General features: G+C 39.3%; 8 protein-coding genes across 16 annotated transcripts; 6 read left to right on the top strand and 2 right to left on the bottom strand.

Moving 5' to 3' along the window:
- The first annotated feature begins 9,066 nt into the window (after window positions 1-9,066).
- On the top strand, window positions 9,067-18,979 carry slc25a43 (solute carrier family 25 member 43). Its single transcript, XM_017707145.2, has 5 exons — window positions 9,067-9,504; window positions 10,563-10,804; window positions 12,016-12,188; window positions 16,723-16,857; window positions 18,098-18,979. Exons 1-5 carry the CDS (start codon window positions 9,233-9,235, stop codon window positions 18,308-18,310), a joined length of 1,035 nt encoding a protein of 344 aa, XP_017562634.1. The 5' UTR covers window positions 9,067-9,232; the 3' UTR covers window positions 18,311-18,979.
- A 1,461-nt stretch (window positions 18,980-20,440) lies between these two features.
- On the top strand, window positions 20,441-23,143 carry slc25a5 (solute carrier family 25 member 5). The gene is made up of 4 exons (XM_017707144.1): window positions 20,441-20,653; window positions 21,897-22,383; window positions 22,462-22,602; window positions 22,691-23,143. Exons 1-4 carry the CDS (start codon window positions 20,543-20,545, stop codon window positions 22,846-22,848), a joined length of 897 nt encoding a protein of 298 aa, XP_017562633.1. The 5' UTR covers window positions 20,441-20,542; the 3' UTR covers window positions 22,849-23,143.
- A 3,689-nt stretch (window positions 23,144-26,832) lies between these two features.
- si:rp71-46j2.7 lies at window positions 26,833-45,161 on the top strand. 5 transcript variants are annotated; one of them, XR_001858262.2, is made up of 16 exons: window positions 26,833-27,107; window positions 28,280-28,391; window positions 28,661-28,874; window positions 29,617-29,759; window positions 34,757-34,913; window positions 35,009-35,064; window positions 35,208-35,371; window positions 35,462-35,572; window positions 36,546-36,671; window positions 36,766-36,873; window positions 36,972-37,130; window positions 38,196-38,814; window positions 39,538-39,601; window positions 41,924-42,002; window positions 42,153-42,214; window positions 42,763-42,784. XR_001858262.2 is itself a non-coding variant. In XM_017707140.2 (16 exons), exons 1-16 carry the CDS (start codon window positions 26,922-26,924, stop codon window positions 43,250-43,252), a joined length of 2,484 nt encoding a protein of 827 aa, XP_017562629.1. In that variant the 5' UTR covers window positions 26,833-26,921; the 3' UTR covers window positions 43,253-45,161. The 5 variants fall into 5 exon arrangements, 4 of the variants coding, with proteins under 4 accessions (XP_017562629.1, XP_017562631.1, XP_017562628.1 ...); XM_017707140.2 differs by lacking the exons at window positions 41,924-42,002; window positions 42,153-42,214 and adding exons at window positions 43,069-43,135; window positions 43,231-45,161 and having other exon boundaries at window positions 42,763-42,938; XM_017707139.2 differs by lacking the exons at window positions 41,924-42,002; window positions 42,153-42,214 and adding exons at window positions 43,050-43,135; window positions 43,231-45,161 and having other exon boundaries at window positions 26,834-27,107; window positions 35,211-35,371; window positions 42,763-42,938.
- Window positions 45,162-46,413: 1,252 nt separating this feature from the next.
- ube2a (ubiquitin-conjugating enzyme E2A (RAD6 homolog)) lies at window positions 46,414-51,915 on the top strand. The gene is made up of 6 exons (XM_017707137.2): window positions 46,414-46,642; window positions 46,885-46,965; window positions 47,593-47,618; window positions 49,031-49,120; window positions 50,417-50,505; window positions 50,598-51,915. Exons 1-6 carry the CDS (start codon window positions 46,599-46,601, stop codon window positions 50,724-50,726), a joined length of 459 nt encoding a protein of 152 aa, XP_017562626.1. The 5' UTR covers window positions 46,414-46,598; the 3' UTR covers window positions 50,727-51,915.
- A 90-nt stretch (window positions 51,916-52,005) lies between these two features.
- On the bottom strand, window positions 52,006-57,499 carry nkrf (NFKB repressing factor). 2 transcript variants are annotated; one of them, XM_017707134.2, is made up of 3 exons: window positions 57,372-57,499; window positions 55,423-55,547; window positions 52,006-55,218 (listed from the first exon to the last, which is right to left on the bottom strand). In XM_017707134.2, the coding sequence occupies exons 2-3, from the start codon at window positions 55,529-55,531 to the stop codon at window positions 52,922-52,924; spliced, it is 2,406 nt and encodes an 801-aa protein (XP_017562623.1). In that variant the 5' UTR covers window positions 55,532-55,547; window positions 57,372-57,499; the 3' UTR covers window positions 52,006-52,921. The 2 variants fall into 2 exon arrangements, with proteins under 2 accessions (XP_017562623.1, XP_017562622.1); XM_017707133.2 differs by lacking the exon at window positions 57,372-57,499 and adding an exon at window positions 56,007-57,281.
- inppl1b (inositol polyphosphate phosphatase-like 1b) lies at window positions 56,512-125,054 on the top strand. 3 transcript variants are annotated; one of them, XM_037540661.1, is made up of 28 exons: window positions 56,512-56,595; window positions 88,591-88,767; window positions 91,991-92,054; window positions 99,017-99,155; window positions 99,895-100,054; window positions 101,805-101,945; window positions 102,097-102,184; window positions 105,637-105,726; window positions 105,862-105,984; window positions 106,303-106,417; window positions 106,680-106,780; window positions 106,907-107,009; window positions 107,221-107,417; window positions 107,989-108,106; window positions 108,342-108,438; window positions 109,226-109,364; window positions 109,582-109,681; window positions 109,802-109,890; window positions 111,874-111,955; window positions 112,472-112,558; window positions 112,927-113,040; window positions 113,167-113,255; window positions 118,274-118,361; window positions 118,466-118,621; window positions 118,960-119,041; window positions 119,203-120,001; window positions 120,232-120,347; window positions 124,461-125,054. In XM_037540661.1, the coding sequence occupies exons 2-28, from the start codon at window positions 88,631-88,633 to the stop codon at window positions 124,552-124,554; spliced, it is 3,708 nt and encodes a 1,235-aa protein (XP_037396558.1). In that variant the 5' UTR covers window positions 56,512-56,595; window positions 88,591-88,630; the 3' UTR covers window positions 124,555-125,054. The 3 variants fall into 3 exon arrangements, with proteins under 3 accessions (XP_037396558.1, XP_037396559.1, XP_037396557.1); XM_037540662.1 differs by lacking the exon at window positions 56,512-56,595 and adding an exon at window positions 86,771-88,228; XM_037540660.1 differs by lacking the exon at window positions 56,512-56,595 and having other exon boundaries at window positions 86,771-88,767.
- Window positions 59,855-71,370, bottom strand: arr3b (arrestin 3b, retinal (X-arrestin)). The gene is made up of 16 exons (XM_017707136.1): window positions 71,285-71,370; window positions 69,569-69,602; window positions 66,990-67,020; window positions 66,794-66,854; window positions 66,625-66,669; window positions 64,717-64,913; window positions 64,568-64,627; window positions 64,401-64,477; window positions 64,154-64,289; window positions 63,951-64,035; window positions 63,789-63,861; window positions 63,073-63,210; window positions 62,771-62,878; window positions 62,584-62,633; window positions 62,442-62,445; window positions 59,855-61,426 (listed from the first exon to the last, which is right to left on the bottom strand). Exons 2-16 carry the CDS (start codon window positions 69,574-69,576, stop codon window positions 61,405-61,407), a joined length of 1,095 nt encoding a protein of 364 aa, XP_017562625.1. The 5' UTR covers window positions 69,577-69,602; window positions 71,285-71,370; the 3' UTR covers window positions 59,855-61,404.
- A 6,190-nt stretch (window positions 125,055-131,244) lies between the features above and the next one.
- On the top strand, window positions 131,245-138,418 carry p2ry4 (pyrimidinergic receptor P2Y4). Of its 2 annotated transcripts, none has more exons than XM_017707131.2 (2): window positions 131,245-131,398; window positions 134,920-138,418. In XM_017707131.2, exon 2 carries the CDS (start codon window positions 134,927-134,929, stop codon window positions 136,031-136,033), a length of 1,107 nt encoding a protein of 368 aa, XP_017562620.1. In that variant the 5' UTR covers window positions 131,245-131,398; window positions 134,920-134,926; the 3' UTR covers window positions 136,034-138,418. The 2 variants fall into 2 exon arrangements, with proteins under 2 accessions (XP_017562620.1, XP_017562621.1); XM_017707132.2 differs by lacking the exon at window positions 131,245-131,398 and adding an exon at window positions 131,473-131,827.
- Window positions 138,419-142,669: the final 4,251 nt, after the last annotated feature.

Genomic DNA, 142,669 nt, shown 5'->3' with positions numbered 1-142,669 from the left:
GTCAGCATGGCTCTTCTCTCAGTTTACCAACACCCCATTCCTTTCTTCCTCTCCTCTCTCATCCCCTCCCTGCATGGAACTGTGATGTGACTGTGTTTCTGATAATGAGGCGAGAATTTTACGACCCCTCAGCCTCCTGGCCCGGCACCAGGCTGCGAGAGCAAGGCCAGGCCCAGCCAGACTGCTTTGAGTGGCAAAGAGCTCCCTCTGTTGTTAATTTAAATGCATTTCATTTGGGGCTGAACTGGGGAGGATAGTCAGAATGTTCGCCTGAATTCAGATTCATACTTCACACGTCACAACCGTCATTAGGGACCGGTGTGAGAAACTGTGGGCTGAGCAGAGCAACTCTCTCTTCCTCGAGCACTCCATTTCAAAGCGAGGGATCAAGGACAAACTTGCGCATGAGCTGGGGTGAATGACAATGGTATCTCCCTCCACCTGTGGCTCCTGGAACACAGAGAGGAACCCCCAGGACAAAGGAGCCCTGGAAGTTCTTGGGTTAATGAATCCCAGGATACACAGCCCACAAGATGGTCAGCAAACAGGGGAGGACACTATGGAATTCAGGAGGAAGTCAGGGCCCTATCCTCTACAATGCGTACCAGCAAAATAGAGCAAGTAAAAGAGTGCTTGAAAGTGCAAAAAAAAAGATCAAGAGAAAGGGAGAGGGACAGGGGAGGAGATCAGTCCAGCCATAGTGGAGACCTTGTGGCAACACATAACAGGGCTAACCCTGTTAAATGGCTCAGCCCCTAATTGATAAGAGGCAGCACACACACACACTTCACACTACTTATCTGGCACCAGCATCATCCCATTATCTTGTATTAGGAACCACATGCATATGACAGTAAGATCAAAGGGAGTTTTTCCTGGCACGTTCAAAGGAAGCACTGCAACTTTTATGGCTCCTGAGACTGCAGAATCTTCTTATTCTCACTTTGACATTCTTTAAGAGGCCAGAGTGACACTACAGAGTAAAATCCCTCACACGCCCAGTCTTTTCTCACCATTGCACTTTTGTTTAATCTACATTCACATCTGCATCTATCTATGTAGTCATTATAATACTATAAAGGACACATGACTTTGGATCCTCCAAAACTGAGTGATCGTTATGTATTTTCAGTGAATACCTAAATATAAATAGAATATACTGTAATACATTTTTTATAGAAATGTCCTTAAACTCGCTGTCCTAACATTATAGAATGTGTTGCATTTTCTTGCTGCTACCTATAATTTCTGTATTTTTACAGCATAGGACTTTTGTACTTTTATCAATATGAATATTTGATTTACCAGTAGTAGCATTAATAAAGGATGTGACAATGATGTGTGTTCTCTATAGAAGATGTGTAATCATTTTCACTCTCATGAAACTCTGATCTGAAAGCTCTGCATTGAAAAAATAGCACTTATTTTGTACTATTATCTCATGATTTTTATACTTTCATTTTGAAATTTACATTAGACAGTATCAGTATTTTAGCATTGATTATGAATATCAAATATTATGCTGTTACATATTTTCATTTTTGTTTATTGATGTACATGATTGTCATATATGGGATCAAACTCATTTTAAGCAATTCTTTAACTGAATCTTACATGTAGTTATTGCACATAACATGTAATATATACCATGCATATAGTTATGTAGTGTTATACAAAATATGCCTGAACCAAAGCCTACTTATAAAGAGATCAGATCTAGTTTTATTCAATGACAACATATATTTCCCTATATGTAGTACCATGTAATATATGCCCCTGATCAGCATACAGGAAGCAGTCAGTGCCTGTTCTAGCCCCGTTCAGTGATTCAGCTTATATTTACATTTCTAAGTAATGTCTATCATTAAATAAATATGTGCTACAAATAGTACACACTTAAAAAATTATGATTCTTCAAGGGCTTTTTAGTCAAGCAAATGATTCTAGTTCAAAGAACACTCCAAGAACTACTCATCAAAGCATGAATGTATAATAAGAGGGATCTTCAGATTGATGGAGAATGTGTTGTACATGGTTCTATAAAGAAACTTTTTAAAAATCGTTCTTTATAGCACCAAGAGAGTTCTTCTATTGTTACAAGCTTGATATTACAATAAAAAAGCCATTTTTGTGTTATATAGAAACCTTTTCAAAAAAACCTTTTTAATCACGCAAAGGGTTTTTGGAGTGATCATTTTGAGTGATTCTATACAGAACCACTTTCTTTATTAAAGAAACCTCTTTTTTAAGAGTGCAGCATGTGAATATGTTCTTCATCTAAAACTTCGGTATGATGAGAAAGGACCACAATTATTCCTATTCAATGACAACTTACGTTTCCCTATATTTAAGTGTAAGAATTTGATTTACCAGTATCTGAGCAATGTTAAAGTGTGTCCCTGACACCTCTCTTTGCCCTCCAGCCCCCTCTCCACCCCGGCACAGGGCTGCAGAGAGGGTGCTCTTTTGAAGAGGCTGTCATTTCCTTCTCGGGGCTCTGTTATTCCAGTAGTCTTTGTGAAGAAGCCAAGTGGTCCAGCCTCAGACAGGAGGTGGGATCTTCACAGGGAGCTGAGGTTGTCGGCCCAGCAGGGGAGGGAGGTGCACCTCGCAAGGGGACACAGGCCAAAAACAAACATCGGCCCCAACAGGAAAGGAGCTACAAGACCCTGCTGAGACACAGAGAGTTCTCATGCACTTACTTTCATCTGGAGGGCAAACAAGTAGTGATGGGCAATATCTCAGGACACTTGCATCTATAAAAAATGTTGCAATGTTACATCCCAAAATATAAACGGAATATATTATAATATACTTATTATAATGTGTGAGGGGGTATACGGAAGTTACTGAGTAATATGACTGAAGCAGAAGACGCCTGATATCATTCCAATTTCTGTCTCATTTTAACCAACATGAGTGTTACATACAGAAACATGTAACATAGGCCCCTCCTGTAGACCTTGGTATAAAGATAAAAGACCCATTTTGTCACCATTCAATGTTCCAGTGCAGCTTTCTCTGATCTGTTGCAGTTTTCGCTGTTGAGACATGCAGCAATGTTAGGTCGCCCTCTAGTGTTCACTGCATAATTTCAATTGTTCGTTTGTGTAAAATATTTATTGGTGAATGCGACTCATTGTTTTGAAAGATTTAGATGTATAAATCTACCACATTTTTGCAATATTTGTCATTTAATTTATACCTTTCCTTTTTTTTCAATATAATTGCATTAAGCGATAACTGTGTTGATGTAACAGAGCAGCCACCTGAATTTTCAAACAATACCAACCTCTGGGGATTACTTAGGGATTGTAGTCATTTAATGCTTGAAATTGAAATATGTGAAAGATGTTTATCACTATCAACTTCTGAGGAGAAGATGCAGGGTCTCCTCGCTCCTACTACCAATTTACTCATTTTTGGACAATCTGAAATTTTACTCAAGTAATTGAGATTTTCAGAAAAGAAATGTACCTAAATAGCAAACATTAGCAGCTTTCTAGCAAATTTTATCTTTTGTTCTTGAACTTCAGAATTGACTACTTGAGAATTAACATTAGAGAAATAGTTTATTTACGTTAAAGATCAGTGTGTGGGCTTAAAGGGAAAGGGAAAAAACATCCACATAATTAAATCACTGAGATGTAAACAGAGTCATTCAAAGTGGTTTCATATGATAGAGAAATTTACCAACTCTCTACCAACTAATCAAAACCTTTTTTTTTAGATTTCTTAACCGTGGGGATGACAGTAAACATGGGTTAAGGTGTCTACAACACACATACAGCCAAATTATGTACCATCAAAACTGAGTTGCATATCATCACTTTCTCCACCAAAAAAGGTAACTTTACAGGACAAGGTGGAAACATTCTCTTGTAATATTGGAGCATTTCTACTGGTTTAATCAAGAAACTTTTATATGATATAAAGAGCTGCTGCTGTGTTAAAAAAATAAACAGAAATGGAGATACATGGAGACAGCAATGATATGTAATGTTAATAATGGTAAAATAGTGATATAACAAATAAATAACTGAATTAAGAAGTTTTCAGTGGTTTTCAACTAATGTACTTTAAAAATTGTGTTTTAGGCCAAAACGATATTCTTATATTGTAAAACTGTTACAGACATCAGGCAGTGTATGCAATAAGTTTCTGTAAAGGAGCTTTAAGAGACATTAACCTCTTCAGATTCACACAACCACTGTGAACAATTCTGACTAAGCATGTTTCTTTAGAACAAAGCACTTCATATTAAACCACACTGAATGACATTGTTTACATCTTTGAAAAATGGAAACATGAAGTGGATAATTTGGTGGAATAAATCACACTGTACTGTTTTTCTTAATCCTAATGACCTAATATAGAATTTAAATAAATGTATAAGATTCCGTGCTAATCCCCTTTTAACTTGGGTTGGCTGATGGTTTAAGCGGAACTAAAAGTTTAGGTATGGTTTAGAGTGTGTAGACTGCCATCTGCTGTCCTTTACCAGTACAGTATAACATTTGTCAGGTTGATTTATAGTTTATTATAGCTATTTGTTATAGTTTATTACATCCTAAAGATTATTATTCAGTCACTAGAAGAATCACATGGCAAACTTTTACTTTTATTTTTGATTTTCAAAGTTATTTTTAAGTCACAGAAATGTGTAATAAAAGTCCGGACCTGTTCCAGCCCTTTTAAAGGTGAATTCATTTGTATCTCTATGCTCTCTATGTACAACATAATATAACAACATAATATATGTTATACATATTGGCCACAAATAAAGTATTAAAATTCCATTATGCATTTACCAGATCAACTAGGATGTTTATCAAGTCCTTTTTTTAAAAGGTCTAAAAACATAACAGATCAAAATCACACCCAAATTCACCACAAATGGATTTATTAATTTGTACATTGTGAGCTTTGGTGCCTTGCGACTTGCTATAACACATACATAACACATCATATGACAAATTTTCATGTCCAGATTATTGAATCACAAATTCAGATTTCTTTCTTTTGTCATTGCTTTAATGAACAGCTTTAAAAGGCATGAGCGGCCTCTTGTCTATAAAATATATAAGACGTGCATTCAGCACAAAAGTCTGAAAATACTACAGGACCCAGAACAGCCTGCAAACCCCTTTTTAACATTTCTCCCTCTTGGAATCAAGCATAGATCACTTACAGGAGTGGTTTTTAACCTGTGGGCTGTAGCCCCCCAGTGGGCTGTGGCAGTATTGCTAGGGGGGCATTGGTCATCCAATTTTGTTTAACTGCAAACATTTGCTAGAATATAGACAGAAAATGTCATTTAAAAAGATGATGTTGCCAAAATAAAAGATCATATTAACATTGAGATTGTTCTGGCAAAATGCTAGCTAGTTCTATTTCCTTTTTATAGTGCAAGTGAATGCAAAACATTTCACTTTCTAATCATATAACTCATTCATTATGAATAAACGATTAAAAGAGTCTTTCAAATAGAAAAAAAAAACTTCAAGAGAAGGCCACCAAATCGCAGACTGAGAAAAGCGGGAAAATCACACATAAACCAAAATGAAGAACATGTAGCAGTGAGTAGCATGCACTGCGCTCCACATGCACGAGAGCCGGAAAAGCTCTAAACCCAATCATTTACACCACTACTTGAAGACTAAACACACTGAATATCACCAAAATCTATCTGTTTACAGCTTTCCTGTCTTCAGTCTGACATCTCAATTCTGAATTGAATTGATTTTTTGTTGTTAAATAAGGAAAGAAAAGTTAAAACTACAGAGATTTTGACAAAATGCTGGTGGATAATGCGAAAACGTGAGAAAGTAGTTGGTTGGATGTTCTTGGGACTTTAAAGAGATATTTTGTGTTATGCCAGATTTTAGCCAGCACCCACATTAGTTAATCGGAGTTTCTTCATGGTGCCAGAGTGCCTGACAAATGCCCAGAAATACAACAGGAATGTGCTTGCGTTGTCTAGTTTCTATCTGAGCAAGTACCTTTACTTCCTAAAACAAAAAGACTTAAGGAGGTCATGGTCTCATTTAAGTAAAGGCACATGCTTGGACCTTCCAGTTGATTTCTCTCAGTGAGGGGAACTCCTACAATACCACTTGGTGGATGGTTGGGGGATATTAAGATGAAAAAGAGAGAGAAACAGCATGTGATGCACTGCCACACAAAATGTTGTCAGTCCCAGAAATGCATTTCATTAAAAAATGCAATGTGTGGAGATACACATGAAGAGCTTTAGATGTTGTGCTTTGGTTGATTAGTGATTATTTGTGCTTTTTGTGTGTGTGCGTGTGAAAAATGTAGCATTATATGCTAAATCAACAGATGCTAATAGGATTCACACTCGCTACAAAGCTCTCTACAACAGGTGGAATCAAACAGGCAGTGAGCTGGTGGTCATGTGAGTAGGGAAGCGGATGCTACTCTTTTTAGATTTTAAGACATATAATTAAGTATTGTATTGTGCATATTAATATACAGTTGCAAACCGTGCCAAGGCCTTCAGTTCGGGTCACAGATGCCAAAAATTGTTCAAAACATGACTAAAATATCCACCTCCGCTACAATGCTAACTTTTGTTTCTTTTTTCTCATGAAATCGGTTTCACCCACTGGAAATTAAAATGTGGTTGGTTGGTTATCACTTCGTAATCAAATGCCGGTGGTGGACAGTAACTAAGTAAATGTAATTTGATGCTGTACTGAAGTAATCTTTTTGTGTATCTGTACTTTACTGAAGTATTTCTATTTTGGGTGACTTTTTATTTTCACTCCACTACATTTCAAACTCAAATATCTTACTTTTCAATCCACTACATTATGAGAAATCTGTCGTTCCTTTTGGTTTATGTGTGTATAAAAATGTAACATGTCAAAGTGAAAGAAGCGCAAAACACGAACACCAATCAGGGCACAGCGCTCACTTTGGTTTGGGCTTGTTTTGACCTGTTGGTCATACCGACTCAATGCAAGCACAAGGTTCAACAGCGAGTTTTAGGGCCACTGTTCATAAAATTAAAAACAGTAGACTAGGAAAATGAAGTCATAATATTTTGAGAATAAAGTCGTAATATTTGGAGGATAAAGTGGGCTAACTGTAGGGGGGCTGCCATAACGTGTTGGGGTCTTGGTTGCTGTACTGGCACCGGAGTTCCACTCACTTTTGTCTTTGTGGATCATTTTATCATTCTCACTGTCTGTGAAACTTCATGCCCGAGATGTAGATGGAGATGTAGGCCTGATAGCCATGTAGCCATTCTCCTTCAAGAAAACAGACAGGCAGTTTCCTCCGAGTCCGTCTGGCTCTTTATTCTAGATGAACACAGTTTCCTGCTCAGCTGTTTCAGCCGTTTCTTATACTAATAACAGGCTAGGGCTGATGTGCAGGAGAGACAGGGAGACTGAGTATTTCTTTCCAGGTGAAATCAATATGAAAGTTTAACTCCACCAACTCAACGCCCCTCATTTAACACGAGGAGGTGCTGCTTCCCTTTACAAAGCCTTTGGCCACAATATTTTGCGAGCCTTCCTGGTATTAATGCCACTTTAATGGCATAATTCTATGCCGTTTTCCTCGAAGTCTTACAACTTTATTCTCAAAGTCTACTATTTTTATTTATATTAACAACAGCCTTAAAACACCACTGTATGATTCAACGTCAGTACAGTAGCGTAAAATCTTGGGAGAATCTATTCAACATAAATGATGGAACTAATCTAACTTTGTGTAAATAGATCACAATATAGAAATATGTACACACATGCAGTCATGACTGATGTGTCTTTTTTCTGAATTTATACGAACACTTTAATTTCATAGTAAAATGTTTTGGCTAGTGTATGTTTATGAACAGAGCCCCACAGATGCAATATAGTAAAGGAAAACTCATTTGTGATCCTGTGATTAAAGCAAGTTTTCATTAAATTTAAATTTTTAACTAAGTTGCAAATGAATCTTAAACTGAAACTTTTTTTGTTTGTAAAAAGTTATTTCAGAGCCAAGAGTATTGTTACAAAAATGATAATAGGACATTAAAGTCATAATTAATCTTTTAGTACTTTTATTTTCAATACTTAAGTACATTTGAAGGCAAATACTTCTGTACTTTTAGTAAAGTGGAAGTCTAAAGGGAAGAACTTCTACTTTTACTGGAGTAATATTTTACCTTGGGTGTCTCTACTTTAACTCAAATGTACTTCGTCCACCACTACTTGATGCCTTCTCATCAGTGCTTGAGGTCCTAAAAAAGAGGAGAGAAAAACACTGCTTGATTGGCCAATTTTCCAGTTGCTGTTGGCTGAAACTGTCATGTTGATTATCTATCAGAAATCAGAATGTTGGATTTCTTGTTCATTGGATGATGCAACTTTTGTAATTGTTAGAGATAAGGCGGGCATGCACTGTGCCATACTATAAATATATATTCATTCTCAGTTCAGCTCAGTTTAATTGTAAAGTATTTTGGATTTTTACATCAGATATAAAGCCACCAATCATCTTTACAGGAATTCAGACTTTATATGTGCAAGCCAAGGGCAAACATAGCTGGAAAAACTTCCCAAGAGTATGAGAAAGAAACACTGAGAGGAACCAAGATTCAGAATTTGAAGCCATCATTGCCTGGATGACAACAAATACAGGAATAATGACACAAATAGTACATGTTTGCAACTAATACTAAAAAGGAAGTCCATAGATTTTTAAAAATTATTCCAGCATTTAAGAAAAGTTGCATTCGATGTCTACATTTTCAGCAATAACTTTCTGAGATGTGGCTTTAAACACTTTGTCGTCTGGTTCCTATCAGCACTGAGCAATTCGGGCTAGAATTGCTCATTTCATGTCAGACAAAGGACTTTGGGTATAATTTACAGGATAATTTACATCAGCACAGTTTATTTCGGAAATAGCAAGATACGTTTTTTTATTAAACTGTTTTATTGGTGGATTTGAAAGTTTGGATCTACTATTGGTTGCTTCCCTATGTTTGTCCCGCCCCACGGCAATTTATCCACCAATGATCGCAACCAAACACGCAGTTACGTCACGATCAGTCGTGATGCAGACGCAGGCGACAGTAGCGCTTACGGCTGGGGATTTACACTCCGGTGGCATGATCAATATTTTTGCTAACTCTGTGCTTTATTGCCTTCAGGCAGCGGATTTGCGGCTTGTACGGTATTAAACTGTGCTGTTTTTTAGTAGTGAAGAAATTATGGCCACCGTTAAAAAGGATGACAGACTGACAAATTCTCAAAGTTTGATGTGCGTTGGCTTTGCCGGTGTTTTTAGCAAAACCGTCACATCGCCGCTCGAAGTGGTGAAGATTTTAGGTCAAGTGGGGACGTTTCACTGCAAACGCGGCTTCATGCACACGTTTCTTCTTCTGTATCAGACCGAGGGTCTGCGGGCGTTTTGGAAAGGAAACTCGGTGTCCTGCCTTCGTTTGTTCCCATACAGCGCCATACATTTGGCAACTTACAAGAAGTGAGTAGCACTCCCTGTTACGCTTTGAGCCACTGATGTAACGTATGTCTGTGTGTATTTATGAGACTCTTTGTGTCTCCCAGTTGAAGTTTAAAACTAAAACCTTCCTGAATATGAACTTGCTGTACAGGAAGTCAGCTGGCTAGCCAGCAGCACAGTCAGCTGCTCACAGCTTTGGAATAGAATATAAAGGGCTTTTAAAACGGCCCCCTGTTCATATCTTTACTCAGTGTCTTGCACTGTTTTCTAGATCGGCTGTGGCGCTAAATGTATTTGCTGAAGCACCGCGGCTAGGCAGCCCAGCGTTAGCTACTCTCTAAGTTTACTTCAGTTCAGGGTGACGCCATCGTGAAATCACGCCTTTTTCGCTCAGCCAATCGGAGCGCTCCAAAGGCCTCCGCACATGGTGGCGTCATTGGTCAATAAAGAGGACGTTTTAATGTCGAGCCGGTTTAAATACCGTCTCACTCTTTTGAATGAATAAGCTGACTTGTCCTCCCTTTCAGTCCTGCGTGCCAGGATTGCCCCTGATAAACGGAGCTCTTCCTGTATCCAGAAGAGCAGACGGCACACGGTCATGTCTGCCTGTCACGTGTAGTCGCATAAGTAAACACGGTCCTCCTTTCCAGTTTAGGAAAGTCCTATATACAGTATTCTTGGAAGTGGAAGAGTCAGATTATATTGAGCAGTCTTGCGCAAGGGCAGTGCAGTTGATAAAACATGGCTGAGATAAGGCAGAACAATGTGTTTTAAATCTTTTTGCTTTGTGATAAGATGTTCTCTCTAGATCCGTCATTCTAATCTAACTTAAAATAAATAAATACAGCTCGTTCTTTAGTTTTTTGTCATTTATAGAACCAGTTCATCCTGAAGTGTTCTTCACATTGATGAGATTGTCGTATAAGGTTCTATATAGGACCTTTTTGAAAATGGTTCTCTTTCGCACCAAAAAGGGTTCTGCTGTTGTTATGATGTATTCTAACCCTTTTTGGTGCTATGCAGTTATGTCAAGCTTGTAACAATAGAAGAACCCTTTTTGCTATATTTTTGTTTTACAGGATTGTCCACTTCCATATGGATGATCTTGGCCGTATCTCACAGTGGAGGGCCATATCGGCTGGAGGTCTGGCAGGTATATCTGCTGCTCTGATAACGTATCCATTAGAGGTGGTTGAAACCAGACTGATTGCCCAGAACTGCAGAGAATCCACATATAGGGGGCTGCTGCACACTCTTTCCATGGTTCACCGAAATGAAGGATTCCTGGCTCTCTACCGGGGCTTTTCCCTCACTATTTTAGGTATGCTTTGTTTGCCTCTCTTGAGTTAGTTGTATAGTATGTATAGAATGTAAATATAATACAGTAAAGAAAGACAAGAGACTTTTATATTATAAGAGGAAGTTTGCTTACTAAGCACAAAAAGTAAGGAAATTTGTGTTTGGTAGATTATTTCTTTGTTGTAACAATACTTGGCTCTACTGCTCATCCCACAAATGCATGTTCCTTACAAATGTGGCACCATTTAAAAGGGAAATTAACAGGCTTTCCAACGGTATAAGATTTATTGCCAAGAAGCATTGTTACAACAGAGTAATAATCTACCAAACACAAATTTCCTTACTTTCCGTGGTAAGTTTATATCTTTTTTTTTAAACTAATGTAATATTCATGTTCATCACTTCTATTAGATATGTTGCCTGGGTTTTGGACTTTGACCTGTCTTAACAGAGTAATTAGTAGCATGTTATAGTGTCCTTGTCAGTCACATGTTCCTTGCTGCTGGTCATGTGGATTTGCTGAGCGAGTTGCTGCAGTTGGCCGTCGCTTCACCTTAATTTACTAAAATGTGATATTCACTCACCAAAGTGAAAGTTAAGTTGCAATAAGTAGCCTAAAAAGCTCTGGACTGCTTATTTCTCCTGTATATAAATATATAAATGTGGCTTGTGTTTTCATTTGCCATATTTTAACAACTTTTATCCCTTATTATTTTTCCCTCTTAAAACATATTTCCATATTCATTTATATTACGGATGCACTGATCTTGATTTTTCCTAGTGCTTTTTCTATGAAAATTCTAGCACACTTTCAGTACTTTCCATTAGCTGAATTCACTATGTAAATAACATTTATTTGCTTTTTAGTAGGTCAAACTCACTTTTAAATAAAAAAAAACAGGTGTCTATTTAAATAACTTGAATTAAAATGGTGGTAAATCAGAAGTAAAATGCAACTGCCTGCTTGGCACAATGACACATGCATAAGGTCATTGTATAGGTCATAGAACTGCAACACAGATGTGCCAAAATAGAAGTAATAAATCTGCTATAATAAAGATTTTGATCTTGGGCAGTTCTGATCATGCATCCTTAATGTATACACAGGCTAAAACAAAACATTAGTATCCCGAGATAAACATGGTCTGTCTTCAGCTTTAACATTACAGTATATTTGTGGAAAGTAGCAAAAATTTTCTTTTGATTATGTCGTCTCTTCTCTCTGTGGAACAGGTGCAGTGCCCTTCTCGATTGGCTGCTATGTAGTCTACATTAACTTGGATAAACTGTGGCAGGAGCACCACTTCCGTTTCAGCTCTTTGCAGAACTTCATCAATGGCTGCCTTGCTGCAGGAGTGGCTCAATCTCTCTCTTTCCCTTTCGAGACAATTAAACGGAAGATGCAGGTGAGAGAATGCATGAGTAACTCTGCTTGCATACTTTTAAAAACTTTCACACACATTCACTAAAATAGTGTTCATTTCACACAGAGTATGTTTCAGCAGACTGAATAGAAACAAAGTGCTTCAAAGTAGTTTTTTTCACCTTTTCTTGCTTAATTTCATTAAACGACTGTCAGTTTGTCAGCACTTTTTCTATATATACAATTTATCTGTCTACATTTGCTGTAAAGATAACGTATATTACATGATTGCATTATTTTTAATAAGCACGAAATTGTACTTTTAGATTAGGCCACATTTTGGATAATAATAAAAATTACAGATTAAATGTACATGACATCTTTCTCAAACCCAAGGTCACTTCACAACAGCAATGTCTTGCAAAAGTAGCACTACACAGTTGATTAAAGTAGAACTGCACAGGCCAACAGTAGGCCATCAACATGAAGTTATAAATAACAACAAAAAAAAATCCTGAATAATGGCATTTTAGTAGATGCTGTTTTCTTGACTTGCTTGTAGATTTGGGATAAAATTGATATTTTAGCTAACTAGTGTGATCAAAAGCTGGGAAACTACACAGATCAATGAACTGACTTTTTATAGTGGCTGCACTCACTGTTATCACAAAACAAGGGCATATGCATCAGTGGTATAGTGATATTTAGATAGCTGGGTATGATAATAATGCTTCGTAAGGGATCCAATATGCACTATAAAAAAGGATCTAAAGCTGATCACGAAGTCTTGTTTTAGAATCAGTAACACTTTAATAAATTGTGTGTAACCAACAACTATGAAAATGACATGAAGTGAATTCATGTCTCAATGTGAAAGTTTAATTTTCATCAGCAGATTAAGACCTGAGAGTATATAATCACATAATGGATCTCAAAACTAATTTGTTGGACTGGGAACGTGGCAGTTGACATTATTACATTAACCAGACCCAGAATCATATAACATACAATGTGTTTACGTCATTCCTACGCTATTGCCATTATGATGAGTTTTATCAGTAATTACAGTGCACAGTGGCAGGAAAAAAACAAAGCATTGCAACACATGGAGCAGTGTTATGTATTAACTAATATAAAACTAAACTAGAGCAAAATAGAAGCAACATTAAATGTATCTCTAGTTCTTGGACTTGTGAACAGTTAACTACTGGTAGGCCATAATCAAACAGCAGTAATAATAATAATAATAATGATGGTTTATTTGTATAGCATGTTTCGTATAGTTTTGGGTGACTACCTAAAAATGCTTTTGTATACAATCCTATGTCATTAGTAGTATTTAAAGCAGTATATATAGCCATATGCAAATGTTTTGGTGCCCCTGTGTCTGAGCAGTTGTTGCTCCTAGGCGCTTTCAGTTGACAGTAATAGCACTTACAGTTGACCGGGGCAGATCTAGCACAGCAGAAATTTCACGGACTGACTTGTGGCAAGGGTGACATCCTATTACCATGCAATGTGTAGTCACTGAGCTCTTCAGTACAACACATTCTGCTGCTAGCGTCTGTCTACATAGAGCACATGGCTATGTGCTAGACTTTATACACGTGTTAACAATGGATGTGGCTGAAACACTTAAACTCAATAATTGGAAGTGCCAACATACTTTTGGCTATATAGTGTACAAAAATGCTCTACAGGGAACTAATTTCTGCATATTTTAATGCACAATTACTGTTTAAAACAAAATGTGGCAGTGCAAATATTTTCTGTTTGTGCAAATAAGTAGTTTGTGCACTAAAATTTGCAGAAAAATACCATATTTAAGGTATCTTTCCTGTAAAGGATGTGACCAGGGCTGTTCAAACTTTTACAAATTGTATTGCATGCAGAAAGTGTGTTCAGTTTTTTTTGGCTCTAGCTTTTTTTTGCAGCATACTGACTGTACGTGTCAAATTGAAATAGAAAGCCATTATAGCAAAAATAAGGCTAATCTATATTGCCTGAAACAGAAGATGCCATGCCTTATAATTTATGATAAAAAAAAGAAATGCAGTGAATATAGAATGATGCCGTAAAGCAATGGTGGACAGTAACTAAGTAAATATAATTCATTACTGTACTTTAGTTTTTTTCAGGTATCTGTACTTTACTGAGGTTTTCCATTTTGGGTGACTTTTTAATTTCACTCCACTACATTTCAAAGTCAAATATCTTACTTTGTACTCCACTACATTTTGCGAAATCTGTTGTTCCTTTCGGCTTTATGTGTGTATAAAAATGTAACATGTCAAAATGAAAGACGTTATACAAAGCGAGAACGCCAATCAGTGTGGACTTTTATTTTGAGCTTGTTTTGACCCATTGGACATACCAACCCAGTACAAGCACACGGTTCAACGTCGGTGCAGCAGCATAAAATTTTGGCAGTGCCTATTATAGATGATGGAACTAAGCTTTGTGTAACACTTTCATTTTATAGTAAATTTGTTTTGGCTAGTTTGTTTATGAACAGAGACCTACAAATGCAATATAAAAAAGGAAAACACATTTGGGAACCTGTGTTTAAAGCAAGTTTTATTAAACTTAAACTTGTAACTTATCTGCGAATACATCTTAAACCAAAACTTGCTTGTTTGCAAAAAGTTGTGGCTAAACAATTGCAGAGAATGACTTAAACTAATAGAACATTTTCAGAACCTTGAACGTGATAACCATGAGCTAAAATATTAGCTGTTGATGAAGGGTGAAATGATGGAACAGGAAAGAGAGAAGTGGAGAGCAGAAAAGGAAGACAAGTAGAAGATAGTCAAGTGGTCAGTGCAGCACAGCTCAAAAGATGTGGAAGAGTTTGTCATGTGCAAGAGCTTCTGAAGCAGAAACCAAAGAGTTGGAATGAGAGTGACGATGAGAGAAGACATGGTACTATCAGCAGTTCCTCTCGTGGAGGAGTCTTTTCCTGGTTGATCCGACACTAGAGGGCGTTTTCTAGAGAGTCCAAAATGACCTATGGAACTTTCATACAAGATCACAAATTATAAATGAAGCTTTTGTGAAAAACGGCACTTTATAAATTCACTTGTTTTCTCATAACATAAAATGTTTCAACACTGCTGTTAGTTTTTTCATTATTATTTTAAACTCCAGTCATAGGACTAGCAGTGCCTTATGTTCATGACTTCAGTAAGTGTTAACGGCTTTACTTCAGAAGCAGGGTTAGTATAGTTAACTACTATTAAAACAAAAACTAAATTATATAAAAATATGCATGTTAACTATAATAAAAATATTGATGAAAACAAAAAAAACTAAATCAAAATGATAATGTCCACCACAAAACTAACACAAAATAGATTATTGAGGAAAAAAAACTTGGGTTTTGTTTTTCTCAGTGTGTGAATGAGAGTTTAGAAGTGACTACTTTCTGTGTTTGGCTGTCTTTAGGGAAAGCTGGAGCCGAGCTGAGCTCAGTATATTGCTGTATTAATTTTCTTCTACTGTTAACACATAACTTCCATCACAGCATCCATTATAAGTAAAAACTAAAATGGAAAAATTAAAACTAATGAAAAATTCAAATGTATAATAATAACACGGCTCTGAAGTTGTGTTGTTCTGTAGTCACCCCTCCTATATGGTAGCCACACCAAACTACTTTCTTTCTTGAAAACATGTGTAATACAGTTACTACTAGGTGGTGCAACTATAACAGACCTTATCTGGCTTTGTTGTTTCCTGTGTATTGTACTATTATATGAACTAAAAAATAAATGCTTTTACATCAAAAGCAGTAAAGGGCACGGTGTGTTACTAGAGAGCACAAATGGCTGCAGCAGCTGGGAATGTAGTGTCTTCAAGCTAAAGATAAGGTCTTTCAAAGATAAATGACCCACTACTATTGATCTGTTATTGACTTTCTTAATTTGTTGTGCAAAAAAAATAAAACCATTCTGTATAAGGATGTTAAGTTTTTGTGTTCTCAGTCTGTCTTGCAAATTAAACCATACAGTCAGGCAGGACAATGGCCTAGTTGTCAACACTCTATTGTGGAGAAAGGATTGCTGTTTAGTGCTACACACACAGTGTCTATAGAAACAATATCAACACAAACCCCATCAATCTCACTCATAGTGTTTAAAGAAGCTGTGGGCTTCCCTGGAGCTTTTTATTCTGAGCAGGATTATATTACTTTAATCATTTCACAATCTAAATTAAAAGGCCTTAAACAGGAGTGTGTCTAGTAACACTTGGAAGTCTAGAAAACAGGTCTGTCCTTTTCACTGGATTGAGCCTGGCTTTTACAACTGATCAATGTGCCCGTGGTAAATTCTTCATGATGACATTGTCCAACTACATAATTTGATGCTGCCTTAACTTCTTGACCCTGTGTCTCATTGACTGTGCTGACTACTTTGGATCTACCTTCTTCCAAAGTACACACACAGGACACACGCTGAACTACTTTTTCTAGTGTCCTTTTGCCCTTTTTTATGTTTTATGGCTTCTGTTAATGTGCATTTGTTTTTAACATAATGCTTACTGTGCATTTACTCATACCAATGTATTGAATGTTTAAGGCTCAGAGTCCTTTCCTGCCACATTGTGGAGGAGTCGATGTCCACTTTACTGGGATGATAAACTGCTTCAGAGAGGTCATCAGAACCAAGGGCATGTTGTCCCTTTGGAGTGGCTTTACAGCCAACACAGTCAAGGTGAGATGTTTAAAATTGTGACTGTGAATATACCGGTGGTGCCACTACTTTTGTCCCCTGTGTACTTATATTATGGGAATTTGGATATTATTTATATAAATAAATATAAAAATTAGACAGATATGAATAGGAACTGCTTTTTCTTCTCTCTGTGTTAATTTAAAGAATAGAACCTATAGTTGATTTCTCTGGGCCTTCAGGCCAGATAAAGCTTTGATTTCTGATTTCTATATCTATTTCAATCCCACAGTCCTCAAATGACAAAAGAATACAGACAACACCCTCTAGGTCATTCCGTCATCTTTGAAATATTCCTATTTGGTAAATGTGAAGTCATAAAAAAGAACTTTACAGTTTGTGCCCGCTTTGGTTTATATTCAAGTTAATCTGCCCAAATCGAAGAAACTTAAAAATAATTAAGAATGTTGTGGACAAGCAGTTGGCATGATTTCAGCAACCAGCTTGATTAATCTAATATATAATTTCCCAAAGGCAGAGAGCGTCTTTGGATCTTGTCCAATTAATGATTGTGTGGATTGTGTGTACATGCAATCTGAAGAGAATAAAATCAATATGTTTTTGAAGATCTTCTCAGAGAGGCAAAGTACAAAGTTGGGTTGAAGACATAAAGGAACAAACAGTTATTTCAGAAGAGTCATTGCAATAACTTATGGATGTCGAGATTTTTAGTTGATTGTAGTGTAGCAAATTTATACTTATGTTATTTACTTTTTAGAAATATTTTAAAGTAACCCATTTAAAATATTGGTTTAAGTTACATTCTTCTTTATTAATGTAGGTATAACTGGACCTTAATGAAGCCACGTCAGGCTATTGGAAAATTAATTGTTTAATACAGGAATTCTGAGAATGAGGACCAGTCAGTTTCCTTCAGAGAGGCATTCTCTCTGCTTTCAGGTGCTGCTTACTCTCATCACATTTTCGTATCAAGTCATTTTGAGGAAAAGCAATTTTTTTAATTGATTCCTTGAAACATACACATTGATGCATATTGTCTCTGTAAAAAAAAAACAATTATACAAAATAGTAACTTTACAGGAGGAGGAGTCTTTACTTTTAATATTAGTATTTGTAGGCCTGCTCATGTTTACTTTTTTGGCAGATGTTAGCCTGCGAGTTTGTGAAATTGATCATTGGAAACAGCATTTTTATACATGTATAATAATTTATTATTTCTTTGTTCTTAATGTATAACAGTTATGTCATGTGTTGTCCTCAGATTGTCCCATACTATGGCCTGCTCTTCAGTTGCTTTGAGATGTGTAAACAAGTCTGTCTTTACCAAAATGGATATATTGTGTCTCCGCTGAGCTACAAACTCAAACCAGGAGTGGACCAAAGCCTGGGGCCACACGAACTACAGGAGGTTAAGCATTACCTGAGAAACAGGAAAGAACAGGCACAAAGTTCATCAATGAGAAATCGCTGGTGAACAGGTTTCTGTCTCTCCGTGTGATGAGCAAAGAGACAAAAAGAGGACAAAACAGGAAAATAAAACTGAGTGGGGGGACTCCAGATCATTTTTTCTGATACTGATGAGGACAAACTGCCACACCACTCTTCAGGAGACTTTTGAGTGTTCTCGGCTGATATATTTTTGGCACCCTGGTGTTTTGTTTTCTTTTTTTCTTCTTTTAAAAAGAACTCTTTAATTCCATGTGATATTGGATTTTTCTCTGCGTTACAGCACTTCAGAACACTTCAGTTCAACAGTTACGGGGTTTGAATTGGGTGAACACTCCACAAATTGTGCACTGCAGTGTGCACTGAGAAGCAGTCAGTATGTTTGATGTTGAGTAGATACTGTCAGTATTCAGTAGACAGTATGGACTTTCTCCTGAATTGATTATTGGTTTTACTACATGATGATGTTAATTACTCTGCATCATCTGTAACACTTGCTGATAAACGATTAGTTGTCTGAAGGGCACAACTGCACCTGCTTTTGTATTCAGTACAATCTGTGCCATTTTAGAGATCTTGGTCCAGCATACTTGAAGCACAACCATTGTTTCTGCAATTCTTCAGATTATATATGACAGTGATAAATGAAAATTATCACACCTTCAGAAGGTATTAAATGAATGCATTATTATTAAAAGAGGGGTGCTTTTCTTTTATTAGGAACACATGTAAAAGGCCTGCCCGGATGAGAGATTTCAGTGCCTTTGTTTGACAAATCATGACGATGGATTTTAGATTGTCCATGTATGCTATTACTTATGTTTTCCCCCTGTGTTCTGTACAATATGTACAAATAATACTGTTTTATATATTACAGTTGATTGTTATTACAATTAATAGTTACAGTTGCATTGGTAGCAATGAAGTTGAGTGTTAGCAATATAAACATTAAACTTATCTCTGTCCTCTACAGTCCAGTACTGTTGAATCTGTCACTGGCTATTAGGGAACCAATTTTCCAAAACTTCAAAATAATTCAGTTGATGAGATGTAAACAAGAGTGGTTTGATGTGAAATGGGTGTAAATTGATTTACTGACTCTGATTACTTTTCAATGACAGGAACCAAGGGTTGCAATGCCTGCAACACACACAGCCATTTTATTTGCTAAACAAAATGAGCAGTGACCACTCTGCTGAAAAAGGACCATTAGAAGCCAGAAGATTTCACTTGTGAATGGGTATTCCTGTAGAACACCTTTAGATCCCATTAAGAAACCATTAAGTGCATTTAGAGTCAGCCACTGGTCACCTAAACCATTAGGATCCTTTACACAACCAACAAACTCTTAACAGTTCCTGTGGGTTTTTAGCAGGGCAGTGTGTAATATTCATAATGAAAAATACATAAAAAATAAACATGTAAATGCATTTGGAAGAAGCTCTGAATCTTCTATGTAACGTTGATGACTCTCTCTCTGCTAGAGTTACGTGGTAGCTAGGCTTTAAAACTAAGAACTGAACTGATTTTTAAGAATTTTGCCTCGCCTGTAGAGCTGGAGTTTCTTGTTGGTGACTCGGTGGCTGAACGCAATTTTGTCTAAAACGAGTTGTGTGACTTCTGCTTAGGAAAGGTGGAAGCGGTCGGGTTCATTCAAAGAAGCTGCTTCTGATTCCAGCTGTTGTTTGCGAAGAGAATGAGTCAGTCGAGCGATTCTACGTGGACAGTCTAGCCGTTTATCACTGACGCTGCGTTGTACAGTCTCCTTTCGGCACACGGTAGAAGTCAAGTCAAGGACTCGTTATTTGGGCAGAATGGATTGTGTGTGACCTGACGGACAAAATGAGGAGACTTCTTATAACAGACCACTTAACCTGGGCGTTACTGAATATTAGTATTCAGTGTACATCAGTATTTAACTTTTGAAGCATGAAGATGTTTCTCTTTCTCACGAGACTTAGAGGGGAAAAAGACAGTCGTAGTGATGACGCCTGATTCTTTGATGACGTTTTCTTCTGCCTCGTGATTTCGAGCCCGCCCCTTCCCTTAGAACAGAACATTTAGCCCCGCCCGATTTTCCAAGAAACCAATCAAAGCTCCTCATTTTCATTCTCGTTCGGTCTCGCGAGCTCCGCCGTTTAAATTCTGTTCGCAGCTTGTCGATCGGCCATTTCGACCCGGCCGGCATTCCGTGTAACTCCCCCTGCAGCTGAGCGGGATTTGTCTCCTTCACACGACATCACGTTAACACCACCCAACAATGAGTGAGACCGCCATCTCTTTCGCCAAGGACTTCTTGGCCGGGGGCATCGCCGCTGCCATTTCCAAAACAGCTGTTGCTCCCATCGAAAGAGTGAAGCTTCTTCTTCAGGTAAGAAAGATTCAGGCATTAAAACAATGACCTTAAGCCGCAGAGTGACGGTGAACGGCGAGTTCCGGAAAAGTTAGCCGGTTAACCAGCTAAATCAGTTCTGCGCAGTGTGGTTCACTTACGGTCTGATGGGTTACTTAGTTTAAAATGTTAGCTAACTTACATGTTGACGGCACGGCAAGTTGGCTTATGTTACAGAATTTAACAGCAGCGTTAGCTCGATGTCTCGCTTTGTTCACAACCTGGCTCCACACCAGTTATTCGGTTAGCTTTAATGCTAACGTAACTCTTAAGTTAACGCTGGCTAATTATGGATCCTTTAATTAAGAAATCACAACGAAAACCTGGCAATCGATGTGTTTCTCCGACTACTAACTAGCTAACTAAGTTGTCCCTAATGCCCGTTAAAGTGACCGTTGGTTCTCGGGCTTGCCGCTTTCTAGCGAATGGAAGCTAAGTTTAGCTGTGTGGTAGCTATGACCTTAGCTAGCTGCAGAACCCAGAGAGCATTAGCAGCCGAGCGGAACGTCTCCTTGCAGAGAATTGAAAATTAGCTAGCTTAGCTAACAAAGCCAGCTAGCTTTTGAGGGCGAGGCTAGCGGTAGCACTTCGACACTTGGTGTCTCCAGCGCGGTTCTTGTGGAATTACTGACCAGAAACCAAGGCGTTGTCTGCATGATACAACTTGCTAGTCGAAACTGTTCAATTACTCATGCTACAACTCTCTTAAGAAGTGTAGTTAAACTGTGTAGATGGCTTTATTTAGCCGAATACTGTCTCACGACATAGCAAAGATCTTAGCTAGCTGCCCGTTTATAGGTGGCCTCAATATATTTTTTACTTCCTCTAATTATTGGCCAAGGTCGTAACACGAAGAGGCCTTATGCTTCAGGAGCACTTGCTAGCTAACGTTAGCTAGGTTAGCTAGCTATTCATTCATCCGGCGTTCATTGCTTTCATTAATCTTAGTTGTTTCTCGGAGATGTTTTACGGGTAGACGAGTACACTTAGATGCGATAAAGTGGGCGTATTATGCGCCTCACACCAGGAAACAAGTTCATACGTTAGCTTGTGGAGATCCTGTAACGTTACGGTGTTTGCGCTTGACGTTCGTTTGTTCCCCTAACCTGCGTCTGTGCGCTGTAATTGTATGCACGTTCAGGCTGTTTCAATAATTTAGATGGTTTGTTGGTCACAAAAAGCTTCTGTTCTGTGTAACTCAAACCTGAACTTTTATTTGCAGGTGCAACATGCCAGCAAGCAGATCACGGCTGACAAACAGTACAAGGGTATCATGGACTGTGTTGTCCGTATTCCCAAGGAGCAGGGTTTCCTGTCATTCTGGAGAGGAAACTTGGCCAATGTCATCAGATACTTTCCCACTCAGGCCCTCAACTTTGCCTTCAAGGACAAGTACAAGAAGATCTTCCTTGATGGTGTAGACAAGCGCGCCCAGTTCTGGAGGTACTTTGCTGGTAACTTGGCCTCTGGCGGTGCTGCTGGTGCCACCTCTCTCTGCTTTGTCTACCCTCTCGACTTTGCCAGAACCCGTCTGGCAGCTGATGTTGGCAAAGCTGGAAGTGAGAGAGAATTCAGTGGGCTGGGTAACTGCTTGGTGAAGATTTTCAGGTCAGATGGCCTCAAGGGTCTGTACCAGGGCTTCAATGTATCTGTCCAGGGCATTATCATCTACAGAGCTGCTTACTTTGGCATCTATGATACCGCTAAAGGTAAGTGTATTTTGTCTGTAATGTGGAGATTGTGTTGTTTGGTTACTGTTAGTTATTAAATTTTCCCTCTGTATGTAGGTATGCTGCCAGATCCCAAGAATACCCACATCATCGTCAGCTGGATGATTGCTCAGACTGTAACAGCTGTTGCTGGTCTTACATCGTACCCCTTCGACACAGTGCGTCGTCGTATGATGATGCAGTCTGGGCGCAAAGGAGGTAAGTTGGCTCTGTGTAAAATGTGTGCTCTCTTTGGGTTATCCATTTTGTAAGTGAAATAATATTGAATTCTTGTTTTGCATTGTAGCTGACATCATGTACAGTGGCACAATGGACTGCTGGAGGAAGATTGCTCGTGATGAGGGTGGCAAAGCCTTCTTCAAGGGAGCCTGGTCCAACGTCCTCAGAGGCATGGGTGGTGCCTTTGTGCTTGTCTTGTATGATGAATTGAAGAAATTCATCTAAATGTTTGTTGGCCGTTCATGTTGTGGTGTTCAACTGTAACATAACTTGTACATTTGGAAGGACTCAAATTCCGCCTTATTTATAGGGACCAGCTAGTATGTCAGTACTAGTTGTACTGGGGAATTGTTCGTGCTTTTTTTTTTTCTTTTTTTTTTTTGCCCTTTTCTGTTTTTGTTCCCCCTTCACCATGTCATTCCCAGAGAGAACGAAGCCATGCCAGGTACTGAAAACCTACCTGTCATCCAGCCGGTCTGTTTTTAGGCATTACACTTAAATAAAGACCCACTGAACTATATCCCAGATTTGTTTTCATCTGTTCATGTTTATGCTGCAGAGCTTTTGTATTGTGGGCTGCAGTCATTTTGAGCTGTTGGTCATTTGCACAAAACCATAAGCCTAGTTTTGGATAAAATATTGTCAGCAGTAAATCCACAGCAATATAGACTTTAAACTCTGGTTTGTCAAAGGGAAAGTGGCCTGAAGTGTTATGTACATCTGATTTAGTGCTTTAAGATGCAGACAGGCAGTGTCTTATTTCGTGTACTGCAGATTCATAGTCTGGCATTTACCCAGTCTTGTGTCTGGGTCTAAGCCAAGAACAGCTGTGAGAGGCCTGTTTTATTTTGGTGCTTCTTGAATGTCATTCATGCCTATGGTACCACTTTTGATGGACCATGATGTTTACACTAGCTCTGCAGAAAAGGAGGATGGCTGATGCAGGTCACCTTCTTGCTTGCCCTCTTATGCAAAATGTTAAACTCCTGTGAATTGGATTCTGTGCATGGTGACATTTTTGTAGGACAGGACTGCTTTGTAATTTACATAGACTAGAGTACACATGTGTATGCTGCAGTCTAAAGTACAAAGCATATGGTGTGGTTCAGGTTGATCAATAACCCAGCTTTCCTTTCAAGAGCCTGTACAGACTATAGGAGACATTTAAGATTCAGATTTCATTAAGATTTAGCTGGATTATGGACTGGCATCACAGACCGTGCTTGTCCACTTGTGTTCGGGTTGAGATTATTTGGTACAGCACAGAGTCTGAAGTCTGGATGACATTACAAGGTCAGAGGTCAAATAGAGGGGGGGATTACTTCATCAGTAATCTGAGTTGGGTAGTACATTTACTCAGTTGCATGTATCAAAGTACAAATTTGAGATTGTTTTTGAATAATAGACTAATTACTATAGTAATTTCCTATAGTTGGCCTATTGCCTCTGTTTTATTTCATTCACTTGTGTTGATCATGCCGTAAGGGCCAATTGTCACACCTGTGACCTTGGACTCAGCACTTTCAGACCAAAAGAGCCCAAATGTAGTAAAGTTCCTAATAAACATCCTCATCTTTTGATTAATGTACTGAAATTGAGTTTAGACCATTATCTCAAACCGAGCCCAATGCACAACAGCAGATGGGGAACGTGTCACTCCTACTGAATGCCCTCAGTGTCCCTGTGCTTTGAGAGGGAGGAGTGAGGCTCTCTTGCAATTCAATGCAGGTGACTGGTTGTCTGGGACTGCTGCTATAATCCGCTAGTAAAAACGCTTAAACGCTTTCTGTAAATAGACTCGATGTCAGAACACAAATATGCTACAGGAAAATTATATCAAAGTATTTAAAGAGGCCCTGGACTCAGACTAACAATAAGGCCAGGGGTGCGCAATTAATTTTCCCAAGGGGCCACACGAGAAATTGGAACGGTTTTAGAGGGCCAGACTAATATGCTTAACTCAGTTCTGCCCAATACATTGTATACAGCATTTATAATAACATATATCAGTAAGTTAAACACTACAATCAACACGTGGAGAGTTATATTATTTAAAAAACTTGTGATGGTTCAGTTTAGAAAATTGTAAACATTTTGCATTATTTTAAAGAATCTAGTATCACAGCCCGATAAAACAGCACGTTTTTCAAAGACCAGCATCACTTTAAGTTAAACGGCTTACTGTTTCTTGCAATTTTGTGCGATATTACTGGGCTGGTCCTGACTGCTGCAGCCCTGGATGAGTGGAGCTTTGTGGAAAACCCTGGGGGCCTTTGCAGCTTCGCTAGCAGATCTTCAGCCGGTCGAGCCGCTCTGCTCCGCTCCGCGTCGGCCGAGCTCTTGCGTTTCTCCGCGGGCTTACTCTCGTAATAGCGATTCAGACTGTAACCTTTAAACACAGCTACCTGTTCTCCACAAACCCAGCACACAGCTTTGCGTTTGACTTAAGTAAATAAGTATTTAGAAGTCCATGTCTTGTTAAAACTCTGCATTCAGCGCCAAGCTTTCTTTCTTTTAACGTTAGCCGACATATTTAAGGGCTAAGAGCGATCTCGAAAGCTGTCCAACACATGAAGCGCACCGACCGGCAGGCGCAAATAAAACAAATGAAAACAAAAGGGCTGCCTTCAAAATAAAAGCATTGCAGTTGCATTTCGTGTAACAGGTGTAGTTGTTACACATTTCCTTTTCACAGCTCAGAGATAGTCAGGGGCCGGTTGTGGCCCGCGGGCCGTACAACGCCCTGGTCTGAATAAAGCCAACAGGACCGTTCATATAAGTAATACAGTGCCATCGTGTGGCAAACATGAGGAACGACCGGCACCTTAAATTGAACGTGTGCTGGACAGAAGGGAGCATAAAAATAACTCCCATTTCTTTAGTGGCGGTGAACTAAACAAACAGATCTATTGTAAAGCCCGACCTACACGTATTTTCTGAGTTTTTAAATGTAATACTGATAATGGTGAAATATTTTCAAAAAATCTGAGAAAAATACGTTTTCTTTGGGTTGTCCATCCATCCATCCATCCATTTTCCAAGCCGCTTGTACTTTGCCTTACAGCACCCTGCGTGTACCTCTCCTCTGTTAATGCAATAAATGTGTTTTAGACCGAAACTTTACATCAAAGCTACCATAAAAAACGCCTCAGACATCAGGCAGTCTATTCATAACCATTTCACCTGGACGCTCGATCACCTTCACTGTGAACAAGCTGGCGAGAGCTCTGCAGTGGACGTTCGTGCTCATAAACAGCTTTATCCAGAAGTGACCCAGCAACCACAGTACAAGAGTCGCTTGTATCTCCGAAAAAAGACTGAACTTTCTAAACCCACCGTATTGAAACCCACCCGCGGTTATGAGTAATGACACACCTGGGGGGCGGTAGCTCACAGTCCGAGACCACAGATCCCGCCTAACCGGCTCAAAACTTGGCTTAACCTGTAAAGACGAATAAGGAAAACCCGTATTTACTGGCTTTAGTACTAAATACAGCCCAGCTAACCATGAGCGAGGTATTGTGGGTACCCGGGCGCCTCAACATGCTCTTATTGCTAATGGACTGACTGATTTAATGACAAGTTCCAGACGCACTGCTCAACGGCTCTGACCTGCACGTGCTGCACGACTTGCAAGTGAATTGTCTTTAACCAATCGCGGCGCGTTTCCACAAGTTCCTCCTTCCGTTTACTAAAATAGATTATAATAGTATTGTTTTTGGTGTAATATTAGATAATCCAAAACTGGACCTGTTGGTTAATATGTTGCTTATTTTGGCCAAATGTTTTATACACAGGTCTAAATTTATAAAAACCATCTTTACATGCCACTATAATGAAATTCAACTGTATACAAAGTCCCTAAAGTTGATGAAATCCAAAATAGCTAAAGATCTACACAGACTACTGATAAATAACCCCACTAATAAAGTAACCCAATTTGTATATATTTTATTATTACTATGTATTTGTTGTCCTATATGTTGTTTTGTTTTGTATAGACAGTTTGATATTGAATGCTTGCTCTGGAAGATTGTTTCTACAGATTATTTATGATTTATAAGTCGATGTTCTAGGGCTGTAAAAGGTGCACATTGCTGTCTCATGACTTTATAATGTTAATGCCTTGCATGTTGTACATTTGAAGAAAAGAAAAGAAAAAAAGTTCTTCCCTTCCGGTTAGCGCTCCGGCGTGCCGGCTCCGCGCTGCAGGCAGTCCTCCTTCAGTCTGAGGGCGGAAACAGGGCTGTGAGCTGCGGGAAGCTGAAGTAAACGGAGAAACAGCCACAGAGAAGAAAATGCGCTTCTGGCATTATCTGTTCGCTACCCTCTTAAGTGTGATCTGGTGTTGGTCGGAGTCCGGGCAGTTCTCGTTTCAGGCAGGCATTTGGCTTCTGTGTTTTCTGCTCATCTTCACTGCTGCCTGTAACAGCAGTGAACGCGGCACTCAGACGGACGGCGCCGCGGAGGAGGCGTCGCCTCAGGTACTTCAGCTCATCGTAGCCGTTTCACTGTTACACGCAGACGCGCAGTGAGGGAGAATTGGCCGCAGTTAACGATGCCTTTCTCAACCCTTTCATGCCCAGCAACTACGTTTAGAGTGATAAGGGCAGAAGCCCACAGGACTTGTTCTGATGGTTCTAAAGTGATGGGAATTTGTGTAGTTATATATTGAGTGAACATCTAAGTGTTCATTTTAAGTGTTGTTAACGATTTACAGTGGACTTTTTTATTGTTTCATTTAAATCAGTAGTCATATGTGATCAAAAGACTAAATTTGATATGAGAAGTGCTTAAGAGCCCGTTTTTAGCCATACAGTTTGAGACCACATCGACCAAAGGAGATGTAATATATCAGATTACAAATGGACGTTAATGAGCTTGGCCGTTCAATAGAAGTCAACTGTCCACCTTTTTAAAGAGGCCGAACATCCAAATTATGTTCGTGTTTCCTGGGTCAGTCTGATAGTTTTGTGCGTGTTGGTGAAAAACTGAAGTTTTATTTCATGGCTTTCTGGCAGATTGTACACAAAGCAAAGAAGCCCGTTTTTGGGGAATCCTTTTAATTTGATATACACTACCATTCAAAAGTTTTCAGTGTCTGTTTTCAGTAACATAAAACCAATGTAGTAAAGATGCATGTGTAAAATGGTCCTATTACGATCCTGTCATTCGGCAAGATTAAAGTTTCATCTACTTTGTAGGAAGTTGTTATAAAATTGATGACCAGAATGCCTCATATTTGAAAAGTGGTGATCAAATCTCAAGACAGATAACTTGACAAGAAATTACTGTAAAACAGCTAATTATCATTTCTAATTTGATCATTTCTTGGCACTCCCCTAAACAATTTTGAATAAAACATCTCACTATCTGGCAGTGTAGCTTACAGTATTCAAGACAACACTGTGTGTTATTAATGAATAGAATAAGAGCAATTATTAATATGTCAAGTGATTCTAAACTTTAGAATGGCTATTTGACGTACACACTAACTGTAGTTGGTACATGCCAGTGCTAGCCCAGATAGAGTTAACTATGCCTTCTTAACTGTAAAGTGGGGTCTTGGAAGTAAGGACATTAGGACACTTGCCAGTATGTTGGATCGAAATTTGCATGCAGCCTTACTATGACCTGTATTGTTCATCTTTCACAGACAAGTGAAAATGGTCATATGGTTGGCAGAGATGAGACTGATACAACTGCACTAGAGCAGACAACATTGAACAGGTCACAGTACCCAGATGTTCAGAGGTCACTTTACCAACGTAAGTTTCAACTTTCAGTTTCTTTTTAGGCGTGCAAGTAAATTTTGGTAGCCACATGACTTCCCAGAATAAAATACTTAGCAATTGCCTTTTGCTATCTGTTGCCTGGTTGATGAGTTTGAGGAAGTTATAGTGATTCTCAGTGTCTCAGTCAGGTACTGCCTTCAAAAGCTCATCAAACTGACTCTATAAAGAACGCACAAATCCTTGATCTTGTTTAGCAAGGCAACGTTCCTGGAAAGTACCTTAAGGCTGTGTATATTTTGTAGTGTTTAGGTGTGCCTATGCTCAGCTGGTCTTGCCCTGGTACGAGGTCCCAGAACTTGGAGACAGTCAGCCTTTATATGCAGCTCTCCTCAGGGAATTTAACCTCATCGTGGACCAGATCATTTGTAAGGCCAAGGACTTTGACCTCTCGGTCACTAGTGTGGGCTGCATTGCCATCTTCACTCAGCACCTCCACTGCGCAAAGCAGTCAGACAGGTAAGCATGTTTCTGTAGAGCTTGCCCATGTGCTTGTTATGCAAGCCTCATATGAAAGGCACAACATACCTCAAATTATGCCATCATGTGCTTTAGTACCATCATAATTGTGCTTTCATCATAAAAAGCATTTCATTTTTATTGCAGCCTTGAACTTTATGACACTTGTATATCATCATAGGTTTTGTTCCTTGAATTCATAAATGAATTGTTGAGATGTAGACAGTGTCATTCACAGTGGTTTGATGAAATGTTTGACTGTAGAGAAACTTGGCAACAAAGGAACCAGGTGTCATAATGTCTACAGTACAATTATAGCCATTTTATCAATTATCCAAAGCCACCAGTGAACTTGCACGTCTACTGAGTTTTTACATGTAATGTTGAGATCGGGAAAATGGTGGTAAATCTGAAAAGAAAAAAAACGATTTCCTCATTTCCTCACTGGCTGCTTTTTTCATGTGGTTAGTGTGGTCTAATGTAACCCTTTCTCACAGAAAGCATGTGGGCCACACTTCTGTTTTCTCTCTTTTATGACTGATGTTCAGAACTGTTGGTACAGACAGCTCAAAGATGATTACTAAAATCCTTTTGTGCATCTGAATTTGTTTCCTCAATATCATCCATCCATCCATGCATCCATTTTCTAAGCTGCTTCCCCATGAGGGTCGCCGGGGGGTGGGGTGGGGGTGCTGGAGCCTATCCCAGCAGTCTTAGTATTAGTATTTATCTTCTTTCCCAGGTCCCCACTGTTCATCAGTAAAGCTGAAGAAATGGCTGTCCTTAGGTCTTTGTCTGAAGCCTTGATACGCAACCTTTTCCCTCCGCACCTGTGGGAGCCAAATGTCTATAGCTGTGCATTGCGAGAGATTCTGGCCACAAAAGGTATGGCCTGTTCTCTGTTCCCATTCACCATCGTTCAAATGCTCTAGCCAGGAACATTCCTTTTAATTCCTCAGAATTACAGGGTGAATCATTAGCATTTTTTTGTTAGATAGAATCTTTAACACTAACTGTTATCAGCATGTTTTCACTTGTAGTTCCAGTGGCTTTTCACTACAGAGCACCTACATGAGCTGACTTGCTCATCCACATTTCTATATTCAGCAGTATCAGAACAAAATGTACCTTTCACTCAAGCTGTTTGTTTTTTCTTTCATACATACAGTATATACATTGCAGTGTGCTACTGGACAGTAACTGGACGAAACGTCTTTGTTTTAGCTGACAGTTTGCTCAGTTCTCTCTTGACCAGTTGTGTGTTATTGCATCATTAGTTCATGCAAAGAAGAGTTGATTGTAGAGTTGATTCTAGATAGAGCATTTGCATTGGAGTCTGCTGCTTTTTATCTCTCAGCATGAAGACTATTGAAGTGAACGCCACCATAGCACGCCATCAAAAATGAAATCTTGCACAGATGTAGTCAATCAGCCAAGACATGTTTGTTTTCTTAGGTTAGGGCTGAAGCTCTTAGGCTAACAACGCTAACAAACACTACAAGTCAGTAGTCACCCAGATCTTTATGGAAAAAACCTCCTCAAACCTCCTTTCAACCAGCTCAAACCGCATCCAAGTCTTTAGTAAGGCTGCAGTTTTACAAGTAAAAAATCTAATTGTAACACTATTAGTGAAAAGTTGTAAAAAGTTCAAATTAGCTGGCTAAATAATTTAATAAAACATTTTAATCGTTTAAAATTACCATTAAGTAGAAAATATGTGTTGGGAGCAGGATGCTAATCAAAGCCAGCTCTCTTGAAAAGGCATTTAGAAACTAAACAACTAAACATGCAAACCTGTCTGCAAAACCATTTCATTAAAAATGGTTTCATACCTAAGGAAAAAAAAAATAGATTAAAGAGGTTCAGCTAACACAAAAGGTTGGGAACCCCTGCTGTAGCTGAATGCTGAGGGTAGTCAGTTTAGACAATAACAGAAAACAGCGCAACCATTTTTGTCAGCAACGTTTTGTCAACAACGTTAGCTTCACAGCTCCAGAGCTAACCTAAAAAAGTTAAATTTGGACACCACACGGCTGATCAGCTACATCTGGGCTAAATGTAAAAATATTGTTTATGTTTTTTTTTTTTGCTGAGTAGTTCATTTAAGCTGAAACATTAACTGCATCAAGATATAGTGATATATTGGTATATTAATAATAGGACTAAAGAACATGTGGGCTTGTAATAGCAAATAATCTGACAGGCGTTGGAGTAGTGGATGACTAAAGAAACTGCTGAACAAGTAGTGACTCAAGTAGTGACTCAAAGATTACCACAAAGAGGAAAACACGTCATCAGAGCAGGAAGGAAAAGTTACGAGTTTTCTTAAATATGCACTGAGCCTGCATAGCTTTTAGGCAAAGACTTATGGACAGATGAAGATGAACATGTACCAATACATCATGAATCTGACAGTTTTTCTTAGGACCTTTCTCAAGAACAAATTTAAGAAAAGACTGATGGAGATACTGGTGAATGAGGCCTAGTGACCTAAAAGAAAGCAGTTTGAGTAGTTCGACCTGTAATAAGTTAAAAAAAAGTATTAAAATCATTACAGTATTTGGTTTTTTATCTTATCTTCATTGTTTTTTTGGAAATACACCATATTGCCAAAAGTATTCACTCACCCATCCAAATCATTGAATTCAGGTGTTCCGGTCACTTCAGTGGCCACAGGTGTATAAAACCAAGCACCTACGCATGCAGACTGCTTCTACAAACATTTGTAAAAGAACGGTTTGCTCTCAGGAGCTCAATGAATTCCAGTGTGGTACCGTGATAGGATGCCACCTGTGCAACAAGTCCAGTTGTGACATTTCCTCACTACTAAATATTCCAGTCAGCTGTCAGTGGTATTATAACAAAGTGGAAGTGATGGGAACGACAGCAACTCCATGCAAAACGACAGAGCAGGGTCAGCAGAAGCTGAGGCGCATAATACGCAGAGTTTGCCAACTTTCTGCAGAGTTGATTGCTAAGACCTCCAAACTCCATGTGGCCTCAAGAACAGTGATTAAAGAGCTTCATGGAATGGGTTTCCATGGCCAAGCAGCTTACATCCAAGCCTTACATCACCAAGCACAATGCAAAGAGTTGAATGCAGTGGTGTAGAGCGCCACCACTGGACTCTAGAACAGTGAAGACATGTTCTCTGTAGTGCCAAATCATGCTTTTCCATCTGGCAGTCCAATGGATGAGTCTGGGTTTGGCAGTTGCCTTGTCTGACTTCATTGTGCCAAGTGTAAAGTTTGGTGGAGGGGGAATTATGCTGTGGAGTTTCCAGGAGTTGGGCTTGGCCCCTTAGTTCCAGTGAAAGGAACTCTTAATGCAGACGAAGAGATTTTGGACAATTTTGTGCTCGTTTTAATGTCTAACACATGCCAAAAAAGTTGGGACGAGAGTATGTTTCCTGCTGTATTACATCACCTTTCCTGTTAACAACACTTAATATTCATTAAGGGACAAAAGACACAAACGAATCTAGTTATGAAAGCTAACCCCCCCCCCCATTATTTTGTTGTAAAAGTCAACCGCGGGCCTGTTGTCATATTTTGAGCTTTGAGACACATTTTCAGAGGGAGACAGAACTGGACAGCAGGAAGGCCAGTCTAACAGCTGCAAATTGATTATGCGACTGTGCTGTTGTAATGTGTACAGAACATGGCTTGGTGTTGTCATGTTTAAACAAGTATGAGTGTTCCTGAAAACTGCATCTAGAAGGCAGCATATATTGCTCCAAAATGTGTTCAGGATTAATGGTACTTTCATAGATCTGCAGGTTATCCACTAATATCCATACCATGACAGATGAACTTTATGCTGGTAACAGTCTGGATGGTTCTTTTCTTATTTGGTCCAGTGAACGTGATCTGCATTATTTCCATAAATAAAATGAAAAGTTGACTTGTCAAGCCACAATACACATTTCCAAAGCATCAGTCTATTTCAGATAAGCTCAAGTTGAGAGAAATGTGTCAGGGCATTATTGATATATGACTTCCTCTGTACATAATACAGTCTTAACCTTTGTGGTTCTTAGCATTTGTGGTTGTAGCAATGGAGAAAATTTGGAGAAAATCTCACAGAAACCATTGAATCTGATATTTCTGTCAAGGAATGACCAAGTAATACCAACACCAGCCCCTTTATGGTATTTCTCTATCGCCAGATGATGATGTCTCTCTGCACAATGCAGGAAAAGTTAAACATGCATGTGTTTCATGGACACTTGGGTAAGGTTAAATGTTTTCTGTGGTCTTCCCAATCACCATGTCTAAGGTTTGAACCTTTATTTGAGGTGTCAGATGGAGTGCAAAGTGTCCGGCTGTATGTTTTCACATACTGGCTCTCCTCTCAATGAACTGAGGCTTTCATTCTCCCAATACACGCAGTCCAGTATTCCAAAAAGCTTTGAAAGTGTTCTAAAGGTAGCCTTCTCCTCATGATTTACTTTGCATTAAATTGGTAGGTGTTTTCTTTCATTCTAAAATTTCCATTTTTGGACTCGTTTAGAAATGGACAGATCAGTGTTTTGGGGGCTGATACTGGGAGGCAATTGCCTTTCAGCGTGATTAGCCAATAGCAATCGAGGGTACGGCCTGGATGCAACATTTAAAGGCGCAGACGGAAAACGACACTTTTTAAAAAAATATATATCTCAGTGGCCAAAAACATATCATAAAAATTTTATGGACAAATGCCAGGATATAAGGTTAGACTGCTACTGCAGTGTACGCTCAGCTAAGATTAGCGCTCGGGTGCTAACGTGCTAACAGAAACGAATCCTCAAAGCTTTGACAACAATCCGCATTAATTACAGCCGTACGTGTTCACATAGTGAGTTTACAGCGGAATAGGAGCCAAATATGTTATATACTAAAGGAAAATGTTTTCATTAGTGAAATAGACATGACGAGGCTGAAGTTGGCTTTCTGTTCTCCAGCTTCTTGTTTGAATTTTATCATTCCATCTTAAATGGGGCAACAGGCGAAATATGGCTCATATGTTTTTTGGCCCAGACCGGTTCTCAGGATCATGGTACGAGGACAATAGCAGAGATGAACCAATGGGCGCTGCAGAGACGGAACTGACCTCGATAAAAATGTTTTTACAGTTTGGAAAGATGTGTTCAAAAAAGGTCTTGGGGTGTTACTCTTTAAGAGATTTCTACCTACCGGTTCCACCTTTTGAATTTCAATTAGAGTGGACTTCAACTTAATTGCCATTTACTACATTAATTATGAAAGAAACATGATGTTATGTTTTTTTCCCCAGATTGATAATGCCATAATTAATAGAAATATTTATGAATATATGGCGTACGGCAACAGCATGTGGTGATAGTTACACTCCACAATGCATACAATGGGGGTAAACCAGTACACTGCTACAGGAGATCAAGGACTTGCACATAACGAGCATTTATGCATAAGTGTTTTAAAAATACAGAAAGGAATTTGGAAAATTTGTTATTTTAAATGTTTTAAAAAAAATTTAAAATGGCAGCATCCAATTGCATTGCATTCATTTATTCCAGTTACACTGCATATTGCAGTTTTGCATGCATCTACATTGTTTTAATTTATTTTAAAAGAAATTGCAATTGCCAAGGTTGTGCTTAAGTATGGAATTGAAAACATACAGTACATTCTGTGAAAGAGGCCTGTCCATATTATGAGTGTGAAAAAGGAAGTATAGACTGCAAAAACCCACAACATCATGCAGTAAAGGGTTAACTAAATGGTACTGTTTCAGTTTGTGGTAGCTTACCATAATTATGCTGGTCTTCAGGAATATTTTTATTGCAAAAATTGTAGATTTAAAAAAAAACAACTATGTAATCAATATTTGTTTGTCAAGTTGTTGTTGTTGTTGTTTCCTAGTACTGGCACTTGTGACATTGCTTTCTGACCCAGACAACTTGAATCGCTTGGTGGTTTCTCAGCTGGATCGAGTGCCCTCTCAGAGCCCAGGGGAAAGAGGGCATGACTCGGACAGAGAAAACACTACTTCCTCTACAGGGGTAGAGAATATAGAAGTGTGAGTGGCCCCAGCACGTCTACTTTAATCTACTAAGTTAAAAATATTTTTACACATTTTCTTGTTTGTTGCAATGGTTGCTTCATATTCTACAGGCCAGAAGAAGAAGTGGAAGAGAGTCCATCTGAAGACATCAAAGCGAAAAAGAAAGGTAAATGGTCCGTTTCTATCATTTTCAATTGCACAGAAAATAATATGAGGATGCATTGAGAGTTTGTTTTTTAGAGCTTGCTCTATTATTTTAGAACTAACTTTCCACACTTTGTAAAATTCGACTTTTTGTTTGTCTCCAAGTAGGCAACAAAGTAATGGAAAAGGTCTCCAAGTTATTTAAGCCAAAGAAGAAGAAAATAAAGAAGCAAGAGAAGGAGCTGATGAAGAGAGCTTTGCATTCCCGCAGGGCTGCTGTAATAGAAGCTGATGGTGCAAGCAGCTGTGATGACTCGGTCCACGAGAGCGTGAGCAAACAGAACATCAGCTGTAATTCAACACACATTTTATTTCAGAGCTGCTCAAGTTTTATAGTCTTTCATGTTGTTTGTTGTTAGGAAGACAGTGATGTGGAGAGTGACTTGATTAGCCTCCCAGAGGACATGTTGGAGTTTAAGCTGTCCTTTGAGATGTGGCGGGTTGGGAACTGGCAGGTTACCGTTACTGAAGTGAGTCTGTCTTTTATTCTTTCTTGTTTATTCATGTACTTATTTATTCATTTTTTTATTCCTAGGGCAGCGGACAGGACTGTAATCAAGCTCATTTGAAGGACATCCTTGACTAAGAACAGTAGCTCTCAGCTGTTCTGCATGTTTAGGTGTTTTGCATTGAGAAATTAATTACTGTAGTCAAAATTCCTTGAAAAGGAATAATTTTCAAATTTTTTGAAAAGAAAGTCATGCAACAATTTAGAGGAAGTTTTTTGATGTCATCTTGTTCCTCTTTTCACAAGAAAGTTGGTTTCACATTCTTTAACTTCTTAAATAGACCTTTCCAGTCCACCTTAAATGATGCATCAGTTACATTGATGGTGCATCATGGCAGAATGTAGCCACTGCACTATTTAAGGTGAAACGGAAAATTTGAATACAAAGATAATATTGGCCAAAAAAAATTACAATTAGATTGTCTAAAATCGTTCAGCCCTACCTCAGAAACCTGCCTCACAGAAACTTTCACTAGATGGAACGGTTATGAAATATGCTGCATGACATTCTTTTTTGATAGTTTTAAGATGAGGTAATGTGTTCATGGTGGGGACCTCTCTGAATCTCAACAATTAAAATATGTAGAAATTTAGAAAAATTGGTGTAATTCCTCTTTAAGCCTTTACAAAACTTCATCACTATACTGTCTCCGCTCAGCACATCAACTGATTATTGAGCCATTCTTGAGCTTAATAAAATGTTTTGTTATTTTTTTAGTTGATAAAAAATTCTCCATACTAGTGAGAAAAAATAAAAACCTTCAGCTTTGCCTTTTGCCACCCTTCCAGCTGTCTTCTGATGCATGTTTTCTGTACTTTTCTGTGTGCAGGGAAATTAGTCAAATGTAATAAACTGTATGTTGTAGATATCACAGTTAGAGATTAGTGGGAAAACATTAAATATTACTTATAACAGATTATAAATGTATTTCTAGGTTGAGACAGAAGATGACGCGTTGTGTTTCACAATTCGATTGGAAGAGAAAAACAACCCTGAGAATCTCCACTGGGTTGTGAAAAAGACCCAGTCAGAAATAGTTGAATTTTATAATCACTGCCGGGTAAGACACCAATAAATTTTTTTCCCTTCATATTTATGCTGTATCACTTCAGGATTTTCATCAGTGTGAAACATAGTTTTAAATGTGTCCATAGGACATGTCTCATCTGCCCTCCATATCAGAAATAGTGGAGTATACAGAAACAAAGTTCGCTGAAGACTACCAAGAGGAAGCAAAAACAATTTTTGAGCACTTCCTGCAAGTAAGTTTTACATTTAATGAGACAGTAATAACCATAAAACAAATAACCGTAAAAAAATAATAAAATAATCATTTTTAATGTATGTGATCATTTTTTAGGTGCTTGTGGAAGATGCAGAGTTGGGTCACACTAAACTTGTGTTCAGGTTCCTCTGCCCACTGAACAGGTTGCTGGGAGAAGAAGATGGAGATGGAGGGGTGTGGGGTCTTCTGGGTGGGATTGCATCCTTTCTCAACCTTAGCCAAGAAGATGATGAAGCAAGTATTACAGACCAACTTGTGCAACTGTTGCACTAAATCACAACTCACAGAATTATTAACTTAACAACTATATCAAGGGAAAGGGACCTTTTTGTTTGCTTTAAATCACTGTTTATTTCCATCTAAGACCCAGAATAAATGAATCCATGGGATTTCAGAGCGACATTTCATCATATTCAGGAACAACTGTGGAATTGCTGGAATTAGGACCGGTTCTTTAATATAAACACACCCACTTATGACCCTGATTAAAGCCAGTTATCAACAATTACCAACAAGGTCAATAATGTACAATATGAATCTAGTCAAATGTAAACCATTTAGATTCATTTAAAAGTTAACATTCTAGGAAGAACCACTAAGCTGGTAGAGGTCATTGACATTACATACAATTTTTCTAAATTTCTGTGCAATGCATAGGGGCATGTTGTCAGATCCAGACAACATTGTGGAATAGCTCAAATGTCTACTGAATGGCATTTCCACCTAAATCACTGAAGTTTGTGGACTTGTTTTTTTCTGTAAGGTTAATGAATAATGAGTAAATTGTACAGACACATTTCAGCCTCACTTTGCTCATAACATTGTAGACACTAACTATATGAGCCCATATGGTGTAAAAAAAATACACAATAACTTTTACTGCCTCCTCCCACATCATGCAAACAAAATTATAACACTCAAAATTACCTTCCAAAATCGTACTTTTTAAAAAAAAAAAAATGTTTTTAAACCAAACGAGCTTGATTCAGATGATGCTTTAATTAGGCTTTTTTGTAACAAATTGACAGAAACCTTGACCAGTCTGTGGGTCACTGCTCAGCAAATGCCAGTGTGAGTTTACACTATTTCACAGATTAAGAAATATGACTATGTGGACACAAAAGTGACCTATGAGTTTTTGGTGTGAGAAATAGGACAAAAAATATCTTTATCAAGTCTTCGTCTACACACCTGTCTCTTATCTAACGAAATGTCATTATACCCCCAAGCTAGTAACCTGTTGATTTTGCCTGTGCATGTACTGGTGATTTAAACTGTAATGCCTTATTTTATTCTCAGCCAAATAATCTTAAAGGGGAGGAGAAGCCACATGACACCAGGGACAGATGCAGTATATCAGATGCCTCATCTCAACATGATGAGCTGGCTCACGCCCAGCCAGAGTATAAGCACATATTGCAAAGACAATATACAGAAATGGAGGAAGAGTTGTTGGTCACAGGCTCTGGATATTCACCTTCAAGTGACCAGATAGATGACCTCAAATATGGAAAACAAGATGCAGAATGTTCTGATTGTCTCTTTAATGAGCCTGATCAGAGGACTTTAAGTAAACGTGAAAGTGTTGGTGAGAATCTGGCACAATTTGCTGCCAGGACAAAAGTAATTCCTAAAATACAGCCAGCTGTCTGTAGTTCATTTGACAGTGACGGCGAAAGCCTAGGCCAGTATGAAAATGACAGCCTCTCGGACTGCCATTTGACTGAAAGCATAAACAAGAAGGAACACCTCACTCACAAAAAGTCAACAGACAAGCCTAAAGGGAAAGAGAAAGTATGTCCGACCAAAGAAGAGACGCGGAGTTTTCCACAAGTACAGAAAAAAACAATCAACACACCCAACTGGGAACAACCTGAAGTCAATAAAGTGATATTTAATTTGCTGAAGGAAATTTCTGGTGGGTTTTGAATTAGTCTTTTCTGACTTAACAGTAATTCCATTTGTTCCAGTTTATTAGGTATATCTACATTCTTAAGAGATGTTTCTCCAAGGATTCTTCAGTAAAGGGAATGGCTTTGTTTATAACTGTGAGTTCTACATGGAACCATTTCATGCTTAAATGGTTCTTTACATGGTGAAACGGTTCAACAGATTAATGGTGAATGTATTGTGTATGGTTCTTCTATTGTTTCAAGCTTGCCATTGTAACAATAGCAGCACTTTTTTGGTGCTATATAGAACCATTTTCCAAAAGATATATACACACATACAACACATTCTCCACCAGTCTAAGAGCCATTCCACCATGCAAAGATGAAATGGTTCCATATAGAACTCACAGGTATAAAGAAAACCATTTCCTTTACTAAAGAACCCTTGAATAGCCATCTTTTTCATCTTTTTACCATATAGCCACTCTATATTCTGTCTCTGAATGGAGAAGGTCCACAAAAGGGCGGCTGAAAAATTGTCAAAAATTACATATATGTGGTAGGTGGACCTAATAAATGGCCAGTGAGTATAGGTAAAGGGAAGCTGCACCTAAAAGTCTGGCAAACTCTGTATATAGACAGACAATAACTCTATAGACCAAGTGTTAGTACTTTGTACTCTTAGTGTTAAAATTTAACGAGTTAAATGATGTTCACATAAAACATTTGTTTTCAATTTCTCTTCACAGGCAATTCTCGCATGCTTAAAATCATTAAGACGGCTCTGACTCCATTTATGCCTTTGATAAAGAAGTAAGTTCCAAGATTTTCACTTTTCCCTTTTGAAATCTAGTGGCTTCCTTAAGCACTGGAACTGCTCTGTTGATCTTGCTGTGGGGTGAATATTGGTAAAGGGGTCACTTCAGCTTGATACTTTGTCTTCATGTATCTATACTTTAGTGATCAAAACCTAATACTGAGTTCATCGTACTGAAGGGGTTAAATTGTTAGGGTGTTAATCTGATCGGTCATATCATTGTCTATTTTATCAGCTCTACTTACTCTAGGTGCTCTTTGTAGTTCTGCTGTAGTTCTGTTTCTCTGCCCCCTTTCACCCTGTTCCTTAATGGACCACCACAGAACAGGTATTACTTGTGGGAATCATTGGCAATAACAGTAACACTGATGTGGTGGTGGTGGTGTGTTAATCTGTGTTTAGCTGGTATGAGTCAATCAGACACAGCAGTGCTGCTGGTGTTTTTAAACACTGTGTCCACTCACTGTCCACGCTATTAGACACACTTACCTTGTTTGTCCACTGTGAAGATGTAAAGTCAGAGACAGTAGCTCATCTGTTGCTGCACGGTTTGTGTTACTCCTCTTCTAGTCCGTCATCTGTGGTCATACTGTGCTGTCCACAGGCTGCTGTTTGCTGGATATTTTTGGTTGGTGGACTATTCTCAGTCCAGCAGTGACAAATCTTTTAAAAACTCCAACAAAACTGCTGAGGCTGATCCACTCATACCAGCCCAGCACACACTAACACACCATCATCACGCACATCACACAGGTGCGAATATTTCACCACCCAAAAAGTACCTGCTCTGTGGTGGTCCTGACTGTTGAAGAATAGGGTGAAAGGGGTCAAAGTAAGTACACAGAGAAACAGATGAACTACAGTCTGTAATTGTAGCACTACAAAGTGCACCTATATGTTAAGTGGAGCTGATAAAATGGATAAAGATTTTAATGTTATGGCTGATGAGGGGTTGTGAGGTTGTGATTGTAAGCAAAATTTGTAGATTGTAAGTTTTGTGATTGTAAGCAAAATTTTCCTCTGTCCATTTTTACCAGTAGTATACTGGTACAGTGGGACGGGGAGTGTTTGATATACTGGAACAGCTACTTGTGGAGGCTTATGCACTGTAAACTTTAAACACTGAATTTACTTTAAAAACTAGAAAAAAATCATCACCTTTTTGTAGGCATATTTCAAATTATCAGACATTCTGTACTCAGGTCAAACATGCCCCACCCTACACCCATTTAAAGTGAGTAGTATGGTTAATTTTTATTGCATGTCCTTCATAAGCAAAATTATGCAAAACCACTGGCCTTACCAAGCATCTGCCTTTGGTCAGCAGCTGCCCATAAAAGTAAAACAAATATTTTGACACTGCAATTAGTCTAAAACAAGAGGTAAGCCTCTTATTACTGTAAAAAAAAGTTTCATATTTTGTTGAGTTTCAGAACAAACCTCCACCTCGGTAATAGGTATAAGTGACTTTGACTTGTTGATGTACAGAAGCTAGGAAGATGCATCATCAATCATCATCATCATCATCATCATCATCATCATCATCATCATCTTCCATAAGAGTTTATGAGCATTTGTAAGAGTTCATGAATGTATATCTGGTTATATCTGTATATCTAAACTGTTTTTAGCTGATTATCAGAGGTGATGGATGTTTATGGATCTAGCCAGCATCAGCTAGAATAGTTAACCTTGATAGTGATACAGCTGCGCTATGTCTGCCTTCTTATTCACTGTCCTTAGCAACGCATCCTCGGCAACATGCTCAGATTCAGGCACTCGTGTTTGGAGTAGCAAAAGACAGCATAATGTACTTAGTTGTAAGTACAAGCAAAACCATCATGTTTAAGTGAATTTTTAGACTGTGTATTTTCTCTCTCTCTTTAATTACAGAAAGGTGCAGTATTTAAGATTTAGTGGCATCTAGTGGTGAGGTTGCAGATTGCAACCAACTGAAAACCCCTCCCTCACCCCTCCCTTTCCAAGCAGCCATGGGGTTTTCTGCCGTTGCCCTTTCTTGTGCTGATTATTATCTATGATCCTCCATTTGTCAAAATTAGAATAAATATAGGCTTGATATATTCTATATACATTCTATATATTTAGACATATTCTAAAGGAATAAAAGAAAATGACACCAAAGGAAAATCGTTACTAAATAGTGACTGGTATTGCCAAAATGGCACATTTCTATTTGTGACATATTTAAGTGTGTACATATATAGACAAACAACACAAAATGATTAAGCTAGCACTGGCAGCAACCACTGATTCTTCTTCCTTCTATGTCTTCCATCCGGTGCACCACCAAACTCAAGCTGCCAGTTCAACATCAGACTCAGCCACTCACTGTGGCTCAGTATAGTAGCCTCTGTTGGAAGAAGACCTGCTCCCTAAGTAAATATAAAGGGCTCATTCTAAGCTAACAAAAGCACAATGATTGGTAGTGACAGTTATTATACACTGGTGAAAACATGGTTTTTGTGGACTAGATTCCATTTCAGCTGATGCCCCTAAATCTTGCACTTTACCTTTAAATGTCCCCAGGTCCCTACTTTTATTGCACCATCTGAAAACATAAACTGAAAAACATATGCCTTTGTGTTGGGGTAAGCGTTGCATGTCTTACTGAAAAATATACTTATTTTTTCATTCAACAATTATAAGAAAATGAACACTCAAATGCATGATGAAGAATGCACTGCATGTTCATGTATCTTACATTTTTCATATTGGCATGTATAATCTTTATTACACACCATTGAAGATTCGTTTGTAAAATTAACCTGCTTAACTGTGAATTAACTTTAAAGAAGTAAAGAGTAAGTAGTATCTTCTTGATGAAGGTTAAAAGGGAAAAGTCGAACCAGCGCAAGCTAATTTTATCTGAATTGGTTGCATGTTTACTTGAAATCCATTACTCTCCTTGCTACTGTATAGGTATAGCAGAGTCACTGTCCTAATAATTATGAAGAAATTGCTTATTGGAAGAATTGCTTATTTTTATAGTAACATTATGACTTGCTTGTACAGTAAAGGTAAAATGTTAAGTGCAAATCTGAATTTAGTTTGACTTAAAGCAAAAATACTCTTATTTTTTTGTTTTTGTTTGTTTTTCCTCTCTTTATTGAACAAAACTGTGTATTTCTCTCCCCAGGAAAGTGAATACTTTTCTGAAGAAGCTGAACCCTTCGGAAGCTCAGGTTGCCAACTACATTGACCAGCTTCGTGAGCTCATTTGGCCAGAGATGCCCGGCTCCCAGGACCCGCCTCGAAGCAGCGAGGATAAGAACAAGACCAAGGAGAAAGCCATGTACCTCATTTCTTCCAAGTGTATGTGTTCTCTCCTTTTGTGCTCTACTCCAGATATGCAGCACTTATAGATTAAAGATTATTTAATCTTTATTTAAACTTAAAGATTATTAAAATAGCATGTTGTGATAGTTGCAGGCTATATTTTCAGCAAAACGGATATGGAGACCTTGTTTAAGATCCTGCAGGACACAGAAGAAAATAAGAAGCTGGTTTATGTGAGTGCTGTTTTACCTGCCATCATTTTTTTTTCAACAGCAGCATGCTATTGCCCTGTAACGGCTCTCTTTCTCATGTCTTTTTATTCTTTTAGATGTTGCTGTTATATGTCCTAAAGAGGTTTCTGCCTGCAGACCGGATTTTATATGGATTGTCCACGCTAAATGGGAAGTACAACGTTTAACATCAATGGACAGTTTCAGATGCTGGTTGTAGTTCATGATGTGACAGGACTTGCTGAATGAAACCCTCAGTCAAATCTCCAGTATGAATAATTTTCATTCTTACTTTGCCCACCTTTAAAGGTTTAAAGTGCGTTTCAAAACTTGTTACCTAGATGTTAGAACTGTTATTTCATTTCTGCATTGATTTGCAAAACTATATTTTTGTACATATATTTTATAAACTATGTTTTATGTGTTGAAAAAGTGGTGACCAGTATGCCCCCTGGAGATCTAACTACCTGTACAAATCAGTTCTCACCACACGTTTATCACACCATCCAGCGAATAGTTTCTCCTGAATACACAACAGGTTGGATCTTTACCCATCTTTATCCGTTTAAGAGCACTGATCTGATGCCAGTATCTTATCCGTTTGTGTATTTCTCTTTAGTCTTAAATAAAAGATCTAGATCAGTTTTCTTTCTTTGAGATGGTTGATAATCTACTAGCCCAGGTCTAGTAGATAAGGGTTTGAACCTCTGCAGGAAGAAGTAGACTGAGTAGAGCTGTAACACTTCCTGTTTTACCACACACACAAAAAAAAACTTTAAATGGATAATGTACTTAATATTTCTTTTATTGATATTCCTACCAAATTAGTTCCTACTGCAATCCCACAGTAAACAAACAAAACTTTTCAGTATTATGTTATATATGAAGTAGATATACACAAGGATTATGTTATGATCTATTTTATCCCAAAGCATTGAGATGGTAATGGGCTAAATATATACAAAATCATCACTTAAGTTACTTTCTGTTGTTTCTAATGTTGCCATATAATATATTTTTTTATGATTTTGTATTTTTTTTACATCATTTGAATACAGCTGTTGTCCTTTGTGTGAAACTGTTATGATGAATAGATCAGTAAAAATGCTGAATGAAACATTTTTATATTAACTTACATAAAAGTTGGTAATTTATTTTGCCTTCTCCTGTAAAGTTACTATTTTGTAGATAAACGTTTGGGGTTTGTCTCTTCATATTTTTCACCTAATGATGATGGCGTTGTTCCTCCAATTAAGAACACTGTGTTGTGTAAAGGAGCACAGTTGTTAAGGTTGTTCTCAAGACAGTTGTAACAATGCCATAGGATAGCTGTAATTTGCTCTGCTCTGTTAACCAGCCTACTGTATAATAATTTTGTAGTCATTTATAATGATAATTTTTCAGTTAATAAGTTTCTATATCACCTTTTTCAGGGTATATCCTGCTTTCTGTCCAGTGACTGTAGGGATAGGCTACAGCGGTTTAAAAAAAGTAGCTTATTATATTAGCTTATTTTACTGTATGCTCAATAATAAATAGTTATTTAATGTCAGTTTAGAATATATGCAATAAAAATAAAAAACACATTGTTTATTCTTCTTAGGTGGAGCCTGTTCAACCAAGTTACTACCTCAGCATTTGTAGAGAATTAAAATAATATTTGAATCGGAGTATCTGCTGCTGTGGTTTAGCATCAATGTCTTTGTAACACTGTCTTCAAAATGGAGATGTGAATGAAGATGAAATGTTTCATGCTCAAAGAGGGTGAGATCATGCTTACAGCAAATATGGCTAATCAAAGATATTTAATGTGTTACAACTGTCAAGCTGTTACAGCTGTACTCAGTCTACATGAGATCTGTAGCCTTATTTTTGAATGAAAACAGATTTATATCCTGCTCATTTACTACATTTTCATATTCAAATTGTAAATCACCTGTCTGTTACACTCTAAATGTAATTTAAAGCTGGGTATGTTCATACATGAAAATCATTATGCATTATACTTGCTGCTCTGTTCTGACATGAAATGTGCTTTTTGTTTATATATATATATATATATATATATATATATATATATATATATATATATATATATATATATATATATATATATATATATATATATATATATATATATATGAATTCTGTTATCTTCAGTATTAATAAATGTTCTCTATTGGATCAGTCCTGTCCTGGGTCCCCTCTGCCTATTACTTAGAGCAGTATTTCCTTTATCTAGTCCTCGAGTAGCTCTGCAGTGATATTTTAGTGAGTTCTCTACTCCATCTATTAAACATTCTGTACTTATTTTATTGTATTATTATTAATATTATTATTATTATTATTATTATTATTATTATTGCTTTAATTCTTAACAATTACAACACATCACTGCAAGTAATTAGGCAAATGAACAAATGGCAGAAAAATAAGCTAAAATAAATAAAATAATACACACAGTGATTTTGAAATGTATCTCTCTAGGTTTGTTGGGAATGCAAAACTGTTAGGTAGCCAAGATCTTCTCCAGTCAATGTATAAAATAAGTGAGTTCCAAAAGAATTTCTCGGGGTATTTTAATGTAGGGAGGGAAATGTATCCAAATATATTTATTATTACGCATTGTGTCAAAGATAGGTTTGTCCACTTAAGGACAATGCCAGTTGGGACTGTTTTGAGTTGGGCTCCTTTAAATTTATGGGAAAAGTATATATTTTTTTTTCATAAATTGTTCATAGGAGAGGAAGCTGCAGTCATCATTATGTGAGAAATGCCCTTATCATTCCAGTGTGCCACAAAAGCTTGTTAATTCCTTGGAGGAGCTGAGAGGCGAGTATGTGGTAGTGACAGCATGGAACAGGAAAAACACTGAACAGTGCAGCACTCCAGGACAAGGAAGGGGAAACACTGTCTGAGAGCATTTACACAGCTCTCCTATCCTAAGGGCGGGGATGAAACTCTGAATAAGTGCAGACTCGATACAAAGTGTTCGAACGGAATAAAAGAAAATTACGCCAAAAGAAAACCAGTGACGTAGCTATCGCAAAAGTGGTACAACTCTATTTGTGACACATTTCAGGGTGTATATGTATAGGTGCGAAGTACATCCATTTATCTGAATTGATTGTGGTACTATTTAAGTCAGCGTGTACGTTGTTTTTGACAAACTTACACATGTCTTCCCAATCTGACTTGACCCACTGACACCTGCGCTAATTCTCTGTAATCTTTGAGCCGTCGTGTCTCCCCAGCCCTTGTAACTCAATGGTAGCGCCCAGGGCCGACAGGCTGCCTCAGTTCGGATAGCAGGAGAAACGATAGTTCAGCTAGCGAAACGAAGCTAACCCGAGGATTCACACACCGCGTCCCCGACCGAGGACCCGCAAACTCAAGATTTTAGTCTGATTCCAAACAGACAACATCGTTACCTTATGGTTAAGTTTTTGTTTTCGAATTAAACAAGATGTCAACCCCAGCTCGACGGCGTCTGATGAGAGATTTTAAACGGTAAGTGCGGTGGGAGAGGAGAGGCCGCCGCTCGGCTGTTTTGAGGGAGCCGGCTAAGCGGCTAAACGGTGTAGCCTGCCAGATCAAACATGGCGACTTTTTATGAAACTAAGTAATAAAGCTGTTCGGCTTATGTAGTTGGTGTCATTGCGACGATGTTCGGTTATTGAATTCTACTGAATATGTCGCCTGGACTCGTCGTGTGAATGATAATCAGAGACGTTTTTTCCGGCTTTTTTTAGACTCCAAGAGGACCCTCCGGCAGGAGTTAGCGGAGCCCCGTCAGAAAACAACATCATGGTCTGGAACGCTGTTATTTTTGGGTAAGTGTAACGGACGTTTGCAGCCGAGTGTTTTGTTATTGGTTTCTATAGACCTGTCTTTGTTATAAACTAGTAGTAAATGTATAACTAAGGTTTGTCAGAGGGTTAACGTTACCTGTCAGCTCAAAGGCTGATGACTCGTTGACGTTAGCTGGAAAACGCTGGCTGGTTGTGTTCAAGTTAAATAAAAAGCCTTGTCGCTCCTGAAGCTTAATGGTTCACAGAATAAGCTGTTTATCTTTCGTGGTCTTGTGTCTGTTGTGGATACAGTGAATATGACCTACGTTCCTTGTTAATTTCAGCCTTTTGTGTGCATTTTCATACACGGCTACATAACGCGTTCTGATGAAAAATCCTGCTCTGGTGTATATTTATTATCAGTTCCGTACAAACGAACCTTTTTGGGTTTTTATAGCCTATTATCAGAAAATGCAACCAGCAGTGAAACTACAGGTAGGGTGTTATGATGGCCTGAACCGCCATATCAAAAATGTATAGGTAGGGTATTTATTAGGTCCTTGGTATTGACTTAAATTTTATTTAACGGTTAGCTGTTTTTTTTTTTTTTTAAGAGTGACTCTTTTAAATAAATTGACACATTGCTCTATTTTTTTTTTACATCTCTAGCCCAGAGGGAACACCTTTTGAAGATGGTAAGTTATTTAAAACACTAGCGTTGTGCATGTAAAATAAATTTGGTAGTTAGTGAAATGAGTTCCATGTTTTTTTGTTGTCTTAGCGTATTATCAGTCTGAAATGCTTAATATCTGTGCACCCCCATTTTTATTTAGGTTAGCTGCAGGGGATATGATTATATGCTTTTAGATACTTAACTTTTTTTGATACAGGAGTATGTATGAGATATATATTTAGAATAGGGTTGTCTTTAGGATTTTTTGTTGTTACAAATCGCTTCTGGCTCCAGTTAAACTACTAGGGAACATAAGCACTCGATGTGAAATACAGACTTTGCATGGTTACATGTGGGTGAGAAGATAAAGGTGTTTAGCTTTAATGAAAATAAATGGATAGTGTTAAGAATAATCAAATACTCATTTATTGCAAATAGTCCTTTGTCTGAACAGAACTGCCCAGTGCTCTTTAGTGACCTTTAATACGTTGCATGGTGGAGCTTAGATTACTGTCTGCTGGTGAGTTTGAGGCATGTCTGTTAATGGGGTATTTAGGTCCAAAAGGAGATTTTCTGTCTGCCCATGTTGTAATGCCATACGGGTCAGTGATTAGGCCTTTCACGTAATCCTTTTTTTCCTCCTTCAGCAGCAGTATCCCTGCACCACATATCTGAGGCTTTAAGGGTTCCCTCTGAGTGTTTTTTGAAACAGGCTTTAGTTTAATGATACAGATTGATGCCCACGTTCTTTTGGGGGAACAGAGAACATGGATGTTCTTTTTCCTGAAATTATTGCAGCAGATAGTTGTCTGTCTTCAGGACTTAAGGATGCCACTTAACAGGCGATAAGGGTGGTCTGAAGTTAGGAAAAGATGTACTTGTCCATATGGCCAGCGGTCAAGAGTCTTTACTGCCTAGTGCTATTGACTGAAGGAATTTAATTTTAGGACCTCTTGGGACCTTGGACCTCTGTTTTATTCAAACTAAAGCTACAGAAAACTAGTCTGAAATTAAAAATATATATATGCCTCGTAAAGAGGTTTTCATGAGACATATTTATATGATGCTGAAGCATTTTCAGTTGTGCAATTTAAGACCGCCGTTCTGACTGAATGCATGAATCACGTGTGAATGAAAATGTAGAAATTTGCACAAATATTATTAAAAACATATTTCTTTTGTTGTTCAGTTGCAACGAACTGAACGGTCTGTATTTGCACTCCTGCCTCAGTTATTTTTACAGGTATAGGGAATGTTGATTATCATTCTAGTGAGATGTGAACACCTTGCATATTTTGGTGACCTGGGATGCATGTTTTTCATCCGCCTTATGCCTTAAAGCTGTATAATGGCATTTTTCACTGTAGGAGAAATAAAATTGTTTATCTGTGTAAATGTGTATTCATTCTTAAGTTTCTGTTTTTTTCTTTCCAGGAACTTTCAAACTCACGATAGAATTTACAGAGGAGTATCCGAACAAACCTCCCACAGTTCGGTTTGTATCCAAAATGTTTCACCCTAATGGTAAGCTTGACCGCATCACCACGATTTACTTATTATATGCATATATATCTCCTTAACATACACTATATTTCCAAAAATATTCAATCACCCATCCAAATAATTGAATTCAGGTGTTCCAATCACTTCCATGGCCACAGGTGTATAATACCAAGCACCTAGGCATGCAGTCTTCTACAAACATTTGTGAAAGAATGGGTCGCTCTCAGGAGCTCAGTGAATTCCAACATGGTACCATGATAGGATGCCACCTGTGCAACAACTAGTCATGAAATTTCCTCGCTACTAAATATCCCAGTCAACTGTAAGGGGTATTATAACAAAGTGTAAGTGATTGGGAACGACAGCGACTCAGCCACAAAGTGGTATGCCACGTAAAATGACAGCACGGGGTCAGCAGATGCAGAGGTGCATAGTGCACAGAGGTCGCTAACTTTCTGCAAGACTGCCAAAATTCATCTGGCCTTCAGAACAAGAGCAGTGCATAGAGAGCTTCATGGAATGAGTTTCCAAGGCCAAGCAGCTGCTTCCAACCCTTACATCACCACCCGCAATGCGGAGCGTCACATGCAGTGGGGTAAACATGCCGCCACAGGACTCTAGAGCAGCGGAGACGTTTTCTCTGGAGTGACAAATCACGCTTCTCCATCAGGCAATCCAATGGATAACTGGGTTTGGCAGTTGCCAGGAGAACGGTACTTGTCTGACTGCATTGTGCCAAGTGTTAAGTTTGGTGGAGGGGGGATTATGGTGTGAGGTTGTTTTTCAGGAATTGTGCTTGGCCCCTTGGTGAGAGATTTTAAACGGTGCGGTACAATTTCATGCTCCCAAATTTGTGGGAACAGTTTGGGGATGGCCCCTTCCTTTCCCAACATGACTGTGCACCAGTGCACAAAGCAAGGTCCATAAAGACATGGATGAGCAAGTTTGGTGTGAAAGAACTTGACTGGCCTGCACAGAGTCCTGACCTCAACCCGATAAAACACCTTTGGGATGAATTAGAGCGGAGACTGCGAGCCAGGCCTTCTCGTCCAACATCAGTGTCTGACCTCACAAAAGAAAAGTTGAAGCTGTTATAGCTGCGAAGGGTGGGCCGGCATCATGTTAAACCCTATGAAGAATAGGATTTCACTAAATTTTATATGTGTATGAAGGCAGATGAGTGAATACTTTTGGAAATATAGTGTGTCAGCTCTTGTAGTTGTCTTACTAAACTCTTCTACACCTGTATGAAGTGTGAGTGGGTTATGTGGATTTGATTTTTGGCACATACAGTGAAGAAGCAATTTCTCTCTTCAGTTTATGCAGATGGTAGTATATGCTTGGACATTCTTCAGAACCGCTGGAGTCCAACTTACGACGTTTCTTCAATTTTAACATCTATACAGGTATGTAGGGAGTAAATTAGTGTGTATTCAGATGTTTATGAAAAGTGCTTTTGTAATCACAAGATTTCACATGTACTTTCCGATGACTGCAGTCTTTACTGGATGAGCCGAACCCTAACAGTCCTGCCAACAGCCAGGCAGCTCAGCTGTACCAGGAGAACAAACGAGAGTATGAGAAACGTGTGTCGGCCATCGTGGAACAGAGCTGGCGTGATTGTTGACCCCCCTCCAACACACACACACACACTCACACACACACCCTGCTCTGAACGTTCAAAATTTGAACAGTACCTGGCCTCAGCCATCAAGAGGAAAACCATTGCGCAAAGAATAAAATAAATACACATCATGTTTTAAATCCTCCTCTTACTCTGTAGAGTTGTCTGTTCTGTAGCTGTTGCAGTTAGAGTGCTGTTGTGTTGTGGTCTCCCTCTTCATGCAGGATCTTATTCTTTGACCAGGACATTTTTTTTTTTAAATCACCAAAATGTACCTTGCCACCTCAAGGATACTTGCTATAAGCATTTCTTTGATCTATCCCTAAGTCTCCATGCAGGAGTTGGTCATGAACATAAGCTGTTTGGTTTTGGTTTGCTCCTATAGTGTGGCCTGATTGCATTTAGGAATCCAGTGGTTGCTCAGGTTTTGGTTTCCAGTGTGAATCTTGCTTTATGGAAATAGCCCTGGTTGAATCCATGGATTTATTTTATGTCTTTGTTTGTATCAAAAGTTCCCCCTCAAATCCGAATTACATGCTAAGGAATTACAAGATGGTCTTGCAGAAAACAGGCTAATATCAGTTCCTCTGTCATAACAGATTCTTTTACTTTCATGTTTGCAGACTTTACTGCACTGAAATAAGCTAAAGACAATTCTGTGAGACTAAAGCTGTACTAAAATGTGAATATTTTAGCTCTTTTTAAAAACCTGATAACTGTTTTTGAATTTGAAATTATTTAATGCTTACAAAGTTGTCTTTCTTACCCAAATTGAAATGGCATGCTACTGTTCTAAAAGGACTGTCATGAGACTTCCCTGTTAATTTCACAAAGCCCTTGCCATGAGCCTAGGACTTGGAATGTAACAAAAATGGTACTGATGTACTTGCAGGCTGTATGCATCTTCATTCTGTTCTGTTTGTCTTTTCCCAGTTGCAACTTGGCCATTTTCTTCCATTCTAATTTGAGTGCAGTTTGTTTTTATTTTTCTGTCACATGTGGATTGCTTATCTGACTGCCTGGGCATGATACTGTTTTATGTTTTTTTTTTTCTAATGCAGTGTCCATCTTAATTTGGGTCATTATTTTTCAAATGCACATCCTGAGTTCGAGTGTCAGATTTGCACTAGTAATTCATGTAAGAAACTGTACATTTTCTCACTTCTTGTAAATAAACAGAAAAATAAGCTCAGTAGTGTTTTTTTCTCAAGCATAAAAGGGAGAGCACAAATTTTTCAAGTTCAAGTTTCAAGTTCACTCAACAGATGACCAGTGAACCATGGACAGATTAAATTTGTTTAATATGTATGCCAAAACAAGCAGACACACTTAACGGTATTCACAAAACCTAAAGATTTATGTAGAGTAAATCACAAGAATGGCTGCTTAGGCATTTCTCAAAGGGAAGACAGTTCAGTTAACTAGCTTCCAGTGATGCCTTGGGTATTTTAAAATACCGCAAACAATGGTTATTTGACTGTAATGTGATAAGTGTGTAATGGTAGTCCCCCTTCCCAAATTGTACTTTTATTTTTACAAGTTTTTCTTTTTTTAAATAAATGTCTAACTTACTGCACATGAACAAGGGATGGATATATTGTCCATTGTGAAATTTTAATGAAAATGGAATGTTTCGATTTGAAAGCACATGCTGTCTAAAGATCCACTACTAATGTCCATATCCATAAAAATCACAGGATACAAGGTATGACAAACCTCAGTTAGTAAGGTAGCTTGTGTACATAATAGTGCCTTCAGTTAACCTAGCACAAACTACAGTAGACAAAATCTATGGCATTGTATGGGGGAAAGGAGGAGTGTGCCATCCATCGAAAAATGATCATTCTCTCAGGAATACAGACGCAACAGAGGGTGTTACCTGACGCTGTTTGAAAAATACATTTTATGCTCTTTTGAAGCAAATAAACAAAGTACGAATGATTTACTCATAGTAACGGTCATCTGTAACAGTATTTCCTAGTCCTGTTCCAGAGGACCCCTGCACTTCTGGTTTAGTCTGTGGTCCAACACATCCAGTTTAAACTCACTGAGGAGCCTGTTAATTAGCAGAATAGTCAAGGCTGGAGTGTTTGGAGTAAGGAACCCCCTAAAATGTGCAGAGTGTGGATACTCCAGGAACAGGGCTGTGGAAACACTGATTTATAGGTTTCTTTGAGGTTTTTCTTTGTTTCCCCCAGTCAGTGAGAGGCCTGAGGTTTCACAAGCTCATATCGTCCCACTTGCCCCTCTTGCAACAGCTGACCGATTAGCTGTTCCTTCTGCACTCTTCGGCTAACCACAAGGAAACGCTGTCTTCCCTGTCCGTAAGACTTGCTCCGTAGCCCATATTTTTGGGAGACCTGATGGATCTGTTTGCGCTCATCATTATTGAGCTCAGTGGAGAAACGCAGGTCATCCTGTCGATCTGAGCATGCATAATTACGTATGATTTCCTCAATATCACGCTTAGTCAGCTGATTTCCATGCCTGTCCATATCCATACCAAGTCCTTCCCTGGAAAACTGTTCCTTTACTATGATCGGCTCTGCAATTCCCTCTCCCTCTCGGCCCAACCCACCACCTGTCCAGCCCATCTTGCGGAGCAACTGGTTACCAATGTTGTCCTCCTTAATTTCTTGTCGCATCGATTCCTCACCAGAGCGAGCTATAATTTGATTGCGGGAAATGGCATCCACATGCCCCTCCTTCCTGAGGTTGGACTTTACCACTGCCTGTGTCCGTTTCAGAGTGGCAATGGCCTCCTCAGCTGCAATATGTTTAACTATCTTCTTGGGTCCAATGCCTGCAGCCACAAATTGTCCTTCTATGTAAACTTCACATCTCCACCGATGATCTGGTAGCACAGTAAATTTGTAGTCAGCAGCCACTTTGTTGAACTGCGCAGTGTCATTGATAATGCAAATGGCATTATCAGAGTTTTCTAAAATAACCAACTCACTGAGCTGTTTCTTACGGCCACCATGCTGGCTAAAACGGCCAGTGGGCTGGTCAAAGTTGTGGTTACCTTGAGGAAACTGTTGCAGCTGCTGCTGCGGCGGCGGCGGCGGCTGCTGCTGCTGCTGCTGCTGCTGATAGTGGTGGTGGTGATGATGATGTTCCTGATGTTCTTGATGTTGGCGAGCCGTCTGATTAGTTCGCAGCTTCTTCACAGCCTCCTCAGCTGCAGCATGCTTAGAACTCTTCTTAGATCCTCTGGCTTGAGCCAAAAGCTCATCTTGTAAGTATACACTACACAGCCACAGATTGCTGTTAGGTATCGGGTCAAACGTGTAATCAATTTTCATGCGGTTGTAGGCAGCAGAATTGTTGAGGATGCAGATGGCATCATGGGCATTCTCCATCAGGACAAACTCTGTCCAGTGTTTGCTTCTATCAGGCACATACTGACCCTTGGTATTGGGTGGTGGGTTATCCTCTGGGTTGCGGAGAGGTGGAACTAAGGCTGGAGTTGGAGTGTTTAACTGGCACACCACCATGTCATTGACATAATTACGCTTATACTGACGTTGTACAACACGAACTTCCACTGGCTTCATGAAAAGTTTGACAGCCTGCTCTGATGCACGATCCCTGGCACCATTTTTGCTACCAGAGTATCCTGTTGCAAGGTACACACACGAACACCTTAGCTCACAGGCGTAACCTTCAGTCGGCACTTTTCTGTTCTTAGGCAGATCAGCTGGAGGGATATCCTTTAAATTTACATAAATGTACTCCGGGTTAGTTTTGCAAGCTTGAATGCTGCGACTGAGGATAAAATTGTAATTTGGACCATCAGGTCCTCCCACAAATGCAGGATCCCGAAGAGTAACAGCTATAGCAGACGAAACCCTGCCAACTAGCCTCTGCTTCTCCTCCAGTGTTGCTGAGGGAACTGGGATTGGCATAGATGGTGTAGGCAGTAGGCCAGGGCTGCTCCTGCTTGGACTGTCATAAACTCTACTGAAAGCCCTGCTAGATGATGGTCTGTCCTGATGCCCATAGCCCAACCCTTGCCGCCCTGAATCCCAGCCTCCAGGCCTACCACCTGAATATCCATCAAATCTACTGGCTTGGGTAGGTGAGTTTGACTGTCTTGCAGTATGAGCCTCATATCTTGCAGTGTACTCCTGCTGCAGTTTTCCCATAAAGTTTAAGGTCGTCCCTCTACTGCCATAGCCAAAACCACTCTTGCTGCCGAATGACATGTCCTTGCCTCTGCGATCAGGCCAAGACTCATAGCCATATGACGATCCTCTGTCGAATGAAGAGGCGGATGAAGAACTGTAACCACGTCCACTGTTGTATGGCTGGTCTGGCTCCCTCTGTCTCACACTGTTCATCTCCCCGCCCCTGCGCTCCTTCTCATTCTCTTTTTCATCGGTACTCCCCAGGCAACTGCTGCTGGTGCTGGTGCCACTGACAAACTGCACTGGCTCGAATCGTGGTCTAGAGCCAAATTTTGACACAGGCATCTTCCTCATGGGCTCCTCTCCTGAAATAAACAACAGATAAACAATTTTAGTTCATGTCAAGTTACAGTCATCCTTGTGTAGACAAATTAAACAAGCAATGAGAAATCATCTAATTTTCAGCATGAGAAAACTACAATGCACTGCCTTTAAGACGTTTCTGGAATATATAAAAAGAATACAGAAGACAGATAAGTAACATTGTCAGACAGTCCGGTTACACTCACTTCCATCAGATGAATTCGGCCTCTTTTTTGCTTCAGCACTTGGGACTAGTTCATAGGAGGGCATTTCGCCAACATGAATCCCTTCTGCCATCTCAAGCACTCGCTGCATCAGTTGTGGGCCATACCTGTAAGACAGAGCAAACATTTACAGTTTGCATGTTTGTAGCTAAAATGCATTTAGACTTCATGTTTGCTTAAGTACTGCAGTTTGGGGGAAATTTTAAACGTACAACTAAATACACACTTAAAAACAATGGTTCTTCAATAAAAGCAAAGGTTCTATACCAAACCATGAACTATAGTACTCTGCATGGTCAAACAGTCATTTATATGATGGAAAACCAGTTGTACATGGCTCTTTAAAGAACCCTTTTTAAATGGTTCTATATAGCCACAAAAAGGGTTGCCTTATAGCCATTAGAACCTTTTTTCCTAGGGTGAAATTAGTAATAAATGGCTAAGCGTACCACGCACTCAGTTGCCTTCACAGCAATGCTCAAACCGTTAACGTTTAACAACGTGTACTTCACCATAAACAGTTCAAAATGTGCAACGAAAACGAAGGCGACTTAAAATCAACTCACCTGCATCCCATGAACACATGGTTTGCCCACACCATCGACAGGGAGATCAGCTGATCTATATGATCTGCTTCGTACTTGTCCAGGTGTTTGCTTATAAATAATTTCCTAGCTAACCACTGCTTGCCGCTTTCAAAGTTTTGTCGGAATGCCTCGATACAAAACGCCGCATTCATCCTGTTACATGTCTGATAGGAGCCACAGACAACGCCATTGCCACGACATGGGCCCGAGGCGACTCTTCAGGACCGCCTATTCCGGCTGCGCCGCACACACAGTCGGAGAAACTCAAACATGGTGGACTGCGCCAGGCTAGGCTAACTCGCTAACGCTAATACTGTACTTCCTACGGCGCTGGCTGTCTGATTATCCCTAAACCTACGACAGCACGACGTAGCACGAGCTAGTAGTTTAATCTACACGTTTACTATGAGCTTCTTTCCTGTTGTATATCTGTCACACATAACAGGCCAAATTGCCGGTGTGGTGCATCATCGTGTATGTCCCTGCACAACCTGCACCCCAAGGACCGTTTGGTGGCCATCATGTCCGCCTGAATTAAAATCCTGCCAACACGGAGCAGCACAGCCAGGTAACCCCAAATATGCTAACTAGCTAACTAGTTAGCATAGTAATATGTAGAATGAAACTTTTGGGGGAAAAAAAGATCTAGGCTATTCATTTGAGTTGAACATGTGATTCAAAAGTTTACATTAAATGATCTGATCCACTAACGTTAGCTGCGTTACACTCTTAGAAAAAACGGCATTTGGTTCAAATAGCCTAAAAGGCAGTCCTCCGAGGTTACACATTTCTGGCTAAGGTAGGTTAATTCATTCATCAAATACAACCGCAACAGGAAACCAGGGGGTGCACGATGTTTGGCAGAAAGGTGATAACCCCGGTTAACACCGGTTAAGGTAATAAAATCCACCAAGCTAGCCAGCTAGCTTCTTTGACAGTCTAGCGGCTCGCTGTCTAACAACTCGGCTAGCACAAAGGACTCGTTCGTACGCCGAGTGCACAACACACACATTACATAACCGCTAACTTAACATATATTTACGTGAGCTCGTTACTGCTCAGCTTCACTCATATATAAGTTCTCTGCATTATCCATTTCAACATAAACCAAGCTAACGCTAACTGGCTAATGCATTAGTGCACAACGCCGACGGCAAGCCAGCTAAGCTACGCTGCTAATTTGGTTGGCTGGGTGACGCAGTCGTAGCATCTGTAAATGAATTATTACACAAATCGGGCTCGTTTGAAACCAGCAGGTAAACTTAAATGTTGCTGCGAAGTCCTTGAACAGAATAAAAGAAGACGCGATTGAAACACATATTCCGCGTCTTTTAGAAATCTCACCTCGCTAATGGTGAAGCTCCGTCTGTTTACGTCCTCTGGAGTGGATGAAGCCCCACTGCGGTCGCTCAGCTCTGCGCCTCTGATGCAGCTTCAGTCTCATTCAGCATCAGAGCTAATGCTAATCCTGAAAAGCACTAGGCTAACACGTAGCCCGGACACAGCCGTTCATGTACAGTCTGACAGCAGATTTTCACTTTTGACAACAACAGTAATCAGAATCGGATCTGTTTGTTTTATGGGTCAAGAATGAGGAGAAATTTTATATTAACAGTGTGACAAACAGTTAAAATACGAGCAGAGAAAAAAAATAAAAACTGTAACATTAACAACAAGCAAATGTGTCGGCATAAGATGTTTGACAAATCTAAATGAAATCGTGTTTTAGTGTTATAGTGAAAAGGAATAAAGTTGGTAAAACAAAACCGAATTGTCAATTTGACAGGAAATTATACTCCATATGGCAAAGGGTATATGGACTAAGCATCCTCTAGAACTAGGGTGTTCTAGGTTTGCTGACTGAATCTGGCAGAACAGCCCTAAACCCTTTTTCCCCTTCTTCATCAGTTTTGTTCAGTTGGCACTGCATTCCGGCACATATTGTTCTAGTGGTATCCAGCAAACCCGGATTTAATCAGACAGATAGTGAGGCATCCTTTCTCGCTCCAGAGGACGCTTTTCCGCTGCCCCACTGTTAGTGTACTTTACATCATTCCAGCAGACACTTGGCTTTATGCAAGGAGATCTCAGACTTGTGCCTCTGCTCAGCCATGTCAAACCAACCTGTGATGATCCTGACAAACAGTTCTCATGCCACTTATTATGCTTCACATCTGAGAGCGATTTTTGTGCCTAAGCTTTTGATTTTGCATTATCAGCACTTAGAGTTGTTATTATAGGCGTATTATAGAAGTCATCCATTTTAACAATGCTAACTTTTTTTAAACCCAAAACAGAAAAAATAGCTTCTCCCTTCAGTGTTTCATCCAAAACCTTGGGATACATGTATGCACACTGCCTAGATATGAATGCCTAGTTTCACTGTCACGCCTGGCGCCCTTCAACTCCTTTATCTCCCCAGCATCAGAAAGCCCCACACCCCACGTATTCACTCATCTTTTGGTTCCCAAAACAGGCCTCAGGGCCCCCAGACGGTCTGCATTTGCTCCATTGCTCCAACCCAAAAACTATAATAGTGTCACTGTAATAATATATTAATAAAAGCCTCACTGTTTTAGAGTGGCCACTACATCTAATGCCCATATGGTACTGTACCCTGTGATGTGAAATGTAATTCTTGCAATTTCCTGATGTTCTCAAATAGGTTTGACTCAGATTGTTTGGAAACTTGAGGTTTAGGACTAGGTTTCTTGTTTTACAACCTAGAATTTGTTGTTTCACTTCCTCTATAACTCTACACAGTAGCACAAGCTCAGCTATAGAATCATATTCTGCAGCGTGTCTTTGGGCTTAAACACACACGTGTTCCAAAAGGAAACTACCAGTACTGTCAGTCAAATTTATCTTTAATGTCTGAGGTACAAACATTTATCACTAAAACAATAAATTCATTTTCTGACACTTCCTGTCCTGTTTTTCTAACAATATACATTAGAATAGACATTAAAATAAAACAGTTAAAACAATTCTATATTATGATTTGCAGTGTGAATGCATTAATCACTGAGGCCCAGCAACAGAGTTAAGGACAATGTGAAGTGGGGTAACTGGTTTTCGTCATTTGGTGTAACTAGAATTTGTAGTCAAATATACGCCGATCAGGCATAACATTACACTCATTGTCCATTTTATCATCCACTTACTATATAGGTTCACTTTATAGTTCTACAGTTACAGACTGTAGTCCATCTGTTCCTCTGCATACTCTGTTAGCCCCCTTTTACCCTGTTCTTCAGTGGTCAGGACGCCCATGGACATTCACAGAGCAGGTCCTATTTGGGTAGTGGGTCATTCTTAGCACTGCAGTAACACTGACATGGTGGTTGTATGCTAGTGTGTGTTGTGCTGGTATGAGTGGATCAGATAGCAGTGCTGCTGGAGTTTTTAAACACTGTTTCCACTCATTGACCACTCTATTAGACACTCCTGCCTTATCAGTCCACCTCATCTGCTGCTGTACAGTTTTGTTGGTCATCCTCTAGTCCTTTATTAGTGGTCACAGGATGCTGTTGGCTGGATATTTTTGGTTGGTGGACTATTCACAGTTCACTGTGGTGTTTAAAAACTCCAGCAGCACTGCTGTGTCTGATCCACTTCTACCAGCACAACACACTGGAGCTGATAAAATGGACAATGAGCGTAGAAACAAGGAGGTGGTCATAATGGTATTCCTGATTGGTGTATGTAATACCTAAATAAGTAAGTAAGTAAATAAATACCTTTGCAACAAAACATAATGTTTATGTATTTCTATGCAGAATAAAACTTTCTACCAATGTTTACAAAATGCTCAGTAGTCTGTGAAGATAAGTACAATACAATTTATTATGTGACATTAATTTTAAACAAATATGTGCCTTGTTTTTTTTTTTCATACAATGCATAAAAATATTTTCTTTTATGTTGGTATCAGTTTAGCCCACTTAACATCTCCATGCTTATTTAATCAAATATTTAATTTAAAATAGTGTAAAAATTATTCAAAAACACATAAAACCAACATGACCGTAATGATTACATGATTGAAAACACATCATTTGAATTTTTTTCCCACAATTTTGAAGTCATTGGCTTATAAACAAATTTTCCATAGAAATCGTTTTATGTCAAACATAGCTGATTGATCATTTCTGACAAATTGTAAGACATCATTATCTAAATATTATATATTTAAATATAAATAAAACTATTCAAATCTATCACAACTTCAAAATGAGACCTTTGCTATTAAATCTACAAAAAACATTTACAGAAGGGTCTACATGAAGAACAGTTATCTGCTCCACAGTTATCTGCTACAACATGGGAAGAAAACAAAGAGACAACAGAGAGCTTTCAGTAATTTACATTGGAAGCTAATTAGCCTGCTCAGTCATCAGTCCAGATTTGTAAGTCTACCTCAGGTCGTGACATCTTTCCACAGTGTCTTTCCACAGTGTCTGAATTTACTGTAGACAGTTGTCTGTGTTAGAAATTAATATTTCAATGTTCTTAAATGAGCCTGGAATAGTTGCAGAATTTGTTTATATCAAGATGCATATAAAATAAGTACATTCACTTTGTACTGGATTGCCCTGTGCACAAATGATTATCATTATATTATTATTATTATTGTTTTTTTCTCTCCATTTTTTATTCTTATTATTGGTATCATAGATTACATTGAATCTAGTTTTAGTTAGTTAACTGCTTTTTTGAGGTTGGTAGACCATTACTACTCAAACTAATAAACTGCTTAAACTATTATCGCTACTTAAATTTACACACGCTCCTACCAGACGTGAGGTGAAAGATGAAACCAATGAAAGTCCGATTTGCACATTTTATGATCAGATTTGAGCGCAACTCGCAATACGCAAATTAATATGGGCCACTGTTTTAAAAAAATGCACTAAGCAGATATTCAGAGGAAGAAAGAGCTTACAGTTGTCCAATAAACTATAAACCATGTATTGATGTTTTCAAGGTTTTTAATATCCCTTTCACACTGCATCCAATCACTAGATTTAACATATCATTAGGTAAAATATCTGTTTATTTCTTGTTCTATTAAATCATGTACAACTGATTCAGGTCCAAAAACAAAACAATTCTAAACTGAGTTCACACGATAAAGGCGAAAATAACAAAGTCAAATTGAGTGACATTGTAGTTTAACAGGCCTGAGGTTTAGCTGAGTTCATTGTGAGAGGACTCTAGTCTAATGATAGGGACCTGTAGTTTTGAGATCCCATCCATTAATGCATGGTGTTCAGGTGTGCGAGTTAACATGGAGTGAAGGTGCCCATGCTGTGTCTGGCTGTGCGTGATCCTGGTTTCTTCCATTGGTGTTCCTCACTACTATCTGCCAGTTGGTCTATTCGAGTTTGATGTCCGTGCTAGGGATCATGAAATATACAAAAACAAACAAGCATCCTTCATTATGGTTCATTAATCTCTGAGGTCACATTTGAAACTTTTATCATGACAAGAACACACCATGAAGGTGACTCTTAAAGACTGTGCTGGTGTTTGGCTTCATCTGATTTTCTTTCTAGGAAATGTAGCAGGTTACCATGACAACCCTGAAATACTTGAATAGAAATAGTTTGTGATACATAGCTCTTATAATTGATTGAGATTTATTGAGCAGTAAAAAGCACAAGAACTGTATGCACCACTGCAAATTGCAGAATTACTCTTACTAAGAAGAGCTGAGGTTACTAAAAATATGTGCATCTCTTTTTTGACTATTATTGTTGTCTACTACAGTGGACCAATCATAATACAGCATTGTGTGTTAAGCAATAAATAAACAGATTGAAGATTTCCTTGTGTGTTCACAAAATCCATGATCATTTGCTGTTTTTTATATTATTGTTATATTATTGTGAAGAATGATACTTAACAAGTTTGGGACTGACTCCACTTTCAATACAGGGTCATTTATTTCTAGATTGCTGTAACTCAAACTGCACAAATACATATGCAAAAAGCTGAAAACTCACTTCACCCCTTAAGTATGGCATTTTCTGCCATTTGTAGTGCATAGTTTCAATATCTAGTTTAACATATTGGAAAGTAAACCCCCAATTTAAAATTCAGCAATTAAAGTAAAAAAGTAAACTAAAGCAAACTAAAAAGTGCAGCAGGGTGATCTCTGTAGAGGATTTGCCAGCTTATTTTCACTTAGAGAAAAAAAAAAAAATGTAATGTGAACAGGGACACCCAAACATTGCATATGACTGTACATCTCGTAGAAACATTAGGTTGTGAGGCATCAATCACTACCAACATATCTATTAATATTGAAAACCTTGAAAAGGAGACAGCCAGAAGCCGAAATCAGGCAAACACCTTTTATATCATCATGAACTTTGAATAAAGCAGGTGTGATTTAAAGTTTAGACTTACACATCTGCTCCATTTGTGATGCAGCAGAAATATGGAATAAAAGGAAATAATGCCAATTAGTAACTTATATTTAATATACATAATACTCTGTAACTGTCTATAGCTACAACATTTAAAGACATTTAAATAATAGAAACCTCACCTGCTGGCTTTGGTGACATCAAAACCAGAGGTATATCTGCAGTGACGTCACTGTGAACAGACACCGTAAAATACTGTAAATAGCTGAACATGAATCAGTACTTTGCATTAGGTCTATTTACAGATTTATGTATGTAGGATATTATTACGCTACACGGATTTGACAGAAAAATTTCAAAGTTGTTTACCTGGATGTAAGGTTCCCCAAGAGACCACCACTGGCCACCATGAGGCTAACTTTAATTTTGTAGGAGACCAAAATGCCCTGTATGTCTTTGTCCACGCCTGATCCCAGACTACAGGAGGAAACACAGAGAGGTCGGAAGATTAGACTGCGTCTCTGTATAAAGCAAAGCAAGTAGCTTTTGCATATAACTGTATGTATTTTCTCACTACTAGTGTAGATGCATTTTAGTGGTCACAAGCTGACAAGAGTGACAAGACAAATAGACAAGTATGGTCTTTTATGTTAGGATGAATCTTAACTAACAGTGTTGAAGATGCAAGATTGGTGTCTTCATCTTTTATCTTGCCGTCCAATGCCAGACCACGTTTTTCTTTGTTGTTGGCCAATAGAGGAGTGACTTTGTATTCCTTCTCCAATGTAGCGTTGCTGTTCACTTGGTCCCTGAAAAAATGTAAAAATATACATAAAAAGAATTCCACTGATCTTGTGCACAATTCTGTGGTTGATACGTAAACAAAGTGATTCCGAAATTTTGCAGCGTAGAGCAACTTATCAACTCAGACATCTTTACAGTGGCGGTGGTAGGAACACACAATACAAATATATCTATTTTATTTACTATCCAAAACCACCAGTGAACCTACATGTGTCTTGGAACTTTTCGATGTATTTTGTATGTTTATAACAGCAAAAGTGTTCAACCTGAAAAAAAAAGTTTTCTTTGTGGACTATTTTGCCTCAGAACACTATGTATGTACTTCTCAGGCATTAATGCATGTTACAAAAATTAATACAGCTTTTAAAGCATTTTTCACCTCTCCTGTGTATAGTTATGATTTGGTGAGTTTTTCCAGAAGGAAGCATTTCATTTCAAACCATTCTGAATGACTGTTTGCTATTTTAGCAACTTAATTCACTTTTAAATAATGATATTACATACATATTTAGTTTTTATAGAATATGAAATTGTGATATAGTGTCATTGCAAATATGAAATACAAAAAGACTTTGGGACTCACCCAAATTCTTCACACAGAACAACTTTGGTGTATTTGTCAGCTGAATAGAGCAAAACGTCTGTTGTCTGGTCAACTACGAGATACAAAACAATGTATGCTACTATTTTTAATTTGTCGTGTTATTATTCAATCTTCACTTTTGAATCATTTGAAATTACTTACTGGAAATTCTGACTTTCTTGACCACTTTATTAGTCTCGTTGTTTATTTTCACTTTGACAGGGATTGGATCTCCATGATAGTAGACCTTTTGGAAGATGTGGAAAATAATATGGAGGATTAGCTTGATATGTTTTGCTGAAATAAACAAAATGCAAGGGCAGAATTAAATTAGTGATAATCCATATCAAAGAAAAACAGTGTACCTCCTTCTCTATGGAGGTCTCCAGGTGAATCGCTTTGTCTGACATAATGAATTGCTTTAAGATGCTGGATTTGGGCCCAGTCTCCAGCTTGTCTGGTGCAAACTGGATCTTACGAATGATCAAACGGCAAGTGTCCCTATAGAGTCACAGAGATAAGAAAATGAAGCCAGTAATTGCAAAATGAATGAATACATATAGCTGTATGTATTGTAGATCCCGAAAGATGATAAATTAGGCTGACACATACTTCTTAGAAATTTTCTCATCTGGATTGTCTGCCTCGTTAGCAATATAGGCTTTCAGTTCATAGTCAACACCGCAAGGCTGCAGAAGTGAGGAACAGAACATTCAATTGAGTCACAGGCACAGCAATAGAGAGTAATGGTGAATGCTGGTGCAAGTGTGAGGTAATACCTTGCCTGTGTCACCTGGTGCCGGCTGAAGAGTTACAGAACATGGCAAATTGGTAGGCATCTGAAACAGCAAGAAAAACACACATTTCAGCATCATTACCTCAGCGTGAAAGACTCTACATGTACACAGTGGTGTGTGGGTTCACGTACGACAAAAGTGAAGGGGTGTCCCTCTTCACCAGCTTTCTTCATGAGGGCATCTTGCATAGGTGTGTTAGTTGGCTTTTCTCCAGCTGCTGGAGGGTAAATCTGAATGTGCTTTATCCAGATATCTTTCCTGAAGGACAGTCCAATCACATCCAAATCATCATGCCCATAGCGGAAGGCGCAGACCAGCTGCACCCATACTGCACCAAAAGGAGAGTGATTATTGTTGCTGTTGCGCCAAAACGTTGCATCTCTATCACAATTTGAAAAGTCCAGTTATCCTTTACATTTATGTTTTACAATGACCAGACAAACAGAAATGGTCCTAAATAAGTGTCAGAAGATTAACATCCATTAGAAGGTTACAACGGTCCATTACAAAGATTTAAGGACATTTTTTCCTCCTCCTGTAAAGTGACCACTTTGGAGATGTGTTCTGACAGTGACAATGTTATTATTTCATTCCTGCTGTTTCAGTACTATTCTTAACACGCTTTTGACAACTTTCCATCAAATTGGGGGAATCTCTCATCTCAACACTGGAACAAGCAATTACTTACCTATAATTAAGACACTGGATGTATCTCTGAGAAAGTCGCACATATTTCGCATATACAGGTTGTAGGTTGTACGCACTGTTCATGCACCAGTAAATTTCGGTGTCTAGTTTATTCTGTGTGTATTGTCTATTTACTGTTTTTGTATATATATTATGTTATCCCACTAGTACCCCTGTGTAATGACAACAAAGTCAATGCCATATTAAGGGCTATTCCGTTACTGTTTACCTGAGGTTTTTAAAGTGGTAATGACCCCTTAAGAGGGTTTAAGTCAGCATAAATGCAGACTTAAGGTCATTGAACACATGTATAATGGATTACTTGTGCACACTAAATGCAATTTTTCAGATGGTAAAACATTATTTTATTCGTCCGTTTTTTTTTTTTTTTTTCTTTCGCAGGCAACATGAACTCATTGGCAATCGTTGTTTCTCTGGTGTTGGCATAGAGACAACAGAGATGATGAATTGGCTCTGTCCCAGCAGCTAAAACCTTCTGACAAAGGTCAAAAAGACCTAGTTTGTTTTCAACCTGTTTGGTGCTCACACCTCCTAAAGCAGCTCAATCTGGGTTCCCGTGTCATTTATTGGCTTTACACTGCTTAAATTCCTTCTCAAACCTAAAAAATATGCACAGCACAACAAAAGACTAAAGTACTAAATAGCTTATTTCAAAACTTGACATTTCAAATGAATATGATCAAACGGCTCCATCCAGCCTTCTGCTGAGCTAGCTTTAGTGCTGTATTCTGCTAGCTTGCTAGCAAGATAAAGGCTAAATCGGGGTGCACAACTGCAGTCCTGGAGGGCCAATGTCCAGCACCGTTTGGAGGCAATGGACAGGTAAGTGTAATCAGGTTTGTTTGTTTGACTAAGTAAAACATCAATCTGTGCTTGACACTGGCACTCCAGGAGTTCTGCACGCCTGGGTTAAATAACACCCCTGGGATAGCAACAACAAATAAGAAGGGTAATGCTTCTTTCCAACTTGATGTTCACAGCAGACAATGCATTTTTTCACAAAGTTTATGTGTGTTACACATGCACATCTTTACAAAGTTCTTTCAGCTTGCTAATTAGATCCCTGATGCTAGCCCAGACTGAGCAAGTTTGTTTTTCTGTTCCCTGTACTGTCCTCTTGTTGAGGTCACTTATCAAACATAGATGCTGTGCACTTCTGTGCTGTAGATGCAACTGTCAAATGCATGTTCAAAAAAGTACTGAAACAGAGGGACTCGATACACTATTAAAGCTATAACATTAATTTTAGTAATAATGCCCACATTGATATGGATTGTGTGACAATATCTATAGAGACAGTTTCCTTTCTTATAATGCTAGTGTCAGGCTACCTTTCCTTCCGTCAAGCTCTGAAGGGTCCACTTTGAGCACGCCATCTGCCAATCAGAATACAAGTGTTATCTAACAAAAAATACACATTCCTTTAAATGGTGTGATTTTTAAACATACTGATGTCTTGAAAAATGTTTTCGTGCTGTTATTTAATAAATAAGAACATACCAACAACATCAACACTGTCCACATGGTCTACAAAGTCTCTCTTTCCCATGTAGAGGCATATCTGAAATTACAGGGTTCATTAGGCTGCTATGGAATTCTATTACATTGCCATGTATGTTACATATGTGTACAGGAATTATTATTTCACTAAATATGGCTGATTTATCATATTTATGTAGTGACAAGGAAGCCTTACCGAACCATTCCCACTGTTCTTCTTATAAACTCTGAACAAACAGAACACATACGTTAAAACTCTGAATAGATACAGTAAATATCCTTAGCAACACTAAGCAGTTTATCCTGAAGTGCTGTTTATGGAAATAACAATTATAACCTTATTTACTTTTTACCCTTAAGTACTTGGAATGTATCTCCATGTGGAGTATTTCATCTGCAGTATTTGAAAAAATTAGATGCTGTTTGTGGCCTTCCCTCTGGTGTAATTATAACAGTGAGCTTTGCCTACTGTCCCCATGTTACATTGTGCTAAAGGGCCCATAACCGAGTTTTTCTTCTATTTGCTTTTTTTCCCTTGAGGTCTGCTTATAACCTTTGTTTGGGTTTATGTACAAAAACTGACAATTAATTGTACATGGCCATTTTCTGACTTCTCTTTATCCCTTAGAATTAAACAGATGGTTTTGTTACTGTGCCTTTAATGCTCCTCTGTGTATGTTTAGGGGTTTTGGACACTTCTCTGGTGGTGTAAGTGTGTAATTGCACACAACATGTGGAAGATGTTGGTTGTGCTTCTTTCCTGACTCACTAATGGTACTTTTTTTTCACAGTGCCATTTTAAGATTGATCTGTATAAATGAGGTCTGTTTTGACTGGCTGCCCTGTTTTGTGCCTCATTCAAAAAGCATTCAGAGCTGAAACATTACTTTTAACTTCTCCATGAATGGGTGGCCCTAAACAGCTGTAGGCTGAATAGGTGAATATATGCAAATAGGTTGTTTTTTGTGACATCACAGTGAATGATATGTTTTGGTATGAAATGGTATGAAACTTTAACAATGTTTACATACTATATCAAAATTAGGCTTAGACTTTGGATTAGCTTGTTAGTGTACAACTGTTCCTAATGGCAGCAGTGGACAGGCTCTACTACAGAAAGTAAAAGTTCAGCCAGGTTTTCCTTCTACCTGTTTCTATAACCAGATGAATTCAACTATTCAAAAGACAGTATGACTTTTACTTTTTCAAGGTAAGCTTGTGTACCTCTACTAATGACAGTAGTCCTTTCTTGAGATAACATGTTGTATAAAAACAGTGTGGGTATAATGGGTACTGGAGTTGGAGCTGTGCCCTTAAATTCAAAGCGAATTATTCTCAGCTGAATGGTAACTGAGAATGAATCAAACAATCATGAAACAGAGGACACTCATTGTCACTTTCCCTACTTCTGAATGTTAAATATGGATAATTTTAACTCAAGTCTTTAAGGTCTAATCCCATTTCTTATTTTTACCCCTCCCCCTTGAAACTGAGTTACAAGGGGTAGCGGTTGAAATCTTCCCCCTATGAAGTGGGACAAGCCTTCAAGAACCGGATACATCCTCACTTGTCATCAGCGACTTCTACGTAAACAGACGAGACCAGGTTTTCCGGCCATTTCCAATATGCCGCCTCCAGCTGTGGTGATCTCACTTGTGTATCACTTGACAGGACAGGTGAATCATATTTAAAATAGCCTGGAAAAAATAACCAGGATGTGCTTTTCTGCTTTGTCTCCATATTATAGCAATAATGGTTTATCACACTGACATGTGCCGTTTATCCGAAGGAGACTGGAAAGCACCGGCGCTCACGTTTCAGTCACAACTTCAGGGGGCGATTATTTATTATCACCACCAAGAATTCTTCGGTGATATGAAGCTGAACTTAGCTTTTTAATCGCCAGCTTCATGATCGAATTGTCCCATTCCACCTTAAATGGTGCAGCAACCTCAGGTGCCAGAACATAACTGCTACACCATTTAAGGTGGAACGGGAAAATTCGCTAGTTAGCGACTGAGACATCAGTGTATTACTGGCGATTTTTATGCGTGTTATGAAGGAAATGACCATAAAATGCTATTACAATAGTTATCTTACAATACAACGACTTTTTAACAGAGAAAATACGTCATTTATGTGTCTCTGTGACCGCTTGTGCAGGCATCTTGCCGATGATTCGCATAGCATTTTGGGAATTTTCTCATAACACTCAGCCTCTGAAAAGTCTCGGTTTGAAGGGCTGTGTAGCCCTAAGACTTCACCCTACCCCTCCACCTCAACAACAATCGGGACAACCCTACTCCTACACGTGAACGCGCAAAACGGAGGGGTAGGGCTAAGTGTTGGGGGCAGGGGGTGAAATGGGATTGGGCCTAAGTGTAAAATAGCTTAACATTGCATTTGTAACTTATCACTTCGTAGTTACCCTAAAGCGATTAGCCAACCACATACATCAGGCTTTGCACTGTTACTTTTAAATGTATTCACTAAGCCAGTAAATCCACTCTAAGAAGGATTTAGTACAATCTGATAATCCACCTATACTGTACATCCAAAGGACCCTTATAAATTAAGAGTTGAGAGGGCAGAATGTCTAGGCATTAGAATGTAAAACTTGCTTAGATTAGAACTACAAAGCAACAAGATGATACATTTATCAGGCGTAGATTTATCAAGCATAAATGCAGAGCTGTAATAGTGCCTCTCCAATACATCTTCAGATCACTGTATAAATCTTTGTGTCGTATCTGAATCACTTAATCTAGAACTTACTTTGACATGGCTGTGGTTACTCAGCTGAGGGTTTCTACGGAGAAAAATAAAACAGTGGCTTTAGAGAACATGCAGTGAGTAAAACAACATCCATGCTAATACCTTGTTTTGAGTTCTCAATATTGACTGAGTAAAATGGCATTGCAAGTAATGAGCTTTAATCTAGTGCAGCTAATCTGGGAAGAGGAGATTAACTTTACGATTGACTGTCCACTAATCTTAGCCAAATGCTGCATGCAGGATAAGCTCTTGCCAGTTGCTAATATGCCTGCTCTTAAAGTCAGGAGATGAGCATTCTTAAGCAGTGAAGTGCTGACACCAGCTTGCAATATGAATACTCATTCTGTGCAGTTGGACCACAAGTCCACTAGCCCTTATATAATGACACAAGGTTGCATTAAAATAACAGTATGCTTTCTTGCACTGTAAAATAAAGGTTGTTACTGTTAATATTATGGTAATTGTACTGTAATTTACTGTAATTTTTACTGCTTTTTACCATCAGGTAAAAAAGGTGAAACATTATATTATTGGTTAGTATTATTGTTCCTACCCACTGGTAGATGGGGAAGTAATGAAAAATGAGAGTTTTAAGGTCATTACAATCTGATGGAAAACAGCATTTTATTAATTGACGTTAATTTGACCAGAGATATGAACTAACAAGATGCAAAAAAAAAGAACTTTGATTTTAGGTCGACTTAAATGCAGAACATCTTTCTTTCAGATTTTTGTTTTACTGTTACCATTTTCATTTAATTGCAATACTCTTCCTCATCATGCTTTTAAAATAGTGGTTTGATTTATTTTCCCTGTACACTGTTAAATTCTAGTGAATTTTCTGTTTTTTTCTACGTAATTAAATCTTTAACATGTAACAGGCATTATCATAAAGCAGCTTTATAGAAAAAAATCAGGTCCAAGCCCATGAGCAAGCCAATGGCCGCAGAGGCAAAAAAAAAACATCCTAAAAGCAGGAGGAAGAAAAATCAAGACTCAAATGGGGCACCCATCCTCCTCTGGTAGCAAACAATAACAGTAGAGAATATGATTTGACCATCAGTATAGGATACGGAAAAGGGGAAAAGCAGGAGAAGCCATGTCTATGATTAGGAAATGCAGCAGTATCATCAGGAGGGTTAGTGGCATGCAGGTGAGGTTTTGCACAGCATTGTACAGCAATCAATGCTGGAGACACACATGGAAGGTGTCCTTAGAGAAACAATCTGCCACTATTTTACCATTATCAGCATTGCATGTCCATGTGTAGCCATATGTAGGCACACAGGTTCAGATGGTAAATAAAATGGCTATTTGTGTTGTAGACCTCATGACCCCTGGTTCTTATGACTACCATTGTCAAGAAATCAGAGTTAGCAAGTTTCTCTACAATGGACCATTTCACATCGAAGCACAGAAAGTTTGATATATTGGTGGAATTACCCTTTAAGTAACAGTCCAGAAAGTAAGCAAAATGAGTAAAAAAATTCTCTGCAGAATATTGCTGATTGACAATGAGCTGAGAGTCCAAGCAGCAACATTAGCCACTTGTGCATGTCCTCGTTTATATCTGCTAAATGAAACCTTTCACTGTTCTTGCTCTTATCAGTTAATCTTGTACACAAATCCATGTCCACTTTATGTCGCTCTACTGTCCCTGTCAGTTGCAGTAATTCTGTTGGAGAGAGAGCCTTGGTCCAGTATGCTTTTACTTACCTCCTTTGGCCGTCTGTCTGCTCTTGTGCTTTGGCTGTAACCCGTCAGCCTGGATGCTCTGAGAGTGCCTAAGTCACCTCCACTCCACTCACCATCTGCCTTTATACTGCAAGCTCTCCTCCCTCCCGCCACTGTACAGAGACCATTATTCAGAGAAGCGCCCTTTTGGGCACCAATCCTATTACTTCATTAGTGTTCTTCTTTTTATGGCTACAACATGTATAAAACTAAGCAGGATATTGTGCTTAAAGGGATTACATGTTTACATGCACAATGCATTGGGATTACAAGCAGACTATATTGTGCAAATGGCAGGGTGTCAGAAACGGGAATGTTTGGTTGGATTACATGGAGTGAAATAATAAGGTCACGTCCCTTGTCAATCTACAGTGAGCTCCACCTCTTAGTCAAAGTGCCCAACTGTGGCCTTACTACAGGAGTCATGAAGTCTGGATGCTCACTTCTTTCTTTAAACCCAGACAGCAGAATTGTTAGAGGAGACTGGCAGTGGTAGTGTGTTAAAAGGACAGTTGTAAAGAAAGAAAAGGAGGGAGATGGTGGTCAAGACCAACCAATTGCTAGGCTGTCATAAATCCCAGAAAGGTTTCTTACACCTCCAATCACACCCGATACAAATATAAAAATAAAAGTTTGACTGGAGGGAAGCAGTTTTGATCAAGTTACTCAACAGGAGGCTGATTCAAAAGATTAATTACCTTTCTTAAGTACATTAAAATTATTAAAAAGAAACAAAGAATATTAAAAGCACCAAACAATAAAAAAAAAAAATCATAAAAGGCAGCATAAAAGTCCCAGGAGCAGTCTGGACGATGCTGGGAGAAGATACAATCAGTCCTCACAGTTCACAGCATGGGTGCAAGGAAAACAAACTGGCAGTAAGAAATTCTTTAAATCAGGACTCAGACCCAACATCTAACGTCACAAAGCATTAGTAGGAATGTTCTCAACAACTAAACATGGTTCACATCAGGACAGCAGCGGCTTAAACAGATAAAGAAATAGCCTGTTGTCTTTCGTTCAGTACGTTTACACACCACTACACAGAGAATGGAGAAAAAGCATATTCATGATGGAGGAATGCAGATACTCAGGTACCGCTGAAGTGGCTCTGGATACATTAATGGGTTATGCACACATAAAGCTCAATTAACTTACCCTTAATACGAGAGCTTTTGTGCACTTACATCACATGCACAGGAATAAAGGTTTACCTTAATCAGGCTTAAACTGAGCATAATATTAAGGCTTACACTAAAACCATTGAAAGAAACCATTAAGTGTTTTATTTTTCGTTTGTTTGTTTCTGATGGTTTCGTCATGTGTTTTGGCTTATGGTTTAACCAGTTACCAGTGGTTGATTCCAGTATGAACAAGATGCTCGTAACTCTCAACTTTTAAGGACCTTGTTTACATGGAACAATTGTGCTGTCATACTGCGCATGTGTTCCACTGGCCACGGCTCTGTGGCGCTGCAGACACTTCTCCAGTGCAACCGTTTTCTTTCTTTCTTTCTTTCTTTCTTTCTTTCTTTCTTTCTTTCTTTCTTTCTTTCTTTCTTTCTTTCTTTCTTTCTTTCTTTCTTTCTTTCTTTCTTTCTTTCTTTCTTTCTTTCTTTCTTTCTTTCTTTCTTTCTTTCTTTCTTTCTTTTCTCTGTGTCTCTCTTTGTCTCTCTTTTCTCTGTATGTCTCTTTCTCTCTTTTTACTGTCTGTCTGTCTCTCTCTCTCCTCTCTGTATGTCTCTTTCTCTGTCTTTTCTCTGTCTCTCTTTTTCTGTCTGTCTCTCTTTTCTCTGTCTCTTTCTCTTTTCACTGTCTCTCTGTTTTCTCTGTCTGTCTCTTTCTCTCTCTCTTTCTCTGTCTCTCTCTTTTCTCTGTCTGTCTGTCTCTCTCTCTCTCTCTCTCTTTTCTCTGTCTCTCTCACTCTTTGTCTGTCTCTTTCTCTTTTCATTGTCTGTCTCTCTGTTTTCTCTGTCTCTCTCTTTCTGTCTGTCTTTTTCTGTCTGTCTCTCTTTCTCTTTTCTCTGTCTCTTTCTCTCTTTTCACTGTCTGTCTCTCTGTTTTCTCTGTCTGTCTCTTTCTCTCTCTCTTTCTCTGTCTCTCTCTTTTCTCTGTCTGTCTCTCTCTCTCTCTTTTCTCTGTCTCTCTCGCTGTTTGTCTGTCTCTTTCTCTTTTCATTGTCTGTCTCTCTGTTTTCTCTGTCTCTCTCTTTCTGTCTGTCTGTCTCTCTTTTCTCTGTCTCTCTCTTTTCTGTCTGTCTCTCTCTCTCTTTCTCCCTTTTCACTGTCTGTCTCTCTCTCTATTTTTTCTGTCTGTCTCTGTCTCTCTCTTTCTCTCTCTCTGTGTGTAAAACGTGTGTATGTGTGTGTGTGGGTGAGTAGAGATTTGCAGTATGAGAAAAATAATGTTTCTGGAACACTGAATCGTGTAAATATATTATAGCAGACCCCAAAAATAAAATTATGAACATTGGAAATTAGCATAATAGGTCACCTTTAAATGTAGCCTGTTTGTGTATGCAGATCCAAAAGTAATTTCTAGTTTATTGTCTTAAAATTGATTTTTCAACAGATACATTTTCCTCATATCTCTGACAAAGAAGACTAACACTGAGAAAAAACACAGGAAGAAGCAAGGGGCTGTGAATCTGACCGTTTTCTCACTCATCGTGGATTTAACTCTAAAAGCAGTGTCAGTAACGTTAGTGTTCAGGCATTATGGTGTGGAAACATGCACATTGAGTTATCTGTTACCTGTTTCCTGCTTCCACGTATGTCCACATAAATGTCCGTAGCTTGGCTCTATTCCAGCTCCCAGCACATCTGAGTCTAGTATTAAGTGTTTGACAGCTGATCATTGCCTGGCTCAGGTATGTTAGGAGTGCTGCTACTAACTTTAGCATAACTTATATACGGAATATCAGCAGACCTTAAAATCAGATTCATTGGTTTGTGGAACTTTGTATTTATTGCAGTATATTTCAAATTTCTACACAAAGTCAGTTAACATGTTTTCCTTGTCTGTAGAATATATCAGATGTGACGATGCTATTGTACTATGCATATACAAAGTTGTAAAAATGTGAGCAATAAACAATAACTAATTATATTTTTAAAGCTATGTGGGTGCTTTTTCATGGGCTATACTTGGGATTGAAGAGTAAATTATTTGAATGTAGAAGTATTCTACATTTTTGCCAGATTAACAAGGAAATACAAACTGTAAAATAGTGATTTTCCATACCCCTTTAAAGTACATTACTGTAATTTATGTGTACTTATTATTATTATTTTCCTTCTTATTATTTTAAAAGTTAAGAAAATTACACCTTCATTAAAAAAATGAAGTAAAATAGTACTGTAACTGTAAAATAGTAAAAAAAAAACATTTTTTCAAACATTAAGGGTTAATTACTATAAAAAGGTATTTAAAAGCACTGAATTAGATTTTTAAATTTTGCAGCAATGCATTACAAAATAGGAGCATAAACGTCTTCCATCATACTACCACCATGGTGAAGGCATGGCCTGAACTCTCAAATAAATTTTCACTGATTCCATAAGCTTTTGTAATGCAAACATGGAGAATTCTACATTTTTCTAAATTTGGCATAATTCTATCATTTGGATGTAAACAAAGTCATTTAGTGGTTTCATATAAAATGGCTCATTGTAGAGAAAGTTGCAGACTTGGAACCATGTGCGTATTATTATTACTTTTGTTAAATTTGTTCTTTGTTTTATGACTGTAGTGTGAACTAATGTATGTGATGTTTGTATGTTTATAAAATAATGTACAACAATATATATTAAAATAAATAATACCATTATGCATCCTACATCTTGAGACGTCTTGGGATGGTATTATAGCCAAGACATCTTAAGATCTGTGTCTATAGACATGTCTTAAAGACATGTCTTCATTTCTTAAGACATGCCTCAGGATGTCCTAAGATGTCTTCATAATGTGTCTTTAGACACGTCTTAAGACATCCCTAGACATGGTGATGGCTGGGTATGAACTCTGCCAGCTGACTGTCTGACACTGGGCTTTCATTTCTGTCCTAAAGACCAGTGATATGTAATGTGCCTCTGCTGCCATGATAACAAAGGGCCCAAATATCTGCCATCAGTCTACTCTACTGAGAGCAGAAAATGCTCCAGTCTCAGATGTGCTTCCATATCTCAAATTGTAATGAAAAGTTCTCTGGGGAAATTAAAGTTTGGAAACTAAAAGGGGACTTCTACCAAATTTTCAAACTTTCTGCATAATTCAATAAATATAAACACTTATTCAGGGTGGTTTGATGTGAACGGGTTAATTGTTGAGAAACTTCCTGACATTTTTTACAGTAGACTTGCAATGTCTGCAACACAAATGTAGCCAGTCGAGCATATGGTGATGGTGAAAGAATATATTTTAAGCCAAAATCTTCTCTAGAAACAGTTGTATATCAGTATCTCAGACATCAGGCAGTGTATTCATAACCATTTCATGTAACCAATTTTGTGAGGGAACTTTTAGAGGCATTAAACTCTTTAGACATCTAGTTCCGCCACCAGTGTGAACAATTCTGACTTGGTAAGTTGCTCTAGAACGGTGCTCCTTTTAAAATTCTACAGTTTTTCCCCTATATGGAAAACTATGGGTCCTGTCTGTTTGATGATGATGATGATGATGCAGTTTTACCTTAAGTAAACTTTTTTGGACCTTGTGGAACTGAATGCAGCTTAAGTATCATGTGAAACACCAAAAGCTATCGCGAAGGAAAATGCAGATTTACACCCTCTGCTGTTCACTTTCCACGACATTTGGAATGTTTGTTTGAGAAGCGTCTTAACAGCAGAGCCACATACTGCTCTCAGAACTGGGCTGTCAGGCCCCCACTCTCTCAACTCTGTATATGATGAAGTTACATAGTGGTTATACAGACTTCCAGACAGGCCATGAGGTGTTTATATATACTTTTGGACTGTAATCTTGGCATCACATCTTAATTGTGTTGTGAGCTCAAGATAACAAAGGTTGCTTTCTTGATATCACACCTCATTTTCCTTGTGAATCTCGAGATCATCAAGATTATCAAGTTATCGTGATATTAAAAAAAAAAAAAAAAAAAAAAAAAAAAAAAAAAAAAAATATATATATATATATATATATATATATATATATATATATATATATCTTGAGATCACAAGATAAATGATCTTGAGCAAACATGTTATCTTGTGATCACAAGACAAACAAGTCATATTCTTAAAATAACTGTCCAGAAAATTATAAACTATAAGTATGTATATAATGTATAATGTATATAATGTATGATTCATTTTCTCCTCTGTTGATGGCCCTTCCTCAATATGCTGCCTACATAGGCCCACTTTTACTTCACATATATCGATTTTGAAGAACTTGCAAAATATCACTTTCTTTTTGATCAACAACACAATAAATCGCTGTTTTACAGAACAGAAACACCCCAGATGTTCTTCTGAAGCACAGGGACTCGTAAATAGTAATACAGAAGTACAGTGTATCCTACCTACACCGCTGCTTACTTATTCTACGACATAGCAGTCTGCACTGATCTTGTATGCTGCACTGGTGTTTCTCACCAGTCTGGATCAGGTTCTTTAGATTTTACACTCTAAAGGCAGTGACTCTCAGGAGATGCAACCCATTATAAATCAAGGCTCTTATTGCTGCCATGTAACTTGCATACATACAAACCGTTTGCAAATACACACTGCTAAAATCATTTCAATTCATTGTAGACTCAAAAGAAAGAAAATGACAGGGAAATGCTTTGGATAGCAGAACACTGGCCAGAAAATGCCAGTTTTTGCTAAATTGGTGATGCATCCCTGAAAATGTATTGCAGAAAACACATGCTGGCCCAAAATGTATATTACTAACATATTTCATAGTTCTATTCATAAAAAAGGTTACAAGAGGAGTCCACCTGTCAGGAAAAGAACCCTCTGTTAGATCTGGCTGGGTGGGGTGGGTTGTTGCATCTATGATACTTATACGTATAGATTTCACATGTTGGTCACAATTATGTGTGATTAAAAGCATATTAGAGTTGCATCAACAGAAAGAAAGTTATAGTGTTGCATCCATGTAGCTTACACAGGTGTCACATATTGTGTTTATGATATATATATATATATATATATATATATATATATATATATATATATATATATATATATATATATATATATATATTTATGACACATATGAGGTGTTTACATGGACGTATTCTATTCCGATTGAGCTATTAGTCGGATTACTAACGGATTATCAGGCTGCATGTAAACGTGGCTACTGTACTTTAGAAGAACATCTGTTTCTGTTCTGTAAAACAGGGATTTATTGTGTTCATCTGCAAGTTCTTCAAATCGATATATGTGAAGTAAAAGCGGATTACCTCCACTTTTGAGCAAACGAAGAAAAAAGCGCGCGCTCCCTTGAGTGGGTGCATCTCGCGGCAGGGTTGCCGAATTCGGCACAGCACCGGCAAGATGGGTGCACGAGCGACCAAAGAAACGCACAAATGTAAGTTTTTCCTCCGTTACAAACTACATACACGTTAACCACTGTATTATCTGTTATCTGCGTTTTCTTCACAACAAACATCGTTAATAGCATGCTAATATTTCGGTAGCTAACTTTCCCGTTCCACCTTAAATAGTTCGGCAGTTCTGACGCCTGAAGCGCCAGCAAGTCACTGCTGCTCCATTTAAGGTGGAACGGGAAAACTTGAACAACTTATAAACTTATACACCGTCTGTGAAGGCATGATGCCCTAAGTGTATCTAAAGCCCATCGAGGTTGCTGAACTTTTCCCTTCCCTGTCACTGAAGTCGGGGCCAGGTTACCTATAGATATATAAATAAAAATATAAAAATTAAGGGTTGTCCTATTTTGTGGGGCAGGATTTCAGCCACTACCCCATGTAACTCACTCCATCCACCCCCATAGTTGTGGTAGGACTGACTTAGGCCTGAAGGACGGGGAGGAGATGGGATGGTGGTGGTGGTGGGGATTGCGAACACTTCGTTGCGGGAAGGGAAGGTGATGATGTGAGTTTATAGGGCGTTAGATTGGAAGAAGGACAGGTTTCTGAGATGTTCCTCCCCAAAACTTCAGTTATTACGGAGCCCTGCTGATGACGTCCTGTATAAATAAAAATAATGCGTGGCCACGATTTAGTAAGGCATGGGAATGAGATGATTAAATCGTGGCCACGACTTAGTAAATCATGGGAACGAGATCCTAAAGCTTGGCCACAACTTAGTAAGCTGTGATCCCAGGCCTTACTAAGTAGAGGCCACGCATTAGGATCTCGTTTCCATGTGTTATTCTGGTGCCTCCAGCATTATTATGATAACTGCCATACTGTTTAAGGAGGTTTGAAGAAATGAATTTGCAAAAATCAGAAATAAGGTGGTTTTTAGCTGTCCAGCTGGACAAAATCTGGGTATAAAAAAATTTGATTTGGGCTGCCAGTGTGAACACAGCCTGAAATAATTGAGAAATGCTTGAATAATTATATTATCCCACCCACTCGTAAAAATAATCCTGTCTGAATAGGGCCTATGGCTCTCTCGTGGTTAGCGCTCTCAACAGAAACATAAAGTTAGGCCCAGAAATGGACAGTGACACAATCTTCATGCAGATGCAGTTGTTTACAACTGAGTGTAGATTTTCAAGTTTAATTCAAGGGGTTGAACAAAAATATCCTATGAAACATTTAGGAATTGCAGCTGTTCTTCTACAAGTTCTTCCCTGTAGACGTCAGAATTCATCCGGCTGCTTCTGTCTTCTGTCACATCATCAATAAACACTAGTGACCCAGTGCCATTAGAAGCCATGCATGCCCATGCCATCACACTGCCTCCACCATGTTTTACATAGGATGTGGTATGCTTTGTATCATGAGCCATTCCAAGCCTTCTCCATACTTTCTTTTTCCCGTCATTCTGGTACAGGTTGATCTTTGTTTCATTTGTCCAAAGAATGCTGTTCCAGAACTGGGCTGGCTTCTTTAGATGTTTTTTTTTTGCAAAGTCTAATCTGGCCTTTCTACTTTTGAGGCTGATTAATGGTTTGCATCTTGTGGTGAACCCTCTGTATTTGCTCTCATGAAGTCTTCTCTTTATGGTAGACTTAGATACTGATACACCGACTTCCTGGAGAGTGTTCTTCACTTGGGTGGATGTTTCGAAGGGGTTTTTTTTCGCCATGGAAAGGATTCTGCAATCATCCACCACTGTTGTCTTCCTTAGACATCTAGGCCTTTTTGAGTTCCCAAGCTCACCAGTGCGCTTTTTTTCCCCAGAATGTACCAAACTGGCCATTCCTAACATTTCTGATATCTCTCTGATGAATTTCTTCTTTGTTTTGATGGTCTGTGTCACTTCCATTGAGAGCTTCTTTGACCACATGTTGTGGGTTCACAGCAACAGCTTCCAAATGCAAATGCCACTCAATTCCAGACCTTTTACCTGCCTAATTGATGATGGATTAATGACGGAATAGCCCGTGCAGCCCATGAGATTGCTTTTGAGATAATTGTCCAACTACCTTTGGTCCCTTGAAAAAGAGGCAGATACATATTAAAGAGATGTAATTCCTAAACCCTCCAATTAGGATGTGAATCCCCTCAAATTAAAGCTGAGAGTCTGCACTTTAAGCCTGTGTTGATGATACAAATGTGTCTTGAATTTGTTTTGGTAAATGGCTAAAATGCCAAAACTTGTGTCACTGTCCTAATATCTTCAGGATTATTTGGTTTGCAGGACTTCCAAACCATTAAGCAAGGGATTCTTCTCTTTAAGGGTTCACTGTGCAGTGTTCCTAAAACATTCAAGAAACTAACGTTTTTGTTTGTCTGTCTGTGGGTGTTTGTGCGTGTGAAGCAGACATGGTGTAGAATGAATGAACAGATGTGGAGTCATTATTATTATTATTAGTTTTTAGTCAGTCATGAATTAATGTGCTCATCATGTACCCACATCATTAATGTGAGTAACGGTTGACGTCATTTGTTTCCTTGTTCTAGGGGATAAGTGGGAGAGGATCATGCCTGGTGGATTTTCCTTTGGAAGCTGTCTCAGCAGATGGTCTACAAAGGGTTAGACGTCTCTGTCCATATGGCATGTAGCCTTTCAGCACTGATCAAGATTCATTCATTGAATTTAATCAACTGTAAATAAAAATAACTAAAGTATAAAGTAGGAGAGGCTACAGAAAATGCAAGATTAGGTAAGATTAGATTAGATAAAGTTAAACATTTTTCAATTGTTAATTATTTCCTTAAACACAAATAGTCATCAAATTCTATGTATATTTCTGCTACTAGACTTTGAATGATTTTGAAAGTACTTGATTTTTGCTTAAGCCTGAATGAATCCCAAAAGACACCAATTACTTTTTTTGAACATTAAAAATAATTTTGAAATAATCATGGCCACAGAATCAGGTGCAGAATATAATTAGTTAGAAATGAATCCGTGTTTTAAGGACTGTTACTGCATGAGTCCTTAGGGCATGTCCCTGTGCCCTATAGCACTGGAGCGTGATCGATCGCTGTGTGGTTAAAATTGGGCAAGAGGCTGCAGGTGTGTGTGAATACTGCCACGTCTAAGTGGCACCCTAAGTGAACAATCTATTTAAACACGCCTTATCGTACCCCTGATCCTTAGTGCTGGGTGCAGTAGTCATGGCAAGGTGCATGGAAAGGAGAGCAAAGGCTCTTATTTAACTTTTCTTTTCTGTCATTACTTAGTTATGTCAGTGCTTTGCGTATAGAAGTTCTTGGAATACCTGAAATTTGATGTGTGCATGCGTCTGTGTCTGCATCTATGTGTAGGAAAGCAAGCAGGTAGGGTATGGGGTTCAACAGCAAAGTTTGCTGTCATAACAAAATAAAATATGTAAATGATTAATCATGGTAATTAAAATTTATTTTGTATTATTGCTATTATTAGGGATGCACAAGTAAACTGATGCTAATATTCAGTATATTTAATGTACATATGTGCTAGTAGTGGGTGATAAACCGGTTCATCCATTTTCCTTGGGTACGAATTTTCTCACAAATGTATTACCGGTATGCCATAAATAGATGCAAAATACAGAAATATAATACAATATATACGAAATATAAATCCAGGCAGTGCAGTGTTTTGTGTTATTTTCAATGGGCCTGTAGGGCAAGCGTTAGAATGCAATATAGACATAGGTTTTAACTATATATTGTCCAGTTTTCTTTTTACTAGTTTGCACCATAATAATGTACATTGCTAAAAATAGCTCTTACTAAAAAGTGATCCCACAATAATAAGCCAATGGTGACATCCAAAAATATGTTTACATAAGTAATGTAAATGTAATGAAATGTAAATGATTAATTAATCAAATGTAATGTAAAATGTAATTAATTAAAAGGTAGAAATTGAGACTAGATCCATCTGAATTGGCATTACAGATAAATGTAACATTTATTAGTGTGTAGTAGCCCAATGTCACATAAACATTCTGCTTCTCTATGTTGATCCTTTTTTTTACCCAATTATCTGCCACTACCCATATGATTCTGGTCATCATGTATTCCTAATTACTATTATGATTATTAAACAGGTTATTGGGAGTATCTGCAGGGTATTACAGTACTGTGTGAAAGTCTTAGGCATCTAAGCAAATTTCACCTCAGCAGTGAGTTTATCACAATATACATTAGAATAAAGTCATATTCATAATCCAAATAAACATAAAAACAATAAAAAGTGACAATTTCTTGTGTCCATATTTTTCCTTGACACCTTCACAGCCCCCTCCCATCGACCCACCACCAATGGGAGGGGCAGTAGTAGGGGTTCAGTGCGTTGTGGATCGGGCAGTGTCCGAAGGCGTGGGCCTTGGCGTTCTGATCCTCGGTTGCTGAAACTGGCTTTTGGAACTTGGAACGTTACCTCACTGGCGGGGAAGGAGCCTGAGTTGGTGCGCGAGGTTGAGAGATACCGGCTAGATATAGTCGGGCTCACCTCAACACACAGCTTGGGCTCTGGGTCCAATCTCCTTGAGAGGGGCTGGACTTTATTCTTTTCTGGAGTTGCCCATGGTGAGAGGCGGCGGGCAGGTGTGGGCTTTCTCATAGCCCCTCGACTCGGTGCCTGTATGTTGGGGTTTTCTCCGGTGGACGAGAGGGTAGCTTCCCTATGCCTTCGGGTTGGGGAACGGGTCCTGACTGTTGTCTGTGCTTATGCACCGAACAGCAGTTCAGAGTACCCAGCCTTCTTAGAGTCCTTGGGAAGGGTGCTTGAAAGTGCTCCTCCTGGAGACTCTATTGTCCTACTGGGGGACTTCAACGCTCACGTGGGCAATGACAGTGAGACCTGGAGGGGTGTGATTGGGAGGAATGGCCTCTCTGATCTGAACCCGAGTGGTGCTCATTTTTTGGGCTCTGCGCAAACCACAGTTTGTCTATCACGAACACCATGTTTGAACACAAGGATGTCCATAAGTGCACATGGCACCAGGACACCCTAGGCCGCAGTTCAATGATTGACTTTGTAGTCGTGTCATCGGTCTTGCGGCCATGTGTTTTGGACACTCGGGTAAAGAGAGGAGCTGAGCTGTCAACTGATCACCACCTGGTGGTGAGTTGGATCAGGTGGTGGGGGAAGATGCCGGTCAGACCAGGCAAGCCCAAACGCATAGTGAGGGTTTGCTGGGAACGTCTAGCAGAAGAACCTGTCAGATTGATCTTCAACTCACACCTCCGTCAGAACTTTGACCAGATATTGGGGGAGGTGGGGGACATTGACTCAGAATGGGCCATGTTCCGTTCCTCCATTGCTGAAGCGGCTGACTGTAGCTGTGGCCGTAAGGTAGTTGGTGCCCGTCGGGGCGGTAATCCTCGAACCCGGTGGTGGACACCCCAGGTGAGAGATGCTGTCAAGCTGAAGAAGGAGTCCTACCGGGCATGGTTGGCCTGTGGGACCCCAGAGGCAGCTGGCAGGTATCGACAGGCCAAGCGATCTGCGGGTTCAGTTGTTGCCAAGGCAAAAACCCGTGTATGGGAGGAGTTTGGTGAGGCCTTGGAAACTGACTTTAAGTCGGCTCCGAAAAGATTCTGGCAAACCGTCAGGCGACTCAGAAGGGGAAAGCAGTGTGCCACTAGCACTGTATATAGTGGAGATGGTGTGCTGCTGACTTCGACTGAAGACGTCATTGGGTGGTGGAAGGAATACTTTGAGGACCTTCTCAATCCCACCGACACGTTCTCCAGTGAGGAGGCTGAGTCTGGGGACATGGGAATAGGCTTGTCCATTACTGAGGTCGAAGTCGCTAAGGTAGTTAAGAAGCTCCTTGGTGGCAAGGCTCCAGGGGTGGATGAGATCCGCCCTGAGTTCGTCAAGGCTCTGGATGTTGTGGGGCTGTCTTGGCTGACACACCGTTTCAACATTGCATGGACATCGGGGGCGGTGCCACTGGATTGGCAGACTGGGGTGGTGGTGCCTCTTTTTAAAAAAGGGGACCGGAGGGTGTGTTCCAACTACAGGGGAATCACACTCCTCAGCCTCCCTAGCAAGGTCTATGCAGGGGTACTGGTGAAGAGAGTCCGGCTTATAGTCGAACCTCGGATCCAGGAGGAACAGTGCGGGTTCCGCCCTGGTTGTGGAACACTGGACCAACTCTTCACCCTCTCCAGATTCTGGAGGGTTCATGGGAGTTTGCCCAACCAGTCCACATGTGCTTTGTGGATCTGGAGAAGGCATTCGACTGTGTTCCCCGGGGTATTCTGTGGGAGGTGCTTCGGGAGTACGGGGTACATGGCTCTTTGCTACGAGCCATTCAGGCCCTGTACAAACAAAGCTGGAGTTTGTTTCGCATAGCCGGCAGTAAGTCAGACTCGTTCCCAGTGAGAGTTGGACTCTGTCAGGGCTGCCCTTTGTCACCGATTCTATTCATAATTTTTATGGATAGAATTTCTAGGCGCAGTCAAGGGATGGAGGGTGTCCGGTTTGGTGACCTCAGGGTCACATCACTGCTGTTTGCAGATGATGTGGTCCTATTGGGGACATCAGGCCGCGAACTTCAGCTTTCGCTGGATCGGTTTGCAGCCGAGTGTGAAGCGGGTGGGATGAGAATCAGTACCTCTAAATCCGAGACCATGGTTCTCAGGCGGAAAAGGGTGGAGAGCCCTCTCTGGGTCGGGGATAGGCATTTGCCTCAAGTGGAGGAGTTCAAGTATCTCGGGGTCTTGTTCACGAGTGATGGTACAAGGGAGCGGGAGATTGACAGGCGGATTGGTGCTGGGTCAGCAGTGATGCGGGCACTTTACCGGTCTGTTGTGGTAAAGAAAGAGCTGAGCCATAAGGCAAGGCTCTCGATTTACCGGTCGATCTACGTTCCCACCCTCACCTATGGTCATGAGCTTTGGGTAATGACAGAAAGAATAAGATCGCGAATACAAGCGGCCAAAATGAGTTTCCTCCGCAGGGTGTCTGGACTCTCCCTTAGAGATAGGGTGAGAAGTTCAGTCATCCGGGAGGGACTCGGAGTAGAGCCGCTGCTTCTTCACGTCGAGAGGAGCCAGCTGAGGTGGTTCGGGCATCTGGTTAGGATGCCTCCTGGACACCTCCCTCGGGAGGTGTCACAGGCGAGTCCACCTGGGAGGAGACCCCGGGGAAGACCCAGGACACGCTGGCGCGACTATATCGCCCAGCTGGCCTGGGAGTGCCTCGGAATCCCCCTTGGAGAGCTGGTGGAAGTGGCTGGGGAAAGGGAGGTCTGGGCTTCATTGCTTAGGATGCTGTCCCCGCGACCCGAACCCCGGACAAGCGGAAGATAATGGATGGATGGATGGATGGACCTTCACAGCCACCACAGTCACTTGTTAATATCAATTACATCATGAGCACAATTGAATGAAGCACTGATTGGTCAAACCAGGAGATGATTTTTAACTACACATAATACTGGGCTTCCTCGAGGAGAGGTTAAACAAGTACACTAACTAAACGAACTAACTAGATTTTGAAAATGTGTCTTGGGTGCCTAAGACTTTTGTACAGTACTGTATCTCTTTCTGTGGTGCAATCAAATGTTCTCTTGTGTTGAACACCTGGTCAAAGCATTTTCAGAAAGACTAAAGATTTTGTGACAAGTACATAAACTGTTTGTTTTCTTGTTATGGTAAACAGATTTATTTCTTATTTATACTTACTATAGTTTTACTATAGATTTACTAGAAGTATCCTCTACACGGTAGCACGAACTCTTGGTCAAAAAAAGAGAAAACTTCAGCTACAAATTGATTAGTCTTCCTTTTCTGTTTTCTCTTTGTGACGTCTCATTTATTTACCTTTTTGGCTTTAGTTTTTTGTCCTTTACATTGCTTCTCTAGCCTCTCTCTGAGCGCTGTTCAGATACTTCCAACGTTACGAACGTCCTCATGTTGATCACCTTTATTAATCAAGAGGAAACTAAATCTAAAATATCGTCAACTCATTTTGTGCTTTCTTTTGTATTTAGTAACATGGTCAGTCCCAGTGCTACTGGCACAGGCTTTATTGTCCCTCAGAAAAGGGATGTGGAGTGAGGGTCATAACCCAATGATGAGTAGATAGAGTAGCTTTCTATATAATATGTAGACACCTGGTGAATAGTGTAGTGCTAGGGGGTCATTGTCCTCAGATGGCTGAGGCAAGAAGCAACTGACAGTGAGAGAGTGAGAGGGTTCATGGCTGAGTAATATGTGAGTGTGCATGCGAGGTTGTGGGGTGGATTAGCTCTTTGGTCAGGGGTGAGCCATAATCCAGTGCTGTGTTTTGTAAATACAGCTGCTTGTGTAATTGGATGGACGCTGTAACAGTGCAGGGCCAAGTCACAGGCATTGTGTTAGTCTATACTGTGTTAGTACTCTGAGCCAGACTCATGTCAAAGGAAACTCAGTATGATTAGCTCAAATTATCCAAAGGCTTCCATATTTATAAAGTGCTGCCCCATTAAATGGATTTACTACAGATTGTCAACACAATCATATCCATTCTCAGGGACAGAAAATACAATCTATGGCAATCTATTCTGAAAATTTTGACATTTGTTTTCTGTTTTTTTTTCTGGCACTGAAAAGTGAATACTTAATCGCCATCGCCAGGGTGATCTCTGACTTTCACATTGTACAGTACGGATATACTATATATGTTTTTTTAGTCTTATTCTCAGCATTAGCATGAGAATGTTGAGAATAATAAAACTCAGAGAGTCACAAATTGGTTCTTCTTCTAGTCTATTCTCCATCCTAACAGAAGGGGGTGCTGTGAGGCCAAATAACTTGTACCCTCATCTGACCCTCTGTGGTGTGTTTCCACAACAGAGCAGACAGAACAGAAGACAGCATGCATCAGGCGGGGGCTGGAGGTGGGTGCCTTTAGGGGCTCAAACATCAAACTACTTAAGAGTGGAAAAAACAATGACTTTTATAGGCTACAGACAATTAGCAGAACAGGGGTGGGGCAGAGAGCTTTATTTGCTTGTGTGCATGTGTAAGCTCATGCTCTTTGAGTTTTGCTTTGGTGGTCGAGGGTTAGGCAGAAGATTTTGCTGAGTAGCAAGAGACAGAGGAGCCATGCAGCTGGAGCAAGACAGTTCCATACTGCGAAAGGAAAAAAGAAAGAAGAAAAAGAGGAGGAGGAGCACAACTGTGGTAGGACGGAACAGAGGCGTAGGGACAAAGAGGGGGAATGATCACATCCATATGGAGGAGGCTGCTCCCTTAACTTCCTGAGACAAACAGAGGCAGGGAGAGAGACACAACGAGGGAGAGAGACAAATGGCAAGCTAATAAAAACAGACAGAAAAACGAATTGTTATGCGCACAGGCATACATTTATATTTAAAAATGAGTCAAATACAGTAGACCATCTGGCTTTCCCCCTCTTTGTACTCGAGAGCATGTACGAGGGGCTTTTCTGGGTTTTGGAAATGCATGAGAGAGTCCTCAGTGGGTTGGGCTTGGTTTCACACATCAGTGATGAAGTAAAGTCACTTAGAGGAATTCTCTCTAGACAATTTTTTTGCTCTTTGCTCTCGTCTCTCTTCCTCCCTTACCATCTGGAGCGATGAAACACTTCCTTCTGCCCTTTGCTCGGTGGGGGCTGTTGGCTGTGGCCCCTTCATGATTGGGACAGTACCATTTTTTGGGGGGACATGAAAACAGGGCAGTGAAGTCACAGAATGTTTTTAAAGCCCTGGCATATCTACTCCACTGAAAAAGTTTCTTTTTGGACTGCTGGCTGCATTTGACTGCTGGAGGAGGTTGCAGACATCAGCTGAACTTTTCTGAGGGGTGCACGCTCCCCCCCTTTCCATATAAGGCTAAAATGACTAAGTGGAAAATCATTTGAATTTTGTGGTGGTTCTGCTCCACTGCTCTCTCAGATCTCGAACCAGCTCTTCTTTTTTTGTTAACAGTCTGCTCTTGGTTCCTCTTCTTAGACGTTTTCATTCTGGTCACTTGTGCAGGGGGACAATAGATGCTTTTGTTAACGTGAAAACGTGTGCATTAGCAGTGACTGCAGTGCTGTCTTTGCGATGTCAGCTCTGCTCTGGAGGGACTCCTGTCTGAAGACTGCTGAAAAGGGCTCTACTGGAATGTCGTCTTACTTCTGAACAATTGTCAAGCATTCTTCAGAAATAAGCAGGCCTGGAGGCTCCCTTGGTACGGCATACAGTCACGGGAAGGCAAGAGCAGTTTGTTGTGTAAACGCTGTGTTTGGATGTTTAAAGGCGCTGGAGCTGAATGCTGCTGGTGCTTTTGGATCTGATATGTCTGGAATGCTCTGAAGAGGGAAGAGATGTGACCCTGGAGGACTAACCTGAGTGTTTCAGGCCGGGGATCATGTGTAAAGTGTGTGAGCTAAGCTCTTCATCCGTCTTCCTCTTTGACACCTCTCATTTGTCTCGGATTAACCTTTTGTACAGCAACTGTTCTTTTCCGTGTTTTTTCGTAAAAGCCACAGCATCTTTATCTTGTCCCTTTGGAGGCCTAGCTCCTAATTCATGGGCTGAACAGTGGAATGGCTGAATGATTACCATTTCAGGACAGAAAACCAAGAGACAGAAATAACCACGACTTAAGGTCACAATGGCTAGTGGCTGGGTCATCGTTTGGTGTGGCATCTACCGCTACATGCGCTGGTCACTCTTGTAGTTTGTATCTTGGTTGTTGTGGCCACCTAAATAGTTTGTTTTGTTTATCTGTTGTTGGAGGCTGGACACAAGGACTCGCTAGGACTCGTGCCCGGTCGTCATGGCAACGGCAGCATGGTATCACCGGGACATCAGTCGGGTGCTGGCTGAGGAGCTGCTGGCTCGGGCCGGTCGGGACGGCAGCTTCCTGGTGCGGGACAGCGAGTCAGTTCCTGGCGCCTATGCTCTCTGTGTGCTGTGAGTAACACCCAACACCCTACCCACACACATAGGCACATACAGATACACTCTTATAACTTTAGACACACCGTCAGCAACCTTTGGTTCACTGCGCTGATGATATGATGAATCTCTTGGGCTTGTAAGTGTTGCAAGTGTTACAGAGTAGTCACAAAATGAAATTTGATTGTACTTGTACAGTACCATGCAAAGAGACCACGTTTCATTTATTTAATTTCCAGTGAAAATAGACATACAAATTATTCACTTTTTTAGGATATAAGATAATCCACTTTTGTAAAGAAGGGGAAAGTCAAAGGAAAAGTGAAGAAATAGTTAACATATATATGTATATAGGACTTCTAACAACTGTGCAGTGCAGTAAGATAAATAGTAGTTAAAACTTTCATCTTTTTTCTACATGGAAACTGAAAAATGAATGAATGAAGTAAATGAAGGGTTGTCTCTGACTTTTACACAGTGCAATACAAGGCAAACAGAAATGCAAACAGCATTACATTTCATTCTAATACATCACATCTATTTTGGTCCTGGAGGGCCTTTGAGCACAGTTTGGTGAACGTCCTGCTCAAACACACCTGATCAAACTCTGCAGTTAGTTACAGTGTTAAGCCGTTTTTGAGTTTGGAGATCACCAAACTGCAGGTCTCCTTCCCTCCAGAATTGATGACCCCCATATTCTCCTGCATCCTCTCTTGCTGTCTCCAGTCTGTATCTCTAAATTAAAGATGATTTTATCACTAATGCTCCAGTGCAGTAGTTACCTCACCAAATTGTGGCTCTCTGTGGTTAGGCTTGGAAATTACCTTTACCTCACAGAGGCAGGATGTGACTCTCGTGCTCAATATGCGCTTGCATTCAGCAAACCCACAAGGCTGTTCTTAGGAGTCGTTTTTCCGAGAGCAGGAGTGTGTCACCACACCCATTTGTTTATTGGCAGCTTTCCTCTATGATGTCCATTTAAAATGTCTGTTGAATTTTACACACAAATGCCTCTTACCCACAAAACGGATTGTACTAATAACTGTACTGCCTAATTAATCAGTGATCTGTGATTCAGCTTGTGTCAGAGACATTGATTTAGCAGCTGGTCTGTCCACATCCCAGATTTCTACAGAGCTCTGCCAGTGAGGTTGTGATAGTTCAACATTGGTCACTAACTCTGGTCCTGGAGTACCTCTGCCCCATAGGTTTAAATGTATTTCCTGTTCTACTCTCTTAAGTGTTCTTTGGCATGATACCGTAGAAGGACTGCTTTTCTCCCTAAGGAACCTTTCAATGAATGATTCTGTAAAGACCTGCCTACACAAATGCTTTCTAAATGGTTAACCTCTCTTGGATGGCTTATTCATTTATAGGTTGGCATTTATTCAAATCTGTTGCCATGTTGCATATTTTTTCATTGAAAAGATAAAACTGTTTGACAGGGGACATGTGGGTGGTTTCAGTATTTATAGTCATTTGTATTCATTCATTCAGTGTAAAGATTTAGAGTTGCTTCTATGGCTTTCTTTTTGCTTTAAAACACCACTTTATGGTTAGTTTAAACATTTTTGTAAATTAAATAGCCACATATTATAGATTCTATCTATTAAGGTCTGTTTGTCTAAGTATTTAGGTAACTTGTAAAACTGTACAGCCAAGCCAAAACATTTAGGAACTTTTAACTTTTTTAAGATTGTAAGACACCATATCCAACTAAACAGGTAAATAACCCTTTTAGGTAGAAAAAAGTGCTCAATGCCATTGTTGTTGTTTTTATTTATGGTTGAATTTATTCTTTTATTCACTGTATTGTTAATAAGTTCCTTTCTCATCATGTATGCAGACTTGCTCTATAACAGTGCATGAACCATCATTCCAACATAATGTGAAGGAAGTGAAAGTTGGCTATATACCATGTGTGAGTGTGTTTGACTTAGCTTGGGGAACCGTAGAGAGAGGTCAGCTTACCTGTGGTCTGCTTCGCCTGCTCTGTCCCATCGGCTATTACTTTGGGTCAACAACTTGGGCCAGCACCAACGTTGACGCCACTAGTTCAGGCAGTTCAATTTTGTTTTGTTGGTAGAGAATAAAGAAAACCTGAAAACACCATACTTGTGGTAGGGGGACTCACAAAAATGGCACAGAAGGTAGCCCGTGTGTCTCTGAGCATGCTGAAATCCCTGCTGTGATTCAAAGGTGAGCCATTTCTTTAGTTACAGGTAAGTGAGGTCATCAGAGCGCCCATTGAAAAATCCGTGGCTGTCCCATACCATGTGACCTAACGCCAATTGCATGTCCTAAAACACTTTGCATGCCCAGCATGGTCATGCACATACATATTTGATGGGGTTAAAGTCCTTCCTGAGTTGAAGTGGATGTGATAGAGCAGGGAAAAACACACACACCAGTCAGGGTTCTTCAGGGTCCAGCACTGGGATCCATGCAATTTTAGATGGCTGTCACTTTTCGGATGAAACAGTGAAGTGCTGGTGTCATGAGAAGCCCTCCTTGGCTCTCTCTAGGTCAGAAAGATTCAGGCCCCAGACGCCCCCAGTGAGGACGCTGTGGATACTGGAAGTGTGTGTGAGCTCCAGTGACCGCATGGCTCTCTGCCTCACTTCCCTCCCCGCCAGCAACATTCCTGAAGGCTGAGCCCTCCAGCTCTCCCTGCTTTTTTTGTTCTCCCTTCACTTTCATTCTCTCCCTATCTCTCTCTCTCGCTCTATTTCACTCTTTCTCTTATTATGTTAACATTTGCTTTTTTCACTGTCATCTTACAGTATTCATCTCCTTTCTGTCTGGTATCTCTTCTTGTTTCTTTATTCGTTCAGTGTAAAATCTTCACAGCGGCTTGTTGATGGTTAGCATGTTTAGCCAGCAGTTATGGCTGAACGGCAACAGTTTTCTGGTTCATCTGCACCGTTATGAAAACTGAAAAACAAGAGACAGAAATAACTGGATGGAAGATGAGCATGGTTACAATGATTAGCAATTGGGTCAATGTGTGGTGTGGCATCAACCACAACATATACTGTTCACTATGCTAGTTTGTACCTGGGTCACTGTGGCCACCTAAATAAGTAGAAAAACCTCCCAATGTACAAGAGCACCCATACATAGCTTTAGAGTTAGATTTATCCTCTCCTCTGTTTGTCTGTGGACTTTGTGGTAATGCTGTTCATTGTGTAGTTTCTCTTCCCTACCATGTTAACCAGAACTTCTGTCCTGTTTGTAGGTTCCAGCGTCATGTTCACACGTACCGCATACTTCCTGATGCAGATGGAATACTAGCTGTCCAGGTGAGAGCAAGCAAATGTTAGCAACTGATAATGCTGCCGCAGTCATTAGTACCTGTTTGTTCAATCAATTTCCGGCAAAAACCTAAACACACTCCAACTTATTTAAAATTCATCCATGCGCTCAGCACATCTAATACGTACTCCATTCACTTACACTGACTGCCTGCTTTACAGCAAGTTTAAAGGCAACACTACATGACTTTACGTATTTTGGAGACTTCTTTGCTGGAAACAACTTGGAAAATGTCCTGCATGTTTAACAAGTGACTTGTTGTGGTGTGTGAGAAGTCTAGCCATAACTCTGCCTTTTAGATAGGGCTGCAGCTAATAGGCATTGTCTTTAACATTGATAATAGTTGATAAAAATCATTGGCAGTAAACCTTTGTTGTCATCTGAACAGTTTAAATCACTTGAATCAAAAGAATATGGTAACACTTACATCATCTAAAAAGACAGTTTCCTGCAAGATATGTAAAGCTGAGCTCACCTTTGATTGGCAGCATGACTGTGGATAAACATGAGGATAGAGAAACACATTTGCAGCTCAGCATGGTGAGTAAACCATAGTAAAACTCTAGCCAAAAGTTAAAAACAGCATGTCGTCTACCTTTCAAGTGATCCCTGAATAAACACAGCTGACAGATTGAGCTGCATTTACTGAACTATGTGGCTAAACTATACTTATCTGTTGGTAGTGCGTTAATGCACACAGACCTGATATGGATATTTTTTGAAAGTGTACTTTCTCTTCTGTCTCTTCTGGTGGGAACCCTTTCTTGTTTTTCTGTTTTCTGTGTTTTCATGTGGACAGATGATTAAAAATGCTGACATCACATGCGTGTTTACTGCTGTACTACTGACCACACAAACTAATCAGTTTGCCTTTGCTTTATCATTAGAGGACAAATAATTTTAATTCTTGTAGAATCAGTTCTTGTAGAATCAAACTGCCTCCTTAATAGTGCTTAGACTACTGGTAAGATTTAACATCCTTAATTGTTTCTGCACCTTTCACATTTAGTAAAATAGTGTGGGCAATGTAGAGGGCATCTTGTGCTGTTTTTGAGCTTGACATAAATACTTTGGTGGAAAGATTGCTGTTATATTCGAAAAAGGATTGTGCATTATGTCCATAATGAACTGACTAGTCGATTATGGAAATCATTGTTAGTTGCAGCCCTAAATTTAGGCTTTAAGGTGACTCACAGCAGGTTGAGGACACTTTTTTTCTGTACTCCGAAATGTTTTCGTTTTCACAAAAATCCTTAGTGGTGCTCACACCCTGCCTTGTGCTCTCAGGTCGACCAATACAAGTCCACTTGTGGTACCTAAGATCAGACTAAGATGATTAAAGGCCAGCTCTTTCAGTGTTTGTCCTCCTGACTTTAAAATGCCATCCTTCAGTGTTAATGTGACTGTTCCTCTTTCCCTGTGATATCTTACATTTTCACTTCTAAAACTTCTATGTCCTCTCAACTGCTCTTCCTTTTAGCTCTTTTTTCTCTTGTAACTGTAAAGCATCCATGAGTGAGACAGGTGCTTAGTAAGTAATAGAAATAGAACTCATTCCGACTCAAACTAATGTCAGGATATGTGTCTTTTCGCTTGAAGTACACTGAATTTCTGTCATGAAGATACTGAGGGTTTTGAGTTTTGTTGTTTGCATAAGGGTGACCTTTATGGCTGCTTTCATTTCTTTAGGCAGTAAGAACTCAACCGGGCAAGAGGAACAGTGCTGTTCTCGTGCTCACAGTGTGTTCTGGTTTTGTTACAATGGCAGCAGCAGTACTTGTTGTTGTGTGTAGCTCCATGTGGCAGCATGTTTGCAGAATGACCTCAGTAGCTCTCTGAGTAAATGATGTGTTTCGCACAGATTCCTCCAACACCCACTCGTAGTATCCAGCACGGAATAGCTGGAATAGCCATTTTGCATGTGTACAGTCAGTATATAGTAATATGTGGAGGTTTTGCAGATGTTGCTTTAAAGCAGGGTGCTTGTGCTGTTTAAATGACAGATCTTTGATTACAGAGTTTTTGTTTGGCATTTGGCTGCTGTTGCTTATTAGAGGCACACAGACACAACATCGCAGGAACAAAACACACTATAAACCAATGAGAGTTCTTCTGAATTTAATCTAACACAGGCACATGTGCACACACACACACACACACACACACACACACACACACACACACACACACACACACACACACACACACACTCATTTTCTATCATCATTGTTTTGTGCTTGGTACTGTCTGTGAAAGTAAGAATAGGAGCTGGCTTGTCTGTTCATTTGCCTGAAGAGGCAGACATTTTCCAAATATCCAACCTCTCCCACTGCTTCTTTCTTTCCTTTTAATCGTTTTTCAAGACAGCTCTTTTCTTCCAGTCTGGAGGAAAAAATGCTACTATTTGAAGATTTTTTTGGCAACTGATGTGCACTGAATCTGCCAGAATGGTTTTCTTCTACCATGCTAAAAGAATATATTTGCCATTCCAGAAACTATGTTTTATTTGCAGTGGTGCTTCACTGTGTTGCTTGATCCTGCAAAATTTTCTGTGTGTGTGTGGAGACATACAGAAACTCCACCAGACAGTGTGACTTACCGCCAGGTAGAAAATATTTGTTCAAGCATGCTGGCAGTGGCTGAACTAGGGGCCCCATGACATCATGCTGTAGTGTAGTTATAATAACAGGTCTACTACACTATATGCCGAAAAGTATCCAGACAGTCCTTCTAATTAGTGATTTCAGATACTTTAAGGTGCACCCTTTGCTGACACAGGTGTACAGTTACACACACAGCTTGTATAATCTCCATAGAAAAGCATTGTCAATGCGGTACTCTTTAGCAGCCTCCCAGACATAGCAAACCAGGCATCGCATGGAAGGGTAATAATAGCTTTAATCAGGCCTAAAATTTTGGTTTGAATCTAAATACAACCCGAGACATTCCTGTCTAAACCCAACACAAACCAGACACGTCAGGTTTTAAGCTCAAACCCAACCCCTGCCTGATAAAATTGTGTCCAAACATGACCCAACAAGTTTTGAGTCCAGAACTGACCCAAAATGGCCCATCATCAACCAAAATGCTGATAGCCACAATTACGGAGTAGAAATGATAATATCAATAATATCCATTTTTAAATTGCAGATAAATAAAATAAAATCTAAAAGTAAATTCAGATTTAAATGCTGTATTGTTCCTGCAATGATTTCAAAACACCTCAGTTTTTTTTTGTCAGGATAATGAGCTGTTCTCATGCTGTGTGGTGCTGATAAAGCAATTTAGTTAGCCTGTATAATGCTTAACTCCCTGAAAGAGAACAATCCATAACATATTGAAAATGCACTATTAAAAATGTTATATTTTTGGTCAAACAAAATAAGTATAAACATTTTTTGGTTACACTAAACTTTATTTGCCTGAATCAATTCACTGTTTTATTCTCAATGAATCTGTGCAACAAACATGGGCCTTTTGGAACATGTGCAAATTGTGTGGTTTAGTGAGTGATTTGAGTAGGCCAGATAATAATTGTTTTTAATGAAAGTCGGAAGAATAAAGGGAAAAACTAAGCTGGGGGAAATGGAGGGTAAAATCAGTTAAATGTGAGAAGTGGGCTGTGAGAACCCAAACACAAAATTTGAACCTGACCTGAGCCTGACATGTTTGAGAAATAACATCCAAGCCATCAATCATATCGTTTTGAGTTTGAACAAATCTGAACTTGGAGCTCTACGAGGTGTATATTGTTTCCCAGTATTTGGCTGTAGAGCAGTGCAACTGGAACTGGAGTTGGAGTGCTATTTGTGAGCCAGAACTAATCACCCAAAATCACTACCTGACCTTATTAATGCCCTTGTGGCTGTTTGTAATCAGATCATCACAGCAGTGTTTAGACATCTAATGTAAACTAGTAATACTTTTGATGCCAAAAGAAACTTTGTATAAGCAGATGCCTACACATTTTGGGGTATATAGTGTGCCATTAAGGTTTTGAAAAACTGTCTTTATAGTAAAATAGTATTTTTCCTTGATTCGTAATGTATTGTTTAAATACAGTATGTGAGGAATCTTGACAAGTGTAAAAAAAAATATGATTTCATTTGCTTCATTTGAAAATTTTGAGAGATCACATAAGATCACATGCAGTGACCCTGACCTTTACAGAAAGCTGTGTTACGATTTATCTAACCTTCAGGGTCTTTTCATTGTTACTCCTGAACGAAATACTTCAGACATTCCTGAGAGTACAGGCAACGGATACAGAGAGCTGAGCTGTTGCTTAATTCAGATCTCTTTGAACTTTTGGCAGTTTTGCCAGCATAAATACTAGCTCAGTGGCTTTTTCTGGAGGTTACTTTAGAATTTGGTTAGTAACTTGAAGGAAGAAGTCAGTATAGAATCTAAATGTAAGAGAAAGGTTGTTTTAAAAATGTGTGCATTCTGGGACAGGTTACTAATGAACTTTACTGGGAAAAAATGTAATGTTAAATTAACATAATCTGATTCTTTTCTATGTCTAATCTATAGCGCTGTTCTGCTGAAGGGACAAATTTCCCTTGTAAGATCTATAAGGAACTTATGTTTGTAAAGTATAAGTTTTGTATGTTACCATTCTGTAGGCAAGCTGGTAGTATGTTCAGTAACAAAATGAGAACATTAATGCCTAAAGATCTCCACAAGGAGACGCAGTTAGCACTGAAGTAGGTTTTATGTGCATTGCAGAAAGAGAATTAGGTGGGTTTCTGTGCAATGTCATCACATCACAGAGTTGCGCATGCAAATCGGGGGCAGAAAGCAACAGAAAGCAGCACTCTTCACGGCATAAAGCTGTAATGACAAGGAGCTGTTGTGCAGTAAAAAAAGATGGTTGGAGAATGTCTAATATGCTGGTGGGATCGCATTCCTTTGCCAAACACCACAGAAGATTGTGGATTATGGTTCCAGGTCATCATAAGGGTGGATTGGGGTCCTGATAGTCCAAAAGGCAGTGAAAGTCTGTGCAGCGCCGACTTCATATCTGAATGTAGTGTTTTTTGATAGGGTGATGTTCAGCTTATCTGAACTACTGGTACCATTTTCGGACACAGTGATTTAGACAAGGCTGAAGTCAGCTTCTCCAGCTTCTTGGTGTCACAGTGGTCAGTGGCCTGAGGCACCAGAGTGTAACTGCTGCTTTAAGATGGAACAGAAAAATGTGTAATTGTGTGATTTAAGTTAGCAAAATATTCTTCCTACAGTTTTATGTAGAGTACAGTTTGTCCAAACATGCTAACATTAGCTAGTTAGGTAGCTAATGTGTAAGCTAGCACTGTGTGTGATTCATGTCATTGATGGCTAAACGTAATAATATTGGTTTTGTTCAGTAGTCAAACTAACTGGCCAACTAAATTGTCTGTTTAGCTTAGCGAAACTAACAGTACCACCATGCTCCTGACATTGCCAAACGAGAAGAGGATAGACAGGCTCTACTAACAACTAAACCAGGTTGGGCCAAATTCATAGGATAGGTCAGCAAGCGATAAAGGTTTTTTGTGATATTAATAGCTCCTAGTAGCTAAATGTTTAGTGAATAGCAAACCTACTGTAGTGTTCATGGAGACCTGATGACTAGCTGATAACACATTAACCAACAATACTTGCTATATAAATATGCAAATGAATGACAAACATATTTAGCTTAGAAATGGCATTTTATATTTGAGTCAACAAGAAGTTACAAGAATTTCTAGCACTGTTATACAATGGCTCCGCTTCAGTGCTTATTCAGGCACAACCCAGGCGGCCATAATAAATCATACTGACATCACAGCTTACTGATGTAAGCAATACAGTGCATACAAATCTTACTTTTAAAAATGTTACGTTAATCCAGTGGTAAATAATCGTGCTAATATAATCATGCTAGTAATTACTGTTCATTACAAATATTTCATTACAAACATTTATGCTGCATCGACTTACCTCTCATAGTTGTTTATGTAATTTTTTAAGGCTCTCTCCCCAGACCCAGAACACAAGGTACACAATTCCTTTAAATTCTCAGAAAGAAAGAGTGCATTGGTTGGTTGTACTGAAGTGATTCATCAAAGCAGAACAGTGACGTAGAGGACGAGAGATGTCACCTACCTTGGCTGCATCCTTGGTTTTAAGAACAAGTTGAAAGATAGGCTTTAATTTACAGTATTTATTGAAGGATTCTGTAATGTACATAACAAACAAGTATATATAACTATCTGTATTCAAGCCACAGCTGCCATAAATAATATTAAGTGTGGAAAAGTGAATGTACACAAGCGTTAGCTTAGCCCCAAAATAACTAAAAAATTCCATAGAGACACTAGTGGAAATAAGTATTACAGTAATTGTCATAACCAAACTGATACAGTAACTGTGATTACCAAACTGCTTCCAAAGTGAAGGTTTATGGAAATGGCCACAGGCAAGCAAATCTACTAAGGTGTACTAAGAAAAGAGTGGTTTTAACATAATCATGCTAGTAATCACCCTATTTGTGTCATATATCTGTGATCAGCTTATTGTCTTTTCTCTATCTGTAATGAAATACAGTTGTCTTTTTTTTTTCCTGAATGCGTAACAGCGTTGCATGCCTTTTGTTACTTCCAAACTCTGATAACCATGATATGTTTATGTTCACATTTTTTAGGGGGAAAATGTCTTTGTTTGTGTATATTTGTGTATTTTGCCATTGTGTGTCTTGGCTGTGTTTGCGTGTGCGTGTGTGTGTGTTCATGCGTGGGGAGTGGAATAACTATAAACTAAATAAATAACTAATAAAGTAAACTGCTGAAAAATCCAGATATTCTTTGGTAGCCAATAGCTGTTGCCAAAAAGTTTTATTCACATGCACACTTATGGATTTCATCAGTTTGATTTTGTTACTTCCATCCTTCATATTTTTGCACTTTTGTGTGATTATTATTAGACCACGCAAGGAGTGCAGGTGAACTGTTTCCGTACACTTGGTGATTTAGTTTTGGCATACCAGCAACCACATAAAGGCTTGGTGACCCCATTGCTTTACCCAGTAGGCCGAGAGACAGATCCGGCTGACGAGAGCTCTGGTAAGACACACACTGTCACATCAGTGGTCATTTTCTTTTTGATATAGCTGTAGTTTTATCCTTTTGATGAAATGTTTTATCTTTTGACAAAATTTGACAAAGTTTAGTCTATTTTTAAGTCATGTTGTGTTGGTAAACTTCACTCTGGCTAAAATGGCAAGTTAAAATATTGGGCTATATGTAAGGCTCCCAGTATTAACTAAAATAATCGTGATAAACATTAACCTTCCTTAAAAACTTGCTGCTGAAGATGTCTTCATAGGTAGCTTGTTTTCCCTTCAATGAGTGCAAGCAGGACATTTTTCTGCCTGCTGTACTGGCCCCAGCCATCGTTATGTGGTTTTTTTTTGTGAACTGAAATGACTATTGAAGAACAGAGTAAAAGGCTAGCCACAAATTATGCAGAGAAACAGATGGATTACAGTCTGTAAGTGTAGAACTACAAACTATGCCTAAATGGTGAATGGAACTGATAAATTGGACAATGAGGGTAATTACAAGGAGATGTATTTAATTATATGTATATTTAATACTAGTGTTTAATCAGTAACACTGTTAAATAAAGTAATAGAATAAGTCAAAGTCACTTTTTCACTGTTAAAGTAACTTCCAAAAAGAAAAGACTTAGATATTTACATGCTCCAAAATGCTTCTTTACATTTGCAAGGCCAGAGCTGTTGCATCTGGAAAAAGGATTTACAAATCCGTCATTGTGGCTTTTTTAATGTGTATGTTGTAGATGGAGATGATGAGAAGCCGGCTCAGGGGTCAGCAGCATGGAACAAACCCGTCTCTCCTCCTGCAGCTTCAGCGCCCTCTGCAGGGCAGTCTCCTCCTGCACCCCAAACAGGAATGCCTCAGTTATTGCTGCAGAGACTGCAGGATATCACTACCCCCAGGTGACCGCGCCCACTTTCCATGCTTCACATTACAGTGTCAGTTAAGGACATTTGTTTACTTTGTCTTCTGCTTTGTCTTGGTACAGACACAGTTAGCATTGATTTTGTGATAATAGTATCATCTAGAAATGTTATGTCACTGATTTGGATTGGAGTTTTATGAAGGATAGAGTTTGTTTCATGCTCGGTCAATCAAATAGTGTTCTAGGGAATGATGTTGTGTTGTCTTTAAATCTATCGTTGTACATCTGTTTAGGCACACTAATACTTGTTTCAGTATTTAAAGTACAGAATGAGTCAGTCAAGTGCATAGTTCAGCTTTTTTTTCTAAATCACGGCTTTGGTTTAGAATCTTTAACATGTCTTCACTGCAGAAAATAAACACAAAACACAGTTTTGGATCTTTTCTTTTGAGCCATTCAGAGGTGGATGTGCTCTTGCGTTTTTGGACATTGTTCATACCCCTATTTTTTTTTCTTTGTGTTCTTTGTTTTTCAACATAGAAAGCATAATTCATGCTTTCATCAATAATGGCAAGTCACCCTGAAGAAGCAAAGCATCCCCCTGCCATTGTTGTACCACCAAAATGTTTGTCTGTTGGTATGGAGTTCTTATTGTGGAATGTTGTGTTAGCTTCATGCCAAATGTTACTGGTCCCTGTCTTCCAAAGATATTCTACTTTCGACTCATCAGTCCACAGAATGTTGCACAATGTGAGGCGAGTCTTTATGTTCCTCTTAGTTAGCAGTGGTTTTTGCCTTGTTGCTCTCCCATGAATACGTTTTTTTGCCCAGTCTCTTTGTAATAGTGAAATCGTGAATGCTCACCTTATCTAAGGTGAGTGAGGACTGCAGCTCTTTAGATGTTTGTGTGGGTTATTTTGTGCCTTCTGTGTCGCTGAGCTCTCAGAGATATTTTGGTAGGCTGGCTACTTCTTAAGTCCAAGGAAACATTTGGAGATATTGGCTCTTACTGTGGTTCACTGGTTCCCAGAGCTTTAGAAATGGCTTTGTAACTCTTTCCAGACTGATACATTTCAGTTGCTTTCTTTCTCATGTCTCTTTGGATTGTGACGTAGTATGCTGCTTGTTGAAACTTTTCAGCCCACTTCATATTTCTGAAAAGTTCTGTTTGAGTGATGTTTAAATTCAGCAGGGATGGCAGTAATGAGACTTGAGTGTATTCATTTTAATTGATTACTATTTTCAACGAAATAATTAGTGATCGATAACTAAATATACTGTGCATATTTTGTACACAGGATCAGTTGGTATTGGGTAACTTTTTTCCTTCAATAAATGAAACAGGTTAATTTAAAACTGTATTTTGTATTCACTCTGGTTGTCTTTGCCTTCAGTTAAATATTGTTGGATCTGAAACAATTAGGTGTAGCATAATATGCTAATATATAAGAAATCTGGAGGGAAAAAAAATATCTTTTCACGGTTATGTATATCCAAAAACATGAGTTTAGTTCAGTATCTTTTAAAACATACTCCATTTGTGGATTTGCCTGAAGCCATTTATAGCTGTTTTTGAATAGAGGCATTGTTTGAAGCAGCAACCATGCCTTTTTATATTTAACTGAACCTTGCCTATCAGCTGGAGTGGTGAGTATTAAAGCATTAGTAATAGCAATGTGGAGGACAGTTGTGTAATTTAAGCACCGATATTGATGACTGGTTCTGGTGAGGCACTGTTTGATATGATGGAAATTACAGCTGTATAGTTATAATCTTTTATGTAACAGTGTGTCATCTGAAATGGTGGCTCTGCTGAGTGAGTATTTACGTGGTGATGTGGCTCTGGATCTGGAGAGTTTGAGAAAAGGAGGCTCAGGACTGCACTTCCTTCAGCGAATCCTCTCCACAGCCTGCCACAGACTGCACAGGTACCACACCAGAGACTGCTTATGCACACAGCCAATGTATCCTCTCAGCATGCAGGCATAGCATAGAAAATGACACTTTAAAATGAAAAAATATTGAAGTTAGTTTAGTTGTATTGAGGAAAATGTTAATGTTTGATGTTGCCACCTATAGTGAGATTGATCATACGTTGTCGAGTTTGGAGACTCTGGCTAAAGTCTTTGATCATCCCAGTTGCCCCCTGACCTGTCCCAAGATCCAGGTAAGGCCTATGACTTGGAGAACTGAAAAATGGTGATTTAGACTTAGATTTGAAACTGTGTAGGGACCAGTGGTGGACAGTAACTAAGTAAATGTAATTTGTTACTGTACTTAAGTAGTTTTTTCATGTATCTGTACGTCAATGTATTTTCATTTTGGGCGACGTTTTACTTTCACTCCACTACATTTCAAAGTCAAATATCTTACTTTTACTCCACTACATTATGAGAAATCTGTCATTCCTTTTGGCTTATGTGTTTAAAAACGCAACATGTCAAAACAAAAGAAACATGAAGCAAGAACACCAATCAGGGCACAGCTTATAAATATGTACACATATGCAGTCGTGATTGGCATGTCTTTTTCTGAATTTATACGAACACTTTCATTTTATAATAGATTTGTTTTGGCTAGTTTATGTTGATGAACAGAGATGTACAAATGCAATATAGTAAAGGAAAACACATTTGTGAACCTGTGTTTAAAGTGAGTTTTTAATTAAACTTAAACCTGTAACTAAGTTGCAAATAAATCTTAAATTGAAACTTTGCTTGTTTGCAAAAAGTAATTTCAGAGCCATTCGGTTCTACCTAATGAAAACTGTTTGCCTTCAGCGTTTTTTGCTTATGATAATTTAATAGACAACAGTGTCAGACTAATTAATGATATTCTAATAAAATATTGGTTTACCAAGAGTGACACTGGAGTATTTTCACCTCAAATGAGTTAATGATGCAAGAGTCTTGTTACAAGAACGGTAATAGGACTTTAAAATCATAATTAATCTTATAGTACTTTTACTTTTGATACTTAAGTACATTTGAACGAAATGTGCAACAAGAGGGGAAAAAGGGAAATTGTCCTTGTTTTGCAAAGTAACTTGAGATTTACATCCCCAATTCCAATGAAGTTGGGATGTTGTGTAAAACATAAATAAAAACAGAATATGATGATTTGCAAATCCTTTTCAACCTATATTCAATTGAATACACTACAAAGACAAGATATTTAATGTTCAAACAGATAAACTTTATTGTTTTTTGCAAATATTCACTCATTTTGAATTTGATGCCGGCAACACCTTCCAAGAAGTTGGGACAGGTGCATGTTTACCACTGTGTTACATCACCTTTCCTTTTAACAACACTCAATAAGCGTTTGGGAACTGAGGAGACTGTTGAAGCTTTGTAGGCAGAATTCTTTCCCATTCTTGCTTGATGTACAACTTCAGTTGCTCAACAGTCCGGGGTCTCTGTTGTCGTATTTTGCGCTTCATAATGCGCCACACATTTTCAATGGGAGACAGGTCTGGACTGCAGGCGGGCCAGTCTAGTACCCGCACTCTTTTACTATGAAATCACGCTGTTGTAACACATCCAGATTGTGGCTTGGCATTCTCTTGCTGAAATAAGCAGGAAGTCCCTGAAAAAGACGTTGCTTGGATGGCAGCATATGTTGCTCCAAAACCTGTATGTACCTTTCAGCATTAATGGTGCTTTCACAGATGTGCAAGTTACCCATGCCATGGGCACTAACACACCCCCATACCATCAGAAATGCTGGCTTTTGAACTTTGATGCGCTGATAACAATCCAGACAGTCCTTTTACTCGGAGGACACGACGTCCATGATTTCCAAAAACAATTTGAAATGTGGACTCGTCAGACCACAGGACACTTTTCCACTTTGCGTCAGTCCATCTCAGATGAGTTTGGGCCCAGAGAAGCCGGCAGCGTTTCTGGGTGTTGTTGATATTTGGCTTTTGCTTTGCATGGCAGAGTTTTAACTTGCACTTGTAGATGGAACGACGAACTGTGTTCACTGACAGTGGTTTTCTGAAGTGTTCCTGAGCCCATGTGGTAATATCCGTTACAGAATGATGTCGGTTTTTAATGCAGTGCCTGAGGGCCCGAAGGTCACGGGCATTCAGTGTTGGTTTTCTTCCTTGCCGCTTACTTGCAGAGATTTCTCCAGATTCTCTGAATCTTTTGAAGATATTATGGACTGTAGATGATGAAATCCCTAAATTCCTTCCACATTGAGAAACTTTGTTCTTAAACTGTTGGACTATTTGCTCACACAGTTGTTCACAAAGTGATGAAGCTCACCCCATCCTTGCTTGTGAACGACTGAGCCTTTCAGGGATGCTCCCTTTATATCCAGTCATGACACTCACCTGTTTCCAATTAACCTGTTCACCTGTGGAATGTTCCAAACAGGTGGTTTTTTTTGAGCATTCCTCAACTTTCCCAGTCTTTTTTTGCCCCTGTCCCAAGGTCTTTGGAACGTGTTGCAGGCATCAAATTCAAAATGAGTGAATATTTGCAAAAAACAATAAAGTTTATCCGTTTGAACATTAAATATCTTGTCTTTGTAGTGTATTCAATTGAATATAGGTTGAAAAGGATTTGCAAATCATCGTATTCTGTTTTTGTTTATGTTTTACACAACATCCCAGCTTAATTGGAATTGGGGTTGTAAGTGAAGTCATACAAAAAGGTCCGGTATTTTTTTTACAGGGGTGGGAATACAAACAAGAGGTCGTAATGTCTACAGTGTTTTATTTACTATCCAAAATGACCTGTTGACCAGTGAACCTGCATCTGTCTTCTGAGTTTTTATATGTTGATGTTGCATTTACCTCTCTACCATGAATCTATGTTAAAAATACAATTTCAGACCAAAAGCTTGTCTCAAAACTACTTTAAAACAATCATATAGCATATCCACATCATAGTCCTAATGTAGCATCTGTCTGAGAGGGAGCTTTTGGAGGCACTGAACACTGTTTCCCAGATGTCTATTTCCCATCTGTGAACAGCTGTGACTCAGTGCATTTCATTAAAATGATGCATTTCACTTCAAACCACTGTGAATGACTTTGTTTACATCTTAATTTAGCAGAAATTCAAAAAATTTCCTGTTTAAGAATCATGTGACAAACATGAGAAATCGCCCCCTCCAGTGGTTCACATGGGTATTTTATTCTCATTCATTTATGTTTAAGACACAGGTACCCAGCACTCAGCTGAAATACTCCTGACCTGCACATTTGAGCATTTCCCTGCTCTAACACAGCCACAAACACATTGAAAGAGCTTGTTAATGAGCTGATTAGTTAGATCAGTGGTCACTTGCATAAAACATCTTTAATAAATTTTGACCTTGAAGTGAAAATATTGTAATTTTTGTTTTTATTGTAAATTAGTTTTACACCCTAACTCTAAGATTCAACAAATCAACAAATTGTAGGTCTTAGGTATTTAACTTAAGATGAATACTTAAGATGTTTAATGCAGGTGACCACAAATGTGTTGGGCGCTCAAGGGGTGCTCCAGGACCAGGATGTAGAGTGTGTGGTCAAATAGAAGATGATCTTGATCCCTAAAGCACTTATATTAGTAATGACCATAACATTTCTACATCTTTCTTGTCTTGTCTTTTATCCTCTAGAATATGGGTAGGGGTCCAGAGGAGAACCTGGATACTTTTCTCCACAAGATAACGGCCCTGTGTAACCTTCTATCTTCTCTAGAGAAGAGGGTATACAAAAAAGACTCCAATCAGCATCAAGAGTCATGTCATGTTTCTGAATGTTTACACAACCTACATTTCTTAATCTTAAGAAAATGACTTCGCTTCAGTTTTCAAGTATTAACTGTCCTATTTCTTTCATAGGTTCTTAAAGCCCTCCAAGAGGCTGTGACCAATCACAATCTATCTGTGCAGCCAGTGCCTGCACCTGAGCCAGCATCACCTGTGAAACACCATGCCAAGCCTATTCCTGTGCACAGCTTTCAGGCAAGAGTCTGAAAACTCTTTCCTGTAGAGCTGAAACCAAATGTTATAAATGTGTCTGTGTGTAATAATACTTAGTATGTATAGTTAGTAATCAGTATTAATGATATAAAGTAGTATAAAACCAATTTTTTTATCATACCATTTCATATTATAATAAGTCTAGCAATACAAAACTTGCTTAATGATAAGAATGATGCTTTTCAGAAGTGTTCAGTATATTTTAACACTGCAGTAATACTAAAAAACTGATACCTTTGGTCACTGTTATCATGTGGGCAGTTTTTGTAATGTCCCATCACTAATTTTGTAAATGTTTAGGTGAAGGTGGTCAGGTATGGCAGACAGACAGTGTCAGTGGACGTGAGTAATGGGATCCTCCTTTTTGACCGAAAAATTGGCTCATTTGGCGTTGAGACGGTCACACACAGCAGGAGTGAGTTTGATTACTTCATTACAGAGCTAAAAGGCTGCCGATTATGGTCAGATTTCATACTTTCTACCAAAGCTCTACTGCAGGGATGTCCAGTTCTGTTTTTGGAGAACTGTAGTCCAGCACAGTTTGGTAACATACCTGATTCTACTTAGCTGTTAGTTAGAGCAGAGAAATGACCATACTATGCTGGACTTAGGCCCTACATGACCAGAGCTGGATATTTTTGCTTTTTTATCTAATATAATATGTGTTTTGGTGCTAGTACTGCAGGTGGTGAAATTTCAGAGCAGCCCGGCAAAGCTAAGGATGGTAGTTGATAATCATCACAACTCTCCACGAGAACTGCTGTTTGAGAGTTTAAAGGTAAGACAAGAAAGAGAGAAATTGAGATATTTCAACAAAACCTTTTACTAAGCACAGCCCTAATTTCAAGGAACAGTTGAATCACATTTAAATGGAGAAATTGTTACCATGTGATCTCCTCTGCAGAAAAGAGAGGCTTTCTGCCAGCTTTTGCAGTTGATGAAGACTACACATTCCCAACAGAGCGAGCCTGATGTCATTTCTGTGTTTGTAGGCACATGGAATATGGGTAAACCTGTTGATTTCTTTTTTTTTAAATGTTTTTCAAGTAGTTTATAGTGTTTGATAAGGTGCTTATGAATAAAATGTCAATATTTAACACACCAGTATGTCCTAAGTTGAATCTCATTGTCTAAATGTAGTGATGAATGCCCACACTGTGTCTGATTGTCATGATAATGCTGGTGAAATCCTGTTGGTTTATATTTGTGTTACTCTAGGTGGTTCCCCCCCACCCCGTACTCTACAGTCCTGGGTGACCTGCTGTGGTCTGGGACTGACCCCTGATGAGTCTGTTTCCTTCCTGCCTCATGACATCTATGCACTTGGTACTCAAGACAATCCACAAGGAGAGAGAGAGTGGGTGGAGCATATCAGAGCAACGCTCAGGAGTTCTACTCACATCGACTTCAAACAAGTGAGAGACTTGTTGAATATTAGCAGTTTCTGAAATATTCAAACCACCCCATCTGGCCCTAATAATGATGTCACAGTCAAAATCACTTAACCCCTTTTCACAGTATCCATAAAATACTGTTTTAGAGGCCGTTTAGTTCAACCTTGAATATATTTGATGAAATGTAATGTAAAAAATAATAATAATTATATATAAAAATGTCTGTGTCGATTTTCATTCTGTTGGCTGAATGAACACTGGGAGGCCTACAAAAAGGGATCAAAGTACATTTTTTTCCAACTCCTAATGATGTGAACAATAGCTGAAACTCGACTCGTGTCTGCATAATTTTATGCTTTGCACTGCTGCTACATGATTGGTTGACTGAATAGTTGTATGATTGAGCAGGTGTACAGATGTTCCTGATAAATTAGTTGGTGAGTGTATATTCATATCATTTAAGTCAGAAGGATCATAAGAAGGATTATAAGCATAGTATTCTCTTTTTTGTCTTTTTTCTTCCAACTGACCCGACTTTAAACTCATTGTCTTCTTCTGCTCTGAGCCTGTGCTGTCTATGAATGTCCTGCAGGTGGCACTGCAGTCTCTGTGGAACATCAGACTTGCTGTGTTTGTGAGACCAGAGCATGAGGGGCGAATCAGCCAAGTAAACACAGCCAGCGTGAAGACGGGTCTGGGGAATACACTTGGTACAAAGTCTCATATTCATTAAGTCTCTCTCTCTCTCTCTCTCTCACTCTCTCTCTCTCTCTCTCGCGCTCTCTCTCTCTCTTTGTCTTTTGCTCCATCCTTTTCTCCAGTTCCCCTCCTCAGCCTCTCGTGACAGGGAGCCAAAAATGCCAAGTGAAAAGAAACAGTCTGTTAAACTGACGTTCATAGAAGCAGTACAGTTTTTTTTTTTTTTTTTTGTCTGAATTATTGCAGGAAACAAAGGGGCTGTGGGCATCTCCTTCCTCTTTATGGGCACGTCCATGGGCTTCGTGAACTGCCACCTGACCTCCGGCAGTGAGAAAGCACTCCGGTATTCACCCACACCCACATCCATGCATTAGTTTCATGTCAGACCACATCCGGTGCCATTTTAATTCTCCTTTCCTGTTTGTTCAACAATCCTAGACTGTGCACTAATCTGCTAGGCTCTCAAACTCTAGTTTTGGAGGCAGGGCTGCAGGAAGGATGGGGGTCTTTTGAAATTGGGGGTGCTAAAATTTTATCTAGCATATACATAATGTACACAATTATGTTATACTAAATGCTCAGTCTATTTATTTTTTTCCATCTTAAAATGTTTGCATAGTTTACAGCAAATAGAATATCTTGAAAAAATGTATAATAATGGAGATAATACAATTGTTATAAAGTGGACAGAAAAGACAACGCAGCTCTACACAAGCTATCAACCAGATTTTAACATTAAAATGAACTTTGAATTTTGAAAGTTGAATTTAACAGTGCCTGACTGTGTCAACCATAAATGACAGTGGCAAATGTGAGAAATACATAAAGCATAAAATAATTCAATATAAATCAAGTAATTAAACAGAAATCAAATGCTAGCTCCCAGGTACATAGAGGTTGATATAATACCCAAATGCTACTTTATTATGTCCTTATAATTATTAAAGTTGAACCTGGTGTAGTAAAGCAGCCCTCCACAACTGTAGTTCGAATCCTTGTGGTATAAAACTTGTCTTTTGACAATTTATTTGAGCAGTACTCAGATAGTAAATAAAACACTGTAGACATTATAACCTCTTGCTTGAGCAGTTTTGAAACACTTTCTGATTTCTTTCTTTATTATGTTGCAGGAGGAACCAGAACTTCCAAGACATCCTCAGACTCTTGTCCTTAGGCGACCGGCAACTTGGTGCTTTTGACATCAGCCTACGCTTCACACATCTCTTCTGGTGTGGTGACCTCAACTACCGCCTGGACCTTGACGTTCAGGTTACACATGCTTCTGTTCTAAGCTATTTGCATTCCATTTGATTCCTTATACTGTTAAACTCTATGCATACCAGTTTCATTAAATTCTTTATGTCTATATCACTACAATGTTTCTTTTGAACTTCAGAACAGACCTACTGTTGGTCTGTAAGATGTGTTTATCTCAGTTTCTGAGATCAAGGTCTCTTCCTTTTGACTCACTCTTTTTTTTATACAGGAAATTCTAAAGCATGTCTCAAAGCGGGAGTTTGATGAGCTGATGTGTGCAGACCAGCTGACCCGAGAGCGCCATAAAAGAAAGGCCTTCTTTAGCTTCAGTATGGCTGTCCTCGTCTCTCTCTTTACACTAAAATCCATGCACAATTTGCAAATATTCAGTCATGCTTTTGTTTATACTTAATGTATTCTGTTCATGTTCGCTCTTTCTCACTATTCAGAGGAAGAGAAGATCACATTTCCACCCACCTACCGGTATGAGCGTGGTTCCAGAGACTGCTACCTATGGCAGAAATACAAGACCACTGGGGTAGAACTTTCATTTCATTCACCCTTAGTCTCTCAGTCACATTAGGGTTGTTTTGCTTGTAATTTTACACCTAAATTAAAAACACAGATTAAAATATGACCTTGTTTATATGGTACATAGTTTATGGGCAGGACCTTTCTGGCCCAAACTGAATAGAATGAATAGCATGGATGACTTCAGTTATGACCTCATTTGCTGCAGGATAAAAGGTTTCAGCTTGCTCATCATACTAGCGTGACTTTGTTTACACAGTATGGTTCAAAAGTCCGAGACCACCCTTTCATTTATTTTATTTTCAGTCAAAATGGGGATTAAATACAAATTCTTTATTTTTTTAGTATTTACAGAGTCCACCATTTTCCTTAATCACAGCTTCCATTCTTTTCAGGAGGCTTGCTTTCAGTTTTTCAATAAAATCTGTAGGTATATTTTTCCACACCTTCAAAGTTCAGTCATAGAGAACTCTGTGGTGTTCTGGGAACACCAGCAGCTGCTTGGTTTGATTTGTAAATGTACTTTTTTTGTCTATTTCCTTTCCTCAGTAACAGATGCTTGACATCTACACATCTTTTCAGACTCATAGTGTTGAGTTGTCTTCTCATAGTGGAAGGGTGGACAAAAATACCTGTGGAGTTTTTCAGATCTGAAGCAAGATTGGAGCTTGAGTTTCTCTGCTCTCTCAAAGATGAAAGCTTTAAATACTGTTTATCCGATGATGATAATTTTGGTGGTCTGCCAAGTCTTGCTTAGGATTTTTAGGAGTCTCATTTTCTCTGTACCTTTTAATTAATGATATTTTGAGCAACAGATTTGGAAACCCCTGTCTATATCATCCATCCATTTTCTAAGCCGCTTCTCCGTCAGGGTCACGGGGTGGGGTGCTGGAGCGTATCCCAGCAGTCATCCCAGGATACACCCTGGACAGGTTGCCAGTCCATCGCAGGGCAGACAGACAGACACAGACAGTCACTCACACTATATGGCCTGACTGCATGTCTTTGGACTGTGGGAGGAAACTGGAGAACCCAGAGGAAACACACGCAGACACGGGGCGAACATGCAAACTCCACACAGAGAGGACCCCGGTCACCCGGCAGTTTAATCGAAGCCAGGCCTTCCTCGCTGTGAGGCGACAGCGCTACCCACCGCCCCTGTCTGTTTCACTTTTTTTCTTTTGACTTTCCTCTTCTTTTTGGGAAGTGGATTATCTTATATCTAAACTTCTCAGAAATGTCTCCTTTAGCCATTTTAAATGTACATAGAAAGGCATTTGCAAGACAACCAAGGGGTGTTTGAGTAGCTGTGAATGTTCGTGTCTCTTTGATGGGTAACGTAAGGTCAGTGACACCTTTGGGATCACCTCTTGTTGGGAGCAAACAGCTGTAATTTATTGAGTCCCATTTTCTCTAAACTGTTTGTTAATTTTTTAGCACAATTTTTTCAGTTATTTTACTTTGATTATCCCCTTTCTTATGTTTTCAGAAACATCTCCTTAAGGGTGGTTTCACACTTTTGCACAATACTATATGCTTTCTATTTTGAATTCACATGAGTGACTGGATGTGGATATACAGCTCTTCATGGCTCCAGTAATGGCATATATTGTCTTCATAAGCCACCTACATTGTAGCCAGACAACAGTCTGGAAGATAATACAAGTGGTGTTGAGTCATTGTCTTTATCTGCTGATGTTCAGTAACTAAAACTTAAAAATAGGAACTTGTTTAATTCAGGGGTAAGCCACTCTTGTTAGTTCAACTGTCATGTCTTCTAAAATTGGGTTGAGCAATGCCTATGTGCTTCTGATTCTTAAATGAGGGGAGCAGATGTTGTTTTTTAAGGTAACAAGAATGCAGTTGTCTGATGTTTCCAGCAGATGCATTGTCAGTGAATGGAATAAGAATTTCTTATAGTACAGTCAGTCTCGTGGAGCCTAATGCACTCAACCATACACTTGATTGATGCTCTCCTGTCTGTCCTCAGGTGCGAGTGAATGGGCCTTCATGGTGTGACCGTGTTTTGTGGAAATCCTACCCAGAAACTTATATTACTTGTACTTCATATGGTATGTTAAAAACACTGTCTCTGTACCACAATGCTGAAGATTTTTGTCAAAATGTGTTAAGCTTTTTACTGGAAAGTTTTTTGGTTAAGACACCAAACCATTTGACTTTCTGTAAAAAGTTTTGTTCTACAGCATCTAAGATCTGCTAGTGTTATGCATTTTTTGATTACTATTTTTTATCTGTGCCTCCAACTCGCGCTATCAGCGTCTTAGAAATAGCACAAATGCTTGTAGGGTGGCGACCAGATGGTTTATTTGTCAGTTGGCTAGTGTTTACACTTAAAGAGAAAAAAAATCAAACACTGAACTGTTAGTCCAGTGGCAATGATCTTAGGATGTTTGTATAGGCCACCATACTGGTCTGTGGTCCACCATCAGAGTCATATTCTGTCTTATGGTTCTGAGTCTACACAATTTGTCCTCCTCAGCAAAGTCACCCATAGTACAAGAAAGACTTGAGTTGTGTACTCTCATGCAAGAATGTGAATTCAACTCAAGTTCACTCATTTTTCTTAGGTTGCACTGACGACATCTTCACCAGTGATCACTCTCCTGTTTTTGCTACATTTCAAGTCGGGTTGACTGCACAGTTACCCAGACAAGGTTTGTGGCCTCACACTGTCAGGTTCTCCTTTAGATTTAATCTCTTGGACACTCTTATTGCCCCGATCCTTATTTTGCAATGTTATCAGGAGGCTGCTGACCATGCACTTCTGTAAAGGACATATCCTTTTCAGTAACTTGGTTCTGTTTGATTTGTCATTGATGCTGAGAACTTTATCATTGCTTCTGCTTTCTGAACAGTTCAGCACTGTATCAAATTAGTATTTTACAGATTAGTTTAGACATTGAAGTTATGCTGAATAAACTCTACAATGTACTATATGTCAGAAAAGTTGTCTTGACAACATTTGTGGTGGTTTTACTACTTTCTTGGTGACCAAATGCATCTCTCTGTCTTGTTGTGGTAGACTCAAACTCTTCCTCAGACCGGGCTTGGATTGAACTGGAAACAGTTGAGGCCATAGTGAAGACTGCTAGCAAGGCCAAGTTCTTCATAGAGTTCCACTCTCGCTGTCTAGAAGGTGCCTTTTATTCGTCATTTTCCTTCAGCATAAGAGGCATGGTATTCTGGCTTTTGTTAAAATGTCAAAGGGTCATAAGATACATGTGGGAGTTCCTTGTTTTCTTTTTTGCCACTTCCTGTACAGAGCCTCGTCGGTCCACAGAAAATGACTTGCAGAGCTGTGAGGTGCCAGGGTTCCTCAAACTGGGCTGGTCTTCCAAACAGCTTCCTAAGGTTCAGATACACAGCACAGCCAGGGTTTTCACTTCTTTGTTTAATAAACAAATCGCTAAAAACATGGTGTCTGAATGTACAGCGCTGTGTAAAATCACTGCCCCCCCCCCAGGTTTGATTTCCATTATTTTTGCATATTTGTCACGCTAAATGGTTTCGGATCCTCATGCAAAATGACAATGAGAACATGAGGATATTTTCCCTGTGAAAAAGTAATTGCCCCCAACTTGCCCCCAACTTAATAACTAGTTGTGCCACCTAAACCACCAACAACTGCACAGCCACACTCTTCCTATAACTGGAGATCAGTCACATCACATCGTTATGGAGGAACTACGACCCATTCTTCTTTGCAGAATTGCTTAAATTCAGCCACATTTGACTGTCATTTATCACATGTTGTGATCAGCATGGTGTGATGTTCTTCTTGTGAAATGCCACGCTTTATTCCAGATGTAACAGGCCCCCTGTTTTCCAACAAGGTCCACTTTTGGCTTATTATTCCAAACATTATTCCAAAAGGTTTGAGGTCATGAAATATTTTTTGGCAAATGTCAGGCAAGCCTTTATGGATCCTATTTTTGCCAAGTGTCTTTCTAATGGTGGAATAATGAATGCTGACCTTACTTGAGACAAGCTATGCCTGCAGTGCTTTAGATGTTTATCTGGGGTCTTTTGTGAATTCCTGAATGTTGCTGAGCTCTTAGAGGAATTCTGGCAAGATTCACCACTAGTTTTCTCCACTTGGAGATGGCTCTTGCTGCGGTTCACTGGAGTCCCAGATCCTTAAACATGGCTTTGTAACCCTTTTCAGGTTAATTTACACCATATGGCTAAACGTATGGGGACACTGCAAATTTTTCAATACAGGTGTTTCAACCACAGGCGCATAAGCCGCAGAGGTCACCAACTTTCTGCAGAGTCAACAGTCTACAGACCTCCAAACTTCATGTGGCCTTCAGATTAGCTCAAGAGAGCTTCATGGAATGGGTTTCCAAGGCCAAGCAGCTACATCTAAGCCTTACATCATGTAGCACAATGCAAATCGTCAAATGCAGTGGTGTAAAGTGCTGCCACTGGACTCTTTACATTACATTACATTTACATTTAGCAGACGCTTTTATCCAAAGCGACTTACAAATAATGTGGTACATAGAACAAACATAGTCAGGCCTTAAAGGAGGCCAAGGGGTAATAGCGGGGTAGAGAAGGGAAGGAGGGCAAGAAGGAGATGAGGTTGGTAGTGGCTAGATTTGCAAGAGGCGATTAGAGCATGTGCTCCCTGAAGAGCTCTGTCTTCAGGAGTTTCTTAAAAATAGCGAGGGACGCCCCTGCTCAGACAGCGGAAGGTAGCTTGTTCCACCATTGGGGAATCAAGTATGAGAACAGTCTCGATTGCTTTGTGTGAATCTTTGGCAAAGCTAAGCGACGTTCATTGGAGGATCGCAGCGGCCGGGCGGTGCTGTAAGCCTTTAGGAGCGAGTGCAGGTAGGAAGGAGCCTGCTCTGTTAACACCTTGTAGGCAATTGTAAGAGTTTTAAATTTGATACGAGCAGCAACCGGTAACCAGTGGAGCTCAATGAGCAGTGGGGTGACATGCGCCCGTTTTGGTTGGTTAAAGACCAGACGCGCTGCAGCATTCTGAACCATCTTCAGTGGTTTTACAACACAGGCCGGGAGGCCCGTCAGTATGGCATTGCAGTAGTCGAGGCGTGAGATGACCACTGCTTGTACCAAGAGTTGGGTGGCTTGTTGTGTTAGAAACGGCCGTATCTGTCTGATGTTGTACAGCGCAAAGCGGCAGGACCGAGCCACCGAGGCAACATGGTGCGTAAAGGAGAGTTGGTCATACCATAACCCCCAGGTTCCTAGCAACCTTTGTCGGGGAGAGTGAGAGTGAGTCGATGGTTATGGTGAAGTTGTGTTGAATGGATTGTTTAGCTGGTATAACCAGAAGTTCAGACTTGGACAGGTTTAGTTGAAGGTGGTGTTCCTTCATCCATGCGGATATGTCCGAGAGGCACCGCGATATCCGCACAGAGATCGATGGGTCATCAGGCAGGAATGACAGATAGAGCTGGGTGTCGTCAGCATAGCAATGGTACGAGAAGCCATGTGAGCGGATAACCCGGCCTAGAGAGGTGGTGTAAATAGAAAAGAGAAGGGGTCCCAGTACCGATCCCTGGGGAACCCCAGTGGATAGCGAGTGGGCTGAGGAGAGCTCTCCATGCCACGATACCTTGAATGAGCGCCCAGTGAGGTACGATCTGAACCATAGTAGCGCATTGTCTGAGATACCCATGTTTGATAGAGTAGACAGGAGAAATTCATGATTGACTGTGTCAAAAGCGGCTGAGAGGTCCTGCAGAATGAGTACTGAGGACTGTCCTGCAGCTCTGGCAGTTTTTAGTGCCTCAATCACAGATAAAAGCCGTTTCAGTGGAGTGCCCTTTTTTAAAACCTGATTGATTTGGGTCCAGGAGGTCATTCTGGACGAGGAAACCAGAGACCTGACTGTAGACTGCTCTTTCTATAGTTTTGGAAAGAAAGGGTAGTAGTGAGACTGGCCTGTAGTTATCAACCTGGGCAGGGTTACAGGAAGGCTTTTTAAGCAATGGTGTGACTTGGGCTTGTTTAAAGATAGTTGGAAACACACCAGTAGTTATGGAGGCATTGATGGTGTGTGTGATAGCTGGGATGATAGCAGGTGCAATGGTTTGTAGTAGGTTGGTAGGAATCGGATCAAGTGGACATGTAGTAGGACGGCTACATGTTACAAGAGTCAGTGCCTCGCTCTCAGTGAGAGGAGTAAACGAGGAGAAGATGGCACCTTTGGTCGAGGGATACAGAGGAGCAGAGCATGTGGTAGGACCGCTACACGTTGCATCAGTGAACTGGCTGCTTATGGCCGCCACTTTCCCAGTGAAAAAAGAGGCAAGGGCTTCGGCTGTAAGGCAGATAGCCGGAGGTGGCGGTGGAGGATTGAGCAACGTATTAAACGTTGCAAATAGTTTCCGGGAGTCAGTGAGAGAGTTGATTTTGCTGTGATAGAATTCAGCTTTTGCAGTAGTGAGGCAGGGACTCTATAGCAGTGGAGACATGTTCTCTGGAGTGACGAATCACGCTTCTCCGTCTGGCAATCTGATGGACGAGTCTGGGTTTGGCGGTTGCCTTCTGCCAAGTGTAAAGTTTGGTGGAGGGGGGATCATGGGGGATCATCACCCTTAGCTCCAGTGAAAGGAACTCTTAATGCTTCAGCAGACCAAGAGATTTTGGACAGTTTCATGCTTCTAACTTTGTGGGAACATTTTGGAAATGGCCCCTTCCTGTTCCAACATGACTGAGCACCAGTGCACAAAGCAGGTCCATAAAGACATGGATGAGCAAGTTTGGTGTGGAAGAACTTGCCTGGCCTGCACAGGGTCCAGACCTCAACCCGATAGAACACCTTTGGGACGAATTATAGCAGAGACTGCGAGCCAGGCCTTCTCGTCCAACATCATTGTCTGACTTCAAAATGCGCTTCTGGAAAAATGGTCAAAAATTCCCATAAACACACTCCTTAACCTTGTGGAAAGCCTTCCCAGAATAGTTGAACTGTTATAGCTGCAAAGGCTAGGCTGACATCACATTAAACCCTAAAGCCAGACCAGCAAATACTTTTGGCAATATTGTGTAAGTGCAACCACAGCTAAGCCTCGAAGTGGTAGAGCTCACAAACTCACAGAGCAGGACCACCAAGTGCTGAAGTGTGTAGCATGTCTTCTATCTTTTATTGCATCACTCACTACAGCGTTTCAAACTGTCTCTAGAAGTAACATCAGCATAAGAATTGTGCATTGGAAGCTTCATTAAACAGGTTTCCATGGCCAAGCAGCTGCATGCAAGCCTGAGATTACTATGGTGTTGAGTAACTTTATTTGTTAAAATAAATAAAATTATCATTTAAAAACTGTATTTATGTTTAAGATTGTCTTTGAAACCTGAAAAAAGTAAGTGTAACAAAAAATAGAACAAATAAGGAGGGGGCAAAAACTTCTTCACACCGATGTGTAGCTTGTGATGTATACAGCAAATAGGAAGTTGGCTGTATGTATAACATTTTGTATGTAGCTTTGTTGGGAATATACAGTACAGAACAAAAGTCAGAGACCACCCCTCCTTTATTTAATTACCAGTCAAAACAGCCATTATTCAAGTTATTTATTTTTCAGGAGATATGTCTTAGAAGAATAGATATATGGATATCTCGTGTAAGAAAAGGGAATAGAAGTAAAAAAATATGAATTTCCAAAACTAATTTTTAAAAGATACAGAGAAAATGGCATTCTTAAAGATGAAGAAGAAATTTTGCACATCAAAGAAAAAAATGCTCTACCTCAGAGCCCAGACCTCAGTAATATTGGATATTTCAGATTACTTGGATCATATAACCAATCTCTAAAATGAAATTTCTCCCACAAAGAATGGAAGCTGTAATATATGCAGTAGGTAGACACACTAAATCATGAAATTTTGATGTATTTAGTTGTTATGACTGTGTAATTATCACAGAAGTATGATTAGAATGATTTCTAATTGTTTTCTGATAATGACAAATTGGAAGTTGTGCTTAAGTCTTTTTGGCTAGAAATTAAATAAATGAAGGGTGGCTGACTTTTGCTTAGTATTGAATAATATTGCTGTTGTAAAAAAAATTGTACCTCTCAAATTATAGCTTTAGAAAAAAGGAAATGTACTTTTAAATTACATTCTTAAAGTACATGAATACAGTTTAGTGTAATGACATTTTATTTCAAGTAATTTTGGAATATTATATTTTTTTTCTATTGGTCCTTGCATCATGAAATATTTACAGAATGTAAGTTGCATTTTCAAATGATATAAAAACAAAAACAGAATTGCAGTGTTTAGGTATGACCGTAACATTGATAAGACAATATAGACAAAGCTTGTATAGCACTTAGGAGAAATATTTCTGTTTCTCTCTTTCTCGCTGTCTTTTTCTTTTTCTCCAGCTTCATCCCATTGTTTCAGATATGGAGTTTCTTCGGGACCAATACTTGCTACTTTCTGTGAAGTCATGTGATGGCTTTGAGTCATATGGTGGGTTTTTAACTCTTTCTCTTTTAGTTTATGACTAGCTTTATTGGAAATGTGATCTTTTGTTTTGCAATAACAGGAAGTTTGTGGCAATGTATTTGTTTAAGGTGAGTGCTGCGTGGCTGTGCAGTCAGTAATAACCAACTCCTCAGAGTCATTTGAGACATGCCTGACCCACAGAGGTGAAGAGATGGGCTCCATCCGAGGCCAAATTAAGGTCTATGTACCACCGAACAGGCGCCGGACCCGGGAGAGGATTTATGGTGAGTCAGCTTCTTGTCTTTTCGGCTCTTCATTTATTTTTTTTTCAGCCCTCTATCGCTTCCTTATATTCGACCTACTCACTGTGCACCCTCCATGGCTCTTCCTCTTTTGGGTCCTCTGTTGTTCCTGCTCTGCTTTCTCTTTTATCTGTTATGGCTTCCTCTTTTGGCTCCCCGCTAACAGACCTTGTCCAGATGCATCCTGAGGTCTTCATGACTCTGAGTGTGAGTGTGCCACTCTATCTCTGTATGTCCCAGGCTTTTACTCGAGACAGCTTTATTATTTATTTATTTTAAGACCCCTTGGGAAGAACTGGATATTTCATTGTCTGTTACAGAGTGGTTTTGCACTGAGAAAGATGATAAAGGATCAGTTAGGGTCCCTTGGTCTCCTCCACCTATCCGTGCAGCCCCCAGTCAGTGAGTAGCTTGCTTTTCAGTTGATGGGAAGTGAAACCGCTTGTCTTAAATCCTTTATGTATGACTTTGGGTGTTCTGGGCATTCACATGGTCTTTTAAATCGTATCCTCTCCTTCTACTGACCTTTGACTTTTAACAGTTCTGTTTTCTGTCTGTTTCAGAGGACCATCAGCTTCTCGCTCTGCGGCTCCCAGCAGCTACACTAACCCAGCCTACTTCATTTTTGAGGGTGTTCCCATGTTGCGAAAAGTAGACGAGAACCCCTTACCCAAAGAGTCAAGCACTTGTGCCAGAGACTCAGCAATTCAGCTTCCCAAAGTCACAGGGGCGCAAAGCCATGACCGGAGAGCTGCCCGCAGGTCTGACTTCACTGAAATAGAGATTCCTGGTTCTCTGCCACCTTATGCACCACCTTGTGAGTGGCAAGCCCAACTGACTCCTCAACCTACTTCATCCTATCAGCTCTTTCCTGGACCAGACCTATCAAACCCTCCCCAAAACCAAAACAACAGTGCTTCTTCAAATCCTCCTTTTCAGTCACAAATTCAAAGAGCTGGCATATCTCAAGAGTCCGTATTACCTGTCAAAAAAGTAGGGAATGCATACATTAATCATTCAGTCTTTGCGCGGGATGTGCAAAGACCACACAAGGAATTGGTAAAGAAGGACTATGCCAGGTTGCACCAAGAGCGGCCAGTGCGCAACGGACCGAAGCTCTACCCAGTCAAATCCACCAGGGTTCCCCACTGCGAGGCCTCTGTTCCTTGGGTGGTGGAACATCCACCTACAGCTTCAGGAGATAATTCACTCACTGCTCTACAGATTGCCAAATCATTGAGTGAGGTGGACTTCCTGCCAGTAGAAAAGAAGTACCCCTTGAGTAACAGGTCCATCCAGCCAAGACATTATGGCTATGATTATGCCTTAGCGTCAGAGGCCAGTTATTGCTGGGAGAAAGAGGTGAATTGACAGAAACCCTCAACTGTATAAATCTGGAGTGCATAGTATTGTAGCTATGTATTAGATATATTCATGAAGTGTTATAGTTTGTTATTAGCTACATAGTTTGCTATTTACACCATAAATGTTCATGTAACATATGAATATAACTTCATTTAAGATTGCAGTGTTGCTATACTGCTGCTAATTTTTTACATGGGCGATGACGTGATTTGTGTTGGTGTGCACAGGTGTCAGTTTTGCGTGGAGCTCCAGAGACAGTGCGGGAACTACTTAGTACTTTGGGGCTTCAGCGCTACACTCAGGGTCTTAGTCTCAATGGCTGGGATGACCTGGATTACTTCAGGTGAGGAAACTGCACTGAAGAGAACATTTACACTGGATTTCATTCAAATATAGAACAGGGTCTTTACACATGTCTGATTCAAGGCCTTGCACAGTGACCAGCAAACCTGATTAGGCTAAGATAATTATCAAGCCCTTAATGAACTGTATCAGGTGTGTTGGGACAGGACATATCATGAGGGGAAATAAGTATGCAGACTTTTGATTTTGTTCTTTAATGTATTTTCAGTGCTTATATGCACTTCACATTCACACATAGATTTACTAATGTTTTGCACAGTTGTGAATTTGTGGCATTAAAAAGTGGTTGTTGCAATTTACCAAGCAGACACAATGGTGCTTTAGCACCTATAGAAAGACCACGGTGGTCACTGCTCTCTTTTGCCTCATTGCGTATGTATTTATAGGACTTTCCCTTTCAAAGCGTAAAATACTCAGAGGAGATTATTATAATGAAGCACCTACTCTGACCAAGAAATATACTATTTTACCAGTTTTACTGAGACCAAGTAAATACTGACTGCATTATTTAAAAGAGACCAAGTAAACAAACCTATTCCCTGCCAGCTCACTTATGCTTTACTTGTCACTGCATATTTCATTTGAGAAATCGTGAAACATGAAGTCTCTGCTCTTTTGCCATATTTTCATTTAAAAAAGGCATATGATTCAACAAGCTGTTGAGATTTTCCTCTTATTTATATGTCACACCAGAGTTGTGCCTTCTCCTCCACTCCTAACTATACCCATCAGCCCATCCTTCACTGCCATCTCTGCTTTTTCCAATGTGATTTTTCAGCAAACACCATTTCCAATGAAAAAAAGAATAAATATGTTGTCTTTGGATGCCTGGTTTCCAGTGAGTCATGTTTTCAAGCTCTAGATTGTATAGGCAAGTAAACACCTGGTTAGTTTCTGTATTTCAGACTGATTGAAGACTCCAGTTCTTGGCTAAGCTCTTGAAAAATAGTGGTTGATGTTTCAAATCAAAGTTTTCTAACCTTAATCAGACAAGTCATACAAAACTGTTTATGTAGGAGAAGTGTAAGATAAGCATGTGTTGCTTAGATGTCTCTGACAGGGCTGTATAGGCTGGTTATTGCTAAATTCCAGAGTGTTCGCTAAATCAGCAAGGTACAAAAGTGAAGCGAGACAGGCAATGAATGTGAGTGTTGGAAACATTCTGCTGTATCCCGATCAGTGGTTGGTCTTTCGCAACTGTCTCTTCATTTTTCTCTGATTCTGATTGGAACGTACACTAACCAAGCACTTTATTAAACCAATACTGGGTAGGACATCCCTTTGCTCTCAAAACAACCTCAATTATTTGTGACATGGACTCCACAAAATACATTCCTTTGAGATTCTGGTCCATGTTGGCTTGATTGCATCATGCAGTTCCTGTGCTGCCAATCTCTCAGTTGGATTTAAATCCAGTAACTGAACTTGTTCATGTTAATGAAACCAGTTTGAGACTTTTGCTTTGTGACATGGTTCATCATCCTCGTGTGGCATTCAAGCAATGATTGGTATTAACAGGCCCAAAGTGTGCCAAGAAAACATTCTGCACACCATTACACCACCTCCACCAGCCTGGACTGTTGACACAAGGTAGGATGGGTCTATGGCTTCATGCTGTTGGTGCCAAATTCTGATCCTACTTATCTGTGTGCCTCAGCAGAAATTGTGATTCATTAGACTATGCTACCTTTTTCCAGTCTCCAGCTATTCAGTTTTTGTAAGCCTGGGCCAACTCATGCCTCAGCTTTCTGTTCTTGGCTGACAGAAATGGATGCTGACATGGTCTTCTGCTGTCGTATCCCATCTGCCTGAAGGGTCGACATGTTATGTATTTTGAGATGCTTTTCTGCTGACCACAATTTCACACAGTAGTTTTGAGTTACCATAGCCTTTCTGTCAGCTCGAACCAGTCTGGTTATTCTCTGTTGACTTCTCTCAACAAGGTATTTCCATCTACAAATTGGCCACTGACTGATGTTTTTTTTTTCTTTATTGCACCATTCTGAGTAAAGTGTAGAGACTGTTATGCATGAAAATTCCAGGAGATCAGCAGTTAAATACTCAAACCAGCCTGTCTGGCACAAGCAATCATGCCACTGTCACAATCACTGAGATCACAATTTTTCCCCATTCTGATGGTTGATGTGAACATTACCTATCATCCAAAAATTTTAAACCTCATGGTTTGCTCTGGTGCAGACACTCCACATTTCAGATAAGTGTTCTCACTCAGCAATCCACTCAGCATTTTTACTCAGCCTTTACATTAAATTAAAGCCATATCAAGACTAAATAAAGCCACAGTAGATCCAATGAGGCTTTTAATTTACATAGAGACATGCAGTCAGTCTTTTTAGATAAACAGACAAATGCAAATGTGCATTTTCATTAAAGATAAATAAGTAGAGTGTAAAATGAACTTGAACTGGCTTATACATTCTATAACACTGCTCTGCTACATGGTGCTATACAGGCTTATATTGTTATGGTCCATTGCAGCCTTTTTTGAACTATACACAGCAGCTCAAAGACAGCTGGTCACTGAGAGTCTTCTCATTTAAATGTAGAATCAAGAGCCAGAAAACGACTCCTTCACTGATGAGAAAATTAAGGGTTAAAACACACTATATAAAAGCTGATTTAAATAGTTTTTTAGCCTTCATCTCAGATATTTTTCACAGAGTGCAGTGAAGTATCACATTATTCGTAATTTAATAAAAGAAATGAAATTCAAATGAATACCAAATAGTTTTAGAAAAACAATGTTTTAAAAAACTTTTTTGGTTAATGTAGGCACTGTGTAGAATATCGCAGCCATTCTTTGATGTACTGCACATAGCTAAGAGGTTATGTTCAAATATAGTCATATAGTCCTCAAATCATGTAGTCTCAATGAAATAAACAGCCTTTTTACAATACGGCATGGTTCCCAAAGGCACTAGGCACAGAACTCTATTTCAGGTCGTCCCTCTAGCCGCAAATGAACAGAAATTTCCTTAAATTTCTGACAACTTCATGTCTTAGTTTCACAAAATAATTCCTCATGCATCAAAGTCTGACACTGAAACAAAGATTGGTAAAAAAACCTTTTCCCTTGGTGGAAACAATACAAAAAAAAACACTAGCCGAACATATGCTTATATTGCCTTGGTCATATGTTAATTTACGAAATTCCATTGACATGGAATTGTTTTAGTAGATAACCTGCTGAACTGGCCACCTCAAAAGATGCAAAGTGTTGGCAATTAGCACCTGTTTTAGTAAATGTTCCCCATAACGATTTTTGACTTGTATTCATAAATATGAACAATGAAAATGAAATAAAGATCATTTTAAAAAAGAAAAAGTTGATAGGGTAAAAAGTATTGAGACACCAAAATGAATTCTTCTTGGCAAACCACCTTCAAAGTTACAAGAATACCTCTGATGGGCTCAAAATCCTCTGTTTCAAAATGTATTTTGAAATTTTCAGTTCAAGTCAGTATATTGGCTAGGCCACACAAAAAAGCCTCGAGTTATTTTGGCTGTATGTTCAGGGACTTTGCTATGTTTTCTATGGTTCTGTAGCTTTTTTCCATTTCTTTCCTAATAATGTTGTTGCTGAGAAATCATCCAAACTTCCAAACCAATGCCAGGACCTTTTAGAATAGAATGACTCTATGTCACTAGGTGTGACTTTGCATATATACATGGATATATGCTCTAGAACTATATTTATATAGAACATATATAATAAAAACACATATCTCTGAATACCTGGGTTCTCTCACTGTTCTTGAAAACTGTGCAGGGCAATTGATGATATGAGCTGAAAACCACTTATTTAGGGCCAGTTTTTCTATTCCCAGATAAAGTCTAGAGTAAATGGATTTTTTAAATGGTAAAATATCATTGGCATTGCAGTTTAGTCCAACATTAAGAATAATCCATTTTCATGACACTGGACTACAGTGTGAACGCTTGCCTCATGTTTGCTAACATGAGTGGAGCATCAGGTCAATGGGCTTTCATTACTGAAATTTTATTTTAGTGTGGAATTACATCTCTCACAGTGCAGATGTGCTGATGTAACTGAGCTGTGGCTTTTCTACAGTGGCATCACAGAGGAGGACCTGCGTGCTTCTGGAGTAACAAATCCATCTCACCGCAGAAGAATCCTGGAGAATTTACCTAAGATCTGGGACTGAGCACATGGACTGATCACCACAGTTTTCAGATATAACAACAATTTTACATACAGTAGCAGTCAAAGGTTTGGACATGGATGCTAATAAGGTGGTTGCTATTAGAACAGTATTGAAGGATCAAAACTATGAAATAACGCATGTGAATATATGTAGTGATCAAGAAAATGTTAAATCAGAACTATCTATTTCTATTTGAAGGTATCCTCCATATGTCTAGAGGCAGGTTTGCACACTCTTGGCATTCTCTCAAGTAGCTTCATGAGAAGCCACTAGGTATGTTTTTTTTCCAACAGGACTCATAAAACTACATCTGTTGAAAATGTACTGAAAACTACTTGGTTACTGAAATCTACTTGTTTGTGTGGCATTAAGTTTTTTTTTTTTGTTATTATGGAAATAGATTCATAAACAGGAATTTCTTGTATTTGAGCACAATCAGGTGGGCCCATTTTTTGAGTGGTACTATACAAAATGAAAATTAAATCTTTCCTTGTACATACTATATTACTTTATCCACAATTTCTTTTAAGATCCTATTATTAATCGTTGTAATAGTACTGCTGTTTGGTCAGACCAGATTGCCGTTCTCACATCAGACACATAAATAGGAGAAGTTGGACACCACATATGTCTCCCATGTTTGTCTGACACATAGAACACTTTCATAAGCCATTACCACCTTGTTTTGAACCTGTCATTATGAAACAGGAACATGATTACTCCGTGAGAAATGGCACGCTTGGGCTCTCAGCGCATGGAATAACCCGGCCATATGTTCGTGGACAATTTACATGTACCAGAGACTGCATGTCATGTTTGTACAGGAACTATAACATAACTCTAATTCTCCTCCCTGGTTTTACTATATTTACTGCCACACAAATTTCACTGGGTTCCAAATGACATCCTCCATCCTGCAGGCCCCATTCTTTATCTTTGATTAAAGCTATTGCGTGAGTTGGCTGTAAATCTGTGGCTCCTCTTCAAGAAGGATGCTGTGTTTGCACTTGCTGGTGTTTCATCTTTATGCTAGTGAAACAATGTAAATGCGGTCAAGCTATTGACCCCTAAGAGCTTTAAAAGGAGAGTTCATTAAAGCATGAGTAACCGGTGAACAAACAAAATAATGTTTGTTTCACCCATTTCCAAACAGATATGAATATAGTATTGCAGTACTTGTAAATATGCATAATAAAGTAAGCACTGTACATATTTTCCAGCAGATAGGTGTATCTGAAATTATATGTGATAGGGGGGATTAAATATCAGACTGTAAAGTGCTACCCTGTTTGCTTTGTCTTCATATAAAACTATAAAACTATCCAGACCAACAGGATCCTTCCCATTTTTACAATGTGAGCTTTTCTGGATCATAGGGAGAGAAGGTTCTCCTCCCTGATCTGACCGTAACCTAGTTGTCTGTCTTGTTTTCAGAGATGGCCACACTTACTGTATGCTGTTTTGGTATTTCATTTGTTAGGATGAAGAGCATAAAAACTAAGTAATGTCCAAATTTAATGAAAGGTAATGCAAACTGCTACTAAGGGCATTTGGAATTCAATTAGAAGAGCAATACTACACCCTGCTAAATACTACTTAAGTGTTTTTTACACTTATAACTACCGCGACACTAAAGATCTACTTCAGTGATGCAAACGGGGAAATTTCACTTCCGCATTTATCCTAGCCATGAAGTGAAACACCACATACACACTAGTGAGCACACTAGCCCAGAGCAGTGGGCAGCCCTATCCGTGGCACCCGGGGAACAATTGCGGGTTAGGTGTCTTGCTCAATGACACCTCAGTCATGGACTGTCGGCGCTGAGGATTGAACTGGCAACCTTCCAATCACAGGGCCATTTCCCTAACCTCCAGCCCATGACTGCCCTGCATAATAGCTGTTGCAGAATAACTGTGAGGCATAGTAGTGTCACTTAAAAGAATGTGTGGTAATGTGTTTTGTTTAAGCAGAGAACTTCCTTTTTTGGTTTCATTTTGACTTCACTGATTGGTTTGACTTCATTGATTTATTGATTGGTTTCACTTTTGATACTGTAGGCTTCTCTCAGAACTTCTGTGGCTCATGGCCAAAAAATGATGCTGGGGTTTCTCCTTTCTAGGAATGTAGAGAGAGAAAGAGGCAGAGAGGGCAATGATAGTTACTCATTATTACATGTACTAACACGTCCTTGTGTGCTCACCCTGTGAGTGAGATGCCAAGGCCGATAAACCTACAATACCCTAAATACAGGAGCTCCAGTGTATCTGGTATAGGGCGAAACCACTTCTCATTCCCTTTTCTCCCTGAAATACCCTTTACTATCGCTCTATTGGACGTGACTTACTTTTGTAGCTCAGATTTCACTTAGCTTAACAGTTTATGCAGAAAAGAACAACTTTTCTGTTTTACTTAAACAACCACGAGCACAAGTGGGTGGTGAACAAAGGCTTGGCCATGGTCAGTTTTGCAGCTGTTGTATGCTTTCTGAGGGCCTTAACTGTCAGGACTGTTGACTAAGGATATTATGTAAAGCACTGGGGAAAGGTTTAACACTGAGCAGACTCTATTCCCGGTGGTCCACCTAGGCCAGATGAGATCAGTGAATCATTGTCCTGCTCACTTTCTCACTCAACTCACTCGCTTTCCCAGCAGTACTGCGCTGCCTGGAACTCCGGTCAGCTCTGACAGACGAGGAAGACCCTTTGTCTTCCCTGTTAATAAGCATTCTTGGCTCAAAACCCAAAGCTTGTGTGTAATGATTTACAGTAGAACCAATGGTCAAAAAAAGCCCACATTCTATAATGAGACCACAACAATAAACAGGGATAAAATTAAAACCTCAGTAATTAATAGGATAATATTGGTATACAAGCTGAGGAAGGTTTAAAATTTCTTAAAGTACGTAATTCTACCCAAGGGGTTACACAATCCCACTACTGCTGTCTGGTTGTGTCTTCTGTTAGATGCATATTTAACTGCACATTTGGGTTTCCAATAGAATTAAATACCTCCCCACTATGACACTTCTCTTTTTTCTCTTATATGTACTTTTTCCTCACTGCATTGAGGGAAAAAAACATTTTCTGACTTTCTGTTCTCTCCTAAAGGGGAATTCCACAGCTGCTGCATAGTTCATTCATTAAGACGTGAAAGTTGTTTGTTTTGTGAAGTGCACCATTCTAGAGACAGAGGTCTGAAAAAAAAAATAGTGATTAATTAGTGTTTAATGCCTCGAAAAGTTATATCACAGAAAGTTATTACACAATACAACAGTTACAAAATACATACCAGCTGGAGAAGTGCAAGTATTACATGGCAAAATACTACCGAAAGGATGAAAAAACAACATACTTTACCATGATTAACATTGCATATCGCTTCTGTCAGAACAAAACCTTGTATCCTTGTAATGCCTGGTGCCCTTTATATTGTGTGTGAATTTCATGATGACTGGACCAAATGAAACGGCCCAAAATGACTTGAGGTCTGGTCCCATTGACTTACATTAAAAGCAAACTATGTTTTTTCCTTCTCCTGTAAAATTATCTCCAAAAGGTACAAGGTTTTGTTCTGACAGCAGCAAAACAAAGCGTGTAAGTACTCTTGTTCTCTTGATTTGGATAGTAAATAAAATACTTCTTTTTGCTTTGTAGACGTCGTGACCTCCAGTTCTTTTCGTGACCACTGTAATGAAAATTCAGGTTGACTAGTTACTCTACAATGCATTTTCACACCAAAGCACTCTGAATGATATTATTTACAACTGAATTATGCAGCATTTCTGAAAAATTGGTAGAATTCCTTAATAACATGTTTAAATCTAATCTCAATTTACAATCTAAATACTTTCTTCTCAAACCGTAATTGACTTTAAGTACATAGCCATATTTTTTGTATTTTCCTCTCCGCTTCAGGATATTTTTATAAAATAAAACAAAACATTAGAGTCTCATGAAATAATTATTTTAGCTCTGCCTAAAAGTATCCACTGCGATAACTGCATTCTTAAAACTGGCTTAATCTTGCATTAGATTACTTAACAATTTATCACACCACACATTCTAAGAATGCAATAAACCATATAGTGCAATCTGAAGCTCTAACATACAGAAATTATCCAGTGCATTTTTTGCAAATACAGTTTAAACTCCATTGACAGCCCTGCCACAAAATTAAGAGCCAGTTTGTATGCTACTTTTGAACAACAGAAAATCATTGTTAACAAGGTGTGAATTTATCAGTCACTCTATGCACATGTGCACTTCTGTGAGGGATTATGTTTAGATAAAGATCTCTCACTGTAACATCTTGCCCTTTTCCCTCAGTGTACACTGCCAAGATTTCCTACGAAAGTTTGCTCTTCCATGTTCATGACCGTCATCTCTGAGTAAATATTAACCCCCACCTACATACCAAACCACTTTCAGCTCAATGCTCAAACCTCATTCTCCCACTGACACCCCTGACAGCAGTTTGTGGGTTATTGTTTGATGAGTCCAATCATACCTGCTCATCATGAGGGTGAGTTATACTGTTCCTCAAAAGGCACTGAAATATGTGCTGGTAGGGTGTTGAAACATTCCCTTTCTCAGGAAATGTTAAATACTTTCCGTATGGAGTTCACATAGTTCACAACATGATCATCTCTAATGTGTCTGTCAGACTGTTACTCAACACCATTGTTTTTGAGACTAAATTGTTTTATGGTGACATCTCGACTTCAGGCTTGATTTAACCTTTTATCTAAGACAGCATAAATGCATGCCTCACCTAATGTTTATTTCTTTATGAGAGTGTTACGTTGCTAGTCAGGTGATTCTGGGAGATTACTGTTCGACTTCTACCACTTCTGTGACTTAGATCAAAATCATTGACAAGATAGTTCAAGACTAGAAAATCCTAGTTCTGTTAGTTCATCTTTTAAAGAGGTTCAGCAACCCCCCTACCCGCCACCCTGCCAAAACAATGATCCCATAGTCAGTCAGCCAAGGCATGTTTGCTTATTTCATTTTGCACTAGAGCTTTGAGATAAAGCAATGAAAAGTCTATTTTTCGGTGACCTAGACTTTTATATTAGCCTAGTATGAAAGAAAACTGCTTAAACATTTTTCTTCGTAAACAACTTTTCTCTCAAAGTTGAATTTCCCCCACATTTCTGCATAATTCAGTCATTTAGATTGGTTTGATGCGAGATGCATTATTCTAGATAAACCTACCGAGTCAGGATTGTTCACTATGTGGGTGATAGGAAGACATCTGAAGTGTTTAATGCTTATAAAAGTTATCTTTCAATAAGTTATGAAATGTTTGAATATACTGTCTGATGCCCAAGGCATGGCTTTACAATATAGTTTTAGCCCAAAATGTATTATAAAAATAAATGCAGAGTGAAACTTTGGACACTTTGCACTGGAGCTAAGAGAGGGGGTCATCTAGGGGCTTATGTTTCCTGGGTCCTATATTTCAGGATCCTTTTTTCCCAGGGCCCTATATCTTCAGGGTCCTATGTTTCCATAGTCTTGTGTTCCCAGGGCCCTATGTTTCCTTGGTCCTGTTAACTTAGGACCCACTGATTCCAGGATCCTAGTTTCCCTGGGCTCTATGTTTCCAGGGCTCTGTCTTCCCAGGGTCCTTTGTTTCCAGGGTACTATTTTCACAGGGCCCTATTTTTCCAGGGTCCTATTTTCGCAGGGCCCTGTGTTTCCTTTGTTCACAGGTCTCTAAGTTTCCTGGGACCTGTGTTTCCAGGATCCTGCTTTCCCAGGGCCATATATTTCCAGGGCCCTATTTCCCCAGGTCTCTGTGCTTTTATGGTTCTGTCTTCCCAGAGCCCTGTGTTTCCAGGGTCCTATTTTCGCAGCGCTCTATGTTTCTAGGGCCTTATGTTTCCAAGGTCCTATTTTCCCAGAGTCCTGCTTCCAGGGCCCTGTGTTCCCACTCTTTGAGTGTGCATTTCAGTGAAAAGAAATCTTTTTAGTGATAGGCAGGATTTAATTATTTTTAAGAATGATTTTATTTGAACTGAGCTTTTGCACTACATTGCAAAATTTGTGCAAAGTTTATGGATAGCGCAGTCCTACTGAAACGCATTCCTTCCCTCCTTGTTGTCCCCTCTATGTCCTGTGGTGATCAGGTTTCTTTAATGTATCTTGAGATTAGATTGATCATAGGGGGCCTGAGAATTTGGGTATGCTTACACTATAAAAAAAGTACACTTCTCTTTCTGAGGGGAAACTTGTGTACATTTAACAGTGGACACTATTTTAAGTTAACTTAGATATGGAGTAGTTTTATTTTATTCCTGGTGCTGCTTTAAATCACTGTATTAAAAACGACAATATGTGCATTCAAAGAAGGGAGAAATGGGTGAAAGTGCTAGACGTTGCTTAGCTTCAGCACAGTCTGTTTAATCTTAGCTTCAGAGTAGCCTGTTTAAACGTAGCTTTGGCGTAGCCTGTTTAAACTTAGCTTTGGCGTAGCCTGTTTAAACTTGGCCTCAGTTTAGTCTGTTAAACCCTTACATCGCACTCAGTGAACCATTCGGCTATTTCTGGACTTTTGCTATTGAGGTATTTTAATTAGCAAAATCTGAACGTGAAAAGTCACAATTACTGTGGTCATATAAGCGTCTTTCTGTGCCGTGTGGGCGGGGCGCCTCTCACTTTCACACACATTCGCACATACAGACACACAACCGCTCAGTTGCTGCGGTCACGTCTTTCACTTCGTACTCGAACGGCTGCGTTCGTCACTGAGACTGAATAAAAGGCTCTGAGAGATTTTCGCTAAAGTTCTGAATTACAACTTCCAGAAACTCGGGAGATTCGACTCTGTACAATCGGTGAGTTGAAGAAATGATCATTCCTGTCAGCCTAGCGTTACTTTACCCGGAGTTAACGGCTCCGGGTAACAAAGATAGCGATTTTAAACGGACCACGATGTGGTTTAAGGTTCAATGCTGTATTTTTTCTTTCTCTTGTAAACCAGAAAACGGTAAAACCTCACTGTTTTTAAATGACGACAGAAACGGCGGGATAGGCAAAGCGAGGAAACTCGGGCAGCACACATGGACACGGCTGTACAGAAAATGAAGTGATCTCAGAGAGGAGAGCGCTGATTGTAATACTGTTCAGATCTCATATTTCGAAAAGAAGAGGTGTTCAGTTTTGCAACAGTTAAAACTCGCCTGGTGAGAGAACATCTGTCCTTAAGGAAGTTTACTTTTCCTTGGGAGAGTTTGCCTCCTTCATTCTGCAGTGGGCAGTTAAAGGTGCGCTCTAATCTCTACACATTTAGAAAAACACAGGGATAATCCAGTCACTCGTTTTGTTTTAGGCTGAATGTGAACAGAAGAGCGTTGAAGGTGAAAATGTTGCTCCTATACTCCATAGACAGCAGTAGCTGTGTGAAGAAATTGCCTTGTTTACATTGTGATTCTTTGATAATGTACTGTAACCTTCATATACTGCCTCAGGGTATTCTGAGAAAGTTTCTTTGAGCTTTTTAGGCAGGTGAAAAGAACTGAGGACTGTCTGAAAGAGGTTTATGTGTACAAAAGGTGTAAATAAAGATAGCTGCAACTTGAGACACACTGTGTTCTATAGCCATGCATTTTGATATTATAGACCACTTTTTAGGGTCAAGTCTCTATAGCCTATATTCTCTATATCGGTCAAGTTTCACCTCTAAACCTTGCTGTCCAAAGAAAAACAAGTGTCTCCAAAATGCTACGTTTACAAGAGAGGACAAAGACAATCTTAACGTTTAGAGCTGAGCGATATGGCAAACTTTGTCACGGTACTTCAAGAAGTTTTTTTTATGATACATGATATGAGATCTGATAAATTGGAAATGACAAGGTAGAGGTAAAATTACTATCAGATCCGATTGGATATAATTATTTGTACATTTCACACACTGAGCAGCGCTAAATCCAATCAGACAGGACTGTTTTTCTCCTCTTTGTAATCAAACGTGTTGTTGGGAAGTGTTTTTTAGTACGGACAATACCTTGATAGGCTTGCAAAAGCATATTGTAGCATATTGTCATATAATTTATCATGATAATGATAAATATTGTCATATTGCCCAGCCCAGCCCTACTTTTATGTAAATTAGTGTGAAAAGAAGTATTCCAAGCACTTTTTGTTGGTCCATTCATCATGAAATTTTCCCACAGTGTAAAGGGCAACAGATGAGCTCCAATGATGTAGAAAAACAATAAAAAAAAATGTTTGTTTTGGAAAGTAATGTCTCTGTATCACTTAAGTTTCACTTATTATCTTATATAGTCTCCAAGTTAGAGAAGCTCAGGAAGCCCAGTTTTCAGTAATAGCTTAACATATATGCTAATTATTATTTTCTTAGTCTTTAGACTTATTATTCAGCAACTACTATTTCTCATCTGGTAACTACTGTGAAACTAACATGTTGTAGGAGTTGGCAATATGACACTATTTTATCAATAGCATGATAAACAATGTCACAATATGCTTTTCAGAGTAGGTTGTGGGTATCATCACATTAAAATACTAACCAACTGCTTGTTTCAGTACAAAGAGGGCATAATAAGTCCTGTATACGTAGATTAGTGCAGTGTTGTTTCTGAAATAGTTTTTCATAATATTTTTTAAATGCGACATGTCTGATCCTTTTTTCTCATTTGCAGCTTAATCTCTGGAAAAATGAAATATTTTGATAACACATGTCTCCTAATAACAAAATGTTTCCTAATATTGTGATATTATACAGCGCCCTCCACAATTATGGGCATCCCTCATTAAGATGTGTTCTTAGGCTTCTTATAATTTTTTTAATAATATAGGACAACAATGCAAAAAAGGGGGAAAAAATCCAACCTTTAACGTTAAGAAATAATTATTTTACATGAAATCATCTGTGCCACAATTAATGGCACCCCTGATGTTAATACGTTGTACAACCCCCTTTTGCCAACAAGACAGCACTTAATCTTCTCCTATAACATTTCACAAGTTGGGAGAATACAGAGAGAGGGATCTTCGACCATTCCTCTTTGCACAATCTTTCTAAATCGTCAGAGTCCTGATTCCTCTCCTATGCGCTCTCCTCTTCAGCTCACCCCACAGGTTTTCAATTGGGTTGAGGTCTGGGGACTGAGACGGCCATGGGAGGAGCTTGATTTTCTGTCTGGTGTCTGGTGAACCATTTTTGTGTAGATTTGGCCACATGTTTAGGGTCATTATTTTGCTGAAAGACCCAGTGACGACCCATCTTCAGCTTTCGGGCAGAGGCCACCAGATTTTGATTAAAAATGCCCTCGTATTTCAAAGAGTTCATGATGCCTAACAAGGTTCCTGGGGCCTTTGGAAGAGAAATAGGCCCACAGCATCACCAGTCCTTTCCCATACTTCACAGTGGGCACGAGTGGCTTTTCCGCATACTTATCTTTTGTGTTACGCCAGACCCACTTAGAGTGTTTGTTGCCAAAAAGCTCTATCTTGGTCTAATCATGGTCCCAGTACCACATAGTGAACTCCAGACGTTTACGTTTATGCTTGTAAGTGAGAAAAGGCTTTTTCCGTGCAGCCTCCCAGACAGCTTGTTGGCATGTAGATAGTGCCTGATGATTGTTATGGAGACTTTGTGACCCCAAGATGCTACTCTTTGATGCAATTCAACGTGAGCTTTGGAGAACTTTAAGATAAGATAAACTTGTGTCCTCGCCCAGGCTTGTTTGCCACTGTTCCAGTTCTTTTAAACTTCTTGATGATTCCTCTGTCTATAGATATTGGCAGGTGTAGGCAAGTGGCTATTTTCTTGTAGCCATTGCCTGACTAATGAAGGTCGACACACATCTTCCTTACTTGAATGGTGTGTTCTCTTGTCTTTCCCATGTTGAAGAGTGGATAAGAGAAATAGGCCTCTGTGTCACATCGTATTTATACCCCAGGGAAACAGGAAGTGATGAATTAATAATTAAAGGTTCCTTGATACTCTGATCAACTTTATAAACTACAGTACAAATGACAGAAATGCTTCAATTACATTTATTTTCTAGGAATTGTTAGGGGTGCCAATAATTGTGGAACAGGTGATTTTATGACAAATAATGATTTCTTTGTCAGGGATTTTTTTTTAATTCACTTGAGTTAAAGGATACATTATTCTACAAAATTAAAAACTGAATTTATTTTAAGGCTTTTAACACATCTTAATGAGGGGTGCCGATAATTGTGGAGGACGCTGTATATACTTGCCACCTTGCCCACCCCTATTATTGGTCATCAGAGTGAGGACCACTTATGGACCCTTGCAGTTTAATGAATTATTGCTATTATTCTATTCCTTAAAAGTTGCCCTAATATGTCCTTCTGTTTTCAGGTAAAAGATGACTACACTACTCCAGCCCTTCTCCAGAAACCTCTCTTTCATTTTCAGAACCTCGATACCAGTGGATGCTGGTGATGCCAATAAAAGTTGCCGCTTTGACGAGGAGTTCAAGTACATCCTACTGCCTGTGTCATACTCAATAGTGTGTGTTCTGGGCTTGCTTCTCAACTCCGTAGCCCTATGGATGTTCCTGACCAAGATGCGTCCCTGGAACACCAGCACAGTGTACATGTTCCACTTGGCGCTGTCGGACACTCTTTATGTTCTCTCCCTGCCCACTCTTATCTACTACTACGCCAACCGGAGCCACTGGCCCTTTGGTGTGGCCCTGTGCAAGATAGTCCGCTTCCTGTTCTATGCCAACCTGTACTGCAGCATCCTCTTCCTCACCTGCATCAGTGTGCACCGCTACCTGGGCATATGCCACCCCATCCGCTCTCTGACGCTGGTCAAACCACGCCATGCCCACGTGGTGTGTGCCATGGTGTGGGCCACAGTGACAGCCTGCCTGGTGCCCAACCTCATCTTCGTCACCACCTCGCAGCGGGACAATGACACACTGTGCCATGATACCAGTAGCCCAAAAGATTTCGAGAACTATGTCATTTACAGCTCGGTTGTGATGGTTCTGCTTTTCGGTATGCCCTTTATGGTCATCATGGTGTGCTACTGCTTAATGGCATGGGCACTTTGCCGCCCCAGGCAGGGCCTTTCTCCTGGCCAGGTCCGCAGCTCCTCCAGAAGGAAGTCCATCAAACTCATCATTGTGGTGCTGACTGTGTTTGCTATCAGCTTTGTTCCTTTCCACATCACACGCACCCTCTATTACACATATCGTGTATTAGAGGCTGACTGTTGGTTTCTTAACATCATCAACTTCACATATAAAATCACCCGTCCTTTAGCCAGCTCTAATAGCTGTCTGGACCCCATCCTCTACTTCCTGGCGGGAGATCACTACCGCTCTAGACTCATCAGAGCATTCACGAGGCAACCGCCTGTTGGCCGATCTGGTGAATATCTGCAGCCCCCCCCTGGCAAAAAGAACGATCTCGCCTTGGTGTATAAGAACCCAGATCAAGACAGTAGTGAGTCTGACCGCTAGAGGCCAAGCTATATACTTACAAAAAGGAATTTCATTATGATTCTTTTTTATTTTGAAAGAATCCACTAAACTTTGACTAAGATACATCTCGAGCAAGGATGTCTCTCATAGTGTAGACCCAAGAACATTTCTTTACAGCCTTTGTTTTGAGGTTCCATATGTTCACCATCAACAAAATGTACCTTCTGGAACCAAACACATCAAACCCCAAGTTGGGATGTAAACACGAAGGGTTGTATGCCAGAAAGGCAGTCTATTTGTGGAGGTGATGTGGTTGGAAGTAGCTTCCTGTGTACACTCTAAATGAATATTCCAGTCAGTCTCATGATTGCTGTTAATCTAGAGCAGGGATGCTAGAGCCCATCATCTTAGAGAAATTGAATGCCATTGCTTTTTCTTATTTACTGCATTCACTCTCTGGTGGTCATCCTTGATCAGTTACAGTAGACCAGGAAAACAAACCACCAGTACAGCTAGACCACAGGCTCCTACTTTTACCTCAGAAAAATGCCAATACAAAGCATCTTTTAAAGTGTATTACTTCTTAGAACCAGAGCACATAAAGAGTGCAGTTCCTCTTGTGCAGTTCAAAGGTAGAGTTCAATTCAGGCCTTTCCACTGATCCCACAGGAGATCAGAGGAGGCATCAGGTAGTCATATTTGGATTTGCATTAGAATGAGGGCCTAAAGGCTGGCCATACTTGTAAGGATGGAGAGATTCTGAACGAGGATTTGCTCTGTTGTAAAGCAGACTGTGTATATCAACAGAAACTGTACATGCCTCAGAGATCAGTCCTGGCAGCTTCTGGTGCTCCAGCTGTTTTTGTCCTTCAGCAGAGGAGCTCTGTCTGCTGAAGAAGTGGGTGGAGAAAGGAAGGTTGGAGAAGCATACAGGGGCTTTTCTCTCTTATCAGCTCCCTCTGAGTGCAAGAAGAGTTTCTTAATACAGCCATTTGAAGGTGAACACTAATTTTCAAAGAACATTCTAGTGAAGTTGCCAGTTTTCTGTAAAGTTGATGGGATATGTTAGCCACTCCCCTAACCATTGACAGCTTCTGGTTTGTGTTTTATTATGAAGAAACATTGTAGAAAATCTGTGAACTGTCAGTCTCTAAAATAACTGTTTGCTGTATATAATTACATAAATATATTATTTACATAATGCAATTGTTTTCTTTTTTAAAAAGAAAAAAAATATATGAATTTTGGTTTAACTGTCTTGGCAGGAATTTGAGTGTTTGAGTATTAAGTAATTATTTATATGTAGTTTTAGCTAAAAGAGGTAACATACCAAATGTATACTATTGTTACAAAAAAATACTGTATATGATATGTTTTATTATCAGACTTTTGAGTCATATTTTTGGAATAAAGGTTATTGAATAGATGTTAAATGGTTATGTTAATGTTGGTAGATGATACAGATTTTATTGATTAAGCTAGGTTTGTTTCTGATTGGATGAGGTGTTGTAGGCGTGTGTAGGAGTAGTATATGGGAAGGCGGTGGGTGCTGCAGTGTGCCGAGGGGCATGCAAGAAACATAAATCATGCCTGAGGCGAGCTGAGGAAGCTTCTTGAGCAGAGAAAGAAATGGAGGAAAATGAGATAACAAGCACTTGACTGTTGTAACTGGAGAACTTCCAAGTTTTCTAGAAGGAGATCATTTTCCATGAGCTGATGGAAAATTGTCTTCTGTTTACCTTTCTTGGTAGGATGTCTATTAGACAGTAAACTAAGCTGTTACTAATCACGCTGACCAAACACTACTTAATGAAACCTCACTTATTCACATTTTGAAATGTTCTGGGAAAAGGCAAGCTTATTTTGTCACCTCATTAAAAACTAATGTCATTAATGCCTCATATTTTAGGTCTGATCATGCTTGTACCTCATTTGCTTTTGTATTATCCTTTTGCTGACTTACAGTTTATTGTATTTAAGTTTGAGTTGTGGTACAGTACTATACAAAAATTTGGGTTCCTCTTATCAAAGGACATGTTGATTTTCTAAATGAGTTGTGCACATTTTAATGTAGAATTATTGGTTGTTAGCTGAATTTAACATATATAAATGTGGCCTGTGCCAAAAAATAGATTTCTTTCAAATTGTATATTTTATTTTATTCTAATGTTAAACTCAGCAAATTTAACTGGGGTGTTCACACTTATCAATATGACTGTAAATAATCTACAATTTTGTATTTTGTATCTGTGAAGCTGTTTTTATAATTTAGTTTTTCTAGTACTGTCCATGTGGGAGATCTCTCTCTTCAAGATGGATTGTTTGTCTTACAGAGCAATTTAATCCCTCTGTTGGCCAGTAGATGTCCTTGTTGCCATCTTCAAATGTCTGCAGCAATCAAGTAAAATAATCTCAACTTCCTAAGCGCTCTGCCTAATCACTGTGACTGTGATAAATAGACCTGTTGACTGTTGCTTTTGTAAGGTGGCAGAAAAGACGGGCTTTAAGGTCAAGGAGAGTTAAAGACAGACGAGGAAAAGGGTATTCATGAGGGAGTCTCTGTTTGGGTACTTTCATCCATGCTATTAGGGAACTGAGACAAATTTAATCAAGCTAACCAAGGTCCTGATACAATACACATGCACATATTTATGCAGACTTAATACTCATATTCATATATGAGTCCTTGATTCAGTGCAATGTACACAAATCCTAATTAACACAGAGTTATTGCAATCAGCTGCACTTTTTCTTTAGTGTTTGGTAATGTACTGTAATTGGCTGATGTGGAAGAGCACAGTAACCTTAATGCTATTCACATGTAACTTTGAAATAATTGCTTTATTATAGATCATAGAGGTCATGTTCAACACCTTGAACCCTACTGTTAATAAGTTATTAATCTTAAGACTTTTCTTTTATTTAGTATAATTTATTTAGTATAAGTATTACTATGTACCTGACGTACAGGTTATGTAGTTTATTAAAGCGAGGGAGTGAAATCTGTGCCCACATACAGGCCAGGCTTAAGGATAAACTAACAGTAAAGTATGTTTTTTTCCTAGGACAAAAATGTTGACAGCCATTGGTTAAATGATCTTGCTTAAAGAAGAATTAAATTTTATCAATCATAATGATGTAAACAAAGACAGAGTGGTTTGATGTGAAATGGTTCATTGTAGAGAAACTTGACTCAGATTTCTTTGCAGTGGTGGTGATACAGCCATTTTATTTACATTTATTAAAAATGTAATGTTGATTATGGTTAAAGTTTGGGTAAAACCACTGGTTTGTCTTTCAACACTCTGCATGTAGCACTCTGCCATGAACGTATGTAAAAATAAATACATTTTACAGCCAAACCTTCATCTCAAAACTATCATAAGACACTCTTAAGCATCAGGCGGTATCTTTGTAACAGTTTTATTTCATAACTTCTTGTAAGGTAGCGTTGAAAGATTCAATACTTAGACATCTGGTTCCCATCACCACCACTGTGACAGTCTGACTTGGTAAGTTTCTCTAGAGCATTTCACACCAAACTACTCTAAATGACTGCGTACATATGAACAGTTGCAGAAATTATGCAGAAATGTTCTTAATCGCTTAACTGTGTGCTAATTTTGTTGTACACCACCAGAAAACAGCTTACATATCTAACTGAATGTGTGTTTTTCCATTCTTAAAAACATTATAATCTACAGGATCTGTGCTTAAATGTTTGATACTATGATGTTACCCAAACAAATCAGTCTATGCCATGCCTACGTATGAATTTCTTTCCATAATGAAAATTTTTTAATTATAAGTTTCTTTTGGAATGTTTCTTCGAGCAGGTCTCAGCATGCTGTGTGGTACTTCTTCAGTTCTATCGGAACGAGCACTGTGGCTCCTCATGAAGCTGAATGAAGAGACTGCAGGGCGTATAAAGTTGACACCAAAGCAAATACATGCTTTTGAGAATCTAAAAGATAGGCCCATTTTTAAATTTACTTTCATCTAACATAGCCTGTAACACAATTCCTTAAGTTATTTCTACTGATATCAAAGTTGACGCGTTAGTAACAATAATGAATTACTATTTTTATTAGCGCCGTTAACTCGTTTTCCTAGCTTGACCCTTCGATCCTTCGATCAACATGTGTTCCAAGTGTCGAGTAAAACAGTTTGGCTCGCTGTAATGAAAATACAGCGTCAACTTGAACGACAGCTATCGCAGATTTCTTAGTTCAGAAATGGACTCCTAAGTATTATTATAATTGTGTTAAACAGCTGGCGTCAGATTTCAGGGCTGCAGGTGTTTAAATCAGTTCTAATCATTTCCGCGTCCTTGCTTGCAGATAAAGCAGCAACCGGCAGACTCTCAAGAGCAACAGCGAATATAGGAATGATCCAATTTCCCTCAAAACAAGATGAGCCAAAACAAGTAGCTGGAGGACTAATGGTGGAACATTTAGCCGCTGTTGCTCACTGGAGGTCGGTGATGAAAACTTGAATCTTGCTCTCTGTCAAGTTTTTCAAAGGTAATAAATACTTTGGAAAAATAGAGAAAACTTTCTTAGAATCAAATGTGAGCAAATAAGACAAAAACAAGACATAAAAAATATGATGTCTGTACATTGATTCTAAAATGAGAAAAATGGACTCAACAGAAAAGCTTTTCTGTAAGTGTTTCAACTTTTCTGGTGAATATTATAGAAATGAATGGTGCTATCCAGGAAACTGGGTTGAATCAAATTTGCTGCAGTTTTCAGTGTAGAATGTATGGGTGTCTGTCTCATTGGTTGTGCTTTGTGCTGAATTATCACTATCAAGGACACACCAACTTGTGCACACATTATGACTTGGATTGCATTATACAAGCAATCCCTTGCTTTTTGGATATTGTCTGGCTTAGTTACTCTTCTTCATGCAGGATGTTGCTGGAATACAAAGTAACTGAAGCAGCATTGTTAAAGAAGATGGATGTTAGAGTTGCTGTTTCTGCTTGTAAACTATTTTCTTTTACCTGATCTCATCCCTTCCTTTCCCGCTTTCTCTCTCTCTCTCTCTCTCTCTCTCTCTCTCTCTCTCTCTGTCTTTCTCTCCCACTCTTTTTCTTTCTCTACCTATCTGCCCACACTCTCTCACCCTGCCTTTCTTTTGAAGCAGGCCTCAGCGCCCAAGGACAGTAACATTGAGCGAAATGAAAGAGAAATCAATGCTGTGAACTCTGAGGAACAAAATACTAGACATCTAGGAATAAAGAGGAAAACCTAACAAACTGTCAGCCAAGACTAATTTCCCATAAGGTCTTCAAATAAGTAACCTTTCTAATCCTCATTTGTGCACTGCAGGTCAGACTCAATGGAAACTTCCGCACTGCCTGATGTGAATTGATTTCTCTCGGCCGAGGAAGATATGCTCAAGATTGATTTATTTTCTCAGTGTTTGACAAGCGCGCTGGGATGTGAAAATATTATTGTTGTAAGCCTCAAACAAGTGCCTGCATGCCCTTTAACCTGCATATGACAGAAATGGAGGAGAAAGATAATAGAAATCAATAACTTTTCGTGACCTGGTGACATTTAATAACTTAATGTACAGTAATTGTTTGTATATGGAAGTCGCTGAAACCTTTTAGATCTTGAATTTGTGATTTGGAGTCTCACTTAAATCTGTACATCAGACTCTTTGATTATGTAGTTATATATAGAAATAGTGACATTATTTTGAATGTTGTTATGTTGAATTTTAGGTGACTTCCTTTAATGCAGTTTTAGTGGAATTTACTCCCTTCTTATTATTGTATTTTCTGTTTGTTTTTACTGACAGTAAAAATAAGTAAAATTACAGATGCCCTTCAGTTCAGTGTAATGACTGAAGTATTTTCTAAAAGTTGTCTCCTAATTGGATGTTGTTGCACAGTGGGTCCTTAAGGGATTAGTTAGTACATTTAGTTTGGACACAACAGCTCTCACTATTAGAGCTGTGTCTGTCAATCACAAATGAAATGGTTAGGCCACCAGGAAATTACACTTTAAGCTGTCCTTTTATATTTGATGATGCATTAATGTCCACTATCCAGTATGCATGTTCATATTACTAAATTGTCATTATGTATATTACAAACATATTATTACATAAAATATAAAAATAATATTACAAACCCCATTTCCAGAAAAATTTTAAACAAGAATCTGTGATTTGTTCATTCTCTTGAACCTTTAAGTGATAAAAGCATAAAGAAAAAATGTACAATGTTTTCACTGACCACCTTTATTTGTCTTTTATCAATATAAATAAATGTAGAATTTGATTCCTGCAATACACTCAAAAAAAGTTAGGAGAGAGGCATGTTTATCACTGTGTTACATCACCTTTCCTGTTGATTACATTTAACCCTGGTCATCATTATTTGATTCTATTCTTCATGATGCGCCATACATTTTCAAAAGGAGACAGATTTAGACTCTAGGCTGGACGGTCAATCACACGCTCTCTGTGTCTGTTAAGATCACATGGTTGTAGCACATGCAGTATGAAGCATGGCGTTGTCTTGAACATGTAAGACGGCATATCTACAACCCTATTTTCTTTAAAAAACAAGACTCACCTGACAACAGCCCACTTTTCACTGTCTTTCAGACCATCTGAGAGGCGATTAGACCCCAGAACTCAGCTGTCTTTCTGTAT

Source organism: Pygocentrus nattereri, chromosome 8 (assembly GCF_015220715.1).
Source record: "Pygocentrus nattereri isolate fPygNat1 chromosome 8, fPygNat1.pri, whole genome shotgun sequence".
Lineage (NCBI taxonomy): Eukaryota > Metazoa > Chordata > Actinopteri > Characiformes > Serrasalmidae > Pygocentrus > Pygocentrus nattereri.
The sequence above is the reverse complement of the archived record's forward strand: the minus strand, read 5'-3'. Positions and strand labels throughout refer to the sequence as shown.

Excerpts from the sequence above, each read along its gene's own strand:
- p2ry4 (XM_017707131.2), top strand. The coding sequence starts at position 134,927 with ATGACTACACTACTCCAGCCCTTCTCCAGAAACCTCTCTTTCATTTTC.
- arr3b (XM_017707136.1), bottom strand. Across the intron at positions 64,036-64,153 it reads AGACCTCCATAGAGAAGGAG|GTCTACTATCATGGAGATCC; the intron begins GTACACTGTTTT and ends ATCTTCCAAAAG. Across the intron at positions 62,879-63,072 it reads AATCTTGCATCTTCAACACT|TCTGGGATCAGGCGTGGACA; the intron begins GTTAGTTAAGAT and ends TTCCTCCTGTAG.
- slc25a43 (XM_017707145.2), top strand. The coding sequence starts at position 9,233 with ATGGCCACCGTTAAAAAGGATGACAGACTGACAAATTCTCAAAGTTTG. Across the intron at positions 10,805-12,015 it reads CTTTTCCCTCACTATTTTAG|GTGCAGTGCCCTTCTCGATT; the intron begins GTATGCTTTGTT and ends TCTGTGGAACAG. Across the intron at positions 16,858-18,097 it reads TTACAGCCAACACAGTCAAG|ATTGTCCCATACTATGGCCT; the intron begins GTGAGATGTTTA and ends TGTTGTCCTCAG.
- inppl1b (XM_037540661.1), top strand. The coding sequence starts at position 88,631 with ATGGCAACGGCAGCATGGTATCACCGGGACATCAGTCGGGTGCTGGCT. Across the intron at positions 109,365-109,581 it reads GCCTGGACCTTGACGTTCAG|GAAATTCTAAAGCATGTCTC; the intron begins GTTACACATGCT and ends TTTTTTATACAG. Across the intron at positions 109,891-111,873 it reads AGAAATACAAGACCACTGGG|GTGCGAGTGAATGGGCCTTC; the intron begins GTAGAACTTTCA and ends GTCTGTCCTCAG.
- ube2a (XM_017707137.2), top strand. The coding sequence starts at position 46,599 with ATGTCAACCCCAGCTCGACGGCGTCTGATGAGAGATTTTAAACG. Across the intron at positions 46,643-46,884 it reads CTGATGAGAGATTTTAAACG|ACTCCAAGAGGACCCTCCGG; the intron begins GTAAGTGCGGTG and ends GGCTTTTTTTAG. Across the intron at positions 47,619-49,030 it reads GGGAACACCTTTTGAAGATG|GAACTTTCAAACTCACGATA; the intron begins GTAAGTTATTTA and ends TTTTCTTTCCAG.
- slc25a5 (XM_017707144.1), top strand. The coding sequence starts at position 20,543 with ATGAGTGAGACCGCCATCTCTTTCGCCAAGGACTTCTTGGCCGGGGGC. Across the intron at positions 20,654-21,896 it reads GAGTGAAGCTTCTTCTTCAG|GTGCAACATGCCAGCAAGCA; the intron begins GTAAGAAAGATT and ends TTTTATTTGCAG. Across the intron at positions 22,384-22,461 it reads CATCTATGATACCGCTAAAG|GTATGCTGCCAGATCCCAAG; the intron begins GTAAGTGTATTT and ends CTCTGTATGTAG.
- nkrf (XM_017707133.2), bottom strand. The coding sequence starts at position 56,179 with ATGAATGCGGCGTTTTGTATCGAGGCATTCCGACAAAACTTTGAAAGC. Across the intron at positions 55,548-56,006 it reads CATGTGTTCATGGGATGCAG|GTATGGCCCACAACTGATGC; the intron begins GTGAGTTGATTT and ends TCTGTCTTACAG. Across the intron at positions 55,219-55,422 it reads GCCGAATTCATCTGATGGAA|GAGAGGAGCCCATGAGGAAG; the intron begins GTGAGTGTAACC and ends TGTTTATTTCAG.
- si:rp71-46j2.7 (XM_017707138.2), top strand. The coding sequence starts at position 26,922 with ATGCGCTTCTGGCATTATCTGTTCGCTACCCTCTTAAGTGTGATCTGG. Across the intron at positions 27,108-28,279 it reads CGGAGGAGGCGTCGCCTCAG|ACAAGTGAAAATGGTCATAT; the intron begins GTACTTCAGCTC and ends CATCTTTCACAG. Across the intron at positions 37,131-38,195 it reads TTAGCCAAGAAGATGATGAA|CCAAATAATCTTAAAGGGGA; the intron begins GCAAGTATTACA and ends TTTTATTCTCAG.